The sequence below is a fragment of the Sphaerodactylus townsendi genome, linkage group LG03 (assembly GCF_021028975.2).
Source record: "Sphaerodactylus townsendi isolate TG3544 linkage group LG03, MPM_Stown_v2.3, whole genome shotgun sequence".
Classification (NCBI taxonomy): Eukaryota; Metazoa; Chordata; class Lepidosauria; order Squamata; family Sphaerodactylidae; genus Sphaerodactylus; species Sphaerodactylus townsendi.
The window spans coordinates 122,542,844-122,687,022 of NC_059427.1; the positions used below are offsets into that span (position 1 = coordinate 122,542,844).

The following is a 144,179-nucleotide window of genomic DNA, read 5'->3' on the forward strand; positions in this document are numbered from 1 at the left end:
CCCTTGCACTATTGTTTTTAGTTGTTGTTTTGTTGTACACTGCTCAGACCCTTCGGGGGTGGGCGGTTAATCACATCTAATAAATAAATAAATAAATAAACCATTCAAGTTATTTAGTTCCACCTTAACAGCAACATCTGCTGGACATAGAGGAATGTTGTAGTTGAATTAAAAATTCAAAAACAAGAAACATTTGAGGAACTGAGGTAACATTAGTATGTCCCATTGAGCAGCTCATGCAGCTGGCTTCTGAGTAAGCATACTTGATCTGCCTTGAGTCTCACTAGGAAAGTTGGGTTTTCAATGATGGAAACATACAAATAAATACATAAATTGTGTACTGTGAAGATACATCGTCCTACACATTTCTGTGATTTTTTTAAACCAACATAGCTCCAATTTTTCAGTTTGTGAACACATGTTGCGAAAAGGTAACTTTTCATAATGCCGGAGGTCAAAAAGATCACAAGAAACCATTACAGAATTCTGGAGGCGGGAAGCTATCAAGTCAGCATACCAAAGGTTTTGCGTGTTAAGTCTTATATATAAACAAACATATCACATGAAAACAGAAATGTTGCCATGACGCCTAATATCATTTGGAATGGACAGGTAAGCCTTTGTTTTCTAGGAAGGGAGCAAAGAAGGAAAGGGTTTCCCTGTCTTTTGAAGGGCAGGAGCTTAACTTCCAGATCTCCTCAGAGAACTTGGCAGTAGATAAGGGGATGGTGAGCCAGTGCAGGTGAACCAGCAGCTCAGATTTAGGAACTCTAACTGGCTGAATGCACTATGAAATGCAATGTAATTGCTTGGGATATAAAATTGAGCTGATTTCCCCTCTATTTTCCTATTACTACTGTGCATCCTCTGACATCTCATCTGTATCCAGCCAGCCTGTACCTAGAAGCTGTGAACTAATAAGAGGCTGTGGCTTAGTGGTGGAGCACCCAGTTTGCATGCAGAAAGTGCCAGCTTCGGACCCCAGCATTCCCAGTTAAAAGGATCAGACAGTGGTTGATGTGGTTGATTTTCTGCCCGGAATCCCTGAAAGCTGCTACTAATTGTAATAAATAATAGTGAGCCAAAAACAATGCTTTGATTCTGTGTCAAATAGTCTTCCGTGAAATTCCTTGCTGCTCCCAGCACAAAGTCCATTCCAATCAAGGGGAAAGATAAATTTGAATTTGGGTCCTGTTGAGTTGTGGCCCATAGAATTAACCATCCTCTGTAGGCCCTACACAGGCAAAAAAACCCCTTTGTCTTAAATTTACTTTCAACCAGTAAGTGCAAAGGTATTGTTTTGAGAATACAATAAGAGCAAACCTCTTTATGGTGTTTGTGGCTTGCTATGAACACTTTGGAAAAAAAAACTTGGCGGTCTGCAGAAAAATATTTCAAGGAAGACTGGGGTCCTCAGTTTGCTGAAGCTTCACAGCGTAAACCAGTGGGTGTCAAACACTCTTTGCTGCTTACTTCTTCACATTAATCTTATGCTTAAGGAGCAAAAGCATACCTGATTTTTTTCCTCTAACCAAATGGTAAATCTGTTCACACCCCACCTCCCACCCCCCACCCCCCACCCCCCAGCTTGTCTATGAAATAGGCCAGATTTTTCTTATCTGGGTGATGCTTTAAGAACTCTTACTTACGGTATGCCATTGTAACCTCTTTCTGTGGGTTCTGTGGGACAGTACTTGGAAGGAGTTGCAAACAACTAAATTTAAACAAAACAGTTTACTTCTCTTAACAAATAACACTTTTAAAACATTTAACATTTGACATTTACACTTTACAGTCCTGTTAAGTTTGCATTTTCAAGTCCTTATATTTACAGTCTACTGATATTGCCAAGTCCAATTCTTCTTTGCTGGTGGTTGGTTTTGAAGACTTCAGAGGCTTGGTGAATGGGATTCAAGATGATGAAGGTTCCCAGAAAACTCTCACCATTTACATACACAAAAACCCTGAAACAATAAATTCTAACATTTAAAATATAGCAAAAAAATAAACTCCCTTCCCACTAGTTCCCCACAACATTGCAGTTACCTTAAACAAGGTGTTAAGGGCTTAATAAAATCAATCAAGGTCCCAGCCTGGTAGCCTTGCTTCCTCCAACCTCATGAGTTCTGCAGCATTCTACTTCTTTTCAGACTCCACCCCTTTCTGGGTCATCCCATTCTGACACAGGGGTCACACCATCATTAGAAAGATCCAATCATGCCCAAAGAATTCCATACAAACACTGGACTAATCATCACATTTCATTCCACCCTTTCCCTAAGGAGCTCTGGGCAGTGCGCATACACTGCCCCTCCTCTTATCCTCACAACAGCCTCAGGAGGTAGTTCGGACTGAGAGAGAATCACTGGCACACATTATTCAGGAAGCATAACGGCTGATTGAAGATCTGTGCCATCTTTCTAGATCTGGTCTTATATGTTAGCTCACTATTGCTGCACTGGCTTACCCTTGAGCAAACTCAACCAGCCTCCATCACCAGCAATTACAGGGAAGAGTTTCCAGTCTTGGGGTGTGTCTTGAATCCCAGTGCTTCTCTCAATGAATTACATTGAATGAGTACTTGATTTCCTCACGCTGTGTGCCAGCAAATGACAGACACCTGGGGTTGAAAATTAATAGCTTGTAGCATCCCAAATCCATATTTTTAGTTCAAATTGGTCGTTGATCAGAAATGCTTGCTGCTTTCTGCAAGTAAATGTTATTGGTACAGGGGCTTTAAAGTAAATGAGTGAGATTCAGTGTGTTTCTGCCAGCAGCTGAGAAAATCCTGGAATTAGGGGGAAAGTTCCTCAGTAATTTATCCAGCATGTTTATACTTCCCACCTGAATAGAGATCATTCTATAGCAGATACAAGAAGGATCAATACTTCAAACATGTAATAGAAACACTATTTAAAAGAATAACAATGTATTTTCTCTTCCAGCAGCAGTTTAGTAGCAGCAGCCATTCAGTAGGTGGGATGATAAAGATATTTAGGGAATGCTGAACTCTGCAATGTAAGAACAGCAAGAGAAGGAGGAGGAGGGTTTTAATTTAATAGATCAGGTTTACTCTTTCCACCCGGTCACCTTTGGACTGTGAAACATGCTGTGAAAATTACCCGGAGTGCTTATTAGGAGAGCGCCCAGTTCTCCCACTCCTGCTGAATGCTGCAAAGTAAATTCCATTCAGGAGCAGTCTCAGCCTTAACAGAGCAATCCTACATGTGCTGATTTGCAAGTAAGCCTTTTTTATTTTTAGATATTTATGTACTCCACGTTTCTCCCCACGGGCACCCAAAAGGGACTGACAACATAATTCTCTTCTCTTCCAGTTTATCCTCCCCACAACAACCCTGTGAGGTAAATCAAGCTGAAAGAGAGAGTGATTGGCCCAAGATCACCCAGCAAGGCTCCATGACAGAAAGAAGATTAGAACTCGCATCTCCCAGATCCTAGTCTGATAGTCAAGCCACTACATCATGCAGCACTCAGAGTTCAGGGAGATGTGCCGCTAGACTTAGTGATTTGGAAACAAGCTGGATTGAGTTCAGTAGGATATACCTCTGAGGGTGCAATTTTATGTATATTTACACAGGAGAAAAAACAACAGAACTTCATGGAACACTGATGAGTAAACATACAATTGGATCAAGCTGTTAATCCTCAGTTAATATGTTTAGGAGTGCAGCCAAAAAACACTCCCTGCTGATCCACTGAAGAATCAGACAGACAGGCTTGTCTCTAGCAGACTGAGATTTATTTCTTTAAACTTGCAACCAAAAACCTACAAAGAGCAGCCAAGACCAAAAGGGAGAAAAAAGGGGTCACCGTATGATACAACCAAATGCCTAATAATAGGAAATTCTCTGGAGGCAAATATTGCTGCAAGTGTAAGCCCTATATAGAGACCAGAAGAACCGGTCTGAGTTCATAGTCAGTCCATCAGTAGTTGGCAACAATCAGCAAAAACACATGAGGTTATTTTCTGGCTACTTATTGCTGGCTATCATGATAATGTGAGAGAGCAGAGGAGTCTTGAGTGTTCGCAAGGATCTGATGCCCTGATTTAATGTGGTAATAAAAGTTATGCTGTCTGCAATGGAGAAAGAGAGGTGTAACAGGAAAGAGGAAAAACAGAACTATGTAGTAGACAAAAGCATCAAATTATTAGGGATGGGGTGTCCAGTTTCATCTTGGCCACAGGCTGCAATCTTGCGCAAAGCTAATTCTGTGGTATTTACTTTCAAGTAAACATGCGCAGGGATAGACTGAGTTAATTGGGTAGCCATAGGATACATCATTGACTAAAGTTTTAATTAATCAGCTGTAAAATGGAAAATTTGAAGTAATGAGTAATAATGAATAGTGAAAATGGTGAGGAAAGGAAATGTGTTCTGTAATAAAATTCATCCCTGTCAATCATACATATTGTTGCTGTTGTTGCTGGGGGATCAGTGAAGCAGGGCAAAAGTATTTGTCCTCTCTGTCTGGGGTTAAAAAGTATTGCCCTTACTCTGTTTTGGCTGTACAATATCATTTGGTGGTTAAATGTGACTGGCTGATTGATTACATGATGATGAGGTTACAGTGCCCACCTGGTATCTGGCTGGCTATGATATCCTTGAAAGACCCCTGTATTAAAAACCCGCAGCTGCTGATTGGTGGGAAGTGGGAGGGAGGGTCAGTCATGAAACCCCCTCCTTATGCCGAACTCCCTTTTGTGGGTGACAATTTTGGGCAGAAATATGCACAGAAATTATGGGAGACTGAGCAGTTGGTTCAATAGCACTAAGCTATAATTAAACATAAAAACAATAAACGGAGCATTGAAACATATGTAATATTTTGGCTTAGGGTTAGATAGCACATTTTAGAAGTCCTAGATAACTGCACCACAAAGTTAATACATGAAGCCTTTGCAGAGAGCTGTGGGGCAGTTGACACATGTCTTTTAATGCATTGAAATTTGGATTCATTCAGCCAGTACTATGGTTCTGATGGGAGTAATGCCGGTAAACTATAATTCCATAGACAGATTATACCTTGCCCCACAGTTTCTGAAAGGGAATTAGCTGTAGCAATGTTAAGTGTGTGCATTTGTGTAGTGAGTTTTCTTTGCCTTTATAATGAAGCAGGGAACAAGCCCCTAAATGGGCCATAACACACACTCTCTCTGTATGATCAAGAAAATTCCACAACAAAATGTTGATCTGCTTTACAAGATCAGGCCATGGAACTGGGTATATTGCACAGTCAAATTCTGTATTCCATATACTTTGATTTTCAGCTTTATTTCTTTGGAAAGGAGGTGACTCTTGATATGTGGCAGGAACAGGAAGAAGGATTTGCATTACAGGTACAGAAAGGAAAAGCAACCAAAATTCCAAACAGGGAGCTTATAAATATTATCCCCTTCCACCACAAATTACAGACACAAATTTGATTATGAATCAGTCAGACAATAAACCCTGTATTAACATATAAGCAAGTTACAGGGAATAATGATTTTATGCATAAATGATTTCAAGCACCCCAGATATAATTTCTTCCCATTTTTCCCATTTATGCAGTGCCTTGGAAGATACTTGTTATTCCAGAACAGAAAAATGCCTTTGAAAATAAATGATCAAGCTGTTATGAACATATGAAACTAAAGTCTGAACATTGGTCAATCTCGCCCAGTACTGGAACCTTCATTTGGCAGAGGTCCTCTGTTCGGCAAACATTTTCCCAAGATCTCTGGTATCTTCTTAACTGGGGGGGCGGGGGTGCCCTCACTGTCTCCTACTCCTGAGCCCACCTCCATCTCACCTCAAGAGCTTTCCTGCTGTCTGTTGGGCTTTCCTGCTTTCTTGCCCCTCCTGGACACTGCAGTCCTTCTTGGAGCCTGGGGGTGGCGGCGGTGCCTCACGAGAAGGGCAGGTGGTGGTGAGTGACCCTCCGCTCCCCTCAAGTGCACCCACCCCACCAGTCACCAAACAAGCCCTGAATGCGGCAGCGCCTCCCAGGCAATCGGAGGCCAGGGTCAGCGCCTCTTTGCACCCGGGGAGGGGGGCAGGGAAGGAGGGATGGAGCACAGGCTCCAGCCGCCCCCTCGTGGGCTCCCTCCTGCCTGCCTGGCACGGGGAGTCACGCCAGAGTGGCCCCCACTTCTGCCCATGCCGCGGGGAGCCTGGTCCAAAGAGGCTTCCTGGCCCCAGGGAGAAGCTGGCCCGAGCCCCGCTGCTGCTGCCTCTGACAGCCCCCCAAGCCCTGCCCCAGGCAGCGCCAGCCCGACTCAGTGGGGTCTGGCACAGGACTCTTGACAGCTGCAGCCCTGCCGCTCGCACGTTCCTCAGCCGGGTTGCCGAATGCCTTGGAGCCGCAGCCAGTGGAGGAGAGCCGCGCTTGTTCCGGACCAACAACCCCATTGCAGCTATTTTGTGGCAGCCATTGTGTGGCTTTCCACATCATCCTGTGCCAAAATTCCAAAGGTGCCTGCAGGCTCAAAAAGGTTGGGGACCCCTGCTGTACAGTTTGGTTCACCCTCTATGAACAACGTGATGTGACATTTTAAAAGGATGCAGAATGTTTTAAAAGTTTTTTTTTATATTCCTGGATAACTCAGTGTTGGAGTGAGGGTGCACCCCGACAATGCCCAGGTATGCTGAGTCGCTCTCTCCCCAACACTTAGGACAGATCCGGGCAGGCTGGAAGACTCACAAAAGGACTTGGTTCAAAATATGCTTGCTGCTTCCCCCAACCATTACTTTGTAAGCAACTGCCCAGCTTTCCCTATGGGTGTGATGCCTATAGGGTGATTGGTAAGGATGGCCTACATATTGTTAGCATAGAGATCCAAAGGGGAGAAGCTCACTTGGGGAAATTCTGCAGCAAACCAGGGGCCATCACTCTTTTTCTTAAAACAGCATGGAGATATTTATGTTGGAAGAGGCTTCTGCTGCTAACAGGCACATTGCAATAGAGCTGTGTATCTTAACTGTGAGTATACCAGGTGCCATATGCAACCCAGCAAGGGCTTGATAAAGTTACTGGCTTCCACCCTGCCTTGCTGCCTTGTTAAGCTTCTGGCAGGCCACAAAAGAGAGCTGGCCAGCTGCATTTGGGTTGCCTAAGATATACTGGGCTGGTATCCGCTGACTAGGGATCTGTTTCTCTCTGGTCAGAGCACAGCTAAATAGACAGTAACACTGCCTCGCAAGCATTACAAATAAAGATTCATCTCTGGTGTGGAACAAAATGTGATGAATGGGCAGAACTAAGGTTGCTAAACCATGCCTTTATTGTGAAGATTGTGCTTTCCCTTGGCATATTTATTGTTTTTGTTACTTGGAAGCATTTCAGTCCAAACCCCAACTGACCGCCCACAGTAGTCAGAGACCTAAACCAGGGGAGGTTGCTTCCACATTAGACAGGGCAGCAAAGCCTGGTATAGGGCTGAATGCCCCCACAACAGCACCATCCTCACACAGCACCCAGGCATCAGGAGGCAGAGTTAGGGAACAACTTGGGCCCTCTCTGTTCCCTTTGAATCCCCTGTGACTGAAGATAAGGACAAATGTACCTATTGGGTGCTAACAAATCTTTGTTGACATACAACTCAGGGAATGGGGTTAAATCTTTGCACTGGGGTTGCTGGGTGCATCTCACCGTGCCAATTAATAGGGGGGATTTGCTGGGAAAATGTTTTTTTCACACACTGCAACGGTGCTGACTGTGCCAGCAGGTAACAAGCATGGCTGATTAGCGGCAAACCTTGCCTGGTCCCATGGACTGCCCTGAATTGGAGGATCAACATTTTATGTGACATGAGTCATGACCCCCTCCCACCAAATCATCAACTCCTTTTACTGCCTTTCTACTAGTCTTCTTCACAAGGTGGGGTGACGACATTCAGGGTTGGGCTTCAAAAGAATGAAAGGAAAGACAGTCATATATGCCCCTGTCAACACCTAAGTGGCTTTGTTCAGGTCAGCACCTATGAACTGGTCTCACAACAGGAAAAAAGTTATTTTTTTATCTATTTTACTAGACATCATCCTTAAACAAAAGGTACCTCCTTTCATTTAACCTTGCAGCATTTTGCTCTCCTCCAAGTTGCAGTAATCAAGAGATTTTTAAATGGCGATTGAAGTAAAAGGGTGATGAAAAGTTCGACAGATCCAGGAAGAATTCTCAGTGGGCAGTGCTGCTCAGGAGGGTGGCATTTGGAATGCTACCACTTGAAACAGTGGGAAAAGAAATGCCCAGAATGGATTTGTTTAAAATTCTGAACAAAGGGTCATGTATTTTGAACGGAAATTGTCCCAATTCCAAATTAAAAGGCTACATTTTTTTTTTGTAGACTGGATCAGTGCTCCAAATGGATCAGTGCTCCAAGAGGAGCTCCAAATCCACTGGCCTCGTCCTATCTACAACGCTGTTTTAATGTCAATTGAGAATGAGCTCTGCGTTCTAAATGCAGACTTTAAGAAGACAGGGTCTTGATAAAAGGAAATTCTGCGCCAAACTAAACAGCACCACATTATCTGAAAAATATCCATGCCAGAAAAGTTACGTACGCTTCATAGCAGAGGCATCTTTTTGAGTGTGTGTACACCCTGGCCTGGATTCAGTGATGTGTAAGAAGAGACACTGGCCCTTTTCGCACAAACCTTTTAAAACGTTTTGAGGCAGGAAATTAAACATTTCCTCCATGGAGTTCCATGTTGTTTTTACCCCAAAACATTTTATTTCCAGCCTTAAAACGTTTTAAATGAATCCCATTTAAAAACTATTATTTGACTGAAACATTTTGAAAACGTCTTTGGTTGCTGTGCGATCTACTGACTCTGCTTCCCACATTTCCCTGAACTTCCTCCTCAGCGCCATCTTCTATGCTCACTCAGTTCCCGCTCACCTGCTTATTTACAGCATTTCTCCATTTGTTCTTTTATTTGGCGGGGGCGGGGGAGATCTCAAACACTGAGTATACAAGAAGCACAGAACGCAGCACATAGTTGTGAATTCAACACAGAACTTAAAAAAAGGGAAACATCATATAATCGTGGTCAGGAATCATCTTGAGGGGGCGAATGCAGACAGACACTTTCCTCCACACTGCTTAGTGTTCTTGCACAACAGGAAAACTTGACCATGACATGTGTCACAACGTTGCATAGTTGAGGGCAAAACTGCCAGTTTCATGCCATCCAGGGAAAGCTAAGCAGGCTCAAGTTCTCTCGTTATCGATTCCACAATCCGCTTGCCTGGGAGTGCGTCCCACTGAATTCAGTAGGATTCGGCTCTAATTAAACGTGCACAGAAACAGGCCATGAGAGTGTGGAACTGTCTCTGCACCTGTGGCTTTGAATGGATTTGCCACCCAGAACTGGAATCAACAAATTCGTATGTTCTTGCATGAAAGAAGTATTGTGGCAAGATTTCCCCTCACACGCCTCTTAGGAAACTTGTGCCTATTGACAGCCTCCATGGTAAGATCTATATTCATAGGAGAGTGATATTAGGACAAATACTTCCAGTCTAGTTTTCCAGTCATGCTGCTTGGGTGGTGACTAATTGATGTGGCTTCATTGCCTTCTTCACCAGAGCCCCCAATGCTGTTTTTAAGAAGGACTGAAGCAGAGAGAAGCACTTCCTCATAACCCAGTTCCCTCCCGAACAGTTGGACCCAGGAGCATTAGCTGTAGTGTCCAGACAGAGGGCACCACTGCTTCCGGAAGGAAGCAAACTGGGCCAACTTTTCTTCCCAGCTTACTCATTCTGGGGTTTCCTTTCCGAAAAGGACATCAGTTTAAATTTTCTTCTGCAAAAGAGCCAGCTTTCTGAAACATCTCTCTTTTTCACAGTCAGAAAAGTATACAGGAGGGGTCTTTCTCCAAACTAATTTCAATCATCAGCATTCTCCTGATTTACAGAATAATACTCAAGAGTCCCGATATTCTTTCCTTGGGGCAGAGGGAGGAAGGGAGGAGAAGGAAGGCAGCTCTGACTACAGGATCTTTGGGCGTGAGAAGCAGGAAAGAGCTGCAGGTCGAAAGAAAATAAAGCCTATTATTTCTTTACTGCTAATTTAATTCATCCCATAAAACATTGCTTTTAAGAACAAGCAAAAGTGTGGTCATTTTTTCCCCGGTCATGTTATCCAGTTAACCCTTCAGCCTGCTTGTACCTTATGCAAAACCTCCCTCTGGATTTTTGACAGGTGTAGATGTCTGTTCTGTTGCTGCAACCAACCTACCACAATCTTAGTGGCCTTGGGGAGACAGATTATATAGCCATTTCATACTGAACCTGTTTTCCGTATATGGCACAGGATAGTGGATAGTCTGTTGGCCAAAGGAAATTTGATTTGCTTTGCTAAGGCCAAGCTCAGAAAGTGTTGTTATGAATGCTGACACCCCCCCGCCCCCCACCCCCATTTTCAAGCATGAGATTGTCATGGTCAGTCCCGAAGAGCGCATTTGGCTTTTGCAGTAAGGCCCTGCACACTCTCTCTCATTCACTCGGAGAACAGGTATGACGTACTTCTCATTTAGAATCTATGAGCAACTTTCTCTAAAAAATATTCTTTGGAAGGGATCCTCAGCACAGCGTCCTCTCTGTATCTCCACTATGCCAGTCTGTTTTGTGACCTTCTTTCTTGGCACTAGGTCTTCTAGTCTGACTTGGCCGTCTACGCCATCAAAGGAAGGCACAACAGCTGGATCTCTTCTTCTGGGACTCTATGTAGTCGTGGATCTGGAACCTGGGCTCCTCTGGCTGCTGCACCGCTCGCTGCTTGAGCTCTCTGGAAGCACAGGGGTGAAAATACAGGCGTCATTCTTTCTGCAGAAGGACCACAGGATCTCTTTCCCTGCCTTTCCATGTCAAAGATTTATTTAGCTTGCGGGAACATATTTCATCTTGGTGACAAGCACGAGCACAACATCATACAAGAAACAAACTAGTGGTAGCTACTGCCACCCACTCACAGACATAGCGAGGGGGGAAAGTGCCTGGTGCACCAGTGCATCCTCTGCCCTTGTCCCACCTCGGAACACCCTTGTCGCACCTCCCCGGGCGCGCGCACCCGGTGCGTCACGCATCCCCCCCGGAGCTACACCTCTGCACCCATTCTATTAACCATGGCTTTAAGCATCATCTTATCCCACTTTCCAGAATGCTGTGTCACAAATAGCATGTGGCAAAGAGCTGCATATGGTAAAGAGTTTTAAAAAGATTTCTCCAAACTGGATGACTGGGCAGTGAGACAAAAGAGGAGATTCAATATCAGTCCACCCAGAGCTGTATACATCAAGACCAAAAATCCTCATAGTGTAGAAGGCAGGGTCAAATTTTTCTGCATTTTCCTAAGGTACTGGGGGCACATAATGGAAAATTCAATGAAAAGATTCACTCAGCAACCTGTTTCAGAATCAGTGAGAGGGGCTGAAAACCTAACAGCATGTAACCTAATGCCATCGCATAAATCTATGATGCAGCCATATCCAGAATACTCTGTACAGTTCTGGTTGCTCTAAAAGGCAGCAAAGGAAAAGTGGTTAAGAGGCTGGAGTACCTTTCTCCACAAAGAAAAAGACTGGAGCTACTGATGGAGAGGGAGTTCAATTCAGAAGGAAAAGACAACTGAAGTTGACAGAGTGGAAGACATGGGATAGCTGTAAAAGTGCAGTAAACCTTTATTAGGCATAAAACTATAAAAGTATAACTATACGTAGAGCCACCCCACATTTCTGAAAACTCAAAGTTTGGATCTTACTTGGTCTCCCATCGGAGGGATTGTTGTAAGTGGTCTACTGGTTTAGGAAATCACTGACAACTTAAAGAAGATAATGATGGGCAGTGACACATCATGTGCTTATCCCAAGGGGCTACATTAGCTCAGAGGGCTAGTATGTGCCAACGGGTGAGTTTGATACACTGATAGCAGGGTGGGCTAACACTGTGCTATAAATGTAATAATTTTGAGGAATAAATACCAACTTACTACAGTTCACTACTCACTTGGCAATGGCCATAAATGCCAGCTCCACGTTCATTCCAGTCTTTGCACTGGTCTCCATGAAAGGCACTCCATATTCCTGGGGAGAAAATACAGCACAAAAAGTGGCTAGGTCTTACCGTTATTGAATTACCTTGCCCACTTCCAGTTTGCAAGTGAACTTTAACACTTGGGTTGGGACCCCCCGCCGGATCACGGAGCTCCGTTTTCCATTTTGCAATGAAGGTGCCTCACATTCTTTGCAAACCTACTGAGAGAGGCCGCAGGACAGCAAAGCAAGGTCATTCAGTAGTGGTGAAGATTCCCTTTTAGCACAGGCAAGTTCAGAGCATCGGTTTTCTCCTCTTCCTATCACATGGCTGCAAAGACATAGCTACCTTAGGCTCCTTCCGCACATGCAGAATAATGCACTTTCAAACTGCTTTCAATGCTCTTTGAGGCTGTGCTCAATAGCAAAATCCATTTGCAAACAGTTGTGAAAGTGGTTTGAAAATGCATTATTCTGCATGTGCGGAAGGGGCCTAAAATTGTTCCTGGGGCAAGCACTGACTCGACCCAGACTTTGCTGCCCCTGAATGGCCTCCAGTTTTCCGTGAGGCAGCAGACTCCAGGGAGCGGGGAGGAGTTAACTAAAAGGACTCAGCTTGGCTCCTGACAGTTCCTCAGGAGCCAAGCTTAGTTCTTTTAGTTGAGTACAGGTGGGAGGGGGAGGCGAGCAAAGCTGGAGGACAGCGAGGAAAGTGGCCAGGAGGAGACAGGGAAACTTCCCCTTCCCTCGCCTTGTCCCTTCCCAGCTGCTTGCCTCACACTAAATTAAATGTAATTAAAGCAGTTTTCAGGCTTCAGTGTGGGCAGCAGAGTGGGGGGGGAATGCGGCAGCCCTTGCGCTTCCAGTCAACTGGCGCTTGGGGTATGGCTTGCCCTACCCTCGTCATTCCCCTTCATGGTTGTGAATTCACACGGATTCCTACCACATGCTTTTAGCACAATAGGTCCCATGCTACCATCAGGGGTTAAAGATGGTTCCCAGGTCCAGAAAGGTGGAATGTTCCAGCTTCTACTGCAGCAGAACATTAGATGCATATCCGTTACTGAGCAAACTGTACTGTCACCTGGTGCCAGTGCTAAAACCGCAAAGCTTTAAAAACTCTGCACTGCCATCTTCCAAGCAACCCACCCACCCCCAACACACACAGCACATTGAGCTGGATTTCTCACAGTGTCTGTCTGCCCTGTATACTGAGCTGCTATGCTTGCCTTCAAGACCACCATTAGCATGACCACCCATGAGCTGATCAGTTAGAACTTGAAGGGAGCGCAGAACCGACTCTCTCTGGCTCCTTTTGACAACAGTGTGGCTTAAAAGAGCATGAAAAAGTCACCCTCTCTAGGAGAGAAGTAGACAACACATGCATCCATAGCAAGTTGGGTGGGAGTGCCATTAGTGGGCAAGGACCAGTAGGTATCTTGTCCAGGATTCCACAAAACCTTGGACCAACCCTGCCTGCGTTCATCCACTCACCCTGGCTAATGATTCCCCGTCTTCCGTTCTTATCACTCTCTCACTGCTCACATCAGCCTGCAAACAAAAGGGGGAGAGTTAAGACAGGGCTGCTGAGGATATGCTCCTCTAAGGCAAGTTAATTTCCCTAACGGATTTTCATGTAGGAGTCAAAAATGAAGAATCACTGACAGATCCAATTTTGCAAACCACTGCAGAGCGGACCTTGTTTCTGGGGACCTTTCACCTGAAAGCACCAGTCTTGGCATCTTGAGAGATTTATATCTATATTTTATTAATCACATCCACATCAGGATTCATATAGCTACCCAGAGACATCTTATAGTAGTCATTTCATTTGAATAAGTCTTGACTTCCTATCAAAGTGTCAGAAATACACGCAGATTTTATATACCGTATATACTCGTGTATAAGTCGACCCGCATATTAGTCGAGGCACCTAATTTTACCACAAAAAACTGGGAAAACTTACTGACTCTCGTATAAGTCGAGGGTGGGAAATGCAGCAGCTACTGGTAAGTTTCAAAAATAAAAAGAGATACCAATAAAATTACATTAATTGAGGCATCAGTAGGTTAAATGTTTCTGAATATTAATTTCAAAGAAAAACAGTAAACTAGCTCTGCAAGCCCTGATTCTCCCTTTAAATCCACTCAGAAGGGGGGGGTGATTTAAAGATAGAATCTGGGGGAAATTTGAGGGTGCCTGACAGGGGAGGGATGTTTATGTTAGCAGTACCAACATTTCAGAGTATCTTTAGAAGACCCTCCTGATGATACCACCCAGGTTTGGTGAAGTTTGGTTCAGAGGGTCCAAAGTTATGGACCCTCAAAAGGGCAGCCCCATCTACTATTAGCTTGCATTGGAAACAATGGGGGATGGGAGAACCCCCTTTGGGGATCCATAACTTTGGACTCCCTGAACCAAACATCTCCAAACCTGGCTGGTATCAGCAAGAGATTATCCTGATGATACCAACCAGGTTTAGTGAAGTTTGGTTCAAGGGGCCCAAAGTTATGGACCCTCAAAATGTAGCCCCATCTACTATTAGCTCCCATTGGAAACAATGGGGGATGGGGGCACCCCCTTTGGGGGTCCATAACTTTGGACCCCCTGAACCAAATTTCACCAAACATGGCTGGTATCATCAGAAGTGTCACCTGATGATACTCTGAATTTTTGGTGCTGCTAGCCTAAAAACTGCGTCCCCTGGCGGCTGACAAATTAAAAACCCTAAAGTATTTTTTAAAATACACCTCACTTGCGTATAAGTCGAGGGGGGCTTTTTCAGCACAAAAAAATGTGCTGAAGAATTCAACTTATATGCAAGTATATATGGTAGTTGTCTGAAGCAATGTGGCTGATGCAGTGGAAATTCTGAAGCCACTTCTGTTAAGACATCACAGGAGCGCCTTCCCCCTGACTACTTCCCACACTATTATGGTCATGTTTAGAAGCTCACTGCTTGATTGATAAGGCAATGAACTCCTTGGAAGAAACTATCCTGCCCACCCAGTTTTGCTGGCAGCTCCTTAATTTTGCAGAGGGGAGCCATGGCTAGTTCCCATGGTATAACAGAAACATTTGAAGCTGATCCCACCAAAGGAACACAATGTGAAGGTTAAACTTCAGATGCCTTTCCAAAGAAATATAGCAGCAAATCTGAGTTCCCTACTTCATGAATATTTCTGTACTATGAAACTCAGGATTGAGAACCACTTCCAGAAGGTCTGTTCTTTGCAAATGACCCATATATTGGAATGCTGTATGTTCTCTGATTATTATGAGTCCCAACATTTTCTTATTGTCTTTAAAAAACAACGCACAAAAGCCTAATGAGGACCATTGGCTGTAACATTAGGTCATGGATGCCCCCTGCTGGTTCCTCTTGGCCAGAAAGTGTCCAAGAGCATCCCAGTTTTATTCAATACAAATTAGAAGGTAAAATTTAGCTCAATATGCGAAGAGATCTTTACATTATGTTATTTTACAGACTTCTCAGAAATGTAATATCGGAAGAAACATTCCAGTATAATTTTAAAAAATAATTTTTCCCATAAAGAAAAATCCTTCATTGCTTAAATCTACTTCTTATCATAAAGAGTACAATATATACTCCGCACATCTATCCGAATTTTCTGATAAAATACCACAAGTATTCCGGCAGATGGTTAGACGAGTGCTAACTATTGCCAAGATATTTAATATTAAGCCTGTGAGGTTTTTAATCTTTATGTATCCCAGCTGTTAACCATTTAGCAGCAGATCATATCCTGTATTGTTCTTCATGATTGCCAGAATTATTTCTTTTTCAGTCTCACATCTCCAACAGGTATCACAAACATTATATCTCACCTCTTTTAGCAGCTGAATTTAAGACAGTTTCTCACACAAGATTTTGGAAACACTACTAGGGCCAGTTCACACAACCATTCTGGCATGTCATAACCACAAGGATTACTGCTATTACAGGTATCTGAAGAAGTGTGCATGCACACGAAAGCTTATAGCTAGAACAAAAAATTTTGGTCTTAAAGGTGCCACTGGACTCATTTTCCGCTGTTTCAGACCAACATGGGTACTCACCTGAATCTACTGCTGTTACACTTATGCCTCCATCTGCAATGAAGTGGCCACCTGCTAGGTTCAGTAGGATGTCCTCCAGAAGTAGCTTGAGTGAGGACATGGCAACAGCTGCAACAGCCATGCTTATACTAAGGAACAGATGTATGAAGGTGGGGATGACTTCAGTGCAGGTGGAAGAATCATTTAGTACTTGCTTGTAATGGATTTCTTGGGTATCAAACATATTTCGATGTTTTGATTATATTTGATTTGTTCAAATTATAATCACTTTTTAGTGCAATATCAATCATTATTGATATTGAGAGCAGCAGTGGCATAGTGGTTAAGAGCAGGTGCATTCTAATCTGGAGGAACCAGGTTTGATTCCCCGCTCTGCCACTTGGAGCTGTGGAGGCTTATCTGGGGAATTCAGATTAGCTTGTGCACTCCCACACACGCCAGCTGGGTGACCTTGGGCGAGTCACAGCTTCTTGGAGCTCTCTCAGCCCCACCCACCTCACAGGGTGTTTGTTGTGAGGGGGGAAGGGGAAGGAGATTGTAAGCCCATTTGAGTCTCCTACAGGAGAGAAAGGGGGGATATAAATCCAAACCTTCTTCTTATATGCCAACTTGGACCCCATTGGGTAAAAAGGGAACGAATACCAGTCTTTGATTTAGTATAAGCAACCTACATACAAGTGCATTATGACACACCAGAATGGCTGTGCAATTTGACTCCTGAAAACATCTCATGACACTGTGTCAATGCAGGTCATCTCTACAGCTCCAAATTCAGCTATCGTCTTTCTCAAGAGGAAAAATAAGTATCAATTGTTCATTTGAGTTCATTTAAAATTGCTCACTGAGCTTACAAATAAAAAGAGCTGAAACTCCTAGGAAAGCCACTTAAACCAAGTAACCACTTCCCAGCAGCCCAAAGATCAGTATATCTGTCCCCATTCTATGTCAAAATGCTCAGACCACTTCAGAACATCCATGTTCTTGCTCAGAATAACAATCCCTACCCATCCCGTGTACATCTTATGTTGTATACACTGGGGCTTCAAAGAAGTGTGACAGATGTTGCATTTCCTGGCAAGTTTCTCTACAAAATTTTTGCATTACTTTTGCCAAATTATTTATTTATTTATTTATATTTTAGATTTATAGGCCGCCTCTTCCCCGAAGGGCTCGATTTTATATATCTGTGGCAGCTCAGTATCCCATTCTACACAGCTGATCTCCACTTCAACTTCTGCCACAATAAAATGTATTATATCTCCAAGAAACCCAGGCACACAAGTCATTGAAACTGCTGGGAAATTGAGTGTGGGAAGCTAGTGGAAAGAACGCAACAGAGTCTGAAACGTTCAAAATGCTGTATGTGGGAGCAAGAAGAATTTTTTGCATTGTTCTTTATCATTGGGTAGGTAATAAAGTTGCAAGATTTACTGACATCAGAGCTCATGAGAAAGGTATTTCATTAATGGATTTAAAGAAAAAATGTGAAAGTTAAATTGCTTCAGAACTTACAATCATGCAATATATTAATATGAACCTGAGGGAACATGGGCTATACAACCATTTAACAGGCTTTGAAAAATACGGTTTACAAAAACATGAGAACCTAAAAGCTGACTGTCAGATTTTTAGAGGAGATTGCTGAAATCAATTCATATGAGAAAAGCTGTCTTTTAAAAAGAAATTGAACAAGATGTGCAAATGAAGTGGATGAATGAACCAAAGTTTGTACATCATGGTCAGCCAATGCTGTTTGCATTAACATGCAGGAAATTTTTTTGTCGATTGATTTATGAAAAGGTACCTGGCCTCTAATAGAATAAAGCGTATAATGATGATTACCACATGTGTTGAAATGTGGAGCTTGGGCTGCAGATTTCCAACACATGTGATGATATCAGTTATACAGAATTTGGGAATAAAGTTGTCCAGGATGGTTTTTTTTTTGTATTGCAGACCTTTAAATTCCCTGAGGTTATCTTCCTGAGCTGTATAAATTTTATTTTTAGGCTATAGGAGCTGGTTCTCCATCTTCTCGCAGCAGTCAAAATGGTTGATTGCTGAAAACTGTAAAAAAGTTTAAAGTGTTAGCTATTAAATGATAACTAAGGAAGGTGGTTATTTTACATTGCAATCCTAAATGGATTCTAAGCCCACTAACTTCAATGGATTTAGAAGGAGGTGACCCTGTTTAGGATTATACTGTAAACTGATCATGTTCATTTCATTGATAGATGAGAGACAGGTAGTACCATCTTTGTAAACTGCTGGAAACCCTGAACATTTCCTCACCTAGGAAGGTGTTTCCCTAAGAATAGAGTTGCTCTATGTGCTGCTTTCAGCTGAGAGTTTTGCCACACATACAACACCAGTCACTCATGACGAGAGTTCCGGCTCAAGAAAGGGGAAATATTTGCAAAAGAGCATGTCTATCACCTGTTGGGAAACAACACATACCTTATTGCCTAGCAACATAATGACCACATCCTTATGAGCATATTCATGAATCTCTGTCAGCCAAGCCTACAAAAGAAGGAGGGAAAAGGACGTGGGGAGAAGAGATGGAGTTGACCAGTTAGCTAGAGTTAGATGCAATAAGCAAACATGGTTGAGGAGAAATGGGCACTGATTCTCCAGGGCTTCTGTAATGTGACGGGATACCAGTCGGCCACACAACTTTAGTATGGCAAAAGAGACTATACCATTGGGGCCATCCATGAGATAAATGGCCTTAAAATATCCCAGCCTCTGATGGGGACCAGAGATTCAGAGGGCTTTCAATTTAGGCAGTTGGGAGATAGTTCTGCTCTTGCATGAAGCTGTATTACAGTGAGTCAGACCGTCCTGTATTATCTCAAGTTCTAAAACCAACTTTGGGCTGAGCCTCACAAGTGACCAATGAAAAAGTAACTTCTTCAGCCCTTAGTAGAACTAACAAACAAGCTTCCTAAAACTATGGTCCCTCAGAATTGCTGACACCTGGCCATTATAGCCCTGTCTTTAACCACACATTGATGGGTAAATGATATAGTGATCTTCTTTGCATGAAAAGTTTCTTATGTTCATTTCTTCACATCAAACTAGTGTTTGGCACAAAAGCAGTCAAGGTTGGCCTGCTGGCAATCCTATTGCGCAGCGTCAATAAATGCAGGACCTGAGCGAGTTGGAATATGCAAAGTCTGGATGATCAATTCATAAGGGATCACAAAGTCTGACTGACGATCTTAAATACGCACCCGAATATTGTCAAAGGACATTCTGCTGGTGATGTCATAGAGAAGGAGAAGAGCTGGAAAGAAAGAAGACAATTGCATTTTCTAAAATTACCAAGGTGTTGTGTACACATGAAACTGAACTATAAAAATTCAGACCACTGATTCACCTAGCCCAATATTATCTACTCATTGGTTCTCTTCAGCCTCAAGCAAGGGTCTTTCCCAGTTCTGCTCTCAACAGCCTTTTAAACTAATTAAATCTGGAACCTACTTATGCAAAACAGAAGCTACATCACACAATAATAGTTCTTCTACTTATTTATTGAAAACTGGTAGCAAAAGCATTCTCCACTCACAATCGTAATGTCAGATGGGTCAAAGCACCCTGCTAGAGGACCTACCCTGAGCATCTCGGTAGTAAGCATGGGTCACGCTCCGGAACCGCTCCTGGCCTGCAGTGTCCCAGATCTGCAATGAGGTAAACTTAGTAAAAACTAAAACAAAGACCCAGATCTAAGGTGTTCCTTGCGGGCAGAAGATTACAGACAGCATGTTTATAGAATGAAGAAAGTGTTGTCAGAAATTAGTCCAAGCAGACGGACCAAAAAAGGAAATCCATCTGACAGTCTCAGATATACAGGACCAGTTATAAGGTCTAATGACAGAAAAATATGGAATGATTGGGCGGGGGGTGGGGGGCGGTCTGAATAATAAAGTATAAAATGGTAACACATGCACATTGTTAATATGACAGCCATAGTTAGGGCTCTTTCTGCTAGGCTACAGTTTTGGAGCCAAACAATCCTTTATCCTACATCCATCTTCTCACAAAGAGTAGCTGAGATTTACCTTGGCCGCTGTTGCTGCCCGGGGGTGGGGCAAGGAGAGGGGCAGGCTCAGTGCCGGCACCTAGCGCAAGTGAGTGACATGCCTGGGGGAGCTGGGGCTGCAGCTGGGCAATCCCGTACCTCTTCATGCCCAAGCACCGACTGCTTCTCTTCTCTCTCCCTTCTGTCACCTGGCAGCTGTTTATCAGGCCACATGGAGCAGTGGGAAAACACCTTTTTACCGGTAACTTAGTGGAGGCCAGAATTGAGCAAGGTAGCAGCAGCAGACTTACAGCAGCGAGTGATTGGAAATTAGTGGATTACACCCAGCAGATTGCAGTGCAACCTTGAGTGGCACATGAGGGAGGACAGCAAGGGGCCTGCTGCAGTAGGCCCGGGGTAACAGGGTTCCCCCCCTTTTTTTTAGCTTGGGCAGGAGATGACAGGGAAAGAGCAAAGACACCCCAGTTGGGGGAAGGAGTGCCAATGGCAGGAGGGAACAGCATGGGTGGTAGGGGCATCTGAGTTGAGTGCCCCTCCAGGCCGCAGGCAGCGCCAGGCACCTTAAGAGCAGCGACAAGCAGTGACACCAGGGGTGGCAGAAGTGCAACTGACCCAGCGAGGGCTGTGCTGCACACAGTCTCGGGGGGCCCTCTGCCATCTAGTGGGGATGGGGGAGCCCGCGTAGCTTGGAGCAGGACCAAGCCCGTGGCATCCAAGGGGCGCTCTGCACAGGCCCCTGCAATGTGAGCCCCCAGTGGGAAGAAGAGGGCCTCCCCGGGTCAGCGGGGAAGGGCACCAGCCAAAGTTTCCAGGGCCTCCAGGCCCCAGCAGCGCCCCTGCGAGCGGCCACTGGTCAGAGATCTGAGGAGATGGGATCAGTCGGCAACCATCAGCCAGCTCCGAGCTGCTTGGGTCCCAGGTGCCTGGTGTCAGTGGTGGGATTCAGCAGGTTCACACCACTTCAGCAAAACCGGTTATTAAAATGGTGCTTGTAAACAACCAGTTGTTAAATTATTTTAATCCCACCACAGGAACCAGTTGTTAAATTCTTTGAATCCCACCACTGCTTGGTGCCCACTTACAGGGCAGCCCCCAGCAACCAAGCAAACAGTTGGGGGCCTTTCCAGCAGCATCTGGGGGGAACAGGAGCAACAGGCCCCTCACCCCAAGCAGTCAATGGGGCTCTGGGCCCCTGGCAGTGGGGCAGGCAGTGGGGCAAGCAGTGGGACAGATGGACGAATCAGCATGCCTGGGCCAGCCCCTACCAAGCACGCCATGGCTTCTGCACCAACAGGAAGGGAACGAGCAGCCAGAGAGGGCTCCATTGCTAGAGTTCCTTGTTGTCTTGGACTCTATGTATTGTCAGAGTGGAAGTCTCCTATATCATACTGCATCCTGAGTATGTGTATTTGTGTATGTATTAGAAGGATAAGAAGAACAGGACTTATTTGGAACATGCCCTGCTAGATTTCTTTCTTGCACTGAATTTGATCCTTCTAATCATTGCACAACAAGGAAAATGCAGCAGTTCAAATCCAGCTCATCTGTTGCGCATCTTTCTGCCACGACGGGAAAAAAGAGCAAATTCAGTATCTATTGGGGCGGGGGGCGAGGTCAAATCTGGACATGCAAAGGCAGCGGCGGTTCATCAAACCAACCTGAAGTTTCACTTTAACACCATCCACCGTTACCACTTTGTTCTGCAAAAGAAAACAAAACAGAACAGCATGTGAGGTGGAATAACAAAAGGTATGGGAAAGTCTGTTCTGACTTCTTGCTTTGTCATAAGAAAAAAAAAGATCACTCCAGGGGGAGGTAAGGGCTACAGCTCTCACCATTTAAATGTCAGTGGGACAGTAGGGTTGCCAGATATCAGTTTCTGGAGAAAATGGTTGCTACCCAACCCCCCCAGTTCTACCCCCAAGTCTTCAGGAATTTCTCAGCCCAGAGTTGGCAACCCTATGGAACCTCAGTTGTAGTTCATTGTTGATTGATAAAAAGGGAATAGGGCCCCATAATTTTCCACCCCCCATGAACTCCAGAGATAGATTACTTCTAAATGTAAAAACATGTTTCTTACAAATTCATAGTCTACTTATAAGGGTCCTAGGGTTCTTTGAAAATAATATCCGTTACAGTTAAATCAGTTTATGGAGACATCTTCCAATCAGGGCAGGGGCTCATACATGCTCAGGAAAAAGCTTTGATTTAGGATAAAACACCATATTTTAATTGCCTGCACCAGCTCCTTTTCACACGAACTCTCACAGAATATAGCTGAGAAAGCTGGTACAATCTGTAGCTTTTTTTGGACTTCTGTCAAACACTGCCTTTTATAGTTTCCGGGTTTCTTTGTTAATTAGCACCATCTTCAAAAGATTCTACTTTTCTGTTCAGTTTGGCCTACGCTTTGATTTATGCTACATTCTAAGATGCTGCCCGAACTACCTCTGCCCTGGTCTCTGCTTCCCCACCTGCAGAGGTGAGGTGATAAGAGACCAGAGACAGGCCCCTCGCTTTCCGATGACACCTCACCTTCAGCCTTTGGATTGCCCTTCCAGCTGAGGCTACCCTGGCATCCACCATACCCTCCTCTAGACACATTTATATTTTACCCAGCTTTTCCTTAAGAGACTGATATTTTAACACTGTGACTACTAGCTTGAGAACGGTTGCGCAAAACTCATTTTAAACTGCTGAATGTTTTGTGCTGCTTTTAGACTCTGTTTTTAACAGTTATTGACCTTTAATGGTTTTTCATGCTGCTTTATGTTTCTTTCACTTTATAAGCCACTTTAAGCAAGGGTCTCTGGAGAGGCCACATTGAAATTCTCCAAATAAATAAATCTTCCGGGAGGATGGAGGAATACTGTGTACTGCTGATGGTCTTCCTCAGTTACAACTGACTGTCGGTGGGAATTCTCAGTACCACCACATATAAATAGACCCCAGCATTCTCAGCAGAAGAATAGAATATGGACAAAAGAAGATGCTAATTTTTAAAAAAGGCAAGGTAAGATTAATTTCAATCACATTTCAGGAAACATCCTTGGAGGGAAGTATTTAAAAAATCACATCAAACAAAAGTGACTGACTACAAAACATTTCACAAGTCAACATTGTTATTTCTGTCTTGCAGATGTTTCTTAATACTTACATATCTGTTTTATATTCTCTTTAGCTCTGATATTCCCACAGTTTCGGTTTCCTTGCTTGTAAGTTCCTGTTTCTTATGGAGGGAGTTCAGTTCTGAAGGTGTTTGCTCCCTCTAGTGGTTGATTCAATATCAAATAAGTTTCTATCCAGTGTAAAATCTTTCAGCTTAAATCTTAAGGAAGATGTGAACTGACCACTAGAGTTAGCAAAACACATGGAATTGAAACACCCCCCCCCTCAAAGAAGTAGGAACTTACAAGCAAGGAAACTGAGAATGTGGAAAAGCCCTAGAAATCCCAGAGCCAAATATGGTTTTGTACCACAGTTTTGGAAAAAGAATCTAATCTTTCATAGTTACTGCTTTCATGGGCTGGAGGGCTGTCTCTTTTCAATGGATTAATGCCTTAAATGGTTTTAGTTAGTATAGCTTCTATGAACCTCAGTTACTAGATGAATGCCATTTGCTTTAAGATGATATTGCTGAAGAACATGCTTACCGCTAAACACAGGCATAAACACAAGAACAATCAGGAACCATTCAGGTATCCCAAGCAGTCTTTTTTTTTTGACATGCATTAGGACACAGAACCCCACTACACTGATCCAAATCCACATCAGTTCCATTTTTCATCAGACTTCAAGAACAATCTTTCAATCTTTGCAAGAGTGTTTCAGCAAGAGGATATATGATATGGTCACTGGAATTCTTATTAATGTCCCTCAGTCCGAAAGACTGCGGAACCGGCAGCTTCTGATAGAGCTAGCTGCATAACTGTTCAGCCTGGGAAGAATCTGAGATGAAACAGCATTCGTGATGGTCATGGCCAAGGTATCCTGGAAGTCTCATGAGAGGAACATGCCACCCTTTGATTTAGCAGCAACAGTCACATAACCTCAAAATGACCATAGCATGGCAGGGAGGTGGGGCAGTCAAGACCACCAGGGCATGCAGGAATTGCATGCAGGTAAGGGTACAAGCTTACAAAACATCAAGGAACAAACCAGATGTTACAGTGTCCAAAGGTCCAAACCATGGGTGTTGATGCCATTTTAAAGTTGCAGTCAGTCTTTTAAAAATGTTGTTAGGGCCCAGTCCTGGTTGGGCCCATGATATGGCGTAACCATACAATTTTGTCCCCCCACCCCACCCGCCCCGGCTGTGTGCCTTTTCAACTGATGAAACAGCTTGAAAAGAGGGAACAAGATTGCCTACTCCCACCACGTTCTGTTATCAAAAGTGCAGTCTACAACCTCACAGTCAACTTTTCAGTTACCTCAGCTTAATCCTGCATCAACTGTACTAACTGAAGATGTCCCAGATCCATTCAAACCTTAGTGAGCAGCAGCCATTGAGAATAATGTCTTAGTGCTCTGGAGGAACTTTATGAAAATCATGGCCACCGATCACTGGAAATCAAGCAGGAATCCACTGGAAGACGGTGTGTGTACCTGACGCCTGCATGAGACACTGCATGAGGCTTCTTGCTTCCCCTAGTCCAGGGGTCGGGAACCCGCGGCTCGCGAGCCGCATGTGGCTCTTCCGCCGCTGTTCTGCGGCTCCATGAGCCGAGCCGCCGGACCCGTCTTCGCCCGCCCTGCAAGCAGCAGGGCAGGCGCATCCCTCGCCCGCGGCCAGCCAGGCCGCGCCGTGTGCCCAGCCTCCTGCCCGCCTCGCTGGTTGCGAGGCGGGTGCTTTCCCGGCGGCCGGCCAGGCCGAGCCGCCGGACCCGTCTTCGCCCGCCCTGCAAGCAGCAGGGCAGGCGCCCTGCATCCGCCAGCGGCCGGCCAGGCCGGCTGCCGTGCTCCAGCCTCTTGCTCACGCCCTGCGCTGGTTGCGTAGGCGTGGAGCAGCTTTCCCGGCGGCTGGCCAGGGCGAGCCGCCGGACCTGTCTTCGCCCGCCCTGCAAGCAGCAGGGTGGGTGCATCCTTCGCCCTCGGCCGGCCAGGCCGCGCCGCGGGCCCAGTCTCCTGCCCGCCTCGCTGGTTCCGAGGCGGGTGCTTTCCCAGCGGCCAGCCAGGCCGAGCCGCCGAACCCATCTTCACCCGCCCTGCAAGCAGCAGGGCGGGCGCATCCCTCGCCCGCGGCCGGCCAGGCTGCGCAGCGGACCCAGCCTCCTGCCCGCCCTGCAAGCAGCAAGGCGGGCGCATCCTTTGCCTGCGGCTGGCCAGGCCGCGCCGCAGGCTTTGCCTCCTGCCCGCCCCGCTGGTTGCAAGGCGGGTGCTCTTCCGGTGGCCGGCCAGGCCGAGCCGCCGGGCCCATCTTTGCCTGCCCTGCAGGCGCAGGGGGGGGGGCGGCGAGCGAGCAAGTGGACAGGGGAGCGGAGGGGGGGGGGCGTGCGAGTGGGTGGGGGGGTGAGCGGGGGAGGGTGAGCCAAAAGGCTCTTTGAGGGGAAAAGGTTCCCGACCCCTGCCCTAGTCTGTAATGAATGCAAATGCAAAAAAGTGACCTACTGGGGCCCCTTCCGCACATGCAGAATAATGCACTTTCAATCCACTTTTAATGCACCTTGCAGCTGGGTTTTACAGTGCGAAATAGCAAAATCCACTTGCAAACAATTGTGAAAGTGAATTGAAAGTGCATTATTCTGTATGTGCAGAAGGGGCCCTAGACTGGCCAAAATGCCTCACTTCCATTTTCTGTTTTGTATTAACAGCGATCAGACAATTAGATGATTTAAGCCTCATATATGAAAATATCCTTCGCTTGTGACTCGGGCAACTGAAAAGGTTATTTAAAATTATCCTTTGTAGCTTAGGAGCAGCTAGCTAATAACTACTTGATATGACACACAACACAGCCTTATCTATTCCTGCAGAATATAGATCTATTCCTGTAATCAAATCAACAGCGGCTGATGAAACTAAACTGCTGTGTGCTTCCTTTGTGTAAACTGTCCGCTCTGCAGCAGCTGTGACTTCTCCAGAGTAAATAAATCATTACAGTATACTAACTGAGTTGCCACACAAAAACTATCATCATTTTCTGCAGTGAGACACTAATTCCCTGGATCTGGTTAGACCAAATTCCAAAGTGTCAAATTTGCAAACCAGTATCAGTTTGGCAACTTCATACGGGAGTCTCTCTCTGAAACTTTTCTAATGAAGTTCGATGTCTTCCAGGTGTATGTTTGCTGAAGGCCTTCACAGTCAGAATCAACTGGCTGTTGTGGGTTTTCCAGGCTGTGAGGCTGTGGTCTGGTAGTTTTTGCTCCTAAAGTTTTTCTCCAATCGATGACTGGCATCTTCAGAGGCATGAGATGCCACCCGCAGATTCGAACAAAACATTTTTTAGACAAGCCTCTTTTTAAAAACAAGTTTCTCTCCTGGGGCAACAGGTAGAGAGAGGGGGTGTGGAGGGGAAGGGAGAGGGGAGAACATCAGCTCTATAGTATTGGGACACCCTGAGAGTTATGAGATCTGTGCTGTTAAGAGGGGCGGAGTTAAGAGAATCAGGAAACAGAGGCCTCTTGAGATTAGCTGCCACGAAGACTGGGCCGCCTCCTCATGTGTAAACAGAGAAACATGAGAAGATCACACTTCAGCCCCACCACGTAGCTAAAAGGCCCGTGGTAAGTGTTCTGTGAATAATGAGCCATCATGTGGCAAGGAATTCCAGTGATGAAGTTCTAAGAAGTCTCTTAAAATTAGCAATGATAATAACTTCACTAAATTCTCTTCGGAAGGGAAGGCAGCATGGCATAGCTCAATCTCATCTGATCTTAGAAGCTACAGCAGGGTCAGTGCTTTAAAGGGAGGCATCCAAGGAAGGAAACGGCAAACCTACTTAATCACTTGCATTGAAAACCTTAACAGGGGTCACTATAAGTTGGATGTGACTTGAGGGCACTCCATAACACACACCTCCAGCTCAGTGGTACTCACTCTGCAACTCATGGAGAGCCACATTCACCGTTACCCTCAACCAAAAGAGCCACATTTGCCTCCATCCTTGACACAAGGTTTGTACCTTAGGGAGACAGCAGCCGTATTCATTCTTCTATCAGTGACTGTTTCAGGGTGGCAACCGACTAGCAAGGACAAGCTCCACAAAGGCCTTGCCCACTTTCCTGAAATACGGGACAGGTGCCACCAATCGATGACTGGCATCTTCAGAGGCATGAGATGCCATCCGCAGATTCAAGCAAAACTTTTTTTTAGACAAGCCTCTTTTTAAAAACAAGTCTCTCTCCTGGGGCAACAGGTAGAGAGAGGGGGTGTGGAGGGGAAGGGAGAGGGGAGAACATCAGAGGCTGGGGACAGAGGCTGGAAGAGCTTAAGCTGCCATGTCAAAGAATACTGATCCCTAAAGAAGAAAATCCAATTTTTTCTCCTCTCAGCCCAAGGTAGATTAAAAAATAGCAATTAAATAAATGACCATTTCTTGCTCTTTAGTGGTATCCTAAAATGTAATGGTACCCACCCAGTCTAAAAATGTGAAATTACAAAGGGACATGTCAGCAATCAGAACAGAAAGGTTGATGATTCTTGGCTACAAACAGTGGCATTTTGATTGACTGCTGCCTTTCATTTATACAAAAGTGGCAATGGTATTTTCTCCTCCATTTCAATCTGAAAACCTTTGTAGTGCCTTGCGCCTTCTCAGTTATTCCAGTGTGATCAGTAGTGAATCCTGCTTTACCATTCAAAACGACAGCTGTAGACCTGGGGCTTTGCCACCTTGCCTGGAAACATTTTTTTCTCCACCTCTAACTGAGCATCCAGCCTGATGAAGAGTTCAAGAGAACTTGAAACCTTGCCCCTTGTTTTGTGGTTTTGTGACATTTGATTGATGCTAATAAAAGGCATTACATTGTTATTTGTTTTTGGTTTTTTTAAAAATTGGCCTGCAGGCCAATTTATTGATTTGCAATCTTTGTAAACAGAATAAGATTAGTTATTAACAGTTGCTTTAAAAATTAAGTTCTTGGGACACCTACTACCGGTAGTCTGTGGAAGCCAAAAGCTTGCATACATCACACAAACTGATCCACTGAAAGACAGACGCTCCTTCGTTATTTTGAAGAATCCACCCAGCAACCGTTTTCTATCAAAAAGAACTGGGGAAAAACACAGATTCCTATATTGCCTTACTGCTATTTTGCCTCCATTGTAGGAACTGACTATATGTACCAATCGTCTCTTCCTGTGCAAAGGTTCCTGCACTCACAGACACTGGGGGGGATACATTTCACCATTTTTCCTGCATTGCACTCATCCCAATGAAAGCAAAGAATGATGCCTTTCACTTGTTCCTTATGCTCTATCAAACAGACCTCCCTGTCAGTTGGCAGGCAGCTGCAGAGATCTCACCCGAAAGTCTATGCCGACGGTGGCTATGAAGGCTCCAGAGAGGAAGGCCCCATCTTTGAACTGGATGAGGAAGCAGGTTTTCCCCACACCTGAGTCGCCAAGCAGCATCACCTATAATATGGGGTGCAAAAGCCCATTAATAGTGCAATGGACGGCACATATACCTTCACTGGGATGGGCAGAGCAGGGGAAAGCTCAAGTGAAAGAATGGAGCAATAGTAGACCCAGGGGCCTAGACAATCTTGCAGATGTAGATGAGCACTGGGAGGGAGCTCGTTGTTGTTTCAGTCAAGGGCACTTGATGTCTCTTCCGGCTGCCACACTCATCATCTGGATACTGGTCTTCACACAGTGGGTCCTTGTCCTACTTTCTTTAGAGCTACCTTAAATTCCTAGTTAAGAAGGGGGATGAGTAATCTTGAAAGAAGAGTTTGGATTTATATCCCCCCTTTCTCTCCTGTAGGAGACTTAAAAGGGCTTACAATCTCCTTGCCCTTCCCCCCTCACAACAAACACCCTGAGAGAGCTCCAACGAGCTGTGACTAGCCCAAGGTCACCCAGCTGGTATGTTGGAGTGCACAGGCTAATCTGAATTCCCCAGATAAGCCTCCACAGCTCCAAGTGGCAGAGCAGGGAATCAAACCCGGTTCCTCCAGATTAGAATGCACCTGCTCTTAACCACTACGCCACTGCTTCTCTCAATAATGATTGATATTGCATTAAAAGTGATTATAATTATATTTGAACAAATCAAATATAATCAAAACATTGATTACTTGGGTGGCAACAGATTAGAATGCACCTGCTCTTAACCACTACGCCACTGCTGCTCCTTTGAAAGCCAATGGGACAGACAGAAAAGAAAGAAAAAAAAGGAAAATCCATCATCTACAAATTCAATTTACTTCTTCTACACACATATCGTGTGCCTTCCCTGTATTTGCAGGGCAACCCAGCAATAGTTGTTCCTCACAGAAAATACTCCAACAGACCAAGGCAGCTCCCAAGGAGGTATTACTAGGATGGCTGTTGCTCCTATTTAAGACCCCCAAAGCATCACATTTGCCTTGGGAAAGTAGACACCACCCCTTGGAACTAGTCATTCACTGGTGCCAGACTTTATCACTGATACACGGGCAGGCCATGATTAGGATCTCAGGTCTGTTTGCAATAAATAGTTACTTTTTTCTTTGCATTTTGTTTGGCTAATAGCCGCAAAAGTCACAGTGACCATACGGGCACGTAGATTCAACCTTGAGTCGGTCTTGTCCCAGGCAAAAGCCAAAGCATCCAAGAAACCATTACTTGGGTGGTAACATTTCATGAGAAATTTGTGTGTGTGTGTGTGTGTGTGTGTGTGTGTGTGTGTGTGTGTGTGAGAGAGAGAGAGAGAGAGAGAGAGAGAGAGAGAGAGAGAGAGAGAGAGAGAGAGAGAGATGTGGGACTCTCTTTTCCTCTAGCTGGCGGCCTCGCTCATGTTGCCCGATAGCAGAGTAAACAAGCAAATCAGCATCTACTCCTCCTAAGCAAACAGACCTCAGCTCAGACGTCCTGGTTTTTCTGGCACCTCTGTTTCTATTTTACTGTGGGAAGGGAGGGGACTGTCTATGAGAAATGAGGATTAGCCAGTACTCATCCATCTTCTAGAAAAAGTTCACCCATCCAGTCTGCTCTCAGATAACAGAATATCCTGTCTCTCATTAACAGATAAAGCCACGAGATGTATTAGCATCTTATTAACTAAATCCAGGGGGGAAAGGGAACGGGAGAAGGGAAAGGGGGCACTTGATCCCTATGAGCAAAGTCAGGCCTCTCAGAGTCAGAGGTGGATGGCAGATTGTATCTTTACTCTAACAGTATTCTTGGTGCAGTGTTTTGTGTTTCTCCCATAGGAGAGAATGGCAACCATTCACTTATTTGACAGAAAATGGAGGTGGTCTTTGAGACGCCATCGCAAGGAGGCCAAACCTGCTCCCTGCCTCCAAATGATTCCTGCAAATCTGTCCCCCAAGAATCATGCCGGTTTTCCTCTGCCCGATACCATCGAAGGTCCTGTTTCCTGAAAACATTAGACTGTGATGGAATGCTGGAAACTAGCTTCAGGATATAGAGCTAGGTCTCTGTCTCTCTCTGTTTGTCTCTCTCTAATTTTCTCTCAATCAGCCATTCTCCTTTTTCTCTGTTAATCCTTCCCTTCCCTTCTCTCTCATCAAAAGATGGTTGTGGCCCCACCTGATATGATCTACCTGTAGTCAGGTTGCAAGGCATCCTATAGAAAGCAAGGTCCTATCTCTCCTCCAACTTATACAGTTCTGTGTTTTCTGAAATAAGCAAAAGATACTACCACTGTTTCTACCAAGTGTCTGCCATTCTGCCTTACAGGAAAAACTCCATTTTAGAGCCAAATTTGTGTAATGAAGGCTCCATGCATACACATACAACTTTTTTCTAGAAAATCAGCTTTAGGAGATAGCATTGAGTAGAGGGCTAAGAGAGGGTCCTTAACCCTTTTGTTCCTGAGCATTGTTCTGCTCTGAGTCTCCCCTAAATTGACTTTCCTGCAAGATTCCAGGAGGTGTGAGTTAGGTAGCAGGACTGCATCTCACCAGCATAGCCAGAAAGCCTTACAGCATTCCTGTAGGAGGGGTACTATTGTCAGTATAAATAGAAATGCTGAATTCACACCATTTTTAAATTAGCTTTCTTTGGTCCAACCTGTTTTGACTGTTCAGATGGACTTGCTAGCATAGATCAGACAGTGAATACTTTTTTAAAAAAGCCTTAATAGTTCCTTGGAATGAACAAACTGAATAACTTGGAATATTTTTCTGCTTTCACCAGGGAATATGGACAGCATCTTTCCGGGTATACCCTAACCTGAATGGCCCAGACTAGCATGATCTTATCAGAGTTCAGAAGCTAAGCAGGATTCTGTTCTATTCTGTTTACATTTATTACCTACCCTATACCACAGTCTCATAGCTGGGTTGGTCCTGGTTATTACTTGGATGGGTGACCGCCAAGAAATATCAGGGTTGCTACACAGAGAAAGGCAATGGCAAACCTCCTTTGAATGCCTCTTGCCTTCAAAACCCTGTGAGGTTGCCAAAAGTCAGCTGTGACTTTACATGCAGAATAATCCACTTTCAATCTATTTTCAATGCACTTTGCAGATGGATTTCACTGTGCGGAATAGCAGAATCCACTTGCAAACAATTGTGAAAGTGGATTGAAAGTGCATTATTCTGCATGTGCGGAAGGGGCCTAAGACACTTTCCACCACCCCAGCTTTCTAGTTGTATGTCATCTCAAGCAATCAACACTTGGCTGCAATTAACCTATACAGACTACACAGACTAACCTATACAGCAAGGCTCCTGGAATTCATATCCCAGTTTTCAGAGCCTTGTGGATGATCTGAGTCTGGATTCTAAGCAGTTAACTCTATTCCCTTGTTAAACTCTGCCTCTCATGACTCTGCAGGATGCTGTTTCATTTTCACTCCCCCTATAAACCCATTTTTAGTAACTTCCTCTTGGTGTGGTTTGACTAGCAACTGCTACTGAAGAACTGAAAGTTGTGCTGCCCTTTGGGTGAATCCTTTCTAACTAGCAATCTCTTTAAAGGCAAACTGTGGCCACCCCACACCCTATAACCATCCAGCTGCCAGGGTCAAGAAGGCAAGCTTTTGTTTGAACTGAAATCCGGCAGCTCCATCAGAGAAGCCTGGGCAACGGTAGTGCCACAATTAAGGCGTGGAATGCGTGGAAAAGGCGCCAATGTGTCAGGAACAGTGCCTGGTGATTGAGGGGCTTTCCTAGCTTATTGCTTGTTGGAACAATTTGCATTGACAGAGATAGTATCTGGGTGATGGAGAGTATTCTCACTTCAGTGTAATTGTCACAAGATATATGTAACCAGCCTGCTATATGTAAAGGGACTTTCCTTTCGCTTCTATTGATCTTTACTGCTTAACATGTAGAGAACTAGGCTGACCCTGACAGGCTACTCCCAAGAGAAAACAGGATGTGCCCATTGCCTTGTGGGGGTAGACAAGGCAGGTGGCTGTATCTTTCACTAGCCCCAACCTTGGGGCACCTAAGCTTCAAAATAACTCTTTTCACACATTACATTGTTCAAGGCTTTCACAGCCAGAATCACTAGGGTGTTGTGGGTTTTCCGGGTTGTATGGCCATGTTCCAATAGCATTTTCTCCTGACGTTTCGCCTGCACCTGTCGCTGGCATTTGATCTTTTCTTTGCAGCAACAGGATAGGGGAGTTCTGGGGTGGTGGGGGAGGAGGCCAGCTAAGCTACGTCTGGCAGAACTGGCTTTCTCAAGCTGGGGCCTTCGCTGCCTTTCAAGAAACACTTCTGATCAAGAATCCAGAGTAGGTTTATTCCTTGAGGGTACCAGACCTGGCACAATGAGCATGTGGAGATTGCTGTCCCCCTGATCACTGAACACAGCTCTGTGACTGAAAGGAGGGGCTTTCAAGCTAACTTCATCTGCGACACCTTTCATATTATAAACAAAAAATAACTCAAAAACCCTCTTGTCAGGGTCCTTAAAGACATCCGAGCATGCCTTGTTCAGCAACGCGGGAAAGGGCTACACGTCCTCCAGGCTGCGGCTGGGCAACTGGGGTCAGAGCGCCCCTGCCCCACAGGCAAAATCCACCCCACCGACCCACCCACTCGCGCCCCCTAGCGCCCAAGCGGCGCAGGCTCAGACCTTGCCACAGACATCGTAGCTGTCGCCGAGAGAGGAGCCTCTCTGCAGAACCGACGGCCACGGGGATCCGTTGCGCGTGGGAGGCGCCGGGCACCCTCCGCTGTCCCCATTGCTGAGCATGGTGGGTGACTCCCGGGCAGGGAGCAGGAACTGCCTGGCGCGGCTCCGGCCACGCCGCGGCTGCTACTCCTCCTCTCCCGCCCGCGGAACCGCCCCTTTCCGAGTGGCCGTTGCGCTCGGGCGGGGAACCGAACCTGCGGAGGCCAGATCCTCCTGACCCCGCAGATCCGGCGCAAAACACTTGCGCCGCAGCCTCCCAGAGCGGCGGCACTTGCTGGCCGCCTTTCGCGCACTTTCGCTAAGGAGTGGATGCCGGAGGCCTCTGACCCCGCGCCACGTTCATAGTCTGCTTGACTTGCATTAATCAGGAGCAAACTGGTTTCGAACTGGTCCTCAGTAGCAGAGACGGCGATGCCTTCTTCCCTCTGAAACATTCAGTGACAAGGGGGGAGGGTGCCCTTCCAGTTTTACCACCCTGTGTGCACTCAGGAGCAAATTCCACCGCACACAATGGACCACTGGGGGGTTGCATAATGCTTTAAGTCCGTAAGAAGCACTTCATGTAGTTCATATTTTAGTATTCCTAACATTGGACTTGCCCAGTGTTAAAACTACTGCTATTGCAGATGAGAGGCTAAATGACACCTTGAGTGGGGTGGGGTTTAAGAAATTCTGTTATAGTTTGTCTTCAGAGAATGAACTTGTGAAGTAATCTTTTTTCCAAAGCCAGCTCCCAAAAACACATCTTCAGTTTGACCTCCAAGCTCTACAAACAAAAATATACTTTCATTGTTTTTAACATGAACTTCAATCAATATTTGAGGCAGAGTAAATTTGACCTATAGAAATTCCTGGATTATCTCCTTTGATCTGGGAAAACCTAACAACAGTACAAAGGATTTTGTGTGTTTGTGTGCATCTGGAACTGCCAAGAATTATTTGCTCTTTTTCACACTGGAAAAGGATCACTTTACCCAAACAATCTGCTTATCTCATCTATCTCAGGTGAGGCTTTCTTTGTGCAAAATCATGTTCAAGGTAATTATAGAACACAAACCCTCTAGCTAATGCTGAAGGCATTTTAATGCTCAGAGCTTACTCTGAGAAGCAGCTAGCTGAAATCAGTTGTAAAACTACCCGCAGAACTAACTTTCTCACCTCTCCTCCACCCCCGGGGCCTGAGTGTTTGGATGGAAGGTGTCTGGTTGTGTGGGTATTGCTTCACCTGATCCCAGTGGCTTCAAAGGGAGATAATTATTAATTTAAAGAAGCAACAGCATCAAGGCGGAAGGCATCATCTGGGCTCAACTGAGGAGAAAGTGTTTATTTACAACTGCATTAACTTTCATCTCCTGCAGTTGGGTTGGATCTAGTAGAACCCTAAGGCTCTTAACAGAGTCAGCCAGGATCAGCTGAACCCCATCAAAAGTGCGGAGCACCATATCCCTCAAGATCTCAGCCTTCTTGGCCAGCAAACTTCTGTCCTTCCAGGGATAAGTTTCAGTTTGTTTACCCTTAGCCATTTATGTACAGCCGCCAGGGAGCCATTCAACACTTCTGTCACACTACCAGAAAATTTGGATAAGGATATATAGAGCTTGATTATTGATAGCAGCCAACCCTAAATGTATGGATGATCTGTCCTAAGGGGTTGATTCCCCACCCACCATTAGATGTGCGTTCCTCACGGCAAATACCCCGGGGTCCTGCAGCACTCCCCACTACACCAGCAGTGATAACGCAGGCACCCCGATTCTGCCGCTCCTCCAGAGCAGGGGTCCCCTCCACTTTCACTTTTGAAGTGGGGAAAAGCCCAGGGAATCACATAGTTTGAAAAAAACATGGGGAATAGGATTGTGCCCCATGGAACCTCACATAATAGTGGTTTTCCAGTGGCACCCTGTCAAGAAGTCCAGATGACCCTGCATTTATTTATGTACTGTCTCATTTCTCCCTCAATATTTACAAGCAAAAGATCTCAATGAAAATGCCCAAGCTTCATATTGTGTCTTGACACACCTGAGGGCTGGGGTGGTAGTGAGAGATGATGCACCAGATATTGTAATTATTCAATGTTTTAACTTTCTTGTAAAATAATAAAAAATTGTACACTTACAGTTAAACAAATTAGCAGTCAGATGAGCAAATACCAGGGGCATATGGGGTCAAATGTCCCCAGACTGTGGACATTTAGTCATGTGGGGGGGGGGCAGAAAATCGCCCCCACATCACTCCTCCTTTCCCCTGGGTTCATACACTGACTAAAAAAATGTTGTGATGGGGGAGGGCACTCTATCCTCAATACTGTCCTGGTTCTTAGTATGGCAGTCCTAAGTTTCTGCAGAGGATACATAGAGGGGATAACATGGGGACAACTGAACATATTCTTTCTAGAAAGAAGGCTATGTGCAATCTGGCTCCAAATGTAGGGGCTTCTCTAGGAACCCTTCCTCATGTAACTGTCTGGTTTAGCCAAAGCCAACATTTTTCATGAGGTATTATTACTGCAGCCAGTGGTAGTATCAATGCACCATTTCTCACAGGGTTCTTTCTGTATTTACTCAGTCCTCTTGCTGCAAAGGTCCAAAATGACTCTGGAGGCAATCCTGCAGAACTCCAGTAGTTGCTTGGAGCCTTCTGGAATTGTTCCCTTGGCCATAGATTTGGGTACCTCCGAGCTAATCTGAAAAGCAGTATAGCTATATTTAAAATAAATAAAAACAAAAACTATGCTGTTTCTGCTTGTTTCTGTATTAATTGTGTGACCTCCTTATTGACCCAGATGATTAGAAAATTATGTTGTGGAGCAAGAGCAATCAAAGCTAGATTAACCCAAGCTTACTTTGACAAGCCATCTGATCTAATTTGCACTGGAGCAAATGGAGAGCCCCCACACTGATTGGGCTTGTTTGAGTTCTGAAAGGGTGAATCTTAAAAGTAAAGCCACTGGAATTAACATGAATATAGACAAGGATAAACTAGAGAAAGTGAAATTGCAATTAAGATTGGTTTCAGCAATGTACTGCCCCCTGATCCAGAAAGTAATAATGCATGCAAACACAGGCAGATGGCACATACAGATATGGATTTTAATTTCTCTGAGCTAGTGTTCCTGGTCCCCAGTACCTCATATTTAGCCTTGAGTTTTGATTACAACTCTTCAAAGGAACCTGTATGTCCAGTTTCAATAATGGTGTCATATATATTTGTATCAGAACAGGAACACTGTATACATATTAGATCCATGGGATGTCATTTAATCTAAATCACTGTCATATAAAAAAAATTCTCATGTTTTTAAGCCACGTAAGCTTACTTAGGTGTTTTTAACAGCAGCAATTCTGAAGAATTCCATGGTGCAGAAAAAACCCGACAATCTTCACCCTTAGCTTTCAAATGTGAAGTTTCCCTGACAGATTCAGAGAACAAAAACTGTTCCTAATAACGGGATACAGTTATACAGTTGTAGTGTTCTGTCTTGAAGTTCTGGGCTATTGATATATTATTATGGCAAAACTCCATACCACTGTGGTACAAGCAAAACAGGCATAGCAATGAAGGCACCATGCTATGCATTTAAGCATGGTGACTAAAGCCTGAAACATGCCTTTCCACTTTAAGAAGTATTCACAGGAAACAAATATTTCTATAAAACAGAAAAAAGACCCAGGTTTGAAGAAAAATCTGAAATCTTAAACACACACACAGTGGGAGAGGGGTTAAAATCCTCCAAAATAAGGTTGGGGGAAGAGAAGAGCCCTTGGCAGAGCTGTTTTGGTCTTTGCAGGGAAGACTCATCAGAGCCAAGCCTGGCAGCACTTACAGACCAAATTGCTGCCATGCAACTTGCATGATCCACCCAGGTCAGGACCTGCAGCCTAGATACTAGGGATCCACTATCAGCTCTCTACCAGCATGGCCAATTGGCCATGCTGGTAGGGGCTGATGGGAATTGTAGTTCCTGAACATCTGGAGAGCCGCAGGTTCCCTACCCCTGACCCAGGTAAAAACATACAGCAAAACCCAAACACACCAGATGGGATCCACTTAGTGTGTACAATCCTGGCCTAACAGGTTCAGGAATACTTCTTCATTTGCCAGAAGATCTGTTCCTGTCATTTATATTTATGGCCACTTGTGGAAACTCTCTGCTCTTCCATCTCAGCCTTGGCCCTACAATAAATTCTCCTTGTCTGGATATTAATTTGCTTTCTCAGCTTAGGCTGACATCATATTACCAGTCAGATTTACACACTGACTGAAATACACCCTCAGAGTACATATGTTTAACACACAGTTAAGGTAATTAGATGTTCACACATAGGAATCAGAATCCAAATGCCTACTCAAACTTTTCCTGACAGATATCCTCCGCCCTCTCTGAGTCATCCAGTTGCTACACCAATCAGAGTGCAGGTTAGCATACCCAATCAGCGTGCTTCTTTGTTCCTAAACTGTTTATTCCCAACTCTGAAATGTAAACAACATATTTTGAGACAGACCTGCACGTTCAGACTCTCTTTTTACTGTGAGGTCCATCACAGTCCCTTTTAGGGTTGCCAGTTCTGGATTGGGAAATACCGGTAGATTCAGGGGATGGAGCCCGAGGAGGGTGGGGTTTGGGTAAAGAGATCTCAGCAGTGTATAATGTCATGGAGTCCCTTCCCCAAAGCAGCCATTTTTTTCCAGGGGAACTGGTTTTGGTAGTCTGGGGATAATTTATAATAGTGGGAGCTCTCTAGATGCCACCTGGTAGTTGGCAATCTTATGTTTAGTGGACTCTTTCTTACTAGCTAACTGCAGAAGTCTCACATTCTTTCATGCATGCATTTTTATGACAAAAGGAATGTTCCATTTTCACTCTGAGGTTTCTGGGTCCGAATTATGTGCTTCTCCATAAAATGATTGCTTTCTTCCATTATTTTTTTAAACTGCCTTTTGGCTTCTAAGGTTGAGTAGCTTGGTTCTGTTTTGGTCCCACTGAGCCAATTCTTCTGGTATTGACTTCCCCAGATCCTAATACTAAATATCCACACTATTGCTTCATCCATTACTTCATCTATTGTCAGACCAAAAAACCAACAACATACAGGCTTAGCAGAAATATATACTTGTATAGTTTCAGCTATAATACAGATGAGAAAAACCGGGGGGGGGGGGGGGGGGGGTATGCCCATGTTCTCACCCTAACTTTGTGAAACACCTTTTCAGAACATATGATGGATACGCTATGTCATAGGGTTGCCAGGTCCAGTTTAGAAAATTCGCAGGGATTTGAGAGGTGGAGACTGGGGGTGGTGAGATTTGGGAAGGAGGCTTCAGCAGGTATCATGTCACTGAGTCCCCTCTCCAAAGCAGCCATTTTCTCTAGGGCTATTTTGGTTATCCAGAGATGAATTGCAATAGTGGAAGATCTCCAGGTGTCACCTGGGGGTTGGAAATCCTACTTTTAGTTGACCCATTCTTACTAGCTAACCGCCAGGGTCCTACCTAGGTGCTTTACTGGGAGATTACCATTCTAGTCCCACCTGGAGGACAGCAACCCAACAGCAGTATGCTAAACAGGAAACATTTATAAGCAGCTGGCTTTGCACTGAAAAATAAAAGAAATCTGCCTTAACTCTGTCCTTCTTCCTCCCTCTGCCCAGAAAATACAACTACAAGATGAATCACCAATTCCACCCATCTAGGAAACACAAGAGAGAACATCTTTCTCCTCAAACTGCATCACTATTGCTACAAGGGGACACTCTTGCTCTCTCTATTCTCTTGGAATTCATTTGCAGGAGCACTTTTGCAGAAAAGATTAATGGCACTTCCTTGGTACCTCAGAAATAACGGAACTATCAACAATAAGAAGGACTTTGAATTCTAGAATGACTCCTGTACACAGATGTCTCTCCAATGGGAAAAATATATATTCTAGCAAATTCAGCCATCAGGGAAAAAAAACTCATAGCCATGAGGTTGTTGGAGAATTATTTTTTGGTTTTATTCATTTGATTCATTCAGCCAGATGTGGAAAAGGGACTTTTGTTGTTAATTGGCACATTAATGGGACAGCAATTAAAAGACGTATGCTTTGAAAATAATTAATCTTTTTTTCCTCAGGTTGTTGGCAACCATATCACCAGGAGTTAAGGATTTGGGCAGGAAGGGCTGAAATGTTACCTGAATTCACATGTCCTTGGCTTAGGTGCCTTTGGATGTAGGAATGGAAAGCCACAGGCCATTTCCAGGGGGATCACAAGGTGTCAAACTGAGAAACAGCAAGGTTACAAACCTGATTGACTGATTGTTGTGCAGGGTGCCTCTGTGCTGGGGCGGTGCTTACTCAGAAGCAGATGGAGGCCAGGGCGGGTGGATTCCATCCGGCAGGAGAGGAGGAAAAGCAGCAAGCAAAAGGCAGAAACAAAGTGAGGCAGGGCAAGGCAAGGCAGGCAGGCTAGGATCACAAGGCAGGAAGAAGGTATAATGGCCCTGAGCCCTTCGGGTATGAGTGTAAATAAATAAATAAGAAGCAGTTAAGTGAGAGTTGCTGTGTTGCTCAGATCAAAGCGATGGGTGCCACCCAGGAAACATTCACACAAGGCAGACTGTCACATGACTCGGACCTGGCCAATCAAATGTAACGAAATAAGTGAAAATTTTGCCTCCATTCTTCCTTTCACCTGATTGTGGGTTGTCAAGACACATCCAGTCCTGACTCAGGAAACCCAGGGATGGATGGATGGATGGATGGATGGATGGATGGATGGATGGATGGATGGATGGATGGATGGATGGATGGATGGATGGATGGATGGATGGATGGATGGATGGATGGAGGATGGATGGATGGATGGATGGATGGATGGATGGATGATGGATGGATGGATGGATGGATGGATGATGGATGGATGGATGGATGGATGGATGGATGATGGATGGATGGATGGATGGATGGATGGATGGATGGATGGATGGATGGATGATGGATGGATGGATGGATGGATGGATGGATGGATGGATGGATGGATGGATGGATGGATGGATGGATGGATGGATGGATGGATGGATGGATGGATGGATGGATGGATGGATGGATGGATGGATGGATGGATGGATGGATGGATGGATGGATGGATCGATCGATCGATCGATCGATCGATCGATCGATCGAATCTTCTGCCTTTCCAGTTCAAAGAAAGCTGTGCCCCTAAAAATTGCAATGCCTAAAGCAGCCATGAGGCCCACTTTCTGGGGTTGGCCATTCCAAGTTGGGAAATTCCTAGAGATTTGTGGATGGAGCCTGGTTAAGGCAGGGTTTAGGAAGATCCTTTCGGTGCCTTGCAGTGCACTCCTAAGTGGAGTTAACCATTCTAGATCTATTGGAGTAAATTGGCTTACAGCCCCATTCAAGAGCCAGGCACACAATGGTGGCTGCACCAGGGCAACCCCTCCCTAAAGAGGCTTCCCAGTGGCATGGGTAGGTTTGCAAAGCAAAAAAAGCCTCCCCACCACCAAGAAGCACCCCAGGTTTTCAGTAGACTTATGGTTCCTTTTTAGGTGCTGTTAAGTCTAAAGTCCCAGCCACCAGCATAAGGCAGCAAACGGCAGGGAGGAAGCTGATTAATGCTCCACCCCTGGCCATGCCCCTGCCTCATGCCAGTGGCAGCAGGAGCACTGGGTCATTGGTGCTGTGACTGGCACTATGTCCCAGTGCTGGGGAGGGCTGCAGCTGCATGCCAGCGAAATCACCCTTCCGTTGGGGTAAGTGTCCCAGGGAGGCCGAATCCACCAATGGGTCTCTTAGACTCTGTGTAGGATTTCACTGTGGGACAGCCAACAGTCCCAGATTGCCAGAAGCCTCCAAAGATCTGAATCCCTTTTTTCCCTATGGAATAAACCAGCGCGGGAGGGAAGGCTCATCTCAAAATTGAGTTCTAAACGGAGTTCTAAAATCAGTGGATTTACATTTGTTGAAATTGCACTCTCTATTTCCATCCTCCCTGATGATCGGGAGGGCTATTTAAAACTTTACTTCAAACAAGCCTGTCTTCTCCTGCAGTGGTAGCATTAGAGCGCGCACGCATGCACACACACACACGCAGAGAGAGAGAGAGAGAGAGTGAGTGAGTAGGTTTGTGGAGGGGAAGGGAGGGGGACAGCTCTAGCATATGATCCCCTTCTTCAGCAGCTTGTGGTCCAAGGAAGTGCTTTGCATCTTTCATTTGGAGGAGTATCATTTTTGGGATGGGCTAAAATACCGATGTAACTGCAATAACAGTAATATCAATATAATAGTAATTTAGAGGCTTTTACAAAGCTAGCAGATTTGAGGCTACCGGTGTGATGAGATCTGAGCCTCTAAGGTGGACTTGATGGATGGAGTTAAGAGAACCAGGAACTAAGAGCCAGCAGAGTTAAGCCGACAAACCATGCTGCAGGCTGTGGTCTGCCTCCTCATGTGTAAAGAGAGAAACATGAGAAGACCCCACTACAGGCCCACTGCACAGTGAGGAACCTTGAGATAAGTGTTCCATGCATAATGAGCCTCTGAGTCTCTTCTTCCAACTACTTCGTCCAGTTTAGGTGTGAATATTCTCAGTCTGGAGAAGCCATGATCAGCAGGGGTGGGATTCTAGCTCAAGCAGACGCAGGAGCTCACAGCTATCTGTCTATCCAGACTAGTACAAAAATTTGAGATGTTCTAGAACCTGCTGTGGTCTATTTAAAGGGAGGAGGGACAGAGAGCTTTCTTTGAACTGGAAAGGCAACAGGTGTTCTCTCTCTCTCTCTCTCTCTCTCTCTCTCTCTCTCTCTCTCTCTCTCTCTCTCTCTCTCTCTCTCTCTCTGCAATCCAGCAACACCAGTCCAGGTCAGGGAAGCCAAAGAAGTTACAGAAGCCAGTAATACAGTCCAAAGTCAAAGTTCTAGGGGTCAATCGGTGTCAGCAGGTTCAACACTAGTCAAACTGGTTGCATCCACACCTAGCTATCCCTCTCAGGAGGCTTTATAGCCACTCACAAGGAACTCATGCATGCAGCCTGCCTTTCAGGAGCCATCCTGTGACAACTCATCTCTGCTGTCAGCCTGCAGCTTGCACTGAGCATCCAAGTGTGCATTGTATCTTTGTGCCTGCAGTTCTGATCTTTATCTCTTTCTATAGGATTCGGGGGGGGGGGGTAGTGACCCTGGAGAGCAGGGACCTGGTGGCTGGTCTGCCCTGGCTGCCCCAGAGTCAGGTGTTGGATGTGCCTCTGAGCTAATTGTAGCTCTGTGAGTGCCTGATCTCCCTGCTGGTCGTCTGCTGCCAGTTGTGGGCTAGCTGCACAGCAGCCCTCCTCCTTTAATGAGTCTTCACTGTCACTGAGTTGGACCATTACACCAGATAAATAGTCAAGGTCTACAATTCTAAACATACTTTCCTGGAAGTAAGCTTCACCGAGCAACACTGGATTAACTTCTGAGTAGACCTGATCAGGATGGTTTCCCACATTAATATAGAAATGACTTCATGATTTGCTGCTATGACTAAATGACTTCAAGATTTGCTGCTATGACTAAAAGAAATGATCGTCCAAGAGAATCCCGCAGTGTGCATTTTGAATTCTTTGGATTCTCTTGGACAGTCGTTTGTGCATACGGCTCATTTTTCATCATACGGAGAGCGACCACAAAAAATCTCCCTTGGGGAGAATACTAGTGCACAAAGTCCTAACACTGTCGGAGGTGTGCCCAAGAGCTCTACTAGATGGATTGAATCCAATCAACACTTTTATAAGGACTATGTCTCATTGTGTGATTGTAGCGTTGTGGCTATGCTATATAGTTATGTTTGAGGAGTATTGACCATTGCTTGTTCTTTCACTTGCAGATTAAATTGCAGATTTTACAGATTAAATTGCAAATTTACAGATTAAATTGCACTTTCTATGCCTTAGTGCTTTGCTTCTAGCAGCCTTCTTGTTTGTACACTATACTGCACCTGTTTAATTTTTTTAATTACCTCTCAATCTCTTGCCTGAGACACGCTGCCTCCCTTTGCCTAATGTTTGGGTAGCCCTTGCAATAAGCCTGAGAATGCCAGGGACAGCTGGCAACACCGGGGGAAGGCATTGCCCTCTTTGTGCCCTGTTTGTTGGCCTTCTGGGCCAGCTGTTGGCTACTGTATGAAACAGAATGCTGGTCTAGAGGGATCATGGGTCTCGTCCAGGGGAGCTCTTCTTGGGTTCTCCCAGCGTGTCTCAGTGGCAGTGGCTAACGATAGGCATGGAAGAACTCAAAAAAGGTTGCCCTTCTCCTGCAACTATCCTTCCCACAGAGGCAGTTTTCTATGCTGAGGTGGTGAAATTGATCAGGAAGAGCTAGCAAATGATGGACTGCAGCTACTGGTGAAACGGTCTTGAGGCTTCACTTACATTCACAGCAGTGGTAGCAACAGGGGTAAGAGGAAGGGAATGGAGGAAGGGAAGGAAAATAGCAGGAGCAGCACAGAGCTGTGGGGTGGGAAGTGGTGTACAGAGCCAGATACTTCTATCCAAGTGCCAGGCTACAGGATAGGGTTTTTTAATGAGTCAGGTCCAGGTTTCCCTGACCTGACTCACTTTCCTCGCAGACATACAGCAGCTGCAGGAAATGTTGCTTTAAAAGTGTGAGGGCCAGAAATTATCCCAGGGCTATTTTGGCTTTGGTGTGTGTGGGGTGGGGGAGGCATGCTGAAATCCCGAGCCAAACGAATCCCTGCAGATTTGTAAAACAACATTCCCCAAAGCTGTAGTGTGGCTGCAGGGAAAGGGTATCAGGTCCAGGGAAACCAGATCCAACGAGTTAAAAAACAGTATTGTGTAATTTGGCCCCAAGATACTCACATGTTTTGGTTTAGTAAGCAGGTTTCTTAACCTTGGATAGCTCACTAGGAGGTTTTAGAGCCCTCAGCACAGAGATACCAGAAATGCCTTAATAAACACACAGCATTAACATTCAGACTGACAAAATGATCTTCTCGTGATGCAACAGCTGGTTTTCTGGTTCAAGCCTATTCATCAGATGAGGTTTTCACACATGAAACCAAATGTCAGCCCTTCCCAGCATCACCTTTTATTGTCAAGGCCTGCGTCTATTTGGTAACAACTCCCGAACGTGCCTAGAATAACTGAGTGGCCCTTACGGTAAATCCGATGCCCACAGTGGCAGAAAACGAGCCTGGAATGAACTTGCCCTGGTCAAACTGAACCAGCAGTGATGTCTTCCCCACACCGCTGTCTCCAACCAGGATAGTCTGCAGAAATCAAAAAGAAAGGCAGATTAGGAACCCACTTGATGAACTATAGTTACAGGTAAATGCAATCCAGTATTTTTTTTCTTAGTGATGAGTGATCCAAAATGGGGTGAAAAACTTACTGCTTTGCAGGGCTGGTTCCAAGTTCTGGGGTGGCCTAGGCGGAGAGTGTCCAGGAGCCTCCTCAGCCCCCCAGCCCTTGCTCTTGCCTCCCTTCTCACCCACCGACTTGTGGGCCCTCCACTTGGGTATCCTTCCTGTACCCACTTCCAAGCCTTCCCACTTCCGATGCTCACACATCCTGCATGCTTTTTCAGCAACTGTGCTGGGCTGTCTGTGTGGCTGGGAAGGCCACAACAACCAATGCTCAGCAGTATGTGCAGCCTGAAATGTTGGTGACAAACCACTTGTAAGTAAGAAAGAGAGTGGTTGGGTCAGTGGCTCCCCCTGGTGCCTGAGGCCTCAGTGACTGCCCCACCTCAATGAATGTTGATGCCACCCTGCTGGCATGGAAGTAGGTAAGGGTGGGTTCTCTGGTTCACACCCCCCCATTCATGTCCGAAGCTCCGCCCCTCCGTTTGTGGGTTTTTAAAACATTTTAGTGCTTTTTTGGTTTTTGGCCTGCAGGGGGCGCATTGTTTGGGCTAGCAGCACCAAACTTTCAGGGATTGTTTGGAGGACTCTCCTGATGATACTACCTGGGTTTGGTGAGGTTTGGTTCAGGGGGTCCAAAGTTATGGACTCCCAAAGGGGGTGCCCCATCCTCCATTGTTTCTAATGGGAGCTAATAGGAGATGGGGGCTACACCTTTGAGGGTCCAATTCCATAACTTTGGACCCCCTGAACCAAACTTCACCAAACCTGTGATGTATTATCAGGAGAGTCTCTTATTGATACCACCCAGGTTTTGTGAAGTTTGGTCCAGGGAGTCCAAAGCTATGGACTCCCAAAGGGGGTGCCCCCATCCTCCATTGTTTCCAATGGGAGCTAATAGATGAGGGCTACACCTTTGAGGGTCCATAACTTTGGACCCCCTGAACCAAACTTCACCAAATCTGGGTGGTATCATTACTAGAGAGAAGAACTCCTAAAAGATGTCTCCTGAAAGTTTGAGGTGCTTCTAGCTTAACAATTGCACCCCTGACAGCAGGCACCCCCCAAATTTCCCCAGATTCTCCTTTTAAATCCACCCCCTTCGGCATGGATTTAAAGGGAGAATCTGAGGTCCTCAGTTTAGAAGAAGAAAAAGAATTTGGATTTATATCCCCCCTTTCTCTCCTGTAGGAGACTCAAAGGGGCTTACAATCTCCTTGCCCTTGCTCCCTGTGAGGTGGGTGGGGCTGAGAGAGCTCCAAAAAGCTGTGACTAGCCCAAGGTCACCCAGCTGGCATGTGTGGGAGTGCACAGGCTAATCTGAATTCCCCAGATAAGCCTCCACAGCTCAGGCGGCAGAGCGGGGAATCAAACCTGGTTCCTCCAGATTAGAATGCACCTGCTCTTAACCACTACGCCACATTGAAAGTGATGCTGTTTCAGGGTGGGGGATAATCCACCCCAAAACAGCATCACTTTCAGTATTCGATTTAACTGGGGACCCCAGATTCTCCCTTTAAGGTGGATTTAAAAGGAGAATTTGGGCTATCTAGTTTAAACACCATTGAAAGTGATGCTGTTTGGGGGTGGATTCCAGCATCACAGCAGCTGCGGGGGGGGGGTGTGGCCCCACCCCCGAACCCCCCCCCTAAAAAATCTATACCTACGTCCCTGCCTGCTGGAACAGAGATCCAAGAAGAAGAAGAAGAAGAGGAGGAGGAGGAGGAGGAGTTTGGATTTATATCCCACTTTCTCTCCTGTAAGGAGACTCAAAGGGGCTGACAATCTCCTTTCCCTTCCCCCCTCCCACAACAAACACCCTGTGAGGTGGGTGGGGCTGAGAGAGCTCTGAAGAACTGTGAATAGCAAGGTCATCCAGCTGGCATGTGTTGGAGTGCACAAGCTAATCTGGTTCATCAGATAAGCCTCCACAGCTCCTGGCAGAGTGGGGAATCAAACCTGGTTCTCCAGATTAGAGTGCACCTGCTCTCAACCACTACACCATGCTTTGATCTGGGGCTTCCTGGAAGATATGGCGGTACAGTGGCTTTGGAGGAGTCCTCCCCAGGGTCATGGAATTTACACAGTCTAACCACCTCTGAGATGATAAGTTGGTCTAGTAACTCCCTTAAAGTCCCAGTCTTCCATTTTATCAACTGATATATCCGTTGTTTCAGTTTATAAGATTTCCATTTCATCCAAACTGAAATGGATTGTGTTACAACTTTCTCTCAACACAAGGTAACAAATTGTGCCGACTGGTGATAACCAAACAGAACACATCTGTTATTTATGATGTAAACATGGTAATCAGTCCCAAATAGAAAATAAACAATATTAAAAGGATCCTATTATATTTGTCATTCTAGGCCTAGTTTAAAATTGAAGAAGGTTAGGGGGAGGGAAGAGAATGACCCAGCAAATATCTGAGAGAGACATTTACCAATTGCTTGAAGGACACACAGATCTCACCGAAGAGGACCAGTTAGGACTGATAGGATTGCTTCCGAAGTTTTACTAACATCAGTCACTGACTTAGGTAGCAAGGATTTTGATTTGATACTGTGAAAGTATAGCTGCATCTCTTCTATTCCACCAATGCTAAATCAGGAAAAGGTGGTGGCCCCTTCCGCACATGCAGAACATACACTTTCAATTCACTTTCAATCCACTTTGCAGCTGTGCAGAATAGCAAAATCCACTTTCAAACGATTGTGAAAGTGTATTGAAAGTGTATTAACCTGCATGTGTGGAGGGGGCCTATCCCTGACCTTTCTTTGATTCTCCTTTTCCCTTTGCTTTTCTACCCACGCATTCATTCATTGTAGCACTGAGCCTGCATGATATCAGCAGTTCTTCTCCAATCTTGGGCTTCTCTGACCTCATGAGGAAGAGAGAGCATGGCTGTCATTGGGGCAGGAAAGCAGAAGTGACTGGCATTAGCACAAACCGCACACTTTGCAAACGGCTGCGTTTGAAAAGAGAAGTTGGCATGTCTCTTCAAATTCAAGACAGCAGGTATCGAAAAAAGTGGATGGGCTGGGCAGCATGCCGCTGCTGTACTTCGCAGGGAGAATCTTCATTTTCCTTCTGCTGGGTGAGAAATTTACTTTTGTCTTCATGCAGTCACTTTTTCTGCCACATTCTGCCAATATTAGGATAGTGTGGAACAAGCCTCAGAAAACAATGGCTGTTTAAATAAGTATGAATACGTAGGGTACTTCTGTAATATATTACAAGACAACGGTTTCAACTAGAGCTGTGCCAATCATTTCATAATGGGTATGACTCCCTCCCCCCTTGCCACTTGCTGCATTCCTAGCATTGTTTCTTATAATAAATGTACAACTGTAATAGACAACAGAGAAAGGGGCCCTTTTACTGTGCGGGGGGGAGGGATGTTTTTCTCCTTTTGCACACATTTCCTTGTGTAAGATCTGGTTGATTCCATTCTTAAGGAAACTTTTTAAAAAATTGCTGAATGTGTTGCAGAAGGGGAGCATACACCATGAAAAAGAAAATGGATTTTGTTTTTAAATGAACATTTGGGAAACGATTGACAGGAAGACAAAAATCTCCTGTCTTGTGCAAGAATGGCACAAGGTTGCTTTTCTTACAAATGTACAGTTGAGTTAATCTGATTTTCCACTGTGGTTCTGTTACTGAACTGAACTGGAATTGCTACGTATTCTTTGAGCTAAAGAGCCTTCTATCTCTTTCTCTGCAGAGAGAAAGGCAGTTTGGAAACAGCAACTTTTTCAGAAATATGAAACACTCCCAAACACTCCTTCCTGCATTGCTCCAGTCAAATTGGAAGCCTACTGTACCCTCCCCCAGTTACATTTCAGGAGCAAAAACATCAATAGAGGCAGAAAAGCAGGGGAGCCAAGGTGGAGCCCAAAAGAGACCCTGCTTGTACTGTTTGTTGGGAAAGCCCTCTTTGTTATTATTATATCGATATATTGATGTATCCATATGGACATTTAGAGAAGCAGGAAGGAGCTGGCAACATGAATGGGGGGCAAGGGGGAAGGTGTGGACGGCGGTATGAGTGAGTGGTAAGGGTGGAGGTAGGTAGGCTGGCCATGGGCAGAGGGAACATGTTCGGAGCAAAGCTGTACTCACTAGCAAATCTGACCACTCTGGAAATGAACCAAAGTTGCATTAGAAGTGGTCTTGCTGCTGCGGAGAGAATGGAAAGTGAAAGCAGGGCTTGAGGAAATATGTCCATACGAGAAATCTTGCTGCGATGGGCATTTGCCCCCATCACGCATCAGAAACCTTGTGCATCACCTGCCACCAAGTAAATCCTGTCCTGAATTTACTCCCCATCAAATTAATTGAGTGCCCCCAAGTTCTAACACTTGAGATAGGGAAGAAAAGTTCTTTCTATCCACTTTTTCTATTCTAGGTTTGCCAACTCAAAGACGGTTAGGAATTACTGTGAACATTTGGGGGGGATTGGAGCTGTGGAGGTGGAACCTCCGGTGGGTTACTCTTTTAATGAATCTAGTCTTCAAAGCAACCCAAAGCAGCCATTTTCTATAGGGAAAAATAAAGTACAATAAGGGTATACAGCACAACAATAAGCACATGTCACAACACAAAACTGTAAGCAAACTACAGTCAAGTCAACTTCAAAAATATATAGTTCACTTTTACATATGAGAGACTGGTATTATAACGTAAATTACACAGAGAACATGCAATCAGCTACAAATAATCATCATAAAACTGTTTGCTGTGACAAAATTGTGGACAAAGGTACAAGGTCCCAATAATGGGAGAACATCAAAGCTTCACGCTATATGAACCCATGTTGAAAGATTCAATCTGTGGGAATTTTTGAAGCTCTACTCCGGAATATGTACTTGTATAAGTAACATAAGTGATTGAAAAAGTATTTGACCCATGAAACAGGAGGTATAGCTAGCTGACTGTCACCTCTGGTGTTCTTCCACAGATTATAACTTTTCCACACAAGACACAGTTTAATGATAATTATTTCTGGCCGAGTTCATGTTTTCTGTATCAGTCTTTATGTAAGAGTAAACTATATATTTTTGAAGTTGACTGTAGTTTGTGTATATAGTTTTATGTTGTGACATTTGCATTTTCTCCAGGGAAACAAATCCCTGTAGCCTGGAGATGTTGTAATTCTGGGAGATTCTTTGCACAATTTTATAAACCTCTATCATGTCCCCCCTAGTCTATTAAACAAAGTTGATGCCATATTTTAAATGTCTAGATAATCCTAATCTTAAAAGAATGTATATGTTGATATGATGTAATGCATTTCCTACAGTAGTCCTTCACAGAAAATATAAAGGAATTCCTCCAGGAGAATGTATTTGTGGATATGTACGTGTGTGTGTGTGGGGGGGGGGGGTCATTGAGACAGAGCATGTCTAGTTTGACTTCAAAGATTACAATTGGATAGGAGAAGGTCTTATTACTCCTATTATATCCTTCTTCCCAGGAAGAGAAAGGAAGATTATCCTTTCAATTACGTTAAATGGAACAAATCAGGAGATTATTTATAATGCAACCAAATTTGGATGGATAGTGAGCAATATTAGGAAAACATTGGCCAGTGACTTATAGATAGGTAAATCAACGATAATCCGCACTGGTTAGTAATATTGTGGTAATATGTTAATTTTATTATTGATGATATAAAATTTGATATATGTTTTAACCTATTGTATATATTTTAATATCTATTTTATATCTATTTTGTACTATTTTATTCAAATATCACGTATATTAATATTTTATGTTCTGGTCAAGGACCATACAAATAAATGATGATGTTGTCATGTCCTCCCTTATAAACCTCTATCAGTGCCATGCTGGCAGGGACTGATGGGAAACGTAGTCCATGAACATCTGGAGTGCCATAGGTTTGCCACCACGGCTCTATCATATCCCCCCTTAGTCGTCCCTTCTTCTAAACAGAAAAGTCCCAAATTCTTCAACCTTTTCTCATAGGAAAGTTTTTCCATCTCCTTAAAACACAGATCTCTCTTCCAGACATAATCGAATGGAATCACTGTTTTTGGCTATTGCTTTCATAATGCCCACTAGAACTGGAAACTGGGAAACTAATAGTTAAAGAACCTGCTCTAAAAAAGTGCCCCCACCATTATTTTACACTTCTTATCTTCTGGAATCAGAACACCCAACACCAAGCCTTTGGTGCAGCCTACAAAACTACAATCCTAAATACACTAAGCAGGGAGTAAGCACTACTGAGCTTAATGGGCCTTAAACCTGCCGAGTCTGGCACAATGAATTCTAACCTTTCTGAACTGAAAAATTTCATTTCATGGAAGCAAAGATTAGCAGAAATTCAAAAACAAAGGAAACGTGACTCAAAATCCTCTGTGTGTGTGTGTGTGTGTGTGTGTGTGTGTGTGTGTGTGTGTGTGTTTTAGTGAGTTGATACCAGCATCAAGACTGGTCCTTTTGTGTAGTATTTTACTGATCTTTCAGATAATAGAAAATGGAAAAATTTACTTCACTTGATCAGAGATAAATAATTATGAATGGCAAGATGCGAGCCCAGTGACACCTTAATGGCCAACAAAGTTTCTGAGGGATAAGCTTTCAATAGTCAATGCTCCCTTCATGAGATACCTTTATCAGATAGCTTATGCTCTGGAAATACCTTGGAAAGCTTATCCCCTGGGAATGTGTTACTGGACTCAAATCTTGCTCCTCCACTGCAGATGAACACCCACCTGAAACTACTGTTATGAATGGTTTGTTAGTGGTATGGTTTATTAATTCCACACATCTGTCGCCCAAGTTCAGACTGGAGACTTCCATGTAGCAACCCATTGACATTATCGAATGTTACTTCATCTTACTTTTCTAATTTTTCTTATTCTGTGAACCAAATACTTTGTAGACAGTTGTACATGTAAGTATTTGTTACGTGAACTCAGTGGTGGGATTCAAATAATTTAACAACTGGTTGTTTACAAGCACCATTTTAACAACCGATTCTGCCGAAATGGTGCGAACCTGCTGAATCCCACCACTGCATGAACTGCTATATAGAAGCCTCCAACATCCTTATTACAAAGATCATGGTTTTCGTCCAGTTGTGGACACTGTATTTGCATCATTTTCTGCTGACTTCCATGAGGCAACCTGCTGACATTATCAAATGTTACTTCATCTTATTTTTCTAATTTTTCTTATCCTGCAAACCAAATACTTTGTAGACTGTTTTACATGTAAGTATTTGTTACTGCTACATAGAACTGCTACATAGAAGCCTCCAGCATCCTTATTACAAAGATCATGGTTTTGGTCCAGTTGTGGGCACTGTATTCGCATCATTTTCAGCTGTGGGACAGACACAAGGCCAAAGAGTGACTGTCTGCTTATCTGTTTTTCAGATTATACATCTGCTTTTTCTCTGAGAGGCCCCAGCACAGTGCGTGGATTGGTTGGCAGGACACTATCTGTGACTTGTTACTATGACAAATACTATCAGACATATGACAAATATTGGTGCAAAGGAGACAACTGGTCTGATTGCACTATAGTTGTAAGGACCAAGGAATTAGAGGAAGAAGTGAAGGCTGACAGAACGTCTATCAAAGACAATTATACTTGCTCTTGCTTCACGGTGACACTGGAGAACCTCATGGAGGCAGATGCTGGGGAGTACTGGTGTGCCATAGAGAGAACAGGGGCTGATATTCACGTCCCAGTGACTGTTCTCCCGGGTAAGTCCCTTTCCCACTCTATAGGAAACTCAAAAACCAAATGTAGGTGAAGGGGGTGTAAAAAACAGACTGCATAAATGTACACAGAAGTAAATTCCATGGATTTCATGGGACTTACTCCCAAAACAGTGTGTATAGGATTGCAGCCCTAAGGAAAGAGGGTTTTTCTGTGCTAAATTTTTAGAAATAATCACAAGAGGTAAACTTGTTGAGGCTTTGCACATTTCCACAACAAAAGAACTCTTTTACACAAAAACAAACAAACAAAACCATCTGGTGGTATACTTTGCCTGATGTTGTCAAATAGCATGGGTGTGGAATACACATATTTGCTTGCATTGTGGTCTTCAACAGGTTGTGTTATTGGATCTAACTGGAATCAAATTCCCTATCTAGGAGGACAGAGAACTAAAGCACGTCCCTCCCCGCCAGTTCTCTGCACCAACACATAACCCAACCAAATCCCATCCTAGATATTTTAATGTCTATAGACAATCAGTTACCCTACTAGAACACTGCATACAGAATTTGCTTAATGTCTCTCCACAGTAAGGCTCACCCTGAAACTACCCACAGCATCTATACCTTGCATACATATATACTGGCAGAAATTACAGGATGATATTATCAGCCATTGGTAGCTTGTTTAACCCAGTTCCTTTTTAAAATGTAAGAGTCTTTCAATGCCAAAGCAACAAAACCTGATGAATAAGTGTATCATTGTCATGGATTTTGTTGAAATTTTGCAGAATTATCATACATGTTGAAATGTAACTGAGAGAGAGAGAGAGAGAGAGAGTAACGTGCTGACAAGGCACAGCAGACTTATGAAGACCACAGCAAGAGGCTTTCAAGGCAAGTGAGAAGCAAGTGGTTTGCCATTGCTTTCCTCTACAGAGTCTTCCTTGGTGGTCTTCCCTTCCAAGTACTAACTCTGCTTAGCTTCTGAGATTTGATGAGATTGGCTATACCATACCACCTTCCCTTTTGAAATGTAACTTAGCAATTAGACAGCAAAAAATTATTCCTGGAAGCAGGGCCATCCCCGCTAAAAAAATTCCAAATTCATATTTCAGTTAAAATAATATTTCCTATACATCTGAACATGTATAACAACTCTGTGAAATTTCAGCTAAATCCAGAACTAACTAACTAACTAACTAACTAACTAACTATCTATCTATCTATCTATCTATCTATCTATCTATCTATCTATCTATCTATCTATCTATCTATCTATCTATCTATCTATCTATCTATCTATTTATCTATCTATTTATCTATCTATCTATCTATCTATCTATCTATCTATCTATCTATCTATCTATTTATTTTGTATTTTTATCCCACTCTATCCCAAAGGGCTCATGATGCAAACACCCCCCCCCCCTTTATTGTGTTGGCATGAAGTGCCCCATGAAGTCTCACTGAACTTATGGCAGCCTCTTAGCATTTTCAAGGCAACAGACATTCAGATGTGATTGGCCATTGCCTGACTCTGTGTAGCAACCCTGGTATTCCTTGACGGTTCCCAGCTGAATAACCAGGGCTGACCCAGCTTAGGCTAATTCCGCACATGCAGAATAATGCACTTTCAAACTGCTTTCAGTGCTCTTTGAAGCTGTGTGGAATAGCAAAATCCACTTGCAAACAGTTGTGAAAGTGGTTTGAAAACGCATTATTTTGCGTGTGCGGAAGGGGTCTTAGCTTCTGAAGTCTGTTGAGATCAGGCTGCCATTTCTCCAGGGGAACTGATCCCTGTAGTTTAGAGATCCCAGTTGTAATCCTGGGATAATTCCAGGCCCCAGTCTGTTGTTGGCAGTCCTAAAGATAATGAATCACTTAGTGCCCACAAAATAAGCTGCAATTTATTTAAGTAGGTGAGAGCTATATATCGTTATTTTAAACATTTGATTGTATTCTTGATAGTTATGAACAGAACTCTCTTTTCGCTCCACTTCTTTATGACCCCTTGATCTATTTTACAGTCCCATATATTTTCATACTTTCCTCCATAAACCTCTTCAGAATTTGCATTGCCTTCAAAGTTAGAACTATATGAAGAACTGTATGCAAATACAGGTAGTGCCCTCAAAATGCAAATGTCAAACCACTTACTAGGGAAGCAGAAATTTGTGTGCACTGCAAAGAGGGCAAAATGTGCCCAAAACACCAAGTCGGCATCATAGCAACACCATAGCTGAATACCAAGAATACCAACCCAGAAATACCAACCTGGAAAACCCTCAGCATACTAATACCAAGAATATTTAAAGATATCTTGGCTGCAACTTTATGAACATTTATTTGCAACTTAGTCCCACTGGAGCCAGGCAGTGAGAGATGCTGACAGTTTTAACAAATAGGTGCTGATTCAGACATAGTGCAAAATGTTTTCCCCTTCTGAGTACTAGGGGAAGATCACTGAAGAAGTAGTCCTCATCGGCACCGGAAGCTTTAGCAAGTTTTCGGAGCTGCTGGATTGTGAAACGAACTGTCCTATTTAAGTTTTCTTCATATATTTCAGCAAAGACTGACATGGAACTTTCTGCACCAAAATATCTCAGAGAGATTAACCTGGTATCATTTGAGTTGCAAGAGAATCCTGTAAGAGGTATAGCAGGAGCAAAGTATACCAATTCAGATGGATCAAAAGGAAGATTGTCCAAAATTGGCTAAACCCAATTTCTCTCAGCCTGTATCAGTAGGATACACAGAGGTGGGGGAAATTTACAGGTACTAACAATTGAGATATACAGGTGTACAACATATTTTCAACAACAACAACAACAACAACAACAACAACAACAACAACAATAATATTTATGTACGGTCTTCGACCAAAGCATTTACAATACAATTTAAATAAACCAACAGAACCTTCTTAACTAATATAAGATACAATTAAAATAATACTCCTAAGTATTTCAACGTAAGATGATCAAAACTTATAATGGTGTTTCTCAGTATCTATTTAAAAGTAATTTCCTTATTTCTCATTGTTCAACAATTCTTGGTATACCAAGTAAACCTGAAAATCTTATTTGTTATTGTTATTATTTGAATTTATAAACTGCAATCCGGGAAAACATACTTGCAACTGGTGATGTAATAGTAGAGTCTGTTCCTGAAGTAACCTTCTTAATATATTTGTTATTATTACCTTAAATCTCTTTAATAGGACCTAACATATCTTCTGAGGCTCTTCAGCAAAGGACTTACAGAAAACATCACGTTCCATTGTATCGATCTCTTTTAATGGACAATCCCACATAGCCTTTTAAAGGGAATTTTCCTGTATCTTCCCTCAAAACCTTAGGGGTGAGTCACTTCTAGCTAAAGTGAATGCTCTTCTCTTATTACTTCCTTCAAGAAAAAATATATATAGGGTGCTGGGTCATTTTGTATTTTAGGTGATCTGGAGAAGGATACTCTGGCAGTTCAGTCAGACTGGCGCTCAATATCAAAAAAATTCTTTGCTTGATAAATGATTTACGCCCGTGCATGTCCCAGCTCTAGAACAGCCTGGGGGGATGATATACCCATCTTGTACAACAGAGGAGCAACAATTGATTTAAGCCACCTAGATTGAAAAATTATCCGCGGTATTAAAAGGAAAAGACCTTGGGGATTGAAATGGCCTGACAACCATTTGTAGATGGAGAAAGAGATTTATAGTAGCTTCTCTACCTAATCAGCCCCGTTTTCAATCTAAGCCATGTGTTGGAAACACACTTTCATTCATTAAGGATCTTAAAATCTAGACGAACTCTTTCCAAAGTGCCAAACAAACAGTCAGAAGGTCGGGAAGGACATAAGTTAATTGGGGGAGTGTTTGGCTTTATGTAAAAACCCGAAAGAGTTGCTGGAACATATGAGCCTCCACAGGTCTTGTGAACTTTTAGAATACTGTTTGCAGTTTTTTCTGTCCTTTACAGCTTGTGCCTTATGGTGGAAATTTTTTGGCACTGGAGGCCTGTATTACACCTAAATATGTAAATCTGGTAACTTGATCTATTTTATTTGCCATTTTCTCATCTTTGGTCTTTTCCCGGACACAAGAATTTTAGTTTTTTGAAAATTTATTTCTAATTTTTCTTCTATAAAATAGCTGGACAATTCCAAAAAGACTTTTTTCATTCCTATAAATGTTCTCGACAGGATTACCATGTCATCGGCATACAACAGAACCAGGACATGGTGATTTGCCATTTGGGGGTGGGGGGGGGGGACATATTTTCTAAATGTATAATCAAATGAAAAAAGTATTGTCGAAGGCTTTCATGGCCGGATTCAACTGGTTGTGGTGGGTTTTCCGGGCTGTGTGGCCGTGGTTATTTTTAGCCTGATTTTAAAAACAGCGGCCTGTAACAGGTTAAAAAATGTACCATATACTTGTTGATATTTATTGGTTTGGCTTTTAAGAATAGGCTTTTAAAAATGTACATTTAATATTTAAGTATCTATTTTTTCAAACATATAATTGCAAGTCCACAACATAAACCATGAAGGGTACTTTCACAAGTTTCAAAAAAGTAGCCCATAGTTTTGCCTCTGTTCTGCAGAATGGTACACAATATCCTACATTAAGACAGTTTGCTCTGGCAAATTCAGCCACCCCCATCTGCTGGAATGAATACTGTTTTCAGTTGAGTGAAAGAAATGTGGTTTAGATGCTGGGAAAAGGAAGTAAAAAGAACCAGAGATAGAGAGCTACCACAACTGCATTTAGTTGTACAAAAAGGAGAAGAAAATGTGGCTGTCCTGAAGAGGAACAGTTTGCAGTTCACATAAACTGACAGGCTATGCAACAGAAATAAATTAGGATATTTCTGTTTCCTGTCCTTGATTACATGCAGCAATTCCTCCTATTACTGTTGTTATTTGCCCCAGCATCTCAGAGTTCTATTGCTGATGCAATTGTGCCCACTCGTACTGAAACACACCTTAGGTTTTTATAATTTATTTTGTTAGCCATGAGATGGAGCTCTGATTCAGATAATGGTAATTTCTGCATGGTCCAAATATCTTGGGTTGAGCAAGGGGAATTGGCCAAGAAGTTTGCATGGTTCCCAATTTCAAAATGGGTTTTGTCCATAATATTTCTCTTATCCTGGGATTTTCAAAAATCGTCAATTTGGCAATTATTTTAAAAAATCCTGTGTTGGACCTTCTATTGTGTAAATACCATGGGAGCAGAACCAGTTTTTTTCCCCACCCAGTCATGTGATCTCCCTGCCCCGCTGCCCACCCCCCTGATCTCCCCACCTGACGTCATGTCAGTTTTCAACTCTGCTGAGCCATCGACCGTTGCAGCCTGTCCTTCCCAAAACATTCCCCCAAACTAGTTTTCAGCTCATGGTATTGACCAGGTGCCATTTTGCCTGGGTAATCAGGAGTGGAGTCCCAAAATATTCCCATTTTCTTTTCTGTACATGTACTGGTTGCTCAGAGCGCATAGCTAGGGAGATGTGCACTTTGGACCGAATGTTAGTGGGCATATCAAGGGGGGAAGGGGGGAGAGTCTCTTGTTTTCCACAAAAATATGAGAACATGAGCGGGAACATGAATTGATGCTGTGCCCCATTGTTTTTTGCTGCCACTTGCTGGGTTGAGGCCTGTGCCAGGCCCTATCCAGTACTTTCATTCAAGCTGCCACCCCGAAACAACAGCCAATCAGAACGTGGGATACTGGGGATGTTTGTGCATGCGCAGATACTCTTGCAGTGTAAATACAAAAGACTCATGCGAAACAAACTGTATTTCCTCCTGGTCTTCACTTGATTCCTTTACAGAAATTGGCAGCCATGTAAAGGGAGAAACTGGGATAAAATAGACCCAGATTGTAAGATACCGATCGTAACCCGGTATAATTGTGCCATGCAGAAACGGCCAACAACGCAGTCAATTTCCCACATATCAGATAACAGAGGTCAATGTACAAGACTGCAGTTCCTCTTCCATTAAGACATAACCACAACATATGGTTCTTCTCACAGAGGAGAAACAGAAATCTCAAGCAACTCTGAAACCGCATGAGAAGACTACATGTGTGAACTGCATGAGTAAGCAGATTGATAGATTTTCTAAACCAGGTTTTAAAAGCTGCCCTGGAATGGTTCTGATGATGAGAAACACAGGATTGATGAAGAAAAATCTGTAGACTCAGGGCATTGTGGGTTTCCAATTATATAATGAATTATATAATGATCCATAGAGGTTTCTACCTTTTGATTTCTGTTTCAGAACACTTACCCACCACTACAATAATCGGCTAACTACTGGATCATCTTCCACAGACCAAAGCCTCCACCTCAGGCCTGAATGAGAACATTGCAAGGTAAGACTGGACATATGAAATACAGCAGGTACAAAGAGTGATGCTGATCCAGGGAATTTCAAGGCATGCAAACCATGATTTCATTTGTGATTTCCAATCATTTTGAGCAGAAATACAGAAGGGGGCAATTAAGATGATCAAGAGGGAGGAGCACCTTCTCCTGTGAGGAGAAGCTAAAAAGTCTGGGAGATTTCAGTGTGGGGCAGGGGTGACATGAGGATGGACATTATTGAGGTTTATAAAACTATGTATGGGGTAGAGACCATGGATACAGAAAGTTTTTTTGTCCTCACCTGTAATCCTGGAACATAGGGGCAACCAACAGATTTAATACAGATAAAAAGAATCACTTTACTCAGTGAGTAATTAGATTTTTTGATTTTTAAAAAATGTTTACCGCCTTGTGAATTGTGGACCCTAGGTGGAAAAGCAGCATAAAAATGTTTTAAACAAACAAATAAATAAATTGTGGAATACACTGCCAATGAATGTTGTGATGACCCTAAACACAGTTGACTTTAAAAGGAGATTAGACAGAGTCATGGATGATAGGTCCATCAGTGGCATTGACCATGGTGACTAAAGGCGACTTAAACAGAGGCAGCAAACCTCTGAATACTATTTCTAGGAAGTCTATGCCTTATCTGTTGGTCCTTCAAGGCAACTGTTTAGCTGTAGTATAAAATAAGATGCTGAACTAAATGGACCACGGTCTGGTTGAGCAGGGTTCTTATTAAGTTTTTATGAGCATATGATGGAAAAAAATATTTAAATTATTTTAAATAAATGACTATTTACTCCCTGTAATGTAATCTTCATTCCAGTGTTCAGTGGAAAAACTTTAATTTTTTTTACTGTACCCTACCCAGATCCTCATTGCAAAGAGAAGAGGATCTGGAAACAAACATGGATGATTTCTTTGAAGGCTGAAGTAGCTTGCATCAGATGAAGTAAAGAGGAAAACTGTCCTCTTTATCACTGCACCCACTGATAGCTAAAAGTTTTCTCCCTTTCCAGCTCCATCCAATGATGACTGTCCCCTAACCCCCTGGACATTTTGCCTAGCAAACAGGACCAAGCACAGCTGAGTATTGTATACATTCCTCTCCAGCTCTCCTCCCCTTTTTAATCCCAGCTCTCCTCCTCTTGACATCAGGCTCCTTCTACCAATTGTTCTTCTGGTGCTGGTGCTGGCTCTTTTGGTGGGAGGCCTCCTGGTGATGTGGAGGCTGAAGAAGAAAAAAGGTGAGTAGATGGTTGTAGGAGGTCCCTGAATTAGTCTTGGCCATTGAGACTCATCCTTCCTAGGATGTCCCTAGACCCTGCCTGTAACTTCTCAATCTTTTGTTCTAGTTTCCCCTATATTCCCACTCATTTTGACTTTTGCACATTCCCATGTTCTTGAGATCAGCTAGAGCTTTTGTTAAAGTAAACCAAAGGTAGCTAATGAATTCACTAATTAACCAGCTCCTTCCTTCCTTCCTTCCTTCCTTCCTTCCTTCCTTCCTTCCTTCCTTCCTTCCTTCCTTCCTTCCTTCCTTCCTTCCTTCCTTCCTTCCTTCCTTCCTTCCTTCCTTCCTTCCTTCCTTCCTTCCTTCCTTCCTTCCTTCAATTATTGCTTGTTTTCAGATTTAGAAATAAACAGCAGAATAGAAGAAATAAAACGTCCTGCAGACATTTTTAAGAGATGCATTTTGGCTTTTTGTGTTCGCTATCTGCATGGACAAAAAAACGTGCTGCCAGCCAAAATGGTTCTTTCCCCCACCTCCTGCCTGATGGAGCTCTTGTCAGTTTCATAGTTGCGCTCACCATTTTCTGTGCTGCACCCAACATTTTCTAATCCAAGCGTGATTTCACAATAAAAATAGTTTCAGAGCTGTGTTGGTCTGCACTAGAATAGCTGGATTCGAGTTTAGTAGCATCTTAGAGACAAACAGGACTTTCAGGGCATGAACTTTTGAGAGTCAGTGCTCCATCAGATCAGTTACTGTTATCTGACAAAGGGAGTTTTGACTCTCAAATGCTCATACCCTGAAAATCTAGTTGGTCTGTAAGGTGCTGCTGGACTCAAATCCAGCTACTTTTTGTCACCACATCTCAAAAAGGATATCGAAGAGATAGAAAAAGTGCAGAGAAGGGCAACGAGGATGATTGAGGGACTGGAGCACCTTCCTTATGAGAAGAGGCTGCAGCGTTTGGGACTCTTTAGTTTGGAGAGGAGACTTCTGAGGGGGGATATGATTGAAGTCTATAAAATTATGCATGGGGTAGAAAATGTTGACAGAGAGAAGTTTTTCTCTCTTTCTCACAATACTAGAACCAGGAACGCCACGGTAGAAAAATGCTGGGGAAGGAATAGGACTAATAAAAGGAAACACTTCTTCACGCAACATGTGATTGGTGTTTGGAATATGCTGCCACAGGAGGTGGTGATGGCCACTAACCTGGATAGCTTTAAAAAGGGCTTGGACAGATTTATGGAGAAGTCGATCTATAGCTACTAATCTTGATCCTCTTTGATCTGAGATTGCAAATGCCTTAGCAGACCAGGGTGCTCAGGAGTAGCAGCAGCAGCAGAGCCATTGCTTTCACATCCTGCATGTGAGCTCCCAAATGTACCTCTAATTGGGCCACTCTTGAAAGTAGCAGAGTGCTGGACTAGGATGGACTCCTTGATCAGATCCAGCAGGCTCTTTTCTTATGTTCTTATGTTTATGTGTTTTCAGAGAAACCTGTATGGAAGCACAGTGAAGGCCATTCAATATATAAAGCTAACTCCACAAACACGTTCTCTTCTGCCATATAGACAGAAAGTGCCTGCCTTCCATAAATCACGCGATCCAGGCCTCCATTGAAAAGTTTCTCATGTAATTTGAAAACTAATGGACACAAAGTTCAATGATCTCTTCTTCCTTTCCAAAATGCTATTTTGCTGTGTCTCTACATGTGTTATTTTAAAGCATAAACTTTAGTATTGCATCAAGAAGTTATGTAAAATGTCTGCTATCTTTTCAGCGACCAAAGCACATGAACATACCCATCTGTCTAACAGTAAGAAAAAATCAAATGACACATATAGCTCCAACCTCAGTAGACTTGTGCCACACTTGCCATTCATGCATGCTAATTCCAGTCTTCTCAAATTCACTTAACTTCTATGGGTCTAAGTAATCTCTGAACTGGATATTCATGAACTAGATACATTTAACAGCAACTTTCATGATCATCGTGCATAGACACCCCTCCCCAAACTGTCATGCTCTTGGAGCTGGTGATAACAATAGCAGTAGCAGTATGTTACATTTGCCCATGCAAGCACACATTGAAGGAAAGCTCTGGCTGCCTGGATGTATTAAAAATGTATTCCGTCATTCAGCCCCCCAAAAAAAGCAACATGAAGTAGTGAGCTTAATAGTCGAGGGTTTATGAAAGCAAAAGGACGCGCAGGGGTGGGATGTAGCCTAACAGCCAGGATTCCCCATAGCCATCAGTTCAGTAAGACACAGGAGAGAAATGTTTATCATTCTGAGTCACAGAGTGTCCCCATCTACTTTCGCTAAAGGAATTGCAGAGGAAGGGAGGAAATACTTGTATGCCTATAGTAGACCCATTTTAAAATGCACTTACTTATGGGTGCAAAGGTAAATCCAGTGAGAAGCAGGGGAAGGGGGTGTGGCCAAGTGAGTGAGTGCACATTCTAAGAACATGTGATACAGCAACATAATAAAAGATGGCTGGATTTCTTTTCTTAAGGGCGGTGGAATCTAAGCATTGATTCATTTTGTATTTACATATTGCTCCCCAGATCCTTAATTGCCCATATATTCTTAGTTACCCTTATGTACTGTATATATAAACAACTGCTGAGTTCACACACAACAGTAGCACCGTTAACTTTGAGGTGCATAGATTACATGGCTGTACAACAGTTCTTATCCTGTGCTTCAGTTCAGCTATCGAGTTGTGGTAATTTGTGCTGCAGTTTCTCTTGTCAAGATAAGACCTCCTTCCTTTTTGGCATGTACAAACCCTAGCACCACTTCAATAGCTCAGATACGTGACATGAGATAATGCTGTTACGCGATGGGTTACATAACCTCATATGAAGCAAGTAGTGGGGTCCACTCAAAGGCCCTTGCAGATTTCCAGTGGTGGAGCTACAAGGGGAAGCGGGAGGGGCATGCTGCACTGGGCTGGGGTGGTACAAAAATCGCCCCTTCCTCCCTTTTCCAGCCCCGCCCAGCCCCGCCTCACCAGGCCTGGCCCTGCCTGTTTTCAGCTGGCAGAAAGCTGTTTTCTGCCAGCTGGAAAGGCTGGAGTGGGGGGGGCATGGGGAGGGGCCTAATGGGGGGAAGGGGGGGACTCTGTGGAGGGGGAGGGGGGGTGGGGCCACAGGGTAGAAAACATGGATGCACCCTGGGTGCGCTCCTGTGCTCATGCCACTTCTGCAGATTTCAGATTGTTTTGGTTTGATTCCAGGCTTTCAAGTCATGCCGAGATGCAGTATGTTTCAAGTGCAACCTTAGCAGCAAGTATTAGATCAAAAGACAAGATACCTTCTCCCAGCTCTGGTCAAGATGTAGACAGCACACCCCGTGTGGAATATGCATCTGTGAAAAGAACTCCCACTCCTTCCAATCAACCTGAGGTTCTCTCTATTAGTAGAATTTCTCTGTACTTTTCAAAAAATTTTGGAAAACAAAATCTTTGAGTCTTCATGAATATCACAGATAATGAATACAGACTGTACGTTTATTAAGTACATCTCGAAGGAGTTAGTTTTGACAATCAAATCATATTGCTTTATGTATCAGATTAGTGAGCGTGAAGCATTTTAGAAGCAACTTGAGTTAAACTGTAGCCTCTGTCAATTCTAGCTCAGTTCTTCTTAATGCATGTATATGGAGTCAGAGTGCAGAATCAATCTGAGGTCATGTTGATCTACATGATATTTGACATTGCCTGGAAAGAATGCAAAATGAGGAAGGTTTCCACAGCATTCGTCCAGAAGCAGGGATATTTCACAGTTTCTATGAAAGCACCAATGCTTTCACCCTTGTATCATTTCATAAACCTGTGGCCTTCAGATCACACAACATGGTGCTACAGCAAACTCCCTCAAATGTAATCTGTGGCCTTTTATGTATTACTGATAGAGTAATTAAAAACACCATTCAAAAACAGGTTTCCTGATTCAAGACAATAATTTCCTTTTATCACACAAAGTCCACTACCATTCTGGTCCGCTCATCTTCTTCTGAGGCATCAGTGCCTCATTTCAAGCAGCAGGAAACTGAGTACATTGAATCATCATAGTAATAACATTTACTATACATCCAGGAGGTTAAGAGCCTGGGTGTATCTAATCTGGAGGAACCCGTTTGATTCTCAGCTTCTGTCAGCTTCGAGCTGTGGAGGCTTATCTGGGGGAATTCAGACTAGCCTGTGCACTCCCACACATGCCAGCTAGGTGACCTTGGGCCTAGGCTCACAGCTTCTCGGAGCTCTCTCAGCTCCCACCCACCTCACAGGGTGTTTGTTGTTGTGAGCGGGAAGGGGCAAGGAAGATTGTAAACCTTTGAGTCTCCTACAGGAGAGAAGGGGATATAAAATCCAAACTCTTCTTTGGAGAGACTCAAAGTAGGTCCATACATTGCCTTAATTATTTACATTTCAGGAAGCTACACGGTGACTCTCCCATTAATTTGCTGTCATCTTCTAGACTTGATACTAGTAAAGCATTGCGAACTTAGCCACTACCACTGCAATATTACACATACCAAAGGGTGTATGGATGTGTTTATATTATTTATTATTACATTTTTTTATCCTACCCTTCCTTCAAGGAGCTTTTTTTGGTAGTATATAGTTCCCTGCTCAACAATACTTTGAGTTAGACTGCTCATCATCCCTCAGTAGTCTAGCCTGGGGTTCCTGATGAACTGGAATTTGAATTCAGGCCTCCTCCGTCCAAGTCTTGCTATTCTGTACACAATTCCTACACTCTCATCCTCATAGGGCCAGGTCTGCTTTTCTATGCAACATGTGTTATGCAATAGGCATTAAGAAAAATGGTCAGGAAGGGCTTGGAATCAATTTTGGACTGCCCACTTTTGGATGAGAGAGAAGTGCGTTTGGTTGTAAGTACAATTTCAAATTACCACACTGGGTCACTCTTTATTAGTTTCACTATTTACAGCATGACTACTCCTGCAACAATTTCTTCTCTCTGATCAACTCTGTGTTTTTAACTTTCTGAGTTCCTGGTACAAATACAGAAGATGTTTCTTATGCATATACCATAAGGTTTTCTGCCCAGGATGAAAGCACAATATATGCCAATGTGTAGAAGTTGTCTAGTCCAACTCCTGACTATGACATTGTTGTGAGCTGAAAAAGAGACCGGTGGAATCTTCTCTCCTTGGTACCTTTTCTTCCTCCTATAATTAGCTTCATTGCAATATTGCCATCTGTTCAATGTGAGAAATGAGCCGGACTCCATCCTGCCTGTACCAGGTACAAGCAGTTAATTGCTACTGGAGGACTCCAAGATGGATGCCACTGTCAAGATGCCACTTTGAAGAAATCAAACTCTAAGCAGAGGACTGAGCAGCCCTATTTGCAAAGTGGCCACAGAACACGCAGACCTGTTTCGCACCTAAACAGAATTGGAAATCCAGAGCAGGAAAGGGTCTCTATTGAAGAGACACGCTCTACGCTTACAGGAAAATACTGGATGCTGGAGCAACCTCTTGCAAACCATCCGGGATGGAGGGATACACGTGTAGAATGCCCTCATATTGATAGAGAACCTCACCAACAGTGAGTTACAGGCATGCACAAACCACCTCCTAACCAGAGTTGGAGAGAAGCCAACTGCTGTTCTTTGCTTCCCACCAACATGGGGCCCAAAGGGACAAGGGACTCAAGCTTGGAGGGTGGGTCCATCTTGTGGCAGAAATAATCCCAGCTCCACTGTGATACCTAAGCAGCCTTTTAAATTACCAGCACACACACACACAAGCGGCTCCAAAGCTACTAAAAGGATTGCAGGATGGAAAATCAGACTGGGTGGATGCATGACACAGCACGCATATGTCCTCCAGGCCCAATTACTTCCCACATAGAACCCTCTGAGTGTTAAGGGGGAATGTCCTTGAAGGCTCCTTGCAGGCCAGGAACCAGCTTCAGAGGATACGTCTTCTGTGATGGAATAACTGTTAGGTTGTGTCCTTGTAAGCTACTTGTTTGTTCTATGTGGCTAAGCAGCAGTGGCGTAGTGGCTAAGAGCAGTGGCTAAGAGCAGGTGCACTCTGATCTGGAGGAACCGGGTTTGATTCCCAGCTCTGCCACCTGAGCTGTGGAGGCTTATCTGAGGAATTCAGATTAGCCTGTACACACTCCACACATGCCAGCTGGGTGACCTTTGGGCTAGTCACAGCTTTTTTAGGAGCTCTTCCTAGCCCCACCTACCTCACAGGGTGTTTGTTGTGAGGGGAAGGGCAAGGGAGATTGTAAGCCCCTTTGAGTCTCCTGCAGGAGAGAAAGGGGGGATATAAATCCAGCCTCTTCTTCTTCTTCTTCTTCTTCTTCTTCTTCTTCTTCTTCTTCTTCTTCTTCTTCTTCTTCTTCTTCTTCTTCTTCTTCTTCTTCTTCTTCTTCTTCTTCTTCTTCTTCTTCTTCTTCTTCTTCTTCTTCTTCTTCTTCTGTGATCTCATGTGTACACGAGAAAGTTAGAGTCTGTGGGCCAAACTGTGTATTGTGATGGCGACCAGATTCAATCCCTGACACATCTGGTTAGAAGTATCAGGCTACAGGTGATATGGAAGACCATGAGGTGACACCACCGAAAGCTGTTTTGCCAGTGAAAACTTGGCAGAATCAGTATAAGGCAGCCCTCTTTCGATGCTGGAACACAAATTAGAGGTGCCACAGGGACCCAATTCTGATCAGGACCATGGGGCAAGGAGAAGGAAAAGCGTGGCTTCTGCCTTCTCCCTTGTGTTGTTTTCCCAACCAGAAAAGTCACTAGAGCAGTTATTTGCCCCGCTTAGTTGCTTGGACATTCCGCCTCCCAATAGTACGAGAAATGCTCCTGCTGCGATGCTGTTTTGGGTTAAGAAAATGGCACTGGGGAAAGGCAGGAGCCCTCCCATGCTGCAGTCGTGACCAGAATCAAGTCCCTACAACCCTTCAAAATTGAGCTCCCACAGGGGACTCACAGCTGGTATCCTGCTGCAAGCCTCATCCAGTGGTAGCAAACCTTTGGCACTCCAGATGTTATGGACTACAATTCCCATCAGCCCCTGCCAGCATGGCCAATTGGTCATGCTGGCAGGGGCTGATGGCAATTGTAGTCCATAACATCTGGAGTGCCAAAGGTTCGCTACACGGTAATATGCAGTTTGGTCCTGGGTGTACACATGTTTGTTCTTTGTATCAGAAGCCCTGTTTGGAAAACTCACTGGGGAAGAAAAGAGCATTATTAGGAAAAGAGAAATAGGTGGCTGTTGCTGCCGAGACAACTCGCCGACAGCAGAAAAAGAAAAGGAGTTGTTTAACTTGTGGGCTTCCACTTTCTGGCAGAGAAACCCACTTCATTGCTAGATTTCACTGCTTGGTGGTACTAAGAGCAAACTACTCAGCTGGGAAACTGGAAGAGATTATTGCCCATCAGACTGTTTGACAATGTATATTTTGCTGGGCTCATTTTCTTCAGGAACTGGGAACAGATTCTGTCCATTTGTTTCTTGTTCAAAAAAAGATATTGTATCTTTACAAAAACTCCAGAAATTCCCATTAAAGTATGTGACTGTAAAAACTTGAACAAACCAACCACTGTAGTTCTTTCAAAAGGGCTAAGGTCCTTGACTACGTCATCCTGTGAAGTTCTGACAAGCCCCCTTCTTGTGCATATTTAAAAGTTCAACATTATTCCTAAGGTTAAAAACAAGTGGTGGAATTTTTTAAATCTTGCTTATGAAGCAATAGCAGCCCTTTCTGAAACAAAAAGACTCTTATTTCCAATGAATATAGACTTTGGGTCTATGGAATGGGTGTCCAGCAAGCGAGCCCCAGCCAGCCTTACCTCTTGGAGCAAGGATGCCTACAGTGTTGGGCCAGACACCAAGGGTGCCTCAGCTGAATTGGGAAAGCCCACCTAACACTCAGCAGTCTTGCCTGAAGATCACTGAGCCTTGCTTCCAGGAGTGGCAGCCTGGTCAGGCCAAGTCCACCCTAGAGGGCAGAGCCAGGTTTGTCAGCCAGAACAAGTCATCAAGCCCAGCCAGAAGGCAAAGAGCCAAAGGATGTGGCATTCAACTGATGCAGGGCCAATTGGAGGGATGGGGGTGTGGTGTGAGAGGTGAGGATGGGAGAGGGGAATTGCCATGCATGGGAGAGACACGCCAAAAGCAGATAGGGCCTCCCAGTGGATAAAGGGGAGGGGATCAGTGCACAAGAAGGTGGGACGCCATCTTAGGTAAACGGAGCCAGAACCAGGTCAATAGGGAGGAGAGCGGTTCTATCAGGCTATGAAGAGGCATGATAGCCAGAAGAGGAATAAGATGGAGCAACCCCCTCCTCTCCAGATTGAGTCCTGGGGGTGTACCCTCCAGTTGTGAGGCACACCATGGCCAAAAGTCTGAATCACAAGGCATAGCCACAACAAACTTCAATCGACCTGCGCCAAAATGGGTCTTTCATTAGTGGAGGGACTGTGGCTCAGTGAAGGTCCCTGGTTTAGTCCCCATTATTTTTTATTAAAAGGACCCAGTCACAGGAGATGTGGAAGGCCTTGACTTGGGACCCTGGAGAGTTTCTTCCTAGTCAGAATTTGATAGACCACCCCATATATGTACATGTTTCAAACTCTGTGTACAACTTGCATTGCAGAACGGAACCAGCCTCAACACTCCCTAACACATAAAGAAATCTGCCACACTTTGCAAGTGTTTCTCACGAGGCCTCATACTTTTCACTACCTTCCCAGTTTGTGCTGGTCTAAATACAACTCCCGGCAAGAAAGAATCACGTCAGAAATGACTTGTTATTTATGTGCCCTTCTGTAACATTTTACATTCTCGGTGAAATTGACTTGCTGCTCTCATCAACATGCAGCTGTGGAATTACTAAGAGCTGGTAAATAATTCACAGCTGTTATGAACCGTGGGTGAAGCTTCCCATCACTTACCTGCAGTTCCCTTAAATGAGCCAGTTTACTCTGTCAGCCAGCTATATATCATTCCATGCTATTCACTCTCCAAAGAACAAGTTTGCGTGCACTGAAGACATAAGCTGCGGTGCTCTGGAACAGACAGGAACATTCCCCTTGGATAACAGCCCTTGGTGGTCTTTACAGTTAGTCTGCCCTGATCTGGATAAGAACATAAGAACATAAGAACTAGCCTGCTGGATCAGACCAGAGTCCATCTAGTCCAGCATTCTGCTACTCGCAGTGGCCCACCAGGTGCCTTTGGGAGCTCACATGCAGGATGTGAAAGCAATGGCCTTCTGCTGCTGTTGCTCCCGAGCACCTGGTCTGCTTTAAGGCATTTGCAATCTCTGAGATCAAGGAGGATCCAAGATTGGTAGCCATGAATTGACTTCTCCTCCATAGAAATCTGTCCAAGCCCTTTTAAAGCTATCAGGTTAGTGGCCATCACCACCTCCTGTGGCAGCACTTTATTCCAAACACCAATCCTGCGTTGAAGAAGTGTTTCCTTTTATTAGTCCTAATTCTTCCCCAGCATTTTTCAATGGAATGCCCTGGTTCTAGTATTGTGAGAAGAAAAATTTCTCTCTGTCAGCATTGTCATTTTCTACCCAGCCATAATTTTATAGGGCTTCAATCATATCCCCCTCAGGCGTCTCCTCCAAACAAAGAGTCCCCAAGCGGCACAAAGCCTCTCCTCATAAGGAAAGGTGCTCCAATCCTTCAATCATCTCGTTGCCCTTCTCTGCACTTTCTATCTGCTGATATCCTTTTGAGATGTGGCGACCAGAACTGAACACAGTACTCAAGAATGCGTGCGCACCCGCGTGTTTATATAAGGGGCATGACGATCTTTGCGGATTTTATTCTCCAATTCCTTTCCTAATTCATCCCACAGCATAGAGAGTTTGCCTTTTTTTTCACGCTGCCATGCATTGAGGTTGACATTCCCATGGAACTATCAACTAAGACGCCCAAATCCCTTTCCTGGTCTGTGACTGATAGCACTGACCCTGTAGCGTGTGTATGTAGCCGAAGTTTGGATTTTTTTTGCCCCTCGTGCATCGCACATTTTAAGCTACATTGAACGTTTGCCATTTCTTAGCCCTCACCTAATTTATCAAAGGTCAGCTTGGAGCTCTGCAATCCTTGTGGTTCTTACCACCCTACATAATTTAGTATCATCTGCAAACTTGGCCACCACACTACCCACCCCTACTTCAGGTCATTTTATGGATTAAAGTACTAATGGTCCCAAAGCGGATCGCGGGGGACACCACTCTCCTACATCTCTCCATTGGTGAGAACTTCCCATTTATACCCACCCTTTGTTTCCTGTTCCTCAACCAGTTTTTTTAATCCATAGGGAGGACTTCCCCCTCTTATTCCTTCATTGCTGAGTTTTCTCAACAGTCTCTGAAATGAGGAACTTTGTCAAAAAAAGCAACTTTGGAAATCAGAGTAGACAATGTCCACTGGTTTCCCCCTTATCCACATGTCTGTTTACACCCTCAAGAACTCCTAGTAAGTTTGTAAGGCAGGACTTTGCCTCTACAAAAGCCATGCTGACTCTTCCTCAGCAGATCTTGCTTTTCTACATGTTTAATAATTTTTATCTTTAATGATAGATTCTACTAATTTACCAGGAACCAGATGTCAAACTGACTGGCCTGTAATTTCCTGGGACCCTAGACCCTTTCTTAAAGATTATTGGTGTGACATTTGGCCATCTTCCAGTCTTCAGGGGATGGAGCCTGATTTCGAGGGATAAGTTGCATATTAATGTGAGAACATCAGCAATTTCGTAAGCTTGAGCTCTTTAAAGAACTCTTGGATGGCGGAATGCAATCTGGGCCAGAGGGATTTGGTAGCATTTAGTTTATCAATGGCTGCCAGAACTTCTTCCTTGTCTACCACTATCTTACAGCTGGTTACCGCCAGTTCACCTCCTAGAAGCTTGGTTCAGGTTAGGAATTTTCCTCACCTCCTCTTGGGTGAAGACAGATGCAAAGGAATTCATTCAGCTTCTCTGCAATCTCCTGTCACCTTTTAGCACCTTTTGTTTCCTTCATCGTCCTAGCGGACCTACAGCTTCCCTAGCTGGCTTCCTTAGCTTTTGATGTGCTTGAAGAACTTGTTTGTTTGCTGAATCTTGATGTTAGCAACCATGCGTTCCATCATAATCCTTTGCCTCCCTTACAGCTAACTTGCTTCTCTTTTACTTACCATTTGTGTTCTCTCACAGGTGATATTCTTCATCAGTTAAGTTGGACTTCCATTTTCTAAAGACATCTTTTTTTTTCCCTAGTAATTACCTCAACCTCCCTTGTTAACCATGAGGTGGCTTTCTTTTGGACTGGGCTGCCTTTCCTAACCCTGCAGAGGAACACAGCTGAGCTTTTAAGACTGTGTTTTTTAAATAACCTCCAAGCACCTTGGACATTTTGACTCTCTTGATTTTTCCTTTCGGCTTCCTGGTACTATCCCCTCATCTTTGAAATTTCCTTTCTGAAGGCAAATGTAACTTCCATTAGTAGTTGTCACTTGTTATGCAGAGATACTGAATCTGACAACATTGTAATTCGCTGTTCCCTATCGACTCAACAACACTGACTTCCCAGCACCAGGTCCTGGGTCCACATAGAATTAGATCTAGGATCGCATCTCCCCTGGTTGGTTCTACAGCCATCTGCTCCTAAGCCACAGTCATTTGCTGCATATCAGGAATGTTCTCTCCTTACTATGACCTGAACATGCATTTTCCAGTTTATGTGGGGATAGTTAAAATCGCCCATTACCACGACATTTTTGCTTTTGTTGGCCTCTCTAATTTCTTTTTCCATCTCAGAATCCTCTTGTGCACTTTGGTCAGGGGCGATAATATATTCTAATGTTAAACTTTACTTCACCTGGTATTGATATCCACAGTGCTTCCATAGAGGAATCAAACCTGCATTGTCTGTACATGGCGACACTATGCTCTCTTTGATGTAAAGAGCCACCCACCCCACTATCGCCCTGTCCTATCCAGCTTCCTGTAGAGCCTGTAACCTGGGATAACAGCATCCCACTGGTTCTCCTCATTCCACCATGTCTCTGTGATGCCCACTATATCAATGTCCTCCTTCAAAACTCTGTACTCCAGCTCCCCCATTTTAGGTCGAATGCTCCCCCATTTTAGGTGGATGGTGCAGACTAGCCTGATCTCATCAGATTTCAGGGTTGACCTTGGTTAGAATTTGGTTGGAAGACCGCCAAGGAAGTCCAGGGTTGCAATGCAGAGGCAGGCAATGGCACACCTGCCTTGAAATCCAGACAGGGTCACCATAAGTTGGCTTTGGCTTGATGGTATTGTCCACCACCACCAATACAAGTAGCCCAAATGCATGCACTATTAGCCAGGAGGCATATTGGCACATTAAAATAAACCTGCTATATTGACCACATAGAATCAAGAGCACCTGAATACAGAAACAGGTTCCAGTTATGTTTTTATGAAATGGGATGATCTTCCTCTTCCTGTTCCTGTTCCTGTTATCAGTGGCGTAGCACCGAGGGGACAGGGGTGTGTGCGATGCTCCAGGCACCGATGTAAGAGGGCATGATGCCACGTTCCAGGGGCGTGGCAGGGCACAAGGCGCAAGCTTGCCCTGGGAGCAGTTTCCCCTAGCTCTGGCCCTTCCTGTTCAGGTATGGTTTGCTGGCAAATACAAATTACAAACAGCAAAGTTCCTCTGAATTGATTCAGGGCAGTGGTTTTTGGCTTTCAAGAAATTCTGAATGTGCTGCCTGCCAGTTCTGTGGTGGTGGGCTGCCAACAAGAAAAAAAATTAATTTGCTAGACACCGGGGTTGGAAAAATAGGGTTTGCTATGTAAAGCTGATAGGCCGGGATCTGTTCTTCCGGTTGCAAAGTGCGTCCTGAAGTCTGCAAAATATTGCCTTCAGAAAATCTCTCCATTGAGTTATGAGGTTCCATAGGGTGAAGAAAAGCCAACATCTCCTCCATGAATATTTAGAGCCCCGAAAATTTCCCTGAGCCACAGGACAAAGCCATCTTTTCAAGTGTAGAATGAGGATATTTTCCCTCCAATCAATGGCTAAGCATGTAGGTTATTCATAGCTGTCTACATCCTCAACGCTATGGGGAGAAAACCAGCTGCCTTTCTTTCATGCTGACTCCCCCATCCCAATGCCAGAAGGACAGGAGGCTAAATAAGGTGTGACAGTGTCCTTGTGTCTGCCATGAGGATGCTGTTGATATTTCAAAGTTGCAAAAAGTATGAGGACAAAAAGCCTCCAATGGCTGTTTCAGCACTTTAAAAGTCATGGCAGGAAGGGGGAGAACAAACAGCTCAACCCACCATACTATGAGTTCAATCAGGATCGGGAACTCAGAGCATTTTTAAACCACTTTAAAATGATAGCTGTAGATGTGAGGATGCTGTGCCTGTCACATCTAGTTTGACCCAACGTGGTGTCATGTCTGGACTCATCTCCTGAACAGGGCTTCTGTTGGGATGCGTACAGCACGTGCATGTGTGAAATGCTGCAAACTGCACTGTACTATTTGAATACGTGGAAAATAAATAGCTCAACAGGTCTGAGCTGTTTATAACAGACAACCCAGTCAATGAAAAACTCACTCCCTGCTGATAGCTGGCAAGCAGTGTGTGAGCTTAATTTACTGGCATTTGACTTCCCTGGTTACTCAGTTCCTAGAAATTATTGCATTTCATGTGGACATGTGTCAATTAGAAATGATTAGCTTCCAAAGTTCTCATAGGGCTTCATATGAATTATCTCAGCATTTCACTGACCCCTGTATCACAGAGAGGTAATTAAGGCAATAGTGGCTTGTCTAAGGGTGGGGACACACCTTGTTTGTGGAACTTCTGACAAAGTCTGTTTTCAGTCTTCAGTATCTTCAGTTAAAAGAATCAGATAACAGGTGATATGAAAACCCCAAAGTTGACCCTGAAGAGCTGCTGCCAGTCAGAGTAAAAAATACTAATTCTGAAAGATTTCTTGTCTGACTCAATAAAAGGCAGCTTTGTGTGAATATTAACAGAAGGCTACTAAACGAGGGCTTCTAGTTCTTAGTTCAAACTCTTGGCTGTGTACCCGTTTGCAACTATTTCTGAATTCTTGTAGCAAATGCCTTGTGACGTCCAAACACCAAACCTTAAAACCTGATGGAAACTCAAAGTTTTCCAGTGGGAGAAGGTATTTCTAGAGAAATTATTTTCACTCTCTGAGAGCTCAGAAAGAATCTTTCCTGGGAAAGAGAGCTCAGAAAGAATCTTTCCTGGTTGTCCCAGAAAACACTCTTCATTACAATGGATTTGCTACTATTTATATATACTGTTTTCCACAAGATACTTATATCTGTAGTAATGGGCTAGATGCAATGAGGCTACTATAGACCAGCACTTTGAGAATTACAAATTAACAGCCTTCAGCATCTAGCCAGAAAGGTTTAGATTTGATGTTGATGGCTCCTAAAGGAAATGAACTTGATGTGCATTTGGTGTACAGGTTCCTCTCATGTGCAGACAACCCATCCCATTTTTAGAAGCTGAATTCCTCAAAGGAAGGAGACCTTTTGGTTCTATGGCCAAGTATATTTTGCCTAGAATCAATCACTCTTAAGTAGAGCCGATTCCAGCATTCTTTACAGCCAGACTTTAGATTTGATTTGCATGGTCAGCACAGATAAGACTTATGTATGTACATTCAGGGCCTGTACAGTTATACATTATTAATTCCCCTAACCTTCCCCAACACAGTATTATGCCTTCCTCATGATGCATTCACCCACTATATTATTTAATTGTTCCTTTATGGTCTGTATGAGACCTAACACACATTTTCAGAACACTCAGCAAACATCAGTTATCAATCTATGATATACAAATGAGGGCAGTACTATTATGTATTTTGTAACTGGGAAAAACTGACTGTAAGCAATTGACTCAAGGGCACTTGCAACCAATATTTTCATGTTCAGAAGAATATTCCGGTACAGCCTGTCAGGAACTGCAGCACCTCTGACTGCACACGGTGGCAATAGCACAAGACTAAATGTTTTACAACCAGTACCAGAGACAGAAGCTGTATTAGCCTTGCTGTGACCATCTAAACACCAAAGGTGTTAGGCATAACATAGAGATTCATGGAATTAGTGGAAGCATGATGTCTTTGTCATGTAACTTCACACACACTGAATAATGCACTTTCAGCCCACTGTCAATGCACTCGAGCAATCATTTGCAAGTGGATTTTGCCATTTCAAAGTGGACTATTCAGCGTGTGAAAGCACTCCGCCAGTCCGCACTTGCATTATCGACCTAAGTTCGAGCTGTGTTCAACCTAAGTGCTCCGCACAACCACTGGTGGCGTGGTTTTGTACCAGCTTAAGCCCGTCTTAGCGGTCAAATTTCCAACTCCAGTTTAGAACTACCCTTTCAGGGAACCATGCTTTCAGAACTCGGCTCGATTCGAGTAAAGCGGATCTCTGGTGCCAGATTTTTATTCAGCCAATCACAGCTGAGTGTTTGGGCATGTGTGCAGCTGGCCAATCAAAAACGCCACCTTTGTCCCTCCATTTCCTGTGGCAGTTTTTTTAAAATAATGTGGGCATAAGTGAACATGGCCATCAGAACGGTAGCCGTTGAATGGAGCGTAAAGAAGGCTGGGATGATTCTGCCCACTCCAGGCTGGATCAGCTGGTTGCAGTGAGAACAGCTTTCAATGGCTTTGACGAGTACCCTTCTCAGGGAGCCAGGTCGAACCTATTTTACTACGTGTTGGAATCGCCATAGATTTCCATCAGATGCATGCAACTGAAACTTCAAATCAACAGATCGTCTCTATTGCACAAAGGAAGTGAAGATTTGGAGATTTTAAAAATGCAAAGATGTACTTCTGTGACGTGGCGCCCATCTTAACCCTACTGTTTGCAATGGATTCTTCTTGCATGAGCGTGTGTATCTGCATACGGAGACTTCACTTCATGTAACACAGAGTCCCACCTTTGAAAACACTGTGCTGACTTCTAAAAACCAAAGTCTGATTTTTGTATGTTCAGTCTGAAATAATAATTTTAGTTGAAGGGGAAAGGTGAGATACAGAGTTAATATTGAACTCATCAGTGCCCCTAAGTGCTTTTAATTTCCCCCAGTTCTTTTGTTCAGTCTAACATGTCTTACTGTGACATGCCTGTGAAGGTGCCAGCCACAGATGCCGGTGAAACATTAGAAGCTAAAGCCAGAGGCGTATCTACAGAAAATGGAGTCTGGGCCAAGAACTGATTTTTCACACATGCATACACACCCACACACCCCACTCCAGTGATTCTGGAAGATTCCTTTCACTCCTGGGGCAATCCACATATTTTCAGAGAAATCACATTAAATTGGGGGTGCCAACCTCCAGGTGGAGCACAAATTACAGAGATCTGTTACACCTGGGCAGGGGTCAGACCTGGTGGTTTCTTCAGGCTACCAGAAGACGTTCATGGTTCACAATTCCCATCAGCCCCTGCGAGCCAGTGGGACATGGTGGCAGTGGCTGATGGGAATTGTAGTCCATGAACATCTGGAGAGCCACAGGTTGCAGACTCCTACCCTGGAGAAAATGACTGCTTTGGAGGGTGAGCTCTGTGACAGTGTTCTTCCATCCATCCATCCATCCATCCATCCATCCATCCATCCATCCATCCATCCATCCATCCATCCATCCATCCATCCATCCATCCATCCATCACACTCACTCTCTCTCTCTCTCTCTCTCTCTCTCTCTCTCACACACACACACACACACACACACACACACACACACACACACACACACACACACACACACACACACACACACACACACACACACACACACACACACACACACCCACCACTTAATACAAGAATCTTCAAGAATTTCCCAGGCCATCTTTCTCCCCAGTAGGAATCAAAGTGGTTTACATCATGCTCCTCTTCTCCATTTTACCTTCACAATAGCCCTGCAATATCCATTAGGCTGAGAGTGACTGGCCCATGATCACCTAGCAAACTACCACAGCACAAGGGATGGTGTGTGGAAACAGAGTGGGGGTGGGGGGAAAGATCGAAAGAAAGGACTGCAGAACGAGGGGAACGGAGAGAACAAGAAGGGAAACAGAAGGGGAAGAGGGGAAAGGGGGAGAAAGGGGGATAGAGAGAAAGGGTGCTGAAACAGTGTTGGGGAGGGAGGCAAGTGGGCAGGCGAGCAAGCGAGTTGGGTGAGCCATGGCAGAGGATGAAAAGGGTGAGCTGGGCCCTTTTGTTGCTGAGATGGCATGACCAGCGCTGCCCACCAGTATTGCCCTATTGTCCCCTCTGGTAGCCCTGCTTGCTGGGTCGGAGCTGGACACAGAAGGACAGGACACCCCCAGTGTGGCAAGGCCTGCTTGCTGGGTGCGGTGAAAGGTCAGATCTGGGCTGCTGCACTGCTGGTGGGCCCTGTGCTTCTTACTCCTCTTGGGATATGGTGGAAAATGCACCCCCACATGACTTTTAAAAGGGGGCTCTGGGATAGGAGACCCCACCCCCAAAATACACTTCTGGCTAAAGCCACCAGACAGCCTGGAAAACGCACAGTAGACACTAGATTCCGGCAGTGAAAGCCTTCAACAATATATCCCCAATTTTATTGGTTTATTGCCAGCATCTTGAGAACAGTTGTGGCAAAGATATTACAGTATCGGGCTAATAGATTCACAAAACTTTAAGAACAGCTGGTTTGATCAAGAATGTAGAGAATCTAGAAAAAATTTAATCAAATATATGAGGCAGATCAAGCATGGCAAGGCGGAATCCACTTTACTAGGACTAATCAGGCTAATATCACCAGATAAAAATTTGTTTAAAAGGAAGAAACTGGACTATGTCAAATGTACTCAAAATGAACTAGAACTGATAGTAAAGGAGAAAAAAGAAGCCTGTTTTGTGCGCTTGGTCTCCTTGGGCACCAGGAAATTTGTTCAACAACTGTAAGTCCAAATTTCTGGAAGCATTTTTTAGTTCTCTCATTCTTCTGAATTGTTTGGAACCTCTTCCCAATTATCCCAGCCCACCACAATAGGAAATCAGATCTGCCACATTGAACTTTCAAGCCTTCCAGCCTGCCCCCTGGTTACAGAAGCTGAGGTCAGGTCCCTTATTACCTCCTTGGCCCCAGGGAAGTCCCCAAGGACAGACTTGCTTCTCCCCAATATTGTTAAAGTCTTTCCTGACTGGTGGTCACCAATTTTAGCCAGGCTCTTCACCTAAATGAATGAAACAGGTTAACTCCCCGAGAGCTGGAAAACCAGCATAGTGATCCCTTTACATGAGAAGGGGGATAAGACCAACCTGCTCAACTATCACCCAGGAAGTTTATTAAACATAGCCTCAAAACTTTATGGCAAATTCTTACTTAAACTTGGAAGTCTGGGCAGCACATAACTGTATCATTCACCCACATCAAACTGGATTCAAAAGAGGGGACTCCACCTTGGACCACTATCAAATCCTCTGTTATTTGGCAACCTTTGGTATAAATGGGCCTACAAGAGTGTTAGATGCAGCTTTTGTCAACTTTGTCTCAGCCATCGATTCAATTGATAGGAATAGGCTCTGGCAGAAGTTGATCTAAACACATTTGCATAAACATCTCTCATATCACCTCCGTTAACTGCACTCTGAAACATTCACAAAAATTAAAGTGGGCACTTTGGGTTCTCTAACAAAAAACGCAGGGGCATGTTCAGGCTCCTCTGCTGTTCAACTTGTATATAAATGTTATAATGCAGAGGTTGGATGGTCCAGAATTTGTATCCATCCCTATCAGCCAGCAAAAAATCTCTATTCTGTTCTATGCAGATGACATGATCTTAGTTTCCCTGACAAGAGCTGGCTGAAGAGCACTTCCACAAACTAAGTTTTTTTTCGTAATGGAGCCAATGATAAATTACACCAAAGCAAAAGTTATGATTTTCAAGAGAAAACCAAAAAGATTCTCCTGAAGCATACATGTTACCTCCATTGAATAATGCAGCTCATTCAAACATCTGGGGATAACCTTTAGTGAAACATTAACCTGGAGTGTCCATTTGGCACCTATAAAAACTACTGTCCTAAAGACCATTAGAATCATTATGAGGTTCTACTATATGAAGTGAGGGATTCTTGTATAACCAACCCATTAGTGCTTTAAAGCCTTAATGAAGACAGAGAGATCACAATCTGATTTTTTCTGTTTTATTATCTCATGCTATACCATCCCAGATGACTTGATGAAACACAGGATATGGTATTGACTTATGAGACTGGGTCCACCATGAGGATGCAATTATTGACAGTTCCATCATTTCCCAGTCAACAGTTGTCCCATGGTTCAAAACCATTAAAAAATACCATTCTAGAGCATTGTATCTGGTAAACGTCTCTGAACATAACCACAGGGTGGCATTTACATCTGAAAGGTTTTATACAGTGCAGTTGGCTGTCCTTACTCGGCAATAGTTTCTAATTCTGTTATTCCAGCATCTTTGTATACATGGGAATCCACTTGTTGAAAATCTCCCTCATTATGTTCTAGATGGTCCACTTCATGCAGAACCTAGGAACAAATTTATTGTTAAAAATAATCCCAGGTAATCTTACTTCAGATGTCGATACATTGATATACTGGCTGTCTGATATTGACCCTTATGTGTCCTACAGAGTAGCTCTCTTTGCACTGGTAACAAGGAAGATTAGAGCCAAAGAGTCTATCTACTCTGTCCTCCAGTGCAACTGCGGATGAAGGGGAGAAGTCATCTTAGCTTCTCCATTGACTCCTAAGGATGTTTAATTGTGACACCTATTTTACTGGTGTAATTTTATACCAATAGGAATCCCCATTTTGTAGCAATCCAATCCCTGTTCATCCAGAATAATTTGATGATATGGTTCTGCTGTCAGTTCTTTAATTGCTTGTAGGTCAGGTTTGGTGACTCCTTCCCATCGTGAATTCCGACTGAATGACTTTACTTCAGTCTCAGTTTAACAATTCAGGATTTTGACAGGACTATAACAATGAAGATTATGCTGGTGACAGATCCTGGTTCTGCTTGCTGAGTAACCAAATATCTCATCTACCCAAGACAGAAAAATCCAGGTCACTGCGTAGACCAAAAGGCTGTGGTACTGTCACAGCCTCCCTGCGGCCCTGTTACTTTGCAGCATTCTTGTTCAATGTGGCTCTCTCAATATATTTCTTCTCCCCAGACTAGATGACAGATATAAAATTATGTTGCTCTTGTGTGCAACATAAATAAAGTCATATCCACTCAACAGAAAGGAACATAGACTGCTAACAGGAGCCTCTGGTGGAACTTCTGTATATTATTTATAATTTTATTTTTAGCATAAGTGCATGTGGTTCCATCAGTCTTGACGCTGCGACTGGTTTTCTCCTGAAGAAAGGAAAGGCAGACTACTCACCCAGTCCTGACTTCAGTTCTGAGAGAGATCGTATGCAGACAGTAACATGATTTTAGCTTCTTCAGAGTTTATTTAAAAAGGGTCCTCCCTGTCATTAAGATCTTCCAAGGAGGCTCTGCTCAGAATACCATCTCAAGTAGGGCTGCCAGGTCCCTGCTGGGCACTGGTAGGAAATGGGAAGATAGGGTTGGGAAACCCCTGGAGATTTGGAAATGGAGCATGGGGAAGACAGAGACTTCAGCAAAGTCCACATTCCAAAGCATCCATTATCTTCAGTGGAAATGTTATCTGTAGTCTGGAGAAGAGCTGTAATTTTACAGGATCCCCAAGTCTCACCTGGAGGTTGGCATCTCTAATCTCTAGTGGGTACAACATCAGCATCTAGTGAGAGCAGAGCAGAGCTGATTATGCATTGAACGTTTACGTCAGGAGTATTCTCTGAGCAGTGGGCTTGCAGTGGGCTCCCCTCGTGTTTTTCTGTAGCTGCATCACAGTTTGTCTAAGGGCCTCTCCTTTTCCCAGTTCTCTTAACTCCACCCATCAACAACCTTAAAGGCACAGAGCTCATCACACCAAGAAGTGCCAATACTAGAGATGATATTCTCCCCCCTCCTCTTCCCCCCACTTGTCCATTTGCATGTGGGGCTGGATTTCTCCCTCTTCCTTTTACTTTTGCAGTTTGCAGAAGCCCTGATTAGGGTTGGGGGGAGAGCTCTGGCCAGTGTCCCCTTTCTCTGGGCATCTTTGCCACTCTGCAGAGCGCTGCTCATCCTTCCAGGGAGGAAAAAGCCAACCTGCTTGGATGGAGCTGACATCTGGTGCCTGAGAGTGGAGTGGGCTGCCAGGGAGCACAAGGGGCCAGCTTCCAATGCACCCTCCACCAGGCTGGGAACTGGACCCCCAGCTCCTGGGCTGCAAGACTTGTTCTGCTTTGAGGAGAGAAGGAGAAAGAGGGGAGGGAAGTAGCTACTGGAGGGTTAGATGTGCACTTCTTATGGAGCATGGGGGCAGACTTTGCACTGGGTGCCAATTCTCTGTCATCATAATATTGATATATCAGTAGGAGCATTTGGAGAAGCAGGAAGGAGCTGGGAACATGAAAGGGGGGCTGGGAGGAGGTCTGCAAAGCAGAATGGGGCTGTCCGTGGGCAGAAGGAAGAGGTCCAGGCAAAACTGCTCACTGGCAAATCTGTCCCACTCTGGTGCGAAGCAAAGTTAAAATTGTGTTACAAGTGGTTTCACTTGCTGCAGAGACAGTGGAAAGTGAAAGTGGGGCTAGAGGAAATACATCTGTGCAAGAAATCTTGCTGCAGTGGACATTCACCTCCACCACATACCTTGTGCGTAAATGGCCAAGGACTTTTTCAGCGACTGTCCTGGCATCGTGGATTCAGTTTCCTTTCTTTTGGAAGCAGGCAAAAAAAAACTGTTGTTCCCCTGACCTTTGATGCTAGCAGTTAATTATGCTGGCAGATAACGAAGCTACAACTGATGTGTTCTAGGCTGTAGAGAGTTTTAAAGGTTCTAGATAGTTCTTCAATTACTGCAATTTCCTAAAGAACTGCCCCCTCCCTTACTGTCTATCCTATCACTTCTTCCCAAGGTCTGCTCTCTGCGTTTCTGTCAACAGAGGTCAGGTAGATGGTGACTAGAGACAAGTCTTTATCAGTGGCTTGTCTGGCATCTATTTTACTGTCTTTTAGGTATCAGACCAAAACAATTTTTTTTATTCCCAGAGTTTTATTTGAAGTGTTCCATGTTTGGAAGATGATGTGTGAACTGGAATATTATGCTAGCAAGACCCCTAACTTTAACTGGAATATTAAGTCAGCAGGAACAGAATAACTTTCAACACCCCTGCTGAAAATATGGAGCTTGAAAAGAAAACTTTTCCCCCTCTTAACCTCCTACCCTGCCCCTAGGGCCAGTTCTACATTTTTTGAAGAAGCCAAAAGTACAAACTGATGTACCCTCCTATATTATATACATACTTTTTGTTTTTATCTATGTACATGATCAGATTAAATTATGTTGACCTCTATAAACTGTTAATGAATAATTACATTTCTACATTATTTTACCTATCTATAATGTTTGAATATTCCCTCTACATACATAAAAACCCAATCCAAGGAGAAAGTTTTCAGCCTAGCCTTTTCCTGGATATTTTTTTAAAAATACATCACACATAATATTGACATCGGAAACACCAAACATAGCTCATTCTTCTTCACAGCCTGATAAAGTACAGCCCAAGGAAAGCTTTATTTGGTAATTATGCTGCTAGAAGCTAAAATGACCAACTTGAAGCTACAGTACCTTGGTCACTGGAAAATACTTACTGGAAAAGACAATAATGGTAGGAAATGTTGATAACACTAGGAAAAGAGGAAGACCCGCCATGAGGTGGATTGATTCAATAAAGGAAGCCACATCCCTCGGTTTGCATGACCTGAGTAAAGCGGTTAATGAGAGGATGTTTTGGAGGTCATTGATTCATAAATCAGAAGCCCTCTGTTGTTGTCCACCACCCCCAGGGTGAAAATCAGGTTTTGCGGGGAAGAGGGAGGGAGCAGGTCTACTTGTGGCCTTTGGCAAAGTCAAACCCATCATAGCTCTCACCTTTAAAGGGCATGGGAGAAGAACCAATCCTCTTCACCTCCTCCTCCCCATTTGATTCCAGACTGCTCCAGAGCCTGCAGCACCTCAGCAGAACACAAGACAGCCACTAGCTCCCCAAAACTTTTCTCCCTCTGTGAGTGTTCAAAATATGTCCTAATCTCTCCCCCACCAAAGTTTTGCATGCCCAAAGGCTACCATGCATTCCTTGAAAGGGAGAGGGGGGGGGGAGAGAAGACAACAAATTGGAAGGTCTTCCAGATGTAAACACAGAGGACACTTCCTCCAGGGAAGGAGGGAGGTTAGTGAGGCCAAGGAAGGTTGCCTGGGGTCTATGCCTCCCACTGCACAGAGTGTGACATCTTTGAACAACTCTTCAGGAACTGTGACAAGGAACTATTTGCGGGGAAGCACGGTCTAGCGGCTAACTACCACAGCATTGTCTCTTTGCTGGGACTGGCTATGTGGAAGTAGCAGTCACATAACTGAAGTACATATGAATCAATTGTGGAAGAAGTTCAAATGGAAGCCTTTGGAGGGAGGGCAAAGGCTTAATCCTACTTCTGAGATCTTCAACCATCAAACCAATCATGCTGGATTAAGAGAAGTGAAGCATCATGAATTTCACTGAAGCTGCTGGAATAGCTTGCTAAGAGGACTGTAGCCAATAGCTGCTACAGAGAGAGTTCTGTAATCCAGATAATAGCAGCCTTGGCATTACAAGGCCAAGCTTTCCTCGACAAACTCTGATTGTATGGCAAAACAATAAAACTCACACGACAAGTTTCCAGACATTCTCATGAGAGTGTATTTGTGTAAAAAAAAAAAAGACGGTACTTCTCTTTAAACTCTATGCCTGCATAATATCGCCCTTCCGAATTAGCCTCATTTGGGCTTGGAAATAAACATGGGTCCAGTGGTTGCTCTTGCTCAATAGCTGTGATGTGTTAACAAAATAGTAGACAAAAACAGATCCAGTTCCCATAATTTACCAGCAAACTGAAAGTTTCGTTCAGGGCTGTCCCTTCACTGGATTCTCTAAATAAGCTACCCATCCTGATGTTCATCATGTCCCATCACGTTCTGAATCTGAACTCATTCTCGCCCTCTTTTGGATTTGCCAGACATTGCAGTTATTTACTTTCATGTTCTATCCGAGAGGGAGCCAGAAGAGCAACCTCACGATAAAAAGATTCAAGTTTAGTAACAGGGGCCGGCTTTTTATGACACTGCAGATTTCATGATGACACTTCCACCACGGATTTCCCCCAAGTAAATCTCGCCTTAATTTTCCTCCTCCTGCATTTTAATTAACCATAAGTGCAGTTCCATGGACTCTTGAGGTGTTCGCCGAATCTCTGCCTCCCCTCCCCTCCCCTCCCCTTTTGACTCGCTGTAGTTAAAGAGACCTGCAAGGTCGTTGCAGACAGTAGATGCACTTGTTCAGCTTGTAAAGCATCATGTATAATGTTCTCGGGAAAAGCCTCCCCATCCTGCTCACGTTTTCCCCTCCAAAACGCTCCACTTTGCCTCCGGTCATTGTGGGCACTGTTTCTAATTTTAACTCTCACTCACGCAGACACATACAATCTACATCATGCCTGTACCTTGTGCAGAAGATCTTCATTATAGTAAGTGCTGCTTTGGATGCCAGCTCCATTGGCACCCATCCCCGAGTAGGCATAGGGGCTGCCAGCTCCACTCTGATAGCCCCAGTACGTCTCCATTCCCTTCTGAAGACTAATTTCCGTGCATCCAGGATCAAAGCAGCGGCTCCGGGCCAGACCTCAATGCAGCAAGCAAGCAGAGCCCTTTCCTCTGCCCGACTCTGCTACATTTCCCTCCTCTCTCGGAGAGAATATAGGTGCAAATGAAACGCATCTGAAGATTGCTGGTTGGAGGTGTGCGGGGGGCTGCTAGCGATCTAGGTCCTGGGACTGCAAAAGGCTCAGCAAGCGAGAATAGCGCAGTTTTTACGGCTCCATCGGGCTGCGAGCTTGAGTAGTTGTGTTGCTCAGAAGCAAGCTCCGGTCGCCTAGGATCGAGGCTCCCTGCGGCGCTAAGGAGAAACCGCACCAAGGAGCCCTCTCGGAGCGTCCCTGCAGAAGCGGCTCCGGTCAGCACCACGGACAGCGCCAGCGACACCTGAGGGGACCGGGCGGGCGGCCCCTGTGACAGCGCCCTAGCCCTGAAACCAATCGCCTTGCAAGAAAGCTTTCGTCGCTGTCCCTTTAAGGGCTCAAACTTGAACGTGCACTCTGCCTTTCCTCTTACATCACACTGCCCCCTGGTTTCTTTTCCGGCTCCGCCAGCAACTTTCCAACTTCATCACTGCGGATTTCAGAGTACATAACGGATCTGTGTATGGAAGGCTGCTCAGCAACAATGTTGTGTCACACCTTGCAAAATGTCATAAAACCAACACACACACACACACACACACACACACACACACACACACACACACACACACACACACACACACACACACACACCCCTATTTTAATAATCTTTGGATGGGAAGGCAGAAACTGTGACTGCTGTCAGATGCTCAGGGAAACTGATTTTGCTGTATTGCTAAGGCTCTTTTCACATAAGAGACAGCTCCTCTACACAGTGAATATGCACTACAAGGTTGCTTAGTTTCTTCTATAGTTTTTTTTTTACTGTTTGCATTTCAAATGGAAAGAAGATAGACTTCATTGATCCATTTAGGCAGGAACAGTCTCAGTAAAAAGAAGTTTCAGATGCCCCCTATTCAAATGCTGCAACCCTCAACGCTATGTTTAAGCAGGTGTGTTAAATGCTGTCAAGAAACTGCCTTTTCCTAGCAACCCTACTTTGGCGATCTCCCATCCAAATACTAACCAGGGTCAGTGCTGCTTAGTTTCTCATATCTGATGAGATCAGGGTAACCTGGCCCATTCAGCTCAGGAAACCATTCGGGGCAACTGCCCATTGGACTGAAGAATGTCCAAACCCTCATTGTAGCCTCTCCAATGGATTGTTTAAACCTCAATTGCTTACTATCAATTTTTTTTAAAGGATACACAATTTGATTAAAGTGTTGGTAGTGTGTAAGCTACATATTCCCTAAAGGTTTCTTATATGGAAACCTGCTAGACCAAAACAGTAATTATTTATAAGGTGAGCAGAAGTTAAAGTGTGTAATGTGCCCGTCGAGTCACAACTGAAGCTAGTGTGGTGTAGTAACTAAAGTGTGGACTAGGATCAGGGATACCCAGGTTCAAATCCCCTCTCTGCCATGGAAACTTGTTGGGTGACCTTGGATCAGTCGCATACTCTCAGCCGTGACTCTGGCAAGTATTCGGATGGGAAATCTTTAAGGAATACCAGGGGCATAACACAGAGGAAGACAATGGCAAACCAACTCTGTTAACCTCTTGCCTTGAAAACCCCACCAAAGTCAACTGTGACTTGACAGAAAAAAGCAGAAGTTGCTTTTTCATAGATATTTGACTACATAAACAAGATTCAGATGGAGATTAATAAAGATTCATTTAACAGATTTAGCACTGTAAGGGCCTTATGTGAAAATGCTTCAGTATTTAAAGTGACCAGTTTCTCAACTTTTCTCCCGATGAAAATACTAATCACTTTAAAGTTGAGCCTCAAGCAAAGTCAATAAACCCTGAGGGGAGAATTGACTCCCTTTCTCCAGACCGGTTACCACAGAAGGTTCAAGGCTGCTGTGTCACCCCACAGAGTTCTTGTCCACAAAACCTGTACATGCAAGTAAAGTGTGACAGGTTCTTAACAGGATGCTTATTTGTCCCATGGAAATAGCTTAAGCTGACCCCAAACCCTAACTAAAAGCGGAACTAAAAGCTGACACACTTATCCACAGTCACAAAATCTCCTGTCTGAGAAAATAAATTTTTCTTCACCCTTTTTAAGAGGAGGCCGGTTCACTCCCTCCCATCTAGTGGAATTCCATTGGCTCTGATTGGCTAAATCACTTGGATTTGAATGAGGCCAGAATCACAAAGATTGGTTCCTAGCCCTGGAGGAGAGGACTTTGGGGGATGATTTGATAAACTTTTTCTGTCAAAATTTGAATTGCCTCAAGGGGCTTTTCTGTTTTCTCTCCCCACTATGAAGGGAATGTGTTCCAATGGCTGGAAAGTTTGTTAAGAGCTGGTGGTGGAAACTGCCATTAAGTCACAGCTGACTTATGGTGACCCCATAGAGTTTTCAAGATAAGAGATGTTCAGAGTAGTTTGTCACTGTTTGCCTCCATGTCAAGATCTTGGTATTCCTTGGAGGCCGGCGGAGCAATGTGCACCAAAGTGCCTCTGCTCCACTGGCTGGGCTGGGCTTCTGGGTGTGTGTGTGTGGGGGGGGGGAACTGAGAGGATGTTTGTGGGCCAGTGGAGGAACACCAAGCAAGGCACCTCTGCTTTACCAGCTGGGCTTCTGGGGGTGGGGGGAACTGGGAGGGTGTTTGAAGGCTGGTAGAGCAGCATCCAACAAGGCTGGATGCTCTGTAGGCTGGGCTGGTGGCTTTGAAAAATAAAATACAAAATATTCAGTCTATTAAAAATATGTATGCTTCTGAGACAGAAATACCAAGAAGGTAGGAGCACATACCCACTGAAAAGGAAAGCAAGGTACATCGCATGATTTAAAAATGCGACTTAGTCCTTTATTTCAACATTCCAGTTGCCTGCATTTGCTGTTTATCTCCCAAGTGCCATCATGCAAATTGCACTTGCATTCAATTAAAACTGTTGCATCATCAGGATCAGTGCTATGACACATACTTTGTTTTTATCCTACATATGATAATCTATTTACACTAGGTGAGGATTTAATTTGCAGGATTTCAGTTTCTCTCAAGTATAATCCACACTTAATTTTCACCTTGCAAGCCTACCCTTAGAACAAATATGGCAATCATCTGCACATCTACATGATTTCATTCTGCTCTAATATCATCTGGGGAACTGGGGGGAAAATAGCAGCAGATTAGCAGCAGAGGCCCAGTAAGAGAGTATTAGCAAGACTGACAACCCAGGGGAACCCAAATGAAGCAAGGCCCTGCTGAAAAGCACTGGGCAGAAACCCCTCTGACTCTGGATGTAACAGTTAAGAACAGGCTTCACTTCTGACAGGCTACCTTCTACTGAGGTTTTGTATGGTCTGGTGAATTGAATGAAAAGTGATCTAATTGTTATTCTTTCTACTCTAAAGTAGGTCAACTAGAATTGCATGAGCTACTCAAGATGTGGCCACCCCATGCTTTTGCATAGGCATTCACAAAAACAACAACACAATACATCCCTTGCCTAAACATTGTTTGACCTTAACATGCACACAGAGCGTAGAAAGGATATTTTTAGTGAATTCTGGAAAAATGGGTGCCTCAAGGGGGTCTCCCTTACAGAAAGTAGTTATGTCAGGTTTTGTTTACCTCTGAGGCAGAAACACTTGCCCAGTGGGTTTTTAAAAAGTAAAAACAAAGTGATGGGGTTTTTTAAACAAGGTAATTACTGACCCATGGGGTGATGTCCACATTATAACGTTTACTAGGCAGACTTAGTTTATGGGGTGGTTTACCATTGCCTTCCCTAGTCATCTACACTTTACCCCCAGAAATCTGGGTACTCATTTTTCCAATCTCAGAAGGATGGAAGACTGAGTCAACCTTGAGTTGGATACCTGAAACTGACTTCTTTCGGAATCAAATTCAGGCTGTGAGCAGAGCTTGGACTGGAGTTTTGCAACTTCCCACTCTGCACCACAGGATGGGATTTTTAAAATCAGAACACTGCTGTTGAGGTTCAAAAGACTGCTGGGACAATGATACTCCAGACCTAAAGATTATAAATGAGTAACTCTGGTATAAAATGCCACATTGCACAGATGGGAAAAGCACACAGATAAGTGTCTGCTTCTATGTATGCCCCGTCCCTGTGCAATGGCTGCTCTTATTGATTGACTGTGCTGGATGAGAAGGCACTGAGGGGCATAAGAACTTGAGGTCTTTGGGCCTGATGAATCCACAGGTTTCTCTCTTTATGAAGTGTTCACAGAGAAAGAGACAGAGAGGCACTTGGTAGTGCAAACAAATGTATTCTATTTACTCAGAAATCTTAACCTGGAGCATAGGGAGATGCAGACATATATATCTCATGACAGCATGAAATCATACATTCAGATTGTATACTAAAATAACACAAAAGAGTTTATGGGAAACTTTTATGGGAAATCAGGTCAGTACAGTGATCAGCAAATACTCTTGATTAGATAACAAGACTCGTATTTCCCATGTTGAACAAATAAATTTTTAAAACAAAACATCATTCAAAAGATTAATGGCAAATCTTTAACTGTTGCAATTTAGGAACATAAAAGTGTGCCTGGAAGCCACAAGATAATCTCATTCATTGTGTCTCCAACTTAAAGGAGACTTTGAATATACAGAAAATAGTCCTCTGGTTGTTACAGGAAACACGTGCCCTGCAAATCTTCTGGCAACCCAAAGCAGAAACTTCTAGCTTCAGGTCAAGCTCAACACAGCCAAGGCAGGAGATCACAATGCTTTGATATTGAATGCAGCATGAATCACCTTTGTCAAATGTTATAAACCCATATCTATATGCCTAAACCACTAGCATACAATTCACAATTTATATTGGCATGGACTAGCAACAAATCTAACAAGATAATATGTCTTGCATTTCTTTCATAAGGCAGAAATGAATGGGAGTGACAAGTAACATGGTCACTTCTGGTTAATGGAGACACATCTGTCATCTGATGTGATACAGCTCAGAATTTGACCCCCCTCATTCTGCTCCCAGACCCAAACAATGAAGATACTTAGAAAATATTTCCTCTTTTTTTCTTTTAGGACTTCTGGGAGGGCATGTTGATTACATTTGGGATCCTGAAATTTTGTCTATTTGAATTCCTTTTTTTCTCACTCTTGGTGTCAGCATTCATGTATAGAAATTTATAGCAATTCCTCTCTCCTATAATAAACTCCACATATTTTTTCTGTTTATGTATGCCCATAATAATTCTTCTGGAAACAAGAGCTGAAGCAGCCAGAATAATACAGGCCCTTTCCGCACGGGCCTCCGGGCGCCCTCACACCGGCAGGAATTCTGCCGGTGGAAGGGTGGGGGCCGTTTGCACGAGAGGAGCTGCCTCTTCCCCGTCCCTCTCCCACTTACCTCGTCGCCGTCGTTGCCCTGCTGGCCTCCTAAGCCCCACCCAAGCTGCCCTCCGACCTCCAGGGGTCGGAGGACAGCGAGGGCAAGGCTTAGGAGGCCAGCAGGGCGACGACAGCGACGAGGTAAGTGGGAGAGGGACTAAACAGCGTGTTCCCGGCGGTGCCGTTCGCACCACACCACCGGGAACACGCTGTTTACTCAAAAACCTGCAGTTCGAAGGGGTGTTTTTGAGGGCGGCCTGACGCCGCCCTGGGGGAAGGGAAGGGGAGCCAGTTTGGCGCTGCTGCATTTCAACAGCCGCCTGTCGCGAACGTGGCTCCCCTGGAGACGGGCAGCTTTTTTGCCGGGCCCCCAGGCTGCACCGCTTTTGGCCTCCATATCGAGAAGGGCCACAGATATTTTCTGTTTCAAATACTGGGCCATCTATAAACTTGCCATAAGAGCTAAAAAGTCCCCATGGAAGTACCTTAGAGTATCATTGTGTTGGGGACCTGAGCAACTCCCAGGCTCCCTGACTTTGAGGATAGCCAGGGATCCACCCTCAGTGTCTATGATTCCCAGTGGCAGCTGATGTGGTACCTTTAGGGCCAAATCTGCTACTCCCCTGCTTGATAGGGACTGCCCCTTTTACATCCCTATGGCTGATGAGCAGCTGGGATGCAGCCTTGAGCCAGGGGTGGGAAAACAAGAAGATAAGTTGCAGCTGGGAGGTAGGAGTTGCAACAGATTCCCATAGGAATAGCTCAGCTCCCATGGAAGTGCAAGAGGGGCGGAGCCTCCAAAAGGGCTAGCCTCAGAAGGCATCAGACTCTTCATAAGCCAAGGGGAACTCTGCCAGAGAAGACACACTGGCTTTTGCTTCTGAAGTTGAGAGGAGCAGCTGAGCAGGGTCAGATAAAAAACCAGATAGGGGAAATCTCTTTTTTTTTTGCAGTCTGGGGTCTGTGGGAGGTTACACAAGTGTCTCCTGCTGGTATGGATCTACCAGACCCATGCAGATCGTCTGCTTGGTCTTGCTCTCACTAAAGTCCCAAAAACTCCCTGTGCCACTGTGAACTATTCAGAGTTAAGCACAATGTAATAGTTTGACTTTAAGATTGCTGACAGGCCTGAAGTAAAATGTCCTGTTCCATTAGTAGAGGCTTAGTGTGTGAAAATGGGCAACTGAAGCTTTTCATAGCATGGTGATAAATAGCATCACCTCATAAAGAACTTCCCTTTAAGCCTCTGTAAAAGGGATATTTTTCTCCAAGCAGCTGGTTTTTTAAATGTATTTTTTCTCTGTGTCAAGGTAAAAACAAAGCAGCTGAAACTAATCAAGGAAGTACTTTCTCATTCAAAGGAGAGAGTGCCTGTAAGGGAACCACCAAAGAAGAAATGGAACAAGTAGGATTAACCGTTGGGAACAAAATGGCATCATGAGTCATGGTAACTATGAGGTTTGGGTGAAGTAAGCAAACAGTAGTCAGTGGCAGACAAGAAATGAGTTTGTGCTATTCATCACAACCACCCCAAAATAAATGAAGTGTTCTATATTTATACCACCTGAGGACCTGACTGGAAAACTGTAATTGTATGAAATTCAGACAGTTCTACAAAAACCACACATGACAGTCCAAAAGCCCCTTACCCAGTGGTGGGACCAAAATTTTTAGTAACAGGTTCCCATGGTGGTGGGATTCAAACTGTAACGTAGCGCCAATGGGGCTGGGCGGGGCACGATGGGAGTGTGGCCGGGCATTCCGGGGCGGGGCATTCCTGGGCGGGGCTGTGGCAAGGACGCAGCTGCTGCGCCGGTCCTTGGGCGGGAAACAAATGCACGCAGGCGCAGGCTGGCCCGCACGCCGGTGCACCTCCTGCTAGACTGCTTCAAGTTCTGCACGCTACTGCTGAAAGTATCATTGTGTTGGGGACCTGAGCAACTTCCAGGCTCCCTGACTTTGAGGATAGCCAGGGATCCACCCTCAGTGTCCATGATTCCCAGTGGCAGCTGATGTGGTACCTTTAGGGCCAAATCTGCTACTCCCCTGCTTGATAGGGACTGCCCCTTTTACATCCCTATGGCTGATGAGCAGCTGGGATGCAGCCTTGAGCCAGGGGTCATGGTGGCAGCATAAATTGGGTTGTCCTGACAGGAGTTCTGTTTAAAAGACCTGTGTGTGTGAGTTGAGGGGAGTGCCTTAGGCCAACAAAGTCAGCTACCCAAACATCCACCCTCAGGAACAGGCTTCACTCTTTTGCAGGCCTCTAAGGCAAAAATCACATGGCAAAATCACCAATTAGTAACCTCCTCTCTGCACACACAAATAATTAGTAACCTACTCTCGGGAACCTGTGAGAACCTGCTGGGTCCCACCTCTGCCCTTACCCTCTACTCTGCATCTCTCAGTAGTACTTGCCTCACCTACATTGATTCTATTCAAAAGAGCTCTGTTGTTTATAAGCAGTTGTGATGGATTAGGCCAGTGGTGGGATTCAAACAATTTAACAACCAGTTCCAGTGGTGGGAATTCAAATAATTTAACAACTGATTGTTTACAAGCACCATTTTAACAACCGGTTCTGCTGAAGTGGTGCGAACCTGCTGAATCCCACCACTGTTAGGCCCAGGTAAAAGGGTTAATTTTTAGAAGGTGCAGAAAAGCTGGCCTTAGCAACACTTAATGTAAACGTAGACACCTCCTGATTGGCTGGCAGAGACGCAGTTAGCCTAGGGCCGCAGGTAGTGGGAGCTAGGGCTGCTATAAAAAGCAGGAAGAAGCCTGTCAAAGGGAGCTGGGGAATTGGGAGAGGGAGAACTCAGAGTATGGGAAGCAGACTGAGAGTCGGTGTGACTTAAAGAGAACCCTGTGGTTTCCTCAGAGTCAGTCGAAGGAGATAGTGTCTAAGGGCAAAGAGAGACAAAGGGGAATGAGGCAAAGGGGGCCTGTATTCTCAAATATCTCAGACTGAGAAGAGACAGCCTTGTTTCCACAAGAGGCTAAAGGCCTGGTTGATGGGAAACAAGGGCTTGTAACTGAAACAGCCAAACAAACTGCTTGTTCTGTAACATTTAAGAAGCATCTGCCTGGAGTAATGCTTATGTGCCTCTCTGAACCATCATACTGAGAAGAAAAGTTTATTAAATAAAATCCAGTTTTTGTGTTTTAAACATTCAAGAGCCTCTCTTTAAGTTGCAGTTATTTTGCTTCAGTTCATGGTGGCAGCATAAATTGGGTTGCCCTGACAGGAGTTCTGTTTAAAATACCTGTGTGTGTGAGTTGAGGGGAGTGCCTTAGGCCAACAAAGTCAGCTACCCAAACATCCACCCTCAGGAACAGGCTTCACTCTTTTGCAGGTCTCTGTTTGGAGTGGGTGCTGTTACAGCAGTCATCTAATTTGCTAATTAAATGCTAGACAGCTGAAACCAATAACAGGAAGCAACCCTTCAAATAAGGGTGTACAAACAATGATCATTAAGTCTTGTTTCTGTTCAGTGCTAATGCTGCTCTGTTCAGCGGACAAAATGCAAGACTGGGTTAAATACATATCTCAGTAGTGACAACCCAGCCTGCATTTTACATTCACTCTGGGTTCTGGTTTTGCCACCTTTGCTTCCCACTAAGTGGTGAGTTCTTGCATCTAGTTCAAAGAACAGAAGTTGCACAGAAGCTGTTTTGATGTGCGTGGGATCATCACATGCAAGCCACATGTGGCACCCAGTTGAAAGAGGCTGCTATTGCCAAGCAAGCCCTGCTTGAGTCACAGCATAACCCTCTATTTAGGCAGGGCTTTGTATGACCAGGTTACTAATTGGCTGAGCTGTTTTCCAGAATAGCCGCAAGAGGGCAAGCATGTGGCAGAAGGGAGCAATGACACAGTTCTGGCAGTCAGTTCAGCATGGAGAACATCCAGAAACAGAAAGTTTTAAAAGTACATGGGAGTAGTTGTGCCAACTTCATTCTTGAGCAATGTTCTCATATGGGACCCTAGGCCAGCCTGCACAGTCCCCCACTTGGCAGGAAAGGGTGACCAGGGCAAAGAAGGACAGAGCTCTTGTACTTTCAAAAGTAGAAAAGGATCCTTTCTCTGACTCCTGCTTATAGGGTTTTTTAAAATCCAATGCATATTTGCTGATTGGCTCCTTGGCAGGAGAGGAGAATAGAAACTATGGAGTGATTCGCTGACTCCAGCCAATTTATACTTAAAAAAAAATTCCATTCAAGAGTTTTGGTAGGAGCAGCTTCTTAGTCCCGTTTTGCAATGTCATAAGTGGAAAAAATGAATTTCCTTTTGTTTCTTTTGAATTAGGAGCGCCTTTGTCAAATGCTTTGCCAGAAACTGCACAACTCCATGTATTTTCAGCAGCACAGTAAATAAAGAGAAATGTTCACTTTTGAGGCTGTTAATTGGCCTCATGATTTCCAAAGCAGCTGATCAATGAGAAAAGGGACAGTTGCTCCTGCTTCTGTCAATAATAGCTTGATTTGTAGAAACCAGAAAGAGAGACATTTAATATCTTGGAGACAACATGACCCACTAATGTCTGCACTGACATATTTGTTTTAAGGACATGTGTGGTTATTGCAAGTAGACTAATACTGAAAAATCTCTCATTCTGCCTGAAGCTCAAGGTTTTAAAGGGATGTCACTTCACACATTCTGCGATCCCTCATCAAGTAACTCAACAAGTATAGAAAAGTAATTGGGTAATTGACTGTCTGAAATAACTGAAAAAGGGACATAATTCTGAATGACAACTCCCTTTTTCACCTCTAGGAAAGCAATAAAAATCTGGGTGTCATATGATTCAAATGTCTCTGGTGAGACATATCCAGTACTTTTAAAGAAGTCCCACAGGCCCTGGTTGGTTTTGTAAACTTTGGCCATCCACTTACTTGAATCCCAGCAATAACAAAATACAGGATCCTCTTCACACAAATGCTAACCTGAGAAAGGTAGAAGTGTTTCAGCTGGGGTGGGGATTATACTGTTTCTAAAATCAGGTCATGACTTGCTTAAATGGCGAGAACAACCATTATTGAGCATAAGAAAGTGTTAGCTGGAAGCTTTTCCTCCATTGACCTTGTGTGGTCTTTGTTCAGAGTACTAAGGAGGTTCCAGAAGTAAATTAGCCTTTAAGCAGAGCCTGGGTTTTCTCTGACCCATTCTTAACTGGAGAGCTCTGTTGGAGAAACAAAGTGACATCTTCTTGAATAATACATCCATTCATTCCTGCTTTCTAAAATGCAATTTCTTTTAAGACTATAGTCCAAAGCTTTATTCATTCTGTGCTTTATTTATTCTGCCATAAACATGCATAGGATTGCATAAACATTCAAATGCCCCAGGTATGGCAAATCCACCGGTGTAGCCTTGGGCAACCTCCAGTGGTAAATTTCCCCCCACATTTGGTGAGGCTGTCAGTTTGGTTCAGCACTGAGTGGGTCAAATGCTTGCTGAGCAAGGGATTCTCAAAACTGCATGTGGAAAAATGCTGCAGATCCAAACAGATACATGCATGACTATTAACATCTCAAAGGACTATTTATACAAACAGCAAAAAGTTGGGTTTTTCTAAAAAAACATGACATTTATATAATTGGTGATAGACTGCAACTGTCTATGTGAGCAGCGCAGTGGCACAGCAATGACTGGGGGGGAGAGAAAAAATAGCGCTATTGGGCTGTGGAGGGAATACATGTGCACAAAAAGCAAAATGTGTCGCACTGTTTGAAAATATTGGTATTTGGCAAGTGGCAGTCACACAATCCAGTAATGAAGGAGTTAATGTTGTGCATGCTAATCAGTTAGTGAGGTCAGAAGTCAGTGACCAGGTAATTGACCCCCATTGGTCAGGCAGGTCTACATGCAGGTCAGGACGTAGGCAATAGGTATATATCCTTTGTTACTTTCTGCACATGCTCTCTAGTAGCTTAATAGCCATATGATAACCAGGCACAAGCTAGCTCTTGGAGCTAGCCAGTTAGAAAGATATTTTCTTGTTTTGTATCCAAGTTTACCCTTCCCTTCTTTTATAGCTAGTAAACTTTATTTTACAGTAAGCAACTGCCTCTGCCTCTTTATTGCGCAAACTCTGCATTTATAAGAAGGGTGATATAATTATCTCAACTATGATTCACAACAGAAAAAAAATGCACAGAAGCAACCTGGTGAACAGACCAAACAGTCTGTTGAAAAATTAACTGCATTATCACAACTGACAGAAAAGACAGGAATGAAACCAGTGGACAGCCAGGTACCGGCTAAAAAAGAATTCTGCAATCATCAATTAATATTCTTCTATAAGTGTCCTTTGTCCCTGGCTCTTCCATTGTATTTTATTAAATTGTATTTTATTGTGTTTTCATTAAATTGCATTAAATTGGTTTTTAAAGCAATTTCATCTGGATAGCGTGGACACAGTTCTTTAGAGAATTGGAAGTGCTTACAATAAATAGTTCTTACAAGAACTCCATGAAGCAGGTCACCATTAATGATGATATCTGGCTGAGAAAGGGTGGCTTATCTAAAGTCATCTAGCAAATTCATAGGAGATCTGAATTAGGGACTTTCTAGTTCACAGCTCAGTCTGTGGACCAGCAAGACGAGGCTTGCTACTTCACATTGATGCTACTTCCAAATGCATAATTTGGCCCTAAATGGCAGTCAAGAAAGAAATGGGTGTTCATTTGGTGTAGGGTTGGTGAGCACGTATTAGCTCCTGCATCTTCTCTTGCATCTTCTACCTGACCAAAAGTGTCACCCTAGAATGCTTTAAAGCCTTGGTAAGGGAGAAATAGACAAGCATAGTGTTTACTGCCCTGGGCTTCTTGGAAGAAAAGCAGGATTCAAAAGCATAATGCACAACTACAGAAGTTTTTTTTAAGGAGGCAGCCTCACTTCTGACTATGAGATAATGTTTGAGGCAGTTCTTTCCCCCTCTGGAGCTCTTTCTCAGCTTCTCATGCTCACAGTTTGCAAGAACCACAAAATCATTGTCCTGACATTTTATTGGTTTTGATTATTGTAATTTTCTTGACACTGATGTAGGCCATCTAGGGGATTGTTCGTCATATGGTAGGGAGTACATTTTAAATTAAAATAAATGCTATTTGTCCCATATAGCCCACCAGCTTCCTTTGAGCTAAGCACACTGATTTTTAATTGAAATATTTTAATTATTTTCTCATGTTTATAAAATATTAGGAAGACAGAAGTCAGAAAATGAAAACAACCCCCCAAACCCCAATACAATAAGTATAAAGTAATATATTTACATTTTAATTCAAGGGAGTCTTATTTTCTCTTACTTAATTACCATTATTATACTAATGACCAAATATATTAACTACAGCCGTGATATCTATTCACTTGGGGGAAAAGTCTAGCCATTAATTTTTTAAATCTACAACATATGCAAAAATTACCTCAGTTAACCATTTCAGCACAAGGCATAAAATATAGTTTGCGTTTCTCATCAAACTCCTATTTTGTCCTTCTATTTACAAGATTAGTTAATTTGGCCATTGTATCATATTCTCTCTTTTTTTTCTTCCCAGTTTCCTCATTCGAGGCAGTTCTCAGCTTTCTACCTGCAAATATTAGTCTGTCTGCAGTTGACACACAGAATTAATTCTTGTAATTTCCCTGGTAAGTTCTTTGGGAAGATTCCTAGTAACGTAGAGAATTTCTGATGAACTGTGCCTCTAGACCAGTGGTGACGAACCTATGGCACGTGTGCCAGAGGTGGCACTCAGAACCCTCTCTGTGGGCACACGCACACAGAGTTTGTCATGAAGGGGGAGCGGAAAATCACCACCACCAACCCCCCCCCCACACACACACATATCTAGGCTGGCCTTGCTTCTGAGTAAACCCTCCTAGGGTCGTGATACACCCATTCGAAGTGTTGCACGGTTGCTTCACCAAGCTTACTCCCGAGTAATGCGCGCCTCAGAGCAAACCGTTTTTTCTAAACTAAAACCTCAGTATTAAGGTTAAATTGCCATGTTGGCACTTTGCGATAAATAAGTGGGTTTTGGGTTGCAATTTGGGCACTTGGTCTTGAAAAGGTTCGCCATCACTGCTCTAGACAATCAATCTGGGGTTAGCAAGTAGTAAGGCCGGGCATAATGTTTAATCTCTATAATGAATTGGCAGGATTCAAGCCCAAAGAAGTCCAGTGCAGGGACAATTAGGCAAGCGACCTAATGAATTAGGCAAAAAGAACAAGGTAATTCCCCATATTACGAGTGACATGCATGGCTCCGCACATGCAGAATAATCCACTTTCAGTTGCTATACAGCCCAGAAAACACACAGCACCCCAGTGATTCCGGCCGTGAAAGCCTTTGACAATACAATCCACTTTCAATCCACGTTCACTGCACTTTGTAGCTGGATTTTGCATTGTGCTGTGCAGAATAGCAAAATCCAATTGCAAACAATTGTGAAAGTGGATTGAAAGTGCATTATTCTGTATGTGCGGAAGGGCCTATGTGAAATCACCAGCATTTCAGTGTATTCTTCCCATTCAACTTACTAACTCATCTGAGAAATCAGAGGCTGCTGCTGCATATACTGTTGGTATTCTAATCTTAAGTGGAAAAAGCATTCACATATGCCATGTAGCTTTGAAGAAGAGTTTAGAGGTTCCCTTAACTAAAGGTCATATTGGACATATCCACACTATACACATGATGTGCAGCATTGCATGTGATTATACTTTCTCACACAGTTGCTTTTTTGATTGTTTGTTTAATCAGCCTGTCCCTTCCCTCTGTTCTCTGTCTTGGTCAGACTTTGGACTGTAAGCGTTTTGGATCAGGGTCTGTCTTTTATGTTTGTGTTATATAGTGCCATGTGTATTGAATGTACTGTATAAATAATAAAAATATATAAAGTGCAATCTAGCCAAAGCTATGCATAGTTAAGTCCTGTTTATTTCATTGGCGGATGAAAGCCCATGTATTAAAATATATGAATTTTAAATGTACTTGAATTTAGCCAGATCAATCTCAGCCATAGCAAATGGGCTACTTACCGTTTCCTCCATTTGTTTCCTTTCAAATGGCTATTTGCATTTACTGAGGAAATAAAATGATGCAGCTTGTAGGATTATTCTCCTCTCAGGTGCTGCTATCCATCCATTTATCTTCCCCTCTTCCTTATTATACTGGACAGCTCCTATCCAGCCTTGTTATAAAGGAGGCATGTAAATGTGTGCGTGAGTTCGTAGACATTTTCGTAATATCCTTCCGCATTTCTGCATGAAGTCTAATTGCGCTGCCTTAAAGCTAGGTTCTGAGCACTGACCCAAATAGTTTTATGCAAGTTATTTCCACCAGATGAGCAGGCATTTCAATGAGGAGTACGACATTCAGGCAGGAGTCCCGTCCCCCCCACCATGAGATTCTTTTTTCTCCAAAAATCTTCCCTTTGTATCTGAAGAAGTCGATTCTCTATCAGGAAATCTCATACTAGAATAAACACTGGTTTTGAAGGTGCCATTGAACTTCTGTTTTGCTTTGCTACAATAAATTTACACGGCTACCCTACTGAGAACTCAAACCACTGTTGATGAACTTCGGTTGGCTGAAAAAAATATGTCCTTTGTTTGACATAACTTGGGTTCAACAGCAAATAAGATTCTTCATATTTTTAAAGCCAGTTTTCAGCTGCTTTAATGATGTAATGTGATTCCCAGAAGTCCAAGAGGAAAAAGCCAACATTATAGTCAACAAGACAGTGTGGTGTAGTCATTAAGAGCAGGTGGATTTGAATCTGGAGGACCAGGTTTGATTCCCCACTCCTCCACATGGGCAATGGACTCTTATCTGGTGAAATGGAGTATTTCCTTGATCAACAAGAACCCAGAACAGAACAATTCAGGAGAAGCACTGGGGATGTAGAAGACAAAAGCTGCCGACTTCCATGTGAGGCTTGGAAATCTCCTGAAATTACAAATGGTCTCAAAGCAAAGAGACTGGTTCCTCCACATGGGCAATGGTGTTATAGACTGTATGGTGTTATAGCCTGCTAAGGTCTCAAAGCAAAGAGACCGGTTCCTCCACATGGGCAATGGTGTTATAGACTGTATGGTGTTATAGCCTGCTAAGGTCTCAAAGCAAAGAGACCGGTTCCTCCACATGGGCAATGGTGTTATAGACTGTATGGTGTTATAGCCTGCTAAGGTATTCACCCTTCCTAGTTTCCATCCCCAAATCTCAAAAAAAATGCCCAAACTGGGATTGGCAACCCTATCTCAGGGGGACAGTTATGCCCTACAGTGCCTTGGGAAGTTCCAGGACTCCAAATAATTTGCCATGATTGAACCTATTTATGATTTAACCGATTTATGTCAATAAACCAGCAACTTTGCTTTCATCGCTGATGAGATTATGTATGAGAGTGGGCCTGGTGACAGGAGGATGTCAGCAGAAATTGTACTTAGTTTGGAGAAATTATGGTCCAGCCCTGGCATTATAACTTCGCTTTGCAATAGTGGTGGTTATAATTGACAGGTATGCCTATGTTTATTTTAGGAGACATTATTTACGTCAGAACATTCTGGTTTCTTAAAACTAAAAGAATATCCAGATTGTAATATTTCTGCCAGTGGAATGTATAAAATGGGATCATCCATGGCTCATCGTTGGAATTATATGTATCTGACACATAGCCAATACTGTATGATTCCCTGATAAAAGATCAGTGGCAGCTAATATACCATGATAAAGAATATTAAAAAATCAGGCATTATTTTAGCCTCATTGTTAAGTTGCAGTTCCTACTAAATCATCTACTTCTCTGCTTCATAAAAGTTTAATCATTGTGACATTCAAAAATTGAGCAAGATCTGACTTTCCCCTCTGGTGAAACGTCAGTCATACAGCAGACATTTCCCTTAGATCATTAGATTTGTTGTTAAGGTGCAAAAGAAATAAGATCCAGCAAACCCCTCAAAGAACACACATTTCCCTTAAAGGATATTATTAAGAGAACAATGAAGCTTTTCTGTGGTTTGATATGGACTCTAAACCAAGGTGAGAATAACTGAGATTGTGGACTGTACTGAAAAGATCAGACAGGTTCTAACCCTGGTTAGAACAGGTTAGGGGAAATTGTCAGGAGCAATTTACCAGACTTTGAGACAAATGTTCTTGGACCTTGATGCTCTCAAAAACAGGGTGTGAACACGAATCTCGAGAACTTTGAAAACAGAAGTCAACATTCTTGTATTACAATTGGGGGGACTGGTCTTTACCACAGATGAAAAATCTAAATGGGCAGTCTCTTTCAATACTTATATCCAAATCATTATAGAACTAGTTACTAGTAGAGGATGGAGGATGGTCCACTCCAGTGATCCTTGTTGTTGATTTTGCAATAGTCTACTACATAATAGTCTACTACATAACAAGACTACATAATAGTCTACTACATACATAAAGTCATGAAACTATTGTGGATACTCATTCAAGCAATGTACCTTGAGGCATATCAACTGTTCATTTTGTAATGGCAAAGAGTAAACTTTTGTTTCATGCTGTTATGTCAGTGATGTATCGGCAGTGCTTTATGTTGAGCAATTTGAGGTTTTTGCTGTTTTTCTTTTTCTTTTACATCTCATAATATTAAATAGGGGAGGAAATGCTGTTCCTAGGTTCTGCATTTCAAACAACAGTCTTTCTGATGCACTCTCTCATTCTGTCAAGTAAGATCCAGAACTTTCATCAGCAGACATTAAGGAGATCAAATCCTCTTCCCTGCATCGTTTCATAATTTCCTAACGAATTTCATGCAGGACTTTAAGATTTTGAACACTGCACTGAGCATAAATAATTTTCAATTTTTCTTCTCTTCAACAGTTTGCTGGGGACTTAAGGGCCCTCAGGTAGTGACTGCCCCCCTTGGTGGTTCTGCATCTGTGCTGTGCCAGTATGGAAAGGGTCAGGAAGAATTTGTCAAATTCTGGTGTAAAGAAGAAACTTTTAGATTCTGTTCTAGTGATCACACTGTCTACACAACAGGATCAGAGGCAGAAGTAAAGTGGAATGCAATCTCCATCAAAGACAACCATGCATCCCGCATGTTCAGGGTGACTATGGACAACCTCACACAGGGAGATACTGGGACATATCTCTGTGGGGTACAGAAAACCAGGTATGACATCTGGTACCCAGTGGATGTGATCATTACCACAGGTATGTTTTTTCTCTGCTGTGCATATTGTTTGTCTGTTGTAAAGGCAAGTGTACTTTGAGAGGAAGCTAACAGTCTTGTACGTAAAACTGGGACTTTGTTTTTAAGTTGATATTGGTTGGGCATGGAATTCATTTTAAAAGACAGCAAGTTTCTAGCTCTTAAGGGTAGTTTTGAAGGTGTGAATCCAATGCTTAGTAAAATCTTGGAAGAGGGAAGGGAAGCCAGAATTCCAGTGGTCTTACTTCAAGCATAGTTATTTGCCCATCTGAAGGGTAGCAGATGCCAGGTAGGTCTGTGTAGATTGAAGGACTCTTCCTGGTATGGAATTTGGGTGACCTTGGCCCAGAATTTATGAATCCAGTTAGCCTGGGCCATGGATGAATAAACATGTCCAAAACCCAGTCCCTTCTCCTCCACCAGTGTGTATTTTATTTTCCGAATTCATTTGCGGCAAGATCAACCATAGAAACCGTCTTGACTCTCTTTAAAATCTTTTTTTTTTAAGAATAATGAAATATGAATAATGTTCAGATTTCCTAGATCGGGATGTGACAGCCACTGTTCTTTTGTGCAGATGCTGCTGCTGCTGCTTCAAATGATTTTCCAAATAGCATTTTGGAAACAGTAGCAGAAGAAGAACGTAACTCCTCTACCATAGCCCCTGAAAGGTAACATAAATGTTCCAGACTGGAGTGTCCTGGGAGCCTCAGTGTAGCTGAATACCAAATATTGGAGTCAATACAGACATTATATCTTCCTCTGCCATCTTTACCAAAAATATTACAATATATTCATTTATTCAATTTCTAATTCACTATTCTGCAAATTAGGGTCCAAGACTGATTATTTCATTTTTAAATGCATGCCTTATTTGGGTTATTTGTGATTAATGGAATATGTTTACTATATATTAACATGTCTCCTTTTAGAATCCAGACAAACAACATCCACTTTCTGCTCCTGCTCTCCAAAATCCCCATTTTCTTAGCCTTGATAGCCATTGTGGTATGGATACACATCTGTTACAAAGAAGGCCGAAGTTGCAGTGCCAAGGATTCCAGAGATGCCAGAAAAGCTTTAAATAGGCACAGTGAACGGTAACTATTTCATTTCACTCAGTCATGTCATTAACGCTTAGATTTCTCTGCATGTCAGGACCAAACTACATGTTATAGTTGTTTTGGCTATGAGGGTTTTCAGTCAGAAATTAGCTCTCTCTCTCTCCCTTTTGCAATGCAGAAATCCAAACCTTTGTCCCTAGTGTGGTAGCCACCTATCTTGGAGGGGAGAGAAGTAATAATTTGGCTGAGGAGGTTGGATGGGTAAGAACTGGACTTCTAGCTGTGAGTTAGTGTCTGACCAATTGGCAAAACTTAGTGTTCTGCAGTAGTTCACGTTTTCAATGCAATCGGACCATATCCTGATTTGCTGACAGTCTAATTATGAGCGTTGAACAAAGTAAATTCTCCTGCCAAACAGGTTTGTTGACAAATGAGTGGCATTCCTGGTCAGTTCACTACCACTCCAGGGGCCAATTCACACATTATACAGCAGTAAATGTGTTTGACACTATGAATGTATACAGCAGAGAATGGCAGCCAGTCACAGTATATTAGTATACATGTCAGTACCAGTATGAAGTTGGGATCATATGCTTGCCATATGTACCTGTCATACCTGTGACTCTGTATTCTTTTTTAATCTGTGCATTTTAAAAAGTATGTTAATTGGGCTTTTTCTTTTGTGTCTGTATAGCCTGGTGTACCACTACTGCTATATCTTCTTAAGTCTGAAAAGATAAAGAGAAATAGAAAAGTTTTAACAAATAGTCAAATAGTAGTTTTGAAAGCATGTATAACATGTTTTGTGTTAGCCTATAAAAGCTACAACATATGAAATGGCTCCAGATATTTGCAGCCATCACCATCCCAGGTTCCACTATCTAACTGCACAAAGGCAAAGGAAACCAAAACACACACCCCAACCCTGCCAACTAGTTTTAACCTCTGTTTTTCTTCATATCTTAGACTAATAAACTCCAAGGTAGGTAAGGTGAACCAAATGCTACAATCCCATTAATAAGCAACTTTGTCTTCTTTGCTGTAGCTCATGAACAATTTCTTCCTTAGCATCGGAAAAGATGGAGACATGAATGGAATCCCCCAGCTTCCTGCACAGAAGTTGTGTGGCTGCCTGCTGAATCTAGGTCAGCTCCTTTCACCACTGTATTGAGGCAGAAGATTTTATCCTAAAACCCAGTTGTATTCCTCTGGGACTGACCCCGCCAGCATGGGAAGAAAGAAAAGCATCAGCTCCTTATAGAGAACAAGAGTATCCTGGATTTCTAAAATACTAATGGCTAATCTTGATGAGTGTGCCTTCCTTGTCTACCTTTCCTCGGTTTGCAGCAGAGCATGTGTGTTATTTGCATTTGCAAAGTCATTGAAATGTGAGTTGTTATGACATAACTGCACAAAATTGTATAAAATGTTGTATTGTCACTCCATTTGTCCTGAATGTATTTGTAAAATCTGAGGATGAAATCTTAGTCTTTGGAGAGACTCAGATGGCATCTGGGCACATGGCCATATTCAGTTGTGGCATCTGCTTTGGACTGCGTCAAATCAGCAGAAGGTCTCCAAGGGCCACTGGTCTGCAGCTATCCAAGACTTGCCCATATACCCCTCGACTCCCCCTGCTGCTGTGCCTGCTCATTGCCCTCTGGACCAGGAAAATTTGCTGTAGACTTTGTCCTGCAATCAGAAGCCTTCCTGGTGGGTCAAACGGGCTGTATAAGTATGTGCTGAAGAAACTCTGTGCTTTCCCTGGTTAATGCTCATTGTGTGGCAGTGTAGGTATGAAGATATTTATTAAGTTTAGAAAGGGAGTGCACAGCTACTGCTGTTCCATGAAAAAGAAACTGAATGATTCTTTGAATGGTGTGATAGTATTTTAAAAGGAGGAAGTTAACTTGCAATTATACACAAACCAGAAGGGGGCAACTGAAGTAAAGGAAATGCCATTCCTGGGCTGTTTCTGCCCGGCAGAATTATACTGGGTTACCATCGGTATCCTACAATCTGGGTCTATTTTATCCCTTAACATGGCTGCCTGTTTGTGTGAAGGAATAGAGTGAAGACTGGGAGGAAATACTCAAGTTTGTTTCGCACAAGCCCAGGACTTTTGTATTTACACCACAAGTGTATCCGCACATGCACAAACATCCCCAGTGTCCCGCATTCTGATTGGCTGTTGTTTTGGGGCAGCAGTGGGGGGTGGGAATGAATCCCCTCCTTTTCCCAGTTCTGGATAGGGCCCGGTGCAGGCCTCAACACGGCAGGTGGAAGCAAAAAACAATGGGGCACAGCATCACATCACATTCCCACTCACGTTCTCATATTTCGTGGGAAACGAGAGACCCCCCCCCCAAAAAAAATCCCAGTGATATGCCCACTAACATTTGGTCCAAAGTGCACATCTCCCTAGCTATGCGCTCCAAACAACCAGTACATGTACAGAAAAGAAAACGGGGACATTTTGGGGCTCCACTCCTGATTAACCCAGGCAAGTTAATACTTAGTTAACATAAACACTATATTGCATATTTATTGTTTTTAAATTTACTAACACTTGAAATCTTTAATATGTTTGATATTTACAAAAAAAACCCCTCACAAAAATATTCAGTGCCACCCTGAGGCTTATTTTGCGACACTAAGTTTTTTGAAATCAGGTTCAACTGATGCAAGATGCAATATTAAATCTGGAACTGTACTAAACAACATTTTTTTACATTTAACTTATTAATTATTGAAAACTTTAATATATTTTAATTTTACAAAGCACACAACAGATGTTCAAGGTGATCCTGGAGCTTGTTTTGAGACACATAGTTTTTTGAAATTAAGATACAGTCTTAAATCTGGCACTGCATTCCTACGGTATTTATTCTTCGTGAAGATACAAGAAGAGCAAACCCTCTCCACCTGCTCCATATTTGTAAATGGCCACAGAAACTTAAGCAACTTGTCAGAAAGTTGTTCATATTCTGTGCTAATGTCTGTCCAAAATTTAGTGAGGGATTTTCCCTTGAATCTAGCTTTTATAGTACCATCAATCAGATCCTGCAAGCTAAGCAGGGTTGGACCTATTTCCGTGCTGGCGAACCTTTGGCACTCCAGATGTTATGGACTGCAATTCCCATCAGTCCCTGCCAGCATGGCCAATTGGCCATGGTGGCAGGGGGCTGATGGGAATTGTAGTCCATAACATCTGGAGTGCCAAAGGTTCGCCACCACTGACCTATTTCATACTTGGATGGGAGGCTACCAAGAGTCACTACGCAGAGGCAGGCAATGGCAAACTGAATGTCTCTTGCCTTGAACACCTTACAGGGCCACCATAAGCCCATCCAGAGTTGCAGCAAACTAGTTGTGATTTGAGGGCCAAAAAAAGTGTTTGCGGTTCCTAGCAATCCAAGATCCAATAGCATTCTCTCTCAAATTAACTCGTTTTTACTATTATATTATAGCATTTTTAAAACTGCCTTATGGTCTTAAACTGATCCTGGCTCATTATGCTCATAACTGTGTTGAGGGATGTCGTTGTAAGTTACATCCCACCCAAGTCTGTAAGTGATTCAACCAGGCACCAAGATGCCCTGGATTTCACTGGACTTAGAGGCTGTGAGAATCTGAAGCCTGCTAAATGATGCCTTGGAATGCTCACTGAGATTACTCATTCTTAACCCACAATGTTTCTGCCATAAAAGGGAATGTCTGGGTTTGTTCCCCTTCCCCCAAACCACTTTAGATTGCAACCAAGAGGCCCCACTGTAGATCTTCCAGAGGCAGAATGTCACATTTTACTCTAAGAAGTAACCACCATAATCCTTAGGTGATTAGAAGCATGTTAGGTCAGAGTAAGTTAGAATGTACAGTTACACATCCACCAGCTAAATGGGGACCTCTAGGGTGCCAACCTCCAGGTGGGGCCTAGAGACCTCACAACTGATCTCCAAATAACAGAGAAAAGTTCCCCTGGAGAAAATGGCCTCTTTGGATTTTGAGTCATCATACCCTGCCAAGATGCCTCCCGTCCAAACCTTGCCCTCCCCAAAGCTTCCAGGAATTCCCCAACCAGGAGTTGGCAACCCAGGCTAGACCTCACAGCTGTTCTGCTAAGGTGGCTGAAAAGTTATTTTTAAAGACATTTGTCCACTCTGCGTCAGCCATGCCAAAAATCCCAATGAGGTCACAGATGATGTTCCTAATGCACATGTCCCTCAAACAAAGTCACGGGGAATTTAAAATGACTGTGCTTCGACTTAAAGCCTCTCATTGCGACACTATTAAATTGCCCTGAATTCTTCTGTCCTCTGCCTTCTCTCTCAGTGGCTCTTTTGGCAGTGAGTGCTACAATTCAGTCTCCAAATAGGCAGCCCTTCCTGGATTTAGAGCCTGCTAACTCATCCTCTTCATCAGATAGGTGTGGTGTTAAGACTGTTAGAGTGACACTCTCTAGGAGGAGAATCCCGGCTCAGGATCAGAAGTTGCTGGCAAAACACCAGTTCAGCACAGAAATATGGGCAATAATTTTTTTAATGCAGATTTTACATCTGTAGAGTTACCAACATGAAGGCAGATCTGGCGTTCTCCCAGAATGTCAACTGAACCACAAACTACAAACATCACTGCCTAGGAGGGAATGGCAATTTTAAAGGATACAGAGAGGGATAGTTGCCTCTTGTGGAAGAAGCATCTCTACTGAGCTCCATCCCCTCCCCAGGCACTGCCCCCTAACGTACAAGAATTTTCTTGAGGTCAAGGTGATCTGCTTGTAGAAAAGAAATAAGAATTCACTGTGGGTGGAGGACAGACTAAACAATCCCCACAAACAAACAGGCATCTTAAGCAGCCAATTGCATGTACTGTGCCATATAAAGTCAGGCTAGAAGAGCAAAAGTGGTATATCAATTAGGCAACAGTGTTGGGCTCGGTTGATTTCAAATCCCCTCAGTGCTGTGGAGATCACTGGTTACATTAGATCACAGTCTAATGTAATCCTCAGGGTTGTTGTGAAGATAAAACTAGAGAACCACACACACATACACACCCTCCCTGAACCTCCTAGAGGAAGGGTGGAATAAAAATTCACATATGAAACAAAATGGAGGTCACATTAGTGCTCTAATATAATGGCTGTTCTGTCCACTAATGCAGCTTGTGTGAAAGTCTTCTCACTCAGTCATTTCTGTGCAACCTCATTGCCCTTTCCCTGATGTTCCTTAGTCTCCTTTCCTTGCCTCTCCACGCTTCCAAGTGGCTAGTATTCTGAGCCTCTGAGAGGCATCCTTATGGTCCATGTTATGCCACTATGTGCAAGATATTAGGGGCTGAGATAACAGGATTTCAGTTCTTCTCATCAGTTCAACTTCCCCAACATCATGCAGAAGTAAGAAAGGTCACCTCCTTAGTCTGGGGAGAGAAGTAGAACTAATTAAACTTAATGCAAGGGACCTAGATTGCAAATTGTAGCTCTCCAAAAGAGAAGTTGCTGTTCGGCTGAAATTCAAAAAAGCAAGTATTGAAAAGAGCAAATAGGGATACTCAACATGTCGAAGCTGCAACTAATGTGGAGAATTTTCATCTTCTTCCTATTAGGTGAGAAGGTTATCTTTTTGTCTGTTTGCCCAAAGAGAACACTGCCAGATAGCAAGAGAGAAGGAGAGAATCCTAGGGTTTCTGGATACCCCGATCCACAGCTAAAGGTCGTGTATAAAGCAGTGCAATTCTAAACAGAGTTACACCTTTCTAAATCTTTCTAAGTTAATGCACGTAGAAGGGTGTAACTCTACTTAGGATTGCACTGTTAGGTATTTAAAATAATTTTTGATTATATTTTGTAATTATTTTGTGATTATTGTTTACATACCTGCACTAAGATGCCAGTCCACCATTTTTGCATCTGTTTTTATAACTTTACTTGATAATTTTCTCCCCCCTGGAGTTTGGCATGGAAGATCCATTAGAAAATAATAGATTGATAAGGCAAAATGGAGGTATAAAACAACGTCTGGAAGAGACATTTTACAATAATGTTGAGTAGACGCAGTTAATAATTTCCCTCTTGCCCCATTAAAACTAAGCATGGTTCTAGAAATACACAAGTGTAACGGATGGGGGAGATCGGGGGGGGGGGGTTACAGGACAATTTGCAGTGGATGTTTGTTTCATCAAGGTTGCAGTTTTGACAGAGGCAATCCCTGCTTTCTTACTGTTGATGGTAAAATATGTAAATAGCATGTGAGAAAGCAAAAGGAAGTGATGATGCAACAGCATAAAAGAAGAAGCAAAGATTGCTTGGCTTGTCAGCATCACAACAAGCTTTGCAAATGCAACGACAAAAAAGAGATTTTGCTGAAAGAAAGAAAAGGTGATCAGGGAGCTGTTGTCTAGACAATGCACCTGTTCCTTTGGGTTGGTGGTGTGGTGCTCCTCTTACCAGGTGAGATTAAATTTAATGCCTTCACTTTTAGTTGAAAACTAGCTTGTGTTGGAATCTGAGTCATTAGATACTTTCAGTTTGTACCCAGAGATCAGTGCAGGGCTATAAGCTTGCTCCGATTATTACATAATATGTCAGAACCTTGGTGAATGGTCTGTCCTCTAGCCCCCAATGCACCCATGTGTCTAGGGAGATCTTGCAAGGCTGCGTTCTGGGCATCCTGCCTCTGTAATACCTCCTTCATGAGGGCCAGCTGTGCCTCTTGCTGCAGCTGGGCCATCTCCCATGTCAACATGGCCTGGTGTTCAGCCATCCATTAATCAAATTGGGACAAATCCATGCTCCCTTCTAGCTCAAGACTCCCAGCTCTAGGGGATGGGGGGTCCTACCTAGCCCTTCCCCTCTTACCACCTTGCTCATAGGTAAGGGTTCTTGTGTGGGCTCTGCCAAACTTGGGGGCTTGGGTAAATGGGGGAAAGGCCGTGCACCATTCATGTGCCTGCATTCTCCACCAGTGTGGGATGCACTGCCTCTCCGGCCCCAACCTGCCTTTCCCTTCCTGAGCAATGATTTGCCCGTCCATACTCCCGGTCTCAGGGGAGTCTCGCAACTAGGCTAGCTTCTTTAGCCACAGTGTGGGGGCGTCAAGTCACTGCCCCTAGCTCAGGGCGCTTCTCGCCAGTCTTCCACCAAATCTCTTATACCTGGTATCTCCCTTAGTATGTTTGCACCGCAACGCAGCTCCGCTCCTCCTCTGTTCTGTCTCTCACTTGTCTCTAATGCTCTCTCTCGCTCTCTTCGCTCTCTCCCCACACCCCCTCTGGCTGCCACCTCTCTCCTTTTATCCCTTCCCCACAGTATTCTTAGCCCTCTGACCCAATCCAGGCTCCGCCCCTGCACTGTCTCCCAGGTCCACCCTGACCCTCCTGGGGCCTTTTCAGGTTGGCTCTGCCTCCTGATCTCGGGCCATGGCCACGCCCTGGTTGGTGTGCCACAGCAGGCTCTGTTGGAGTCTTACTAGCCTCTGGGTGGGTCAGTGGGGCCGGGAGGCCCACCTGTCTCTGGCGGAGTCTTGATAGCTCACCCATCCAGCTCCTTCCCAACTGGATAAATTCTGCGACCTGGCCAGCCCCTAATTGGTGGGCTGCTGCTGGTCGCTCCTGTGACTGACTCCATCTCTCCCCCATCTCTCCTCCCCTGTGCTGTCCGTCAGGCTCTCCTCTCCCAGTGCTGCTGCCAGACCTGTTGGTGTCATCCCTGGGCCGGGCTCCAGAAATCAGGTGTGACTCCCTAGTCCAGCCTTGGACAGGAACAAATGAGGAGATTATTTACAATGCAGTCAAATTTGGATGGATAGTGAGCAAAATTAGGAAAACATTGGTCAGTGACTTATAGATAGGCAAATCAATGATAATCTGCACAGGTTGGTAATATTTTAAGTTTATTATTTATAATATAAATTTTAAGCTATTGTATACATTTTAATACCTGTTTTGAACTATTTTATTCAAATATCACGTACATTGATACTTTATGGTCTGGTCAAGGACCGTACAAATAAATGATGAAGCTGTCGTGCCCCCCCCCCCCTTATAAACCTCTATCATATCCCTTAGTTGTCCCTTCTTCTAAGCTGAAAAGTCCCAGACTCTTCAACCTTTTTGTCAGGATACTGAAAATTGCAAGGTGGTCATATGCTGGTCTGGAATAACTGGAGTGTACCAGTCAGCACAAATTGTAAAGGTCTGAGTTGATCTGGCTGGGTCTGTAATGACTGGAGTGTAACAGTCAGCAGAAATTGTAAAGGTCAGAGTTCAGGAGGATGAGATCATCTAGCTAGTGATTGGCTGGATAAAACTATATAAGAAGACTGCATACCCACTTTGGTATCTTCTGGTTCCGGTTCGGATTGTTGTCAGAGTAGAGAGTGGATAGTTATTCTATGAGTAAAAACTTTGTTATTTTGTTCCTGTGTGAAACAAAAGATAAAGCCTTCCTGTTGGAACGAGACCTGGTGTCTGTCTTTTTTTACACTGCAAGCAGTTACCTCCTGAGTTTTCTAGTGAGGGGGAGTTAGCACCTAGTCCTGTGTGCTAGGCCAACACTTTTCTCATAGGAAAGTTTCTCCATCTCCTTAACGCCAGCATTGTGTAGTGGTTAAGAGCAGGTGGATTCTAATCTGGAAAACCGGGTTTGATTCCCCACTCCTCCACCTGAGTGGCGGGAGGCTTATCTGGTGAACCAGATGTGTTTCCGCACTCCTACATTCCTACGGGGTGACCTTGGGCTAGTCACAGTTCTTTGGAACTCTCTCAACCCCACCTACCTCACAAGGTGTCTGTTGTGGGGGAGAGGAGTGGAAAGGAGCTTGTTAGCCACCTTGAGTCTCCTTACGGGAGAGAAAGGTGGGATATAAATTACAAACTACTACTATTACTACTACTTTTCTTCTTCTTCTTCTTCTTCTTCTTCTTCTTCTTCTTCTTATTATTATTATTATTATTATTATTATTATTTGTTTGTTTGTTTGTTTGTTTGTTTATTGTATTTGTATACCGCCCTCGCCGAAGGCTCATGTTCCCCATCTGGAAGCTTGTTCTTGCACTCAAGCAGATCAAGAGAGGAATATTCTTCAACATAGATCTCTGTTCCAGACATGGAATCACAGTTTTTGGTTATTGCTTTCATAACCCCCAGTAGAACTGGGAACTGGGAAACTAACAGTTAAACAACTTGGTCTAAAAAGGTGCCACCACAACTATTTTACACTTCTTATCTTCTAGAATCAGAACACCCAGTACCAAGCCTTTAGTGCAGCCTGCAAAGCTACAATCCTAAATACACTAAGCAGGGAGTAAGCTTAATGAGCCTTAGATTTTAAGAAACCTGCCAAGTCTTGCACAATGAATTCTAACCTTTCTGAATTGAAAAATTTCATTTCATGGAAACAAAGATTAATAAAAATTCAAAAACAAACGGAATGTGACTCAAAATCCTCTCCCTCTCCCTCCCTCCCTCCCTCCCTCGTGTGTGTGTTTGTGTGTTTTAGTGAGTTGGCACCAGCATCAAGACTGGTCCTTTAGCATAGTACTTAATTGATCTTTCAGATAATAGAAAATGGAAAAGTGTACTTCACTTGATCAGAGTTCCATAAATATGAATGGCAAGATGCGAGCCCAGTGACACCTTAATGGCCAACAAAGTTTCTGAGGGATAAACTTTCAAGAGGCAAAGCTCCCTTCATGAGATACCTTTATCAGATAGCTTGTGCTCTGGAAATACCTTAAAAAGCTTATCCCCTGGGAATGTGTTACTGGACTCAAATCTTGCTCTTCCATGGCAGATGAACACCCACCTGAAACTACTGTTATGAATGGTTTGTTAGTGTATGGTTTATTAATTGCACACATCTGTTGCCCAAGTTCAGACTGGAACATAAGAACATAAGAAAGAGCCTGCTGGATCAGACCAGATTCCATCTAGTCCAGCACTCTGCTACTCGCAGTGTTGCACCAGAAGCCTTTGGGAGCTCACATGCAGGATGTGAAAGCAATGGCCTGCTGCTGCTGCTGCTCCTGAACACCTGGTCTGCTAAGGCATTTGCAATCTCAGATCAAGGAGGATCAAGATTGGTAGCCATAGATTGACTTCTCCTCCATAAATCTGTCCAAGCCCCTTTTAAAGCTGGAGACTTCCATGAGGCAACCTGCTGACATTATCAAATGTTACTTCATCTTATTTTTCTAATTTTTCTTATCCTGCGAACCAAATACTTTGTAGACTGTTTTACATGTAAGCACTAGCGTAACCTCCGTTGGGCAGATTGGGCGGCTGCCCAGGGCATGAGACTGTTTAGTCACTTGGGGGGCATGTGAAGGATGTAGTCATGTGATTTTAGCACGTGATTTTACCTTGCTTATTGCTAACGGAGACATCTGGGAACCTTCGACTCGGGCACGACACTCATCAAGTCAATGGGAGCTAAAATTGCCTCCCCACGCTTTTTTCCTACTAAGTTGGCAATTGGCATTGCTTCTCGCGGACTTCGCTCTCGGCTCTCTGCTCATGGACCTTTGGCCCAAGCAAGGCTCCAATTGGCAGGGCTGGGGGGTGGAGAGGAAAAGGGGGCGGGCGCACCGCAGTAGTTAGAAGTCAGAAAGAGCTCGCAGCAGCCGGTGGATCGTTAGCGCAGTCAGCCATTTTTTTCCTCCAAGGGAAACCGAAACTGAAGTGTGTGCTTGGCCTGCTGAGGAAGTCTCTGCCCTGGCTGGCTGTGAACTGAGGGACGCCCCCCCCAGCCACCCAGGTAAATCCTCAAGAACTGTCGGCTGTGACGTGGGAGGCAGTGGGTGGTTGGCCAGCTTCCCTGCCTCCTGGCTACCAGAGGGGGGGGGGGGTGCTGGGAGAGGAAGGGGGTAGCAAGGGCAGGGCTGTGGGAGAGTTTTCTAGTCCGAGTCATTGAAGCTTTTTTTGACAGCTCTCAGCCCCGCTTGGACTGGGAGAGCTTGTCCCAGTCCAAACAGGCTTGGAGGGAAAAGGGCAGCAGGTGGGGGGCAGCCAGGGTTCTTTCTGTTTTTCTGCCTCCCATTTGGACTGGAGAGCTTTCACCTCCCAGTCCAAACAGCTGCTTAGGAAAAGGGCAAGGCAGGTGGGCAGCTAGAGTTCTTTCTTTTTTGCCTTTCAGCCCTACTGGAACACTTCCATGGTTTTTTGGTCCAAAACAGGGTATGGGCAGCATTTAGTTCTGAGTATTTTTCTTCACTTCCTGGCTTGGACTGGAGAGCTTCTATCCCAGTCCACAACAGGTGAGGGAGGAAAGGGCAGCTATGGGGCAGCTAGGGTCCTTCAGTCCAGCCTTTCCCTCGCTTGGACTGGAGAGCTTATCCCAGTCCAAACAGGCGCAGGGAAAACAGCGGCGCGGGGCAGCTAGGGAGTTCCTTCTGTCTTTCCTTCACGCATTTGGACTGGCATTTCATCCCAGTCCCAAACAGGTGAGGGCAGCTGGGGTGCCAGCTAGGGCTCCTGTTGCCTTTCACTTGGCCTCATTTTGGACTGGAGAGCTTCTATCCCAGTCCAAACAGGTGAGGGGAAAGGGCAGCTGCAGGTGGGGGCAGCCAGGCTCTCTGTCTGCCTTTCTCTGTCTCCGCTTTGGACTGGGAGAGCTTATCCCAGTCCAAACAGGCGAGGGAAAAAACGGCAACATGGCAAAATCCTGAAAAAAAATGACCATGCTACGAAAGTATTAGGGTGCCGCATCTTGGTTCATCTGTTGAGTGAAGATCTGCTGTTATTGGCAGGTTTCACTAAAAGTAGTAAAAATTAGTCTCAGATCTAATGACACCTGCTAGCATGTGAATATTCTTTGCTGATTGAACTTCTGTTCCAACTTAAAATCATTACATCATGATCTTGGCCACTTAAAAGTCCTTCTGTATTCCTGTATGTGGCAATGTTATGCTAATTCTGTGTCTCTAATCCTGGATTAATTAATGTGGAAATATTTGGCAGAATGTACAGTTTGGCCTAATTGTGAATTCTAGTTCAACAATGTGATTGATGTTCTGGTTATTATTTTTTACTCTTTTAAAACAGAAGTGATAATGAGGGAGTGTCTCCTATCTGGCCAGTTATTTTCGATGTTGAGGACGCTTTGCAAGATTTCCATTTACTTTTGCAGTAGTTGATGTGTAATAACAGTTTTCCTGGTTTCTGAACCTCGGGCAGGATATAGAAATGTACCTCAAATTCGGGGCCATTCTTTGTTCCTAATTGTTTTGTATCTCCCAGCTGTGAATAGGAGTTGTTTGCCTTTATAAAGTTGCCTTTTATAAAGTTGTCCTGGTGGCAATTAAATGGCCTAATAGGCATTTATGAGGGGAGAGGCTGAAGTAAGTGTCGTAGTTTCCCAAGGCACTCTCGTGAATCACCATCAACTTTTAATGTGCTCCTGGATTCTAGATGTCTTCAGGTAGTTACAGGTAGTAGAAAAGAGAGTTCTGGTCTCTTTTCCAGTGAATGCAAAATGACAGATACCCCAAAATTGAATTTTTCTGGTGTTGGAATTTATGTTGCTCATATGTTGGTTATAGTGATCGTGGAACAAAATATGGGCTTGAATCCTAGTAGGTCCTAATTTGAGGTCTGGGTGCAGTCAGTTACTCATGACATGGGACAAGCTTGTCTCCTCTCATTATCCAGATATAAAAAGGGAGTGTTAATGACTGATTTTAAGTATTTATGGGCTAAAGGGATTACAAAGCTATTTTGTATAAGTGAAAGGCTGGAAGGTACCCTTAACTACTAATGCTTACCTTCAATTTTTTAAAAAAAAGTCATGACTCTGTGTATCCTGGCAGTAGCTTCGGAGTATCTTAGCTCTTTGAATATGCCTATGCAGTATGGAATGGTCCATCGGATCCATGTTTTAAATGTGAATTCTGTGTCTTAATCTAAAGTGCAAATTATTTTGAGCATTGAAATGTATTGAGCCCTGCAGAATCTAGTTAACAAACAGCGGTGATGGTGAATCCTCTCACTCCAAAACTGTAGTGACTGCACTCCATGATTTCACAGTTGACATAAAGTCCTGTTGTTTCCTATGTGACTGGTTAGGCTGGGCCGGTTGTAGAAAACGGATGAATTCTCCCTGTTGGGCTGTTTTAAAAACATGACTTCTAGGAAATAAGCGATAAAGTTCCTTGTTTAGGGAAAGTATCCTTCTTTTGATTTCTAGGAAAACAATATTAAGTGCATTTTAAAGTATTGCAAGCAATAGGACAGGCAGTCAATTAGAGGAGGAAGTACTTGTTTCTGTTGGAAAGCAGTAGTACCAGTGCAGTTCTCAACTCAGGGTCGAGACCCTTGGGGTCAAGCATCACCTTTTCTACAGGGTCGCCTAAAACTCTCTTGCAATCAGTGTTCCCCATCTGTAAAATGGATAAATGTTAGGGTTGGGTCGTTCTACCACAACATGAGGGAACTGTATTAAAGGGTCACGGCATTAGGGAAGGTTGAGAAACCACTCGCAGTAGACTATGGTGGACTTGCTATAATGAGTTTAAAGTATAGACAGAAAGATAACCAGCTGGAAATTAGGAACCTTTTTTTTTACAGTAAGAGTTTCTTTACAGCAATAACAGAGAAATTTATTATGAAGGGTCAAAGCTAAAGCTATTTGTATGTGGCTGTTCTACAAGCCACCACTTTCGCAGCCATAAATTCCTGGACACCAGGAACAATGAGAGGTGTAGCAGCAATAAGGCAAGTCTTTTTTTTTTGTTTTATTCTGCATATTCCGAAGGGAACTGAGCTTCCCACATGTCGCGCTCTGCAAAGCATGAGTGGGAAAAGTTCTGGGCAAGGAAAACTTAAGAGGCACTTCTTTCTCTCTTTATATAGCAGTGGTTTTAAATGCTTTGGCAATATAAGTGTGTGTGTGTGTACTCAAACACACGCACATACATAGCGCCAATGTTGAATCATGCCCCAATCTTAGGCGTACTTTCATTTCCTTCAAAGGTTCAAAGATGTTCTTGGCAAGTAGTTCCGGATACTGTATGATACCTTTGGTTAGCTATGAAGATTTAAAATCAATGCATATTTTGAATGGTTAAGAGACAAAAGTTAAATAAATGAGTCTTTTCTGTAAGATGTGCTTTGCTTCAGCTCTGTGGGGGGTGGCATTTGCTAGTTGCTGATCGGTCCTAAAATTTGAAGTGACAGTAATAATGATGGATGCCATTGCTAATTCAGTGTTAAGCAAGCTTTGGCAGCGTTTCAGGAGTTTAAAGTGATTCTGTAGTCTTTACCACCTATCTCTGAGGAACTGTGTGATAAAGTACATATAGTGCTTCTGGTGGAGTCTTTCTGGGCTATGTGGTCGTGTTCACCGAGGTGGATCCTTTGCTCTGACGTTTAAAAGCTTGCCTGCATCTGTGGCTGGCCTCTTTGGAAGTGTATCACAGAGGGAAGTCTGTTATACACTGTGTCCGAAGTGAGAAAGGAATGCTTTTGTGGGGTACATATTGTCCATATGTCCCAGGCAGTGCTCTCCTTCTCATTGACAAAGTTGTTTGAGAGATGTACAAACTCATGTTTCTGCACTCATTACAGGTGAAAAAGCAGGTGGGTGTGTGGAACTGCAGAAACAATGGATCGCAGACAACCAAAGAAAACAAGCCGGAGTGGGAGCAGAAGGTCGGAAGAAACGTAAAAAAGGGCGGAGGAGGAGGCAAAGAAGTCCAGCCAAAGGCCCTTCCTCAGGTACTTTGACAGCCCCCGAGGCATCTAACTTCCACCGTATGCAGTCTGAAGAACTACCAGGTCCTTCAGGGCATTTCCCAGTGGCGGCATCCTCAGAAGCACAGATGGCAAACATCAAAAAAGTGTTGAGAAGGGAGGAAAGGAGGAAGATATTTTAACTGAGGAGACCGGGCTTGCATGAGCTGCAATCTGTTGAGATGGAGGAACAGGAAAGAGATTGTTGTACCTGGGGAGACAGAACCTGACGAACCTTGAACATGGGGAGCTAGCGAGGCTTAAGACTCCTCGAAACATTCTCCATTCCAGAAGTGATCCAAAAAAGCGTGATCTGGGGCTCTCTGAAGTTCAATAAGGAAACCGGAACACCAGTCATTTCCGATGCCCTTTGCAGAATGCTACTGATAAAAAAAAAGGATCTGGTTATTTCCAAAGTACAGCTGCAGGGGCCTTTCAAACCCTCAGCCGTTAAAGACAAGCACGTCGAATGACCCAAAGGGTGGATTACGCTGAGGTGAAAAAGGGAGAGTCGGTGGCGTCAGGCAGTGACCCGCACATGGCTCCCCGTGATGATTCACCCTCCAAAGGGGCAGCATTCTGTTTCTAAGCTGCCTTCTGTTTTTCCAGACCAGAAAGGAGCAGTCTGCATTTGAGGATGGAGATCTGGGTTTGACCAAATTGAAAAGAAGTGACGCGATGGCCGCTCTTCATGTAAATCAGGAGCAATCATGTGGTGTGCCTTTATACCAGTGGAGAGAGATGGAGAAGAATTTGAGCTCTAACAACAGAGGAATGATTGGACAGTGCCATACAAAACACAACTTGAGAGGGAGACGCAGAAATGGCGTAGACACTGTGACTAGACTCCTGGACATTTGGTAAAAATATTTTGGCGCCTTCCAGGGAACTTCTGTCTCTTCGAGGCCACAGGGAGAATCATAATGTCAGCCAGATCATGAATACAATGCAGGAAATTTCCTGGAGATGAGTGAAACTGGTGGCTTTCGCTATGATTCCTGCATATCCTGAAAGCCGCGACCCTCGCTTCACGTCCAAAATAATCCACGCTCAATATCGTGATTCTTTTCACCGCTTTTATCCATAAATCGAATCTAATCCAATTCCTCACGGCTTCTGGGCGGTTCCCGTCAGGAACATAGTGAAAAAAAGATTCGCTCTACCAAGGTACTATGGCATGATGTTCGAAACTCAATAACTCCTGATCTGGCAACACCGTGACCAGCCCGTCAGTAGTCATTAGATATGTCGGTTACATTGATGCTAGAAGCTGAGAAGTCCATGTCAGAGAGTCTTTCTTGGCTTCCATCTGGATCCTCAAGAAAGATGCAGAAAGCTTTTGACCGGGAAATCTTTGTGAAACAGCTGGAGAAGGACAACTCTGGATCTGAAGGATTGTTTTACGGTCACAGTGCAAGCACTTAACAACGCTGCTGTTATGGCTGGACTGAGAAGTGGTGTACAGCAAAGAATACTTGAAAAGAACCACCTGGCTGTGTTCGTTAATTGTGACAATCACTCCCTGAACTTGGTGGGTGTTCATGCATCCTCTCACGAAGTACAGATGGGCAATTTTTTTACAAACTTAGATTGTCTGTACACATTTTTTGCTAATTCAGACCTGCGCTGGGCAAAACTGAAACAGGCCATTCCTGTGACTCTCAAGTCACAGTCCGAAACCAGGTGGAGTGCGAGGGCAGAAGCAGTGAAACCTGTGCGAATGTACCTTGAGGAAATCATCAACCTTCTCCAGGACATGGAATCCGATATGAATGTGCGCGAATTGTCAAGGCATGAAGCATCTTCACTGCTCAAGCACCTGTTGCATTATGAGTTTCTTACCTATATAGGATTTTGGGACAAGGTACTTCGTCGCATTGACTTTGTTCAAAGGAGGCTACAGAGTCCCAAGGTGAACTTTCACCATGCTGCCCAAGTTGTAAGATCTCTCCGAGATTATTTTGATGCCCACAGAGCTGTTTTGGTCAGCGAGTCACGATGAAGGGCTTGCTCAGTGCCAGAAATTTAATGTTGTCTTTCAACGTCGTGTAAGATACGTGAAAGTAATGCCTGGTGAGAAAGCAAGAGATGCAGGGTTAACAGCAAAGGAGGAAATGCAAAGAAGTATGAAGGCAGCACTCTGCCAGTCGGCGTATTCACGAGGAGAGATGAATGACAGGTTCACTTTACATTTTGCACAGCCTTGATACCAACTTCGGATTCCTCCTTGACAGTGAGAAACTGTGTTATCATGTCAGTGACAGAGAAGACCTACAGCTAAAGGAGAAGTGTGTGAATTTGAGCAATTTCTACAGAGGTGATGTGGATGGGCTCCAGCTCTGTGAAGAAATTTTGAACTGCAGGATGCTACTGAGAGGGCGGGCTGACCAGCAGATAGCAAGTCCTGAAGAACTTCTTAAATTCATTGTTCAGTTGGGAGATGAGACCACCTTCTTCCATCTCCGTGTAGCTATCCAGATACTGCTAACCATTGCAGTTTCCATTGCCAGCTGTGAGCGATCATTTAGTAAATTGAAACTGATACTTTCATACTCTTGAGGAGTCACCATGGGGCAAGAAAGACTCCAGCGATCTTGCTGTACTAAGTGTGGAAAGAGAAGAGACTGAGAAGGCAAACTTTGAGGACTCCTCATCAACACATTTGCAGTGGCAAGGCTGGGACAGGGAAGCCCCTAATGTAGCAGGTTTCGTTTCTGACATGTTCGTCAAATGTTTAATACAGGTGTTTTCTAAGTTATTAACTTATTTCCAAAGACTAAGTTATTGTTGTATTTTCTAAAGTTATTTTCTAAAGCACTTTTCACAGTAAAAAAACATTTTAAAAGCATTTTGAGAATGTCGTCTACATTTTTTATTTCTGCTGTGTGGCATGGCCCATTGCTGTGCTCAGGTTTGTGAGTTGGGGCATATTCTATAATGTGATGATTTAGAAATGACCTGGTGCAAAAAAAATTTTTTTGGTCGTGTTGGGGTGGCCGCAGGGGGGGGGGGGGGGCATACAACTCAGGTTTTGCCCAGGGCTACAGTTTGTCTCGTTACGCCCCTGCATGTAAGTATTTGTTACATGAACTGCTACAAAGAAGCCTCCAGCATCCTTATTACAAAGATCATGGTTTTGGTCCAGTTGTGGGCACTGTATTCGCATCATTTTCAGCTGTGGGACAGACACAAGGACAAAGAGTGACTGTCTGCTTATCTGTTTTTCAGATTATACATCTGCTTCTGATCTCAGAGGCCCCGGCTCAGCACATGGATTGGTTGGCAGGACACTATCTGTGACTTGTTACTATGACAAACACTATCGGACATATGACAAATATTGGTGCAAAGGAGATGATTGGCCTAATTGCACCACAGTTGTGATGACCAGGAGATCAGAGGCAGAAGTGAAGGCTGGCAGAATGTCTATCAAGGACAATTATACTTGCTCTTGCTTCACAGTGACACTGGAGAACCTCATGGAGGCAGATGCTGGGAAGTACTGGTGTGCCATAGAGAGAATAGGGGCTGATATTCATGTCCCAGTGACTGTTCTCCCAGGTAAGTCCCTTTCCCAACTCTATAGGAAACTCAAAAACCAAATATAGGTGAAGGGGGTACAAAAGACAGACTGCATACATTTACACAGAAGTAAATCCCATGGGTTCCATTGGGCTTATTCCCAGAACAGTGTGTATAGGATTGCAGCCCTAAGGAAAGAGGGTTTCTCTGTGCTAAATGTTAAGAAATATTCACAAGAGATAAACTTGTTGAAGCTTTGGAAATTACTCAACCCCCTTTAGGCAAAAAAAAAAAAAACACCTGGTGGTATACTTTGCCTAATGTTGTCACATGGCATGGGTGTAACATACATATCTGTGCCCTGCATCATTGTCCTGTGGAACTGACCACAATCATGTTCCCCATCTGGAAGCTTGTTATTGCACTCAAGCAGATCAAGAGAGGAACCTTTACTGTTGTCCTGAGATGCTCTAGAATAGCTCAGAATTCATATGGAGTCAATAAGCTACCGTGTTTCCCCGAAAATAAGACAGCGTCTTATATTAATTTTTGCCCCCAAAGATGCGCTATGTCTTATTTTCATGGGATGACTTATTTTTCCTGGTGTTCTGTTCATTGGGCATGCTTCCAAACAAAAACTTTGCTATGTCTTACTTTCGGGGGAGGCCTTATATTTAGCACTTCAGCAAAACCTCTACTGTGTCTTATTTTCAGGGGATGTCTTATTTTCAGGGAAACAGGGTATTCTGAGGTCTATTTTTTAAAATGGTCCAAACTCCTAAATTGGAGCCAGGGCCTCGATTGGCCACAGGTGAGTTATGAGGATCACTAACTAAAGGGGCTTTATGCCCTCTTTGCAGTAGTGGGATTCAAATAATGTAACAACAGGTTCCAATGGTGGGATTCAAATAATTTAACAACTAGTGGGTTATAAGCACCATTTTGGTAACCGGTTCGGTTGAAGTGGTGCGAACCTGCTGAATCCCATCACTGCCTCTATGCCTTTGATTGAGGTAATTCTGTTAACTACCATCTGTCTGAAAACCTAAAAGTAACTTGCTAGCAGAATCCTGCCAGACCCATCAATCCCACAGATGTTTGATCATGTGTTCAAAACAACTTGAATTTGCTCTTTTGTTGAAACAAAGATGACTGCACATATCAGTGGTGTACCTAGGCAAACTGGCGTCCTGGGCAAAACCTATGTTTGATGCACACACCCACCTGCCAAAGGAGGTTGCTCTGCCCTCCGGGGATTGGGTTGCTCTGGGCCGGCGGGGGGGGTTCTCTGCCCTCCCCACTGGACGACTCGCCTTCCCGGCCCGAGATTGGTGAATGGAATGGGGCAATGGGGGTAGCTGTGCTGCCGGCTGCCTATGGCAGCATTGTGAGCTTCGGGGGCAGTGAGCAAGGAGCCGTCGCAGTTTCTCTCTTTCTCCCCGCTCCGTTTCCCCCCTTCCCTTTCCCTGTGGTGGCCGAGCGGCCTCTTTCTCCAGCATGTTGCGCTCAGTGCTGCAGCCCAGTCAACAGAAGCTGGCCGAGAATCTGACTATCCTCCACGACTGCGGCATCGGCATGCTCACCCGCCTCTACAACATCAAGAAGGTGCGGGGCATGGGAGGGAGAAGGGGTGGATCATCCTCCACAACAGTGGGAAACTCCTTTCTGTTCCCGCCTTGCTTGTGGGCCACCGTAGTGGGCGGGGCTTAGAAATCAGGCCTTTATGACTTTAAATTCCTGTGCCTTGGGCATCTGCCTAGTTTTCCCAATGGGCGGTACGCCACTGGCACATATGCAATTACATACAGGTTTGCTACAGCTGCCTCTCTCCTGCTACAACTTACACTTGGTAAATAAGGCATGGCTAAAAGAGGGAGAAGCACATCAGTGTAGTTCAGTGGTTAGGAACAGTCAACTCTAATCTGAAGAACTAGGTTTGATTCCTCACTCCTCCACATGTAGCCTTCTGGGTGACCTTGGGCTAGCCACAATTGTCTCAGAACTCTTTCAACCCATATGAATTAATACGTGCACATTCTCTCACTTCCTCATGGGAACTGTATTTCCTTCCCCCATGTCTGCCAAAACTCTTATACTACTAAAAGAGGTATATCTTGGGATTTGTCATATGCTCTATTCCTGGAATACATGAACAGAGCTGAAAATTAAAACAAAAGGCAGCCAAATCATCCTGGCCTGAGCATTAACGTTATTGCACTGCCATGTGGGAGCTGTAGTTGTTTTTTTGAAAATGTTCTGCAATATTTTAGAGAGTATTTTGTTTCATGATGAAGAACACAAAGCAATTCAGCTTGGCATTTGAATTGAACATCAAACAATACCAAGGCAACCCAATGATGGAGTGTTGACTTGATTATGAACAAGGAGCTTGATTGAGATAAGTGTTGCTAACTATGGTACTTGTGTCAAAGTTCTCAGCATCCCTGGTCTGCTTGTGATGAATCAAGTAGCTTACTAATCCTGAAAGCAGTGTTCCTGAAAGCAGCTGCCTTTACAGCACAGATTCAAAGGGGCTAAAACACAGGGAAAACATCTTTTGGAGTAACTCTGGGGATACAGGGAATCTCCTATTTGTGTCTTTGTTCCATCACTTGAGCACCCTTCAGATTCTAAAATCTTCTGTCATGTTAGTGTATGCCTACTACCACCAGGGCCTAAAATATCAAGTCACAGATACAACAGCTGCCAGAGATGATGCCTGGAGTCCAATTTTATTTATTTACTAGCTGTACCCGGCCACACGTTGCTGTGGCCCAGTCTGGTGAAATGGGAAACAAAGAAAAGCAAAAGCGCATGTTTCTAAGATGTTTGATTTAACAATGCTTGTGGGTATACAATGTTTTTTGTTGTTTCATTGTCTGTGCAGATATAGAGATTGTGTGGTTTGCCGACTGTGGAACACGCAACATATAATTGACCATGTGAGAAGCAATGCATGTGTAGGTGTAAACCGCACAATTGTAAAGATTGGCCCTGAGTTTTGCTGATGGTGATTGCAAATGGCAATTGAATTGGGAATTGCAATCTGTCAAATTGAAATGGCACATCCGTTGGTATCCTGGTTTTATGGCAGTAAATAGCATGGCGGTCACAAAAGAACGTTGGGAGAAGAAAGGATGTTGCGTCATTGAAACTGACCAGGCCTCGGACAACGTGAGGGGGGTCCCATGGTGCTCCCCCCCCCAGATTTCCCCAGCTACACCTTGGGGAGGCTGAAGGAAACTCAGTTGGGGACGGTGGGCTTCCTGACCAGGCGGGTGAAAACTTATTATCCAAGAGATATCCAGAAGCCGCAGGTCTCCGTGGAGTTTGAAACAGATACCCGTTTGCACTCGTTGTGCCTGTTTGACCTCTCCCTGCCAGATTTCCCAGTCTGCATTGGCGAGGCTTCAAAATGAAGATCTGTGATTATACTGTGTGTCAGAGAAAGTTGTTAATATGATCAGTTGAGGTGTAGATGTTGAGAAAACTGTCCACGTTAGAATATAGTCCCAAACGAATATGAGCACAGGCAACCAGAGCACAGGCAACATCGGAATGTATGAAAAATAACTGTAACAATGCAATCGGAAACATTGAAGTGGAAGCGTAAAAGTGGAAATTTGGGAATCGAACATGGATCGTGAATCGGAAGCATTGAGATGGAATTGTAAAGTAGTGAGTATAGCGTGTGTTGCTGTAATGTCCACCAGATGGTTTTACCTGCCACAGGTGTGACATCTGTATAATAATAGGTGTATGAAAACACGCGTGTATTAGAATGCAACGTTGTGTCAAAATTTCAAACCAATTTGTGAAGAACTTTCGGAGATTTAAAGTTTTGAACAAACGAACATTTACAGTTTTATTTATATAGATAGATTTACATTTATACCCCGCCTAATTCCCAACTGAAGTCAGGCTCAGGGTGGCTTACGGTATGAATTAAAATCTGATATGACATCAAAATTCACAATTAAAACACTACAATAGAGATACAATTCTAAAACAATCCTATATAATTCTTAAAATCAAATATGGATAGTCACCTGTTAATAAATTCCAAGCCTAATATGAATCTCCCACCACTTTCATTATTCATTTACTGAGGGAAGAAGAAGGGGTGGGGCTACTGCACCAGGTGAAAGATGTAAATAGTGCTGCTGATAATATAAGCAACGGATGTAAGCATGAGTGAAGGCGGTCAGCCACTTCAGATGGATTACTCAACTCATGGGAAAGCCTCAACCAGAGGCCTGGTGGAATATCTCTGTCTTACAGGCCCTGCAGAACTGTTTAAGGTCCTGCAGGGCCCTGGTATCTTCTGACAAGAGAGTTCCACCAGGCTAGATCCAGGGCCAAAACAGTCCTGGCTTTTGTTGAGGCCAACTGGATATTCTTTGAGTTGGGGACCACCAGCAAATTGCTATCCAATGATCAGAACATCCTCCATGGGCAATAGGCGGAGATGCAGTTTTGAAGATATGAGGGTCCAAGACCATGCAGGGAATGCTTGTTTTTTAGTCTAGCCTTTGCCCCCAAAATTGGAGTAGAACTGGCCACAGCCATTCAAGCTGTTCTTTTACTCTGGAAATCCTTAACTGCTGTTGCATGACTTGCCCCTAGTTCTTCTGCCCCTGGGAAGCTTCTTTTGCCTAGCAGTGTACACTGAAAAATCAAGCAATTCCTTGACATTACTAGGAGTTCTGGTGCCCTTGTCATTGTGTTCCTTCAGCTCTTTGGATGTGCCTATGCTCTTTTTTTGCTCCTTTTGATCTTGTCATAGCGTTAGGTTAGTGACTTCTAGGCCTTCCCCTTCATCAGATGAGAAAGGGCTTTGGGACTGGGTTCTTGATATTTCTATGTTTCAGTCCCTGTCCACCCACTAAGGTGCTGTTTGATGGTCAGTTATAATTTTCTCCTTCTCTGTTGTAATTCTTATTTTATTCATTTATCTAATTTATGCCATAATTTTCTTCCTAATGGAGACCCAAGTGGGCTTACATTGTTCTTTTCTACTCTATTTTATCCTCATAACACCCATGTGAAGTAGGATAGGCCAAGGGACTATGATTGGTCCACCATCACCCAGCAAGCTTCCAAGGTATAGTGGAAATTTAAGCTGGGTCTTCTAGATCCTCGTCTGTCATTCTAACCCAGGGGTGGCCAACCTATGATGCTCCAGATGTTCATGTACTACAATTCCCATCAGCCCTTCAGCACCATTGGGGCAGTTTTTCCTCTCTGAATTGAACACATTTGGAAGCATTTAAGAGGTAGAGGTGAAGTGTCTTGTAGGGCTTTTTGATCCCAGTTTTCTGCAGTGAATCTACTCAATCCAGAGCCATCTGCCAGAGAGGCCAAGGAAGAAACACAGGCCCTTTATAGGCCTGCATGATGCCCTCATTCCACTTGGAAGCCCATATGGCTATGGGGGTGACACTGGAACAAATCTCCCCCCTCCTTTGCTGTGGGCATGCAGTGACACCCCTTCTTCCACCCAGAATGGGGAGGCGAAGAACATTTTTTTAAAAAATGAATTTTCTTTTTCATGCATAGGAGTGGAGAGCAACCCCCCCCCCCCCCCCCGCCCTTAATGGAGTATATGTTGCAGACATCTCAGTGTAAGCGGGAGAGATGTGTAGCAAAAATAAAAGAGAAATGAGAGCCAGGGCAGAGGTGGAAGAATCATATGAGCAAAGTGACTAATGCAGCAAATAAGCTGACAGCAAATAAGCTGTCTTGGATTCAAGACAGAAGCAAGTGACAAGAATGAAGACTAACAGAAAAGAATGTTGCAATAATTGAGAAGGGGCAAAGTCAGGGAATGAACTGAGAACTTCACCAAAGCAGAAGAAAAAAGATGAGAAATTTTGGCAATGTTCCAGGGATGAAAGGAAACACTCTGAAGGTAGATAGGTAAAGAAAGAGGAGACTATGAGCCCAACCGCAGGGATTGCCAGCTACCAGCTCACAAGAATCCTGGGGCAATCTGGCCCTCACACTCCTGCCAAATTGTAGTCATGATTTGGTAAATAGCTTACCTTCAGCCTCACAAAGAAAGGAAGAAATGTGAAGTATGAGACAGATCTATATCTCAAAGCTGTCTTTTTTCCCGTTGAATCTTGTAAAAATTTGAAGTACAGTTGGCTCTGTGCATGTGCACCATAACAGTAGCACCCATGTGGCTGGATGGAACCATAGGTTGCTTCCACATGGGAACAACGGAGACACCACATCAACGGAGCTTCAACATTGAGGTATTCTTCACAGTACCCCCTCTAGTCAGCCATTTCCCTCTCTTGTTGTCGGAATGTTGTTTGCCTGCTCTTTTATGGTAGTTGGTATATTTGGTATAGTATTAAGATATTATAGCAATGTAGCAATTTTAAAAATCAGGGTCATGGTTCACCCATTCGAAGCATTGCACGGTTGCTTCACCAAGCTTACTCCTGAGTAACACGCGCCTCGGAGCAAACCGTTTTTCCTAAACTAAAACCTCAGTATTCAGGTTAAATTGCCATGATGGCACTTTGCAATAAATAAGTGGGTTGTAGGTTGCAATTTGGGCACTCGGTCTCGAAAAGGTTCACCATCACTGAACTAGAGTGTATGCAGAAGGTGGACAAATGCATTGCAATGTCATGTCAATGTTGCACAGAAGCCCCCCAAAAAGCCATGAACTGCAGTTGGTGGGGAATATGGGAGGAAACTTCAATAGGGAAGAAGTCATAGAGTCTGGAAGAATTGTGCAGTTCAAATTGGGCGACAGAATACACTTTTGGCCCCTAGAACATCATCTGGAAAATATAGTGGCCCAAAGAATGAGGAAGTTGTCACCCTGGAGAACAAAACAGTGGAGATATGGACCTATGCTTGGGGTGGGTGGCACCACAAGGATCACCTTCTCGCATACAAATCTGCAGATGATCTCAGGGCAGCACTGCAGGACCTGCTCCACGTCCCACCTGTACCTGGCCTACTTTGTCTTCAGTTACAGGACAATTTGCAGTGGATGTTTGTTTCATCAAGGTTGCAGTTTTGACAGAGGCAATCCCTGCCCTCATACTGTTGATTGTAAAATATGTAAATAGCACATGAGAAAGCAAAAGGAAGTGATGATACAACAGCATAAAAGAAGAAGCAGAGATTGCTTGACTTGTCAGCATCACAACAAGCTTTGCAGATGCAACAACAAAAAAGAGATTTTGTTGAAAGAAATAAAAGGTGAGAAGGGAGCTGCTGTCCAGATAATGCACCTGTTCCTCTGGTTTGGTGGTGTGGTGCTCCTCGTACCAGGTGAGATTAAATTTAATGCCTTCACTTTTAGTCAAAAACCAGCTTGCACTGGAATCTGAGTCATTAGATACTTTCCGTTTGTACCCAGAGATCAGTGCAGAGCTATAAACCTGCTCCGATTATTACATAGTATGTCAGAACCTTGGTGAATGGTTAACAGCAAGTTAGAACATGTTAATTTGCTAATGAAATGTTAGAAAATTCTGGTGTTGAATAGGAAATCTCAACAACGGCAGTGTGCCTTTGATAAAGAAGCAAACTTCCTTCTTCCCATCATCATCTATGGTTTGCTATGGCCTGACCATAAATGACAAAAGCATTCCTGTGAGATAAACACATCTGACACTGACCAGTTATCCAGGTGATTCGCTAGTGTTTATTGTGTTCCATTGCAATTATGAATATCATCTTCGTCTGGTAGGTGATGGAAATTAGAATAAAATTTGGCAATTTACATGAACTGGAGAACATCAGGAATGTTTTGCTCTGTTTCATTTTATTTTTCAGAATATGGCGCAGATCTGACCAGTCCCAAGGCAGTGGTTGCAGTTGCGGGCTCCTCGGTGCCTGTGGTGTGCAGTTATGATCAAAGATACCAACAGAATACAAAGTACTGGTGCAGAATACATGAAAGCAGCTGCCAACCAATTGTTACCACCACAGGGTCAGAACAGCCAGTGATAACGAACAGGGTCTCTATCAAGGATAACCATTCACTGAACCATTTCACAGTAACAATGGATGACCTGACCAGCAATGACAGTGGAATGTACAGTTGTGCGGTGACTCGGACAAGAGGACGTGATCTGATGGCTCCTGTTAATGTGACAGGTAGGTGACTGAGTAAACTCTTGCTCAGATTTCAGCTTTGGAAGTTGAACTAGCTGGATGTTGAGAATACAGATGATAGCTGGAGATGACAAGTTCTTCCCCATTGGGCTAACAATGAATGAAGAACATGCAGAGTGCTGTAGAACAATCAAAATAATTAATCTCGGGGACAGCCAAAATATTGGGGGGAGGGATATCCATTGTGTCCCATCTAGAGCTGCCAACTGTGGCTTGAGATATTCCTGAAGATCTGGGAGCAGTACTTAGGGAAGGGGGAATTTGGGGAGGAGCAGGGGAATACCGCCCAGGGGGACATATTGGATTGCAGCCTGGGTTGCAGCCATTTAGTCATATGGGGGGGCAGTATGCCCCTGGTCCATATACTGACTTCAAGACCTGGTGCAAAAAATGTTGTTTGGTCATGGTAGGGGAAGACCCATATTGGGTGGGGGCAGAAAACTCAGATTTTGCCCTGGGCTACATTTTCCCTAGATACGCCTCTGGGGAGGAGAAAGAGCTCAACAGAGATGCGATACCAGACCCTTCCTACAGGGAAACAGATCTTTGTAGTCTGGAGATTAGTTGTAATAACAAGAGAACATGAGGCCTGATTTGGAGGATAGTAATCTTAGTTCCAGTAAAAACCCAACATCCATAAAAATTTTCTTCGGATTCTTCTTGTTTAATGTTCAGATCTATTTCACATTGCTTCCCGTAATAGAGGGGAGACAGTTACCTGGGCCGATAGTGCTTGTATGTGTAGGAGCCCCAGGAATCTGTATACTGTAGGCAGAGTTTGATTTCATAGCATGTGCATTGCATGACTTCGTACATATCCATAAATGCATTGTTTCACACTGCATCATCTCCACACATTCTGCTACAAATGGGCCAACCCCAGGCCTAGCAGATCCATCTGCAATATGCAATACTAGACACACTCCCTGGGGGTCAGATCAAGGACCCGTCAGTGGACCAATACTTGGTTGCCTACTGCTAACATCCAAAGCTGGGGGCCTTGGTCATAATGGACCATCTGGTTTTGTGGCATGGCTGCCAACTGACGGGCTACCTCACTGTGGATGTACTGCAGCCAATCATGGACTTGTTGGAGATATTCTGCAGCTGGGCACTTCTCGTCTTCCCACTCTGCCACCCACTGACCCTCAATGACACCCAGAATGCTCTGGGGGTCTTCACCTGTACAATAGTTCAAAGGGTGCAAACACCATGGAGTTGTGCAGGGTTCCCCTCACCGCAAACAACAGGGGGTCCACAAATAGGTCCTGTTGGGGTAATTTGTCCCAAGCCACTTTCCGTAGCATCCCTTTTATAGTCTGAGTAATTTGCTCCACCATTCCTCTAACTCAATCACTGAACCAGCGTCTCAAGCCCAAATTATCATGTTTTCTTTTACCCTCTCTCTTTTCTTGTCAACAATATTTTATACATCCCTTTAATCATATACTTTTCTTCTACATAAAGCATTCAATAAATCAAATTTTTGTGTATCAAATCCTACTACTTTATCCTGCTTAAATTTTTCCTTTAGATTGAAGTACAAAAACCACTGGCATTGGTCTCCATTCATTCTTATTTCTTACCTTTCTTTCATTTTTAGTTGGCCAACCGACACTTTTAAGATGTCTACATATCTTAAATATTCAGAGCTCCGACTAGACTAAAACAGCTGCCTCATGGGGTGAAATCCACCAAGGAGTTTTTATTATCATTTTCCATTTTATCATTTTCCTTTTATCATTTTCCATCATCTCCCTATTGCTTTTCTCACATAGTGATCATTAAAACCTTTATGAATCTTAATGTTTTTATGCCATAAACAGGCATTCCATCCATATATTAGGTCATGGCCTTTTAAATTCAGCAGTTCCTTATTTTCCAGAGTCATCCATTCTTTGAGCCAGACCAAGGTAGCTGTTTGATTGTAAAATTTAAAATTCAGTAACCCTTTCTTGGCTATTGCACATATTTTTTTATAACTAATCCATGGTGTTTCCCCCTTCCATGTAAATTGTAATATATCCTGTTTCCACTTTCTAAAATACTTGTCTGAAATTATTATGGGAATAGTTTGGAATAGGAAGTTCATTTTGGCCAGTACGCAAACCAAAGTCCCCTGAAGACATCTCTACCATCTCTGAAAATGGCATTGTGGCTTTCACTACCCACACAATGGCTGGTTTACTATTAAACAGAATGGCAATTTAAAAATTACAAGCAGAAAAAAGCACCGTGAAACTAATTTGTCAAGCTAGCTTAAAAACAAGGAGCATCATCTATGGTTTGGGGTAATATAATATGCTTACAAAAGAGGTAACTCTTAAAAATAAGAAAATTTGGTACTTCAGGATAAAGTGGGAGCAACAAGAAAGTCACCATCGAAAAGGTCATGCTTTCAATCACTTTTGTTTCTTCTGTTCTTCTTGTGTTTGATCTTCTGAGCCAGTATATTATCATTCCTAAGCAGCAAAATGGCAAAAGAAAAGTCTCAGGCCCGTATTGAGGCTGGAAACGAAAGTGTGACTAAATTTTTCCATACTTCCATTCTACTTACTTTACAGCTTCTCCATTTCAGGCCTGTTTTGCTGGTCAACAGTTCCTGAATGTGTCACATCTTCAGCATGCTTGCAGCCTACGCATAAAAAGTCATGGGGATCCCTTCCTTGTTGATTTCCAGGTTTCAATGCCTTCTTCACTTGCAGTCTGGTGTTTAAAAGAATGTTTGCAATCTTGCAACTTTCTTAAGCAAAAACATTTATTTAGTTAAGAGGATAATCATGCCTATCTCTCCAATGAGGAATCAAAGCAGCTTCCAAAAATGCACACCAAGGGAGCAATTAGTATAGCAACATGCAATAAACAACATCCTGAGCTTGTCCTAGAATCACTGGGCTGACTCAGTCAAGGCCACAGACTGTGAGTCACACGCCAGTTGGCTCTTACCCTTCAGCTCATGCTTCTGACCATGTCTAGCTCAAATACTTGCATTCAGGAAGGGAAATAGAAACTGCACAGATGTTATGCAGCTTGCATGGATATTGTGTTATTTCTGTCTTCGTAAAAAACAATATCTCTCTTTGAGAAAACTCACAAGTTCATTTGAAAAACCTGTTTACAGAGTTCTCCCAGCACAGGCCTCCTCTCGTTCTGTCCAGGTCTGACTGGGTGTTTCTCTTGCCTACTTCCTGGCTCTTCCCAGGGATGACAACTTTACCAGTTTCCTTCCATATTGCTGCAGATGTCGCCAAGAATCCCCCTCCTTTGTTGGTCTATTGCCTTTATCTTTGCTCATATTCACTGGACCCTGTATGACCTGTGAGAAGTATAGGTAATAAACCTTTGAGAGTAGAGAACGGATTGGTCTTGATGGGCAGAACATATTGATTACCATGAAAAAATGAAGCCAGGGGATAAAACATGTCTATGTAGGCTGAAGTTATCAATTTGACCCTTACAGTGGTACTTCAGTTTCTCACTTTTCTTTGCAATTCTAGTTCTTTCCCCAACAGATCACAGTGGATTATCTCACAAGTCCGAGTCTACTTCTATCAGGTAATGTGTGGGTTTCCTCCTTGTTTGTCTAATGTTAACCTATAAATTAGGAAAAAAGAGGGGGAATCTGCCACTGCTCCTGTTCTTGTGCAAACATCTGTGCTAATTTGTATAGATATGCAGGCTTCAAACAAATAACTTGTTACAATATAATATATCGTGAAACTGGAAAAGCTAAAGGTGACCTACTGAATGAAAAAATAATCATCTTCCCAATCCAAAGTCTTTGCTTTGATTTATTCCTTAGCAAGCCTTAAATTCAATCATAAATATGTCTCTCCAAATATTAGAGAAGATACCTGAAAATTTGAGTCAATATACATGTAATTGTTTCGCCTCATTGACCTAAGAAACTCTTGACCCAATAAAAGAAGGTTGCTGCTTTGATTATTATGGGTGTGCATTTAGATATGCCAAAACAAACAAAAAAGCTGGGAAAAGCTGTTTCAGTTAAAAAGGAAGGCAGCAATCTGGATAAAGTTGAAAAACTGAAAGCTGAAAAGGTTTTTTTTAAGGTGCTGGGAGGCTTTTTTTGCTTTCGCACGACTCATGTGAGGGCACAGGGATCTAAAAAAATAAAAATAAATACATCCCATTCACAAGGCTGGCAACTGGGTTTTAAATTTTAATCCTCGTTTAAGATGACTTTGTCTGGTGCTTTGCTGGGCTTCCAGGTGGGTTCTGCTGAGCTAGGATGCTCTGGAAGGAGCAATCGCCTGTTGCCGTTTTCCCGCCCTTTGGCTGGTTTCCAGGGCAACAGGAGGGAGGGGAAGGAAGGAGTATGTGAAGGGACAAATAGGAGAGCTGGCTGGAGCCTTCCTGTCTGGCCAACGGCTGCAATACATTTTTGCATTGTATTTTTGCTAAACTACTGCAGTTCTAATATAGATTACAACAACCTATGGAGAGAGGAGGGTGGAAGTGGAGCCAGAAAATTAGAGTGGCCAATAGGATTTCAGGTTAGGGACAACACTGCTCTTTGGCCAATCACAGAAGGTGTTTTTAATGTAGGGGTTTTTTTTTCATGTTTTTGTGCCAAAGAGCAAAAAAAGAAGGTTTGGTTCCAGCAGACCCATTCCAGATAGAGGTTTGACAGAGCTCAATACAAAACATGTCTTTAGCTGCTGCTCCTCTTTCTGAGTTTCTGGTGCTTTGACTGCTGTATCAATTGGATTACCACCTTGCTCTTGAGCTACCTACCATTACCCTGACCTTGGGCTGGAGTGGTGCAATGAAGAAACCCCTCAAGGCACTCTTTGCTGAGGCAGCTGCTGGAACAGCGCTGCCTGCACAGGTTACTGCAGATGCCTGCATTGGGCAGAGGTCTGCTGCTCAGATTGCCTCTCCTCCAGCTGTTGTTGAGCCTTCCCAGAAGCAGGAGGAGGAGCTGCCTGAGCTGTCCTTTTGGGTGAGCTTGGAGGAAGAGAATATTGCAGCTCTGGAGCTCAGCTCACCCCAGGGATCAAGAGGATGCTGGAGAAGCTAGAGTAGGGTTTGCATGCACCATTTCCTTCTTCAGTTCCTCCAGAGTGCAGTAGGCCTTCTGAGGGGAGACAGGAAGAGAGGCCAGAGGTGGCTCAAGAGGAAAAGATGGAAGGGTGCCCCAAGATGCTGCCATCTCAGTCCCTTCCCCTTTTACCTTCTCTTCCTGTGCCCTCTAGACACAGCATGCCTGCCACGAGTTCTTCACAGGAGGCGGATCTGGGGTTGCCTGCAGCTGCTCAGTGCCCCCTTACATCCTCAATAAGGAAGCAGTTCCAGGTGACAGAGGATCCACTTTTTGCACAGTGCTAGCTTTGTAGGGCCCAGATCAGTCAAGGGAAAGACATTTGTCATGTCTCAACTTTCAGACTCTGGAACCACCTGTCAAAGCACCACCAGGCAGAGCTTCTTCAGAGGGAGAAAGAGGCTGGTAAGGTGGCCAAGTAGTCACTAGCTAGCCAAGAAGTGAGTCAACCAGTGACCTAACCTCAAGCAAATTTGGTTTTTCTACCTTGAAAAACAGCACACACCCCAGTGCCTTGAAAAAAAAATCTCATAGACTTTATTGGGCTGAACATTTCCAGATACCTGAAAAGAAAAGCACCCCTCCTCTCCCCCCACCCCACCACCACACACACAAATTACTGTTTCAGGTATTTAGCTTTTTAAAGCTTTTCTTTAAAAATCAGTTCCAATAAACCTAAATCTGAAAAATACCTTCCAAAAAGTAGAACCTGTTGATTATATCTCTTAAGAAACGTAACTGCTGCTTTGATTATACCTCTTAAGAAAATAACTGCCATGTGAACAAATTGTCGGCATCATTGTTACAAATGATAGATGTCATCAGAGACATTCAAGAAGATCAGACCTTGGGATACAGCCACACGCTGTCCCTTGGCTTTCTTGTGCTCCAAGGTCTGAGCAGCGAGTAGATGCTGAAAAGCAAAAAAAGGTATCTAATGAGTAGCTACTCGTGAAATTGTTTTTCTGCAGGAATACCTTTTTAATATTCTTTCCTTGCATAATTGAAGGCATTGTTACTTGCTCATGGCACCCAAACTCTGAAACTCTCTCCTCAGGGAGATTTGTCTGTCCCTCTTCCACCCGCAGGAAAATACCTTTTTTATTTCATTTGGCATTCCCTCAGTAACCCCACGTTTTCATTGTTTATTTTTTGTCTTTGTGTCTATTTGGAATATGCTGCCACAGGAAGTGGTGATGGCCAGTAACCTGGATAGCTTTAAAAAGGGCTTGGACAGATTTATGGAGGAGAAGTCGATCTATGGCTACCAATCTTGATCCTCCTTGATCTCAGATTGCAAATGCCTTAGCAGACCAGGTGCTCGGGAGCAGCAGCAGCAGAAGGCCATTGCTTTCACCTCCTGCATGTGAGCTCCCAAAGGCACCTGGTGGGCCACTGCGAGTAGCAGAGTGCTGGACTAGATGTACTCTGGTCTGATCCAGCAGGCTTGTTCTTATGTTCTTATGTTCATTTTAGTTCTGCTTTTAATGCTTTTTAATCATTTTGTTGGTTTTAATGGCTGTCTTCATAAGGACAGAAAGGAAGCAGGATATATATTTTATGTGAGTGAGTGAGTGAGTAAATAAATAAATAAATAGCAGAACTTCTGGCCACTGCTTTTCATGTTCAGCGTTCTATTAAAATTATTTTAAAACAATGTAAAATAGTTTGGGGAGCTGTTTTTATTTGTTCATTTTTTTGCAACCCAAATAATATTCTGTTTCTTCTATGCAGATTTCAATTTTATGTGTCCTTCCTCATTTTGATCTGCTTGAAAATGCTCACGTTGCTGACTATGGTCCTTGTTATTATCTGGATGCGGAGAAGAAACAGACAGCTCTCTGATGAAGTAACACAAGAGACACACCCTTAAGACCTAGAACAGGGGTAGGGAACCTGCGGCTCTCCAGATGTTCAGGAACTACAATTCCCATCAGCCCCTACCAGCATGGCCAATTGGCCATGCTGACAGAGGCTGATGGGAATTGTAGTTCCTGAACATCTGGAGAGCCGCAGGTTCCCTACCCCTGACCTAGAAGTACCAACACGAGGAAGACATGATCCATCTCATTTTGTTCTTCATCATCCTGTTATAGCCAGCCAGTTTTCCTTGTGTGTGACAAGGATTGCAGCTGTATGACCAAGAAGCAGACCTTCTTCTCTAGGATGGGCACTAGTTACATTAAGAAAGCATCTAATAACTGATAGATTCTTCCACATGCAGATGGTGCTTTCCTGTCTGAAATATTCAGATTCCAAGAAGATGTGACTAGGCCATGCAAGAAGATGGATTCTGTTTCTCTCCATTGCTACACTACTTTACAGTGTTCTTGTACTTGTAGGTACAGTCCAATTGTCAGTACTAATATCTCCTCAATGGAGGCGATATATCTCTCCTCCATGGAGATATTATGGTGTGGAGGAAGCAGCCAAAATGCTTTGAAACAAATCAGCTAAGACCTTTCTGATCTGTTTCTGCAAGCTGCAATTATTTGCACATGTGTAGTCAAGGAAAAAATTTTAGCACTTTGCTTTTATCTAAGGGGTTTTGCGTTTTTGAAGATGTTGTATGATGCTTCTAGCTTGAGGAATATTTTATGAATATTTTTAGGCTGCTCAGTAGCTGTTTTATGCTGTTTTCATGCCAGCCGCTTGTTTTAGTGGGTTTGCTTTTTAATGTTAATATTCTATGTTATAGTTTTATGATACTGTTTTTACTGTGAAATTGCTCTGAGTGAATCTCCAGAGAAGTGGCATAAAGATTGTATATAAATAAATACCTAGCACCAGTGGTGGGATTCAGCAGGTTCGCACCACTTCGGCAGAACCGGTTGTCAAAATGGTGCTTGTAAACAACCAGTTGTGAAATTATTTGAATCCCACCACTGCCGAGCACTCACAATCTCAGTTCCTATTGAACAGTATTAAGATGCAGAAAGGTCCTTTCCTGGTCAGAAACCAAGGCTTGAGTTCACAGCTTCTAACTTAGAATAAACTCCAAAACATTAAGGAAGTTCTCTAGAATCTTGTTTATTCTCTATGAACTAACTCAGTTTTCACAAGCGGTGGGCCTCTTCTGGGCATTGTGGCTATGGTATGCATCAGGATATAGCAGGCACTAAGATCTTGGCTCACTGCTTAGGAATTCATCAGTTCCAGTGTGAAATATAAGAAACGTCACAATGATGGAAGAATCGCACTACACTTTGAATGAACTGTATTGTTCAATATGGGTACTATGTATGCTCCAGGAGAATCTTTATCTTTTTTTCCTGAAAACCATAACTTTTGGTTTTGTGTAATTTATGGTTAGTGCTTGTGAAGCAGCCCTTTAAAGCCATTTCTTTTCAGGGCGATTAAGACCATGTCATCCACATAGAGCAGTGTAGAGATTTCCCATTGGCTGATAGAGGGGCATACACATTCTGGACCATCCAACATCTTTCCAGGGACGTAGGTATAGAGTTTTTATGGGGGGGTTCAGGGGTGGGGCCACACCCACACCCGCCCCTAGGGCATGGCCACGCCTCCCCAAGCCCCGCCCCTGGCCTAGCGCTTATAAAAGCAGCTCTCCGAGGTCGGGGATGGCAGACTCCCCTGCCCTGCCCCCCCGCCCCTCCCCTCTGGGCAGAGGCATAGAGGGAAAATGGAGCCTGGGGCAAAATATGAGTTCCCCCCCCCCCCCCGGGCAGCCGCTGTGATGCTGGAATCCACCCCCAAACAGCATCACGTTCAATGGTGTTTAAACTAGAGAGTCCAAATTCTCCTTTTAAATCCACCTTAAAGGGAGAATCTGGGGTCCCTCGTTAAACAACATTGAAAGTGATGCTGTTTTGGGGTGGATTATCCCCCACCCTGAAACAGCCTCACTTTCAATGTGACGTAGTAGTTAAGAGCAGGTGCATTCTAATCTGGAGGAACCGGGTTTGATTCCCTGCTCTGAAACAGCATCACTTTCAATGTGGCATAGTGGTTAAGAGCAGGTGCATTCTAAACTGGAGGAACCAGGTTTGATTCCCAGCTCTGCCGCCTGAGCTGTGGAGGCTTACCTGGGGAATTCAGATTAGCCTGTGCACTCCCACACATGCCAGCTGGGTGACCTTGGGCTAGTCAAAGCTTTTCGGAGCTCTCTCAGCCCCACCCACCTCACAGGGTGTTTGTTGTGAGGGAGCAAGGGCAAGGAGATTGTAAGCCCCTTTGAGTCTCCTACAGGAGAGAAAGGGGGGATATAAATCCAAACTCTTCTTCTTCTTCTAAACTGAGGACATCAGATTCTCCCTTTAAATCAATGCCGAAGGGGGTGAATTCAAAAGGAGAATCTGGGGAAATTTGGGGGGTGCCTGCTGTCAAGGGTGCAATTGTTGAGCTAGAAGCACCAAACTTTCAGGGTATCTTTAGGTGTCTCTCCTAATGATACCACCCAGGTTTGGTGAAGTTTGGTTCAGGGGGTCCAAAGTTATGGACCCTCAAAGGTGTAGCCCCCATCTTCTATTAGCTCCCATTGGAAACAATGGACGATGGGGGCACCCCCTTTGGGAGCCCATAACTTTGGACCCCCTGAACCAAACCTCACCAAACCTGGGTAGTATCATCAGGAGAGTCCCCCAAACAATCCCTGAAAGTTTGGTGCTGCTAGCTCAACAATTGGCCATGCTGGTAGGGGCTGATGGGAATTGTAGTTCCTGAACATCTGGAGAGCCGCAGGTTCCCTACCCCTGTGCTAGCCCAAACAATGCGCCCCCTGCAGGCCAAAAACCGAAAAAGCACTAACATGTTTTTAAAACCCACAAACGGAGGGGCGGAGCTTTGGACATGAATGGGGGGGGTTTCAAACCCGAGACCCCCCCCCCTTACCTACGTCCATGGCCCTTTCCCATGAACTTTTCATTCAGTACAATCCAGATATTATTCTGAGTAGCCATGTTTGTTGGCAAAAGGGCAGGGTGCTGGCCACCCCCTCCCTTCCTCACCCCTAAGAGCAAGGAACTAAAGCAGGAAACTGCTTGCTGCTTTTAACTAGACCTGCAAGGGAGAAGGCTGCTGGCAGACTGGTTGGCCAGGTGTCCCGCACCCAAGGGGACTGTTGTGTCCCAGCTCAGCATGACTCTCCCTGGCACACTGCACAAAGAAAGAAGAATCACAGGTCCTGCCCTCTAGGAAGGCTGGGTAAAGAACTGGTTGTTGTGGGTTTTCTGGGCTGTGTGGCTGTGGTCTGGTAGATCTTGTTCCTAATTTTTTGCTTGCATCTGTGGCTGGCATCTTCTGAGGTATATCACAGAAAGAATTTTGTTACACAGTCAAGACCAAACTCTGGAGAAAATTACCAGAAAATTCAGACTTTGGCAGGAAACCACCAGAAAAAATTAAAGTTCACCTATCCAAAAAACATGAAGAAAATGGATGGGAAAAAAATTATAAGCACGTTCTAGAAATGCTAAGTAAATCTGGGTTCATTTCTTTTTAAATGTGAAGGATTTGTGAAAAGCTAACAAAATCTTGGATTATAATTCATTTTGAAACATAATACTAAAGAATAATCATAAATGGATTTAAAAATTATTACTGCTAGTATGGTATAATTATGTTGTAAGGTATTTTTAAAGGAAAATAACAACAACAACAATGTTAAAAAATAACTGGATTTACACATAGTGGTGTGAAAGTTAAGTAAATTGTTAAAGATTAGTTTTAATTGGGTCCAAAAATTATTGCTGTTGTGATAAAATTATGCTGTGAGGTACCTTTCCACAAAAATTATTTGTACCAAGAGCTATCATTGTTTTTTATTTGAAAGTCAAGAAGAGTTCCTTTTAAGAGATTTGGTATAGTAAAATTAACTAATTAACTAAAAAAATCAACTATTTTTTGAACAGAAGATTGCAATAAACATCTAAAGTAAAATGGGAGCCCTACCTCAATTATTAGAATATGTAACGCATTGCAAGGTTAAAAAGTTGCTAATATGATGTTAAAGTACAAGAGTACAAATCAAGTGTATTCATCTTTGTAACACATATGGATATATAGTTAACGGTAAATAATCTTAAATGAATTAATTATATGAGTATGATAACATGTAGAAGCTGTTAAATTTTTCATTTTCAATGTAACTGGCATTCTTTTGGTATTATTATTAATGTAGTTCCTTTTCTCAACTTTTTTCTTTTTTTCCTTTTATTTTGTATTACGTTTATTTTATTAAAAATAAGAATTATATTTTAAAAATTACAATAGGGAAATGTACTCAATATATCCTTTTTAAACTTATGGCTGAAATTCATACGTTTTACAACAGGAAGCAAAGTCCAGTTGTTAGAACACTGGATGGTTTCTGGCTCATGTAACCCCCCCCCCCCCGCCCACCTTATCCACACCTCCAACTGGTTCCTTACAAATAAATTTGTCATGGAGTCCAAACCGGACAAAACAACAAAATGTGACTTTTTCACTTTCCTACACACTATGATTTCACAGCAGAATTAAATTATGGTTTTGAGCCCTGTTTTGTAAGTATCAAAACAACTACAGGTAAGTCTCCAAAGCTCGTCCTTATAATGCCATACCATAGTCAGCTTTTACAAGCTGCGGTCTTTATGTCTTCCTTTTAAGTTTTACAGAGGTTTTCGGTTGGCTTCAGTTAGAAAAAGAATGCTAGTCTAAACCCTCAGTCTTACCTTGTAAGAATGTTGTTTTCCTGACTTTTTACCATAAAAGCCAGTTTGGTATAGGGGTTAAGAGCAGCTAATTCTAATGTGGGGAACCGATTCCCCACCCTCCATATGAAGCCCACTGAGTGACCTTGGGCCAGCCATAGTTCTCTCAGAACTTTCTCAGCCCATGCAGAGGAAGAAATGGCAAACTACCTCTGAACATCTCTTGTATTGGAAATCATGAAGGGTCAGCATAAGTTAGCTGATAGCACCACCCCCACCACACCCGGCTGCAAAAGCAGAAATAGCTAACCACAATGGGTGTGAGTAGAGAATTGCATGAGAGAAAGCCTTCCTTCTCTGTTTCTAAAAGTCACCCTGCAACTTCGCTTTTTTCTGTATTTCACATAAAGACGTGACCAATGAAAATTGGATATTAACTTTCATTTCTGGAAGCCCACAATCATGTCAGGACATACTGAGATTCTTGAGTGGCATTGCCTCCCGCCAGTTTGAGGAAAGAACTACAGCCATGAGGAGACTGAAGGCTTTGTATTTTCTAGGATGGGTGCTAATTCCAGGTAAGGAAGAAATAAATACTGTTCCAAGGAAGGCTGTGGTTTTTTTGTGTGGGACTCCAGAATGAGGTATGGGCAGTTGCTGTGGAAACAGTAAGCAAGCGCATTCTGAAGTAGCTTTGACTAAATTCTTGAGGTATGAAATAGAATAGACTGAAAACAAAAAATAACTTTTGAGCAAACAGCTAAATCCACAATGTAATTTCAGACAGAGGCCCTTGCATTAATTAGTTATTTTCATGGGGGCTGTGTGGAGACCCAGGCTGGGAAGAATCTGCCTCAGGGTAAATGACTTGCCTGAAGACATTGTGCACTAGTAGCAATGCAGCAAAACTGCAGCAAAGAGAAGGGCTTTTCTAGCTCCTTTGGGGCCACTTGGAAGGGAAGGCAGCATGGTATAGCCCAATCTTGCCAGATCTTGGAAGCTAAGCTAGGTGAGTACTTGGAGGGGGAGACCACCACAGAAAACTCTGTAGTGTAGAGGAAGGCAGTGGCAAACCACCTCTGCTTTTCACTTGCCTTGAAAGTCCCTTGCTGAAGTTGCCATAAGTTGGCTGGGATTCAAATAATTTAATAGCTGGTGAGAGTCAAATAATTTAACAACCGGTTCTGCCGAAGTGGTGCGAACCTGCTGAATCCCACCACTGGGGGAAAGGTATAGTGTTGAACCTAACATTTGGTGTCAGGCGTAGGATCCACATAAGGGCAGACAAAGCTTCCTGGGAATAGGAGGTGTGGCATCGCTGTGCAGTTTTTAGGAGAGATCTGGAGGAAGTCCCGGGAAGCAGAAGCTGACTTCTGAAGCGACCAGCATTGATGCCCGGAAATGCAGACATTGTTGGCATGGAATTATAGTATGGCCCTTAGGCGCCCACCAATCATGGGTGATTGATGAGCAGACCTCCTGAACAGAGTTCCCAGATATCAAATGATGATAGAGATAAGTTCGACTGTAAAACAGGACAAGCATCATATTCCAAATACCGTTTGAAGCAAACCCCCCCCCCCCCAAAAAAAAACCCTGTCTAAACTGCTGTGGAGTCTAGAAGCTACTGCCAAGACCTGCTCTAGCAACCTCTAGCCTGGCTTCAATGCCCCGATCTGCCTGGTGGGATCTAATACAGTCTCATGGTAGGGCTGACATGGGAGAAGGTCCTTCTGATCATGTATTGGGGAGATCATTTCATTGCACAATTATTTTGCATAAATATGCATAAAATATGCATTAAAAAACTCTCAGTGTCTTCAATACTTTTTGCTTTCTTCAGGATACTGGACATTGACAGGTCCAGAAAAAGTGATGGGTTATGAAGGAGAATCACTCTCTCTGCAATGTCATTATGAGACAAGCTTCAAAAACAACACTAAATTCTGGTGCAAAGACTCAATTGTCTCATTTTGTTCAAGTCTCATAATTAAATCATCACCAGAGGGTTTGGTACAGAAGGACAGGTTCTCCATCAGAGACCATAAGGAAGAAGGCTACTTTGAAATAACCATGGACAAGTTGAAACATGAGGATTCTGGTTCCTACCAATGTGGCATAGAGAAAAAACTATTGGATGTCAGGCACTATATTCAAGTGACTGTTTCCCCAGGTAAGAACATTTTTCTCCTTATAGTTACAGTAGAAATGCAGGGATGCTGACTTGCAAAGCAGTGAAATTGCTGTGCAAATGGAAAATTTAAAAAACCTGTAGAGCATCCCAAGACTGACGAAATTCCCCTGAGAATATGCTCAAAATATTGAATACTGTTGTATCAGAGGGTCTGTGACTCACAATAGTTGTTAATGCTCTCTAATTATTGTCTAATTCCCACTTCAGATCCAAAAACACCATCAGCAACTTCT

At 43.8% G+C, this 144,179-nt stretch overlaps 3 protein-coding genes across 6 annotated transcripts; 2 read left to right on the forward strand and 1 right to left on the reverse strand.

Moving 5' to 3' along the window:
• Nucleotides 1-10,059: 10,059 nt before the first annotated feature.
• Nucleotides 10,060-85,370, reverse strand: RAB37 (RAB37, member RAS oncogene family). Of its 4 annotated transcripts, XM_048488004.1 has the most exons (10): nt 84,801-85,370; nt 44,573-44,683; nt 28,627-28,737; nt 21,819-21,860; nt 19,732-19,798; nt 19,352-19,404; nt 18,573-18,638; nt 13,530-13,586; nt 12,010-12,086; nt 10,060-10,792 (listed from the first exon to the last, which is right to left on the reverse strand). In XM_048488004.1, the coding sequence occupies exons 1-10, from the start codon at nt 84,918-84,920 to the stop codon at nt 10,687-10,689; spliced, it is 810 nt and encodes a 269-aa protein (XP_048343961.1). In that variant the 5' UTR covers nt 84,921-85,370; the 3' UTR covers nt 10,060-10,686. The 4 variants fall into 4 exon arrangements, with proteins under 4 accessions (XP_048343961.1, XP_048343963.1, XP_048343962.1 ...); XM_048488006.1 differs by lacking the exon at nt 28,627-28,737; XM_048488005.1 differs by lacking the exons at nt 44,573-44,683; nt 84,801-85,370 and adding an exon at nt 33,361-33,544.
• LOC125428241 (CMRF35-like molecule 1) lies at nt 47,764-58,812 on the forward strand. Its single transcript, XM_048488009.1, has 3 exons — nt 47,764-47,873; nt 52,186-52,518; nt 58,765-58,812. The coding sequence occupies exons 1-3, from the start codon at nt 47,825-47,827 to the stop codon at nt 58,794-58,796; spliced, it is 414 nt and encodes a 137-aa protein (XP_048343966.1). The 5' UTR covers nt 47,764-47,824; the 3' UTR covers nt 58,797-58,812.
• Nucleotides 85,371-101,382: 16,012 nt separating the features above from the next.
• On the forward strand, nt 101,383-104,753 carry LOC125427859 (CMRF35-like molecule 5). The gene is made up of 5 exons (XM_048487415.1): nt 101,383-101,422; nt 102,248-102,583; nt 103,159-103,252; nt 103,514-103,681; nt 104,691-104,753. Exons 1-5 carry the CDS (start codon nt 101,383-101,385, stop codon nt 104,695-104,697), a joined length of 645 nt encoding a protein of 214 aa, XP_048343372.1. The 3' UTR covers nt 104,698-104,753.
• Nucleotides 104,754-144,179: the final 39,426 nt, after the last annotated feature.

Coding starts and splice junctions, on each gene's coding strand:
- LOC125428241 (XM_048488009.1), top strand. CDS start 47,825: ATGCCGCTGCTGTACTTCGCAGGGAGAATCTTCATTTTCCTTCTGCTG. Junction 47,874..52,185: donor CTTCATTTTCCTTCTGCTGG/GTGAGAAATTTA, acceptor TCTGTTTTTCAG/ATTATACATCTGCTTTTTCT. Junction 52,519..58,764: donor CCCAGTGACTGTTCTCCCGG/GTAAGTCCCTTT, acceptor TTTCTGTTTCAG/AACACTTACCCACCACTACA.
- RAB37 (XM_048488004.1), bottom strand. CDS start 84,920: ATGGAGACGTACTGGGGCTATCAGAGTGGAGCTGGCAGCCCCTATGCC. Junction 21,861..28,626: donor CCGTCGGCATAGACTTTCGG/GTGAGATCTCTG, acceptor TTTCTTTTGCAG/AACAAAGTGGTAACGGTGGA. Junction 10,793..12,009: donor GCATTTATGGCCATTGCCAA/GTGAGTAGTGAA, acceptor CTGTGCTTCCAG/AGAGCTCAAGCAGCGAGCGG.
- LOC125427859 (XM_048487415.1), top strand. CDS start 101,383: ATGAAGCTTTTCTGTGGTTTGATATGGACTCTAAACCAAG. Junction 102,584..103,158: donor GGATGTGATCATTACCACAG/GTATGTTTTTTC, acceptor TCTTTTGTGCAG/ATGCTGCTGCTGCTGCTTCA. Junction 103,253..103,513: donor TCTACCATAGCCCCTGAAAG/GTAACATAAATG, acceptor GTCTCCTTTTAG/AATCCAGACAAACAACATCC.